At 39.9% G+C, this 115,124-nt stretch overlaps 4 protein-coding genes and 2 long non-coding RNA genes across 12 annotated transcripts; 4 read left to right on the top strand and 2 right to left on the bottom strand.

Moving 5' to 3' along the window:
- Nucleotides 1-6,627: 6,627 nt before the first annotated feature.
- Nucleotides 6,628-26,635, bottom strand: LOC137853374 (uncharacterized). The gene is made up of 5 exons (XR_011094450.1): nt 24,835-26,635; nt 23,506-23,574; nt 23,101-23,230; nt 8,677-8,814; nt 6,628-7,865 (listed from the first exon to the last, which is right to left on the bottom strand). It is a non-coding gene; the product is annotated as an uncharacterized lncRNA (long non-coding RNA).
- A 1,869-nt stretch (nt 26,636-28,504) lies between these two features.
- On the top strand, nt 28,505-66,002 carry PPP3R1 (protein phosphatase 3 regulatory subunit B, alpha). Its single transcript, XM_068675652.1, has 6 exons — nt 28,505-28,780; nt 51,666-51,705; nt 59,197-59,373; nt 61,340-61,399; nt 62,350-62,534; nt 63,839-66,002. Exons 1-6 carry the CDS (start codon nt 28,778-28,780, stop codon nt 63,884-63,886), a joined length of 513 nt encoding a protein of 170 aa, XP_068531753.1. The 5' UTR covers nt 28,505-28,777; the 3' UTR covers nt 63,887-66,002.
- Nucleotides 66,003-67,480: 1,478 nt separating this feature from the next.
- Nucleotides 67,481-72,031, bottom strand: PNO1 (partner of NOB1 homolog). The gene is made up of 7 exons (XM_068675651.1): nt 71,726-72,031; nt 71,496-71,645; nt 70,416-70,499; nt 69,772-69,832; nt 68,898-69,015; nt 68,319-68,389; nt 67,481-67,773 (listed from the first exon to the last, which is right to left on the bottom strand). The coding sequence occupies exons 1-7, from the start codon at nt 71,891-71,893 to the stop codon at nt 67,706-67,708; spliced, it is 720 nt and encodes a 239-aa protein (XP_068531752.1). The 5' UTR covers nt 71,894-72,031; the 3' UTR covers nt 67,481-67,705.
- Nucleotides 72,023-79,472, top strand: DNAAF10 (dynein axonemal assembly factor 10). Its single transcript, XM_068675648.1, has 8 exons — nt 72,023-72,217; nt 72,340-72,440; nt 73,281-73,411; nt 73,879-73,980; nt 75,303-75,418; nt 75,624-75,758; nt 77,220-77,317; nt 78,077-79,472. The coding sequence occupies exons 1-8, from the start codon at nt 72,023-72,025 to the stop codon at nt 78,282-78,284; spliced, it is 1,086 nt and encodes a 361-aa protein (XP_068531749.1). The 3' UTR covers nt 78,285-79,472.
- A 9,472-nt stretch (nt 79,473-88,944) lies between these two features.
- Nucleotides 88,945-100,953, top strand: C1D (C1D nuclear receptor corepressor). 7 transcript variants are annotated; one of them, XM_068675660.1, is made up of 6 exons: nt 88,990-89,097; nt 89,422-89,575; nt 95,948-96,094; nt 97,431-97,497; nt 97,997-98,052; nt 100,624-100,953. In XM_068675660.1, exons 3-6 carry the CDS (start codon nt 95,948-95,950, stop codon nt 100,798-100,800), a joined length of 447 nt encoding a protein of 148 aa, XP_068531761.1. In that variant the 5' UTR covers nt 88,990-89,097; nt 89,422-89,575; the 3' UTR covers nt 100,801-100,953. The 7 variants fall into 7 exon arrangements, with proteins under 7 accessions (XP_068531759.1, XP_068531761.1, XP_068531756.1 ...); XM_068675655.1 differs by having other exon boundaries at nt 88,992-89,097; nt 89,422-89,585; XM_068675657.1 differs by lacking the exon at nt 88,990-89,097 and adding an exon at nt 89,127-89,283 and having other exon boundaries at nt 89,422-89,585.
- Nucleotides 100,954-105,556: 4,603 nt separating this feature from the next.
- LOC137852951 (uncharacterized) lies at nt 105,557-110,359 on the top strand. Its single transcript, XR_011094087.1, has 4 exons — nt 105,557-105,785; nt 106,323-106,480; nt 109,034-109,129; nt 109,862-110,359. It is a non-coding gene; the product is annotated as an uncharacterized lncRNA (long non-coding RNA).
- The last annotated feature ends 4,765 nt before the right edge of the window (nt 110,360-115,124 follow it).

Genomic DNA, 115,124 nt, shown 5'->3' with positions numbered 1-115,124 from the left:
TCATTGCTATGAAATTCTAGGAAGTATTCTAAGCTAACTTCTTTCCTGGACTTACCCTAGTCTACAGGCAAATGATGTGGACAAAGGCCCATCCAGATTGGAGGGGTCACCTATAGCAAGTCAGCCTACCCCTGTATCACGACCACCTCCATCCCAAAAAACGAAGAATTTTGGTCACAGTCACCATGAAGTAGTCCAGTTTAAAATCTTTGATGATAGGAGGAAAGCTGCCACTTTCTACCCTGGAGATAGGGAGAGGGGGGGTCCTGCATGGAGCCAAGAGTTGATGATTCAGTCAATGATTCTGGTGGGTCCCTTCAAACTTGGGATATTCTATGATTCTACAGAAACATTTTTTCTCTGAAATAATAATTCAGAGACATAATTAATAATACCAAATGTTCAGCTGTCAATCAGTTCCATCTCTGCACTACTAAAGCATTATTTTCTTCTGCAACACTTGGTATATTTTGTTTTGTTTGTACACAGAAGCACATCAGCATGAAGTGTTTGATACATAAATTAGCAGTTGTTTTTGTCCTACTAAAATTAAAATGTGTAAGACAGGCCTGCAGCTCTCGAGTTCAGCTTCTGTGAAATCCTCGGCCTACAGTATCTGAGCTCTCCAGCATTTATGAAACGTTACAGCAAATCCAGCCTATGCTGACATGGGAGGGATGTTATCATCAGCTAAAGAAAAGCACACCTTTCCCAAGGTAAATACTTACGTCTACATTAATTGCAAATAGGGCAGCTCTTTCTCATGTCTTAGCAAGCCCCTAGCACGTCGACTGCAATTCAGTTCAGAGGGTGGTCAAGAAGGAGGGCAGATGGAGCTGCTTTTAAAAGGAAGGAGAGAGCACTCAGACCAACCGTGTCCTGCAGACTCTGTGCCCTGAAACTGAACATTGCTGTCCAGGACTGAAGCCACCCTTTTAAAGACAGCGGCAGCGATTAAAATAAAATAAAATAAAAAAAAAAAAAGGAAAGGGCAGGGGGAGGTGGGGGAAGTAGCCTGCTTAACAGCTATATTAAAGAAGGTAAATAACTTTTATCAGCTGTTACTTCCTCCTTCCCTGCATGATTTTTAAGGGTGAAGGAATGTGGCTTGATAGCCTCGCATTATTCCTGCCTAATAAAAAGATTATTTGTGGGGTATTTGTTCTGTATTTATACTGCTAAGGACAACAGCACTGATACTCTCCACGTGTAAAGGAACATAGTCCCACAAACTTCCCTTTCCTCAACAAACATTTGCTCCTAGTAAAGGAGACCCATGTCTTTAAAAAGCATCTCTTTCCAAGTAATGTTCTGAAATATCTTACATTCAGGACAGCTCTGGTAAACGTTCATAAAGCTTGTGGGTAATCTCATAAAGCTTGTGGGTAATCAACTCAAGTAACTGTCACTGTGACAGTTTGATGCATTATTTAATCAGCAGCATTTAATCCCCAGACAAGTTTGTTCTTTACACACCTTTTTCTAATTAGTATTTCCATTTCTTGAGAGAACTCCAAAATTCAGAACAGGACACAATATACTAAGCTTAAAGATAGTTTTTATAATTATCCAACACACTGTCAGAAAATGCTGACAATGTGTCAATCCAGCTGAAACCACAAAGCACTGATACCTGAAGGTTTTCTACATGAAAGCCTTACAGATTTTTCTCTTTTGTCCCTTGTGTTCCCATGAAAGTTTCCAGCTTTCATTTTCATAAGAAAGATTTAAATGAATATATTGAATCTTTCAGAGTTACTTTTTCATCTATATTTAGGTAGCTGTTAGCACTTTCAGACAGCTGAGTAAAAGGATCCAAGAGCAAGCTATTAGTCATGATTATTATGGTTGTAGTCTGGCATAGGGCTTACATGAAATCAGAAGAGTCTGTGCATTATTTTTTGTTTAGCACAACTACTACAGGCTTTGGATATCTCCTACCATCATACTATAGCTGAAAAGAAAAATACTGCCAAAGTCTCCAACCATTACCGATCAAGCTAGTGAGGTCTCACTGGCTTCAGCTTCAGAAAGCCTCATTTGTTATATTCTTCCTATAGAAGATGTGAACAAAACCGCTGTACAATGAAGCTGTAAGTTTTTTAACGCAAGGTTTTCACGTGCCAGCAGAAACTGGTTTCCATTTCTTTAAGAGCAGCTGGCTGATTTGCTATGTAAAACTTTGAGGTATGTGCTATTTTGAACAGTTCCATTTTTCTGGAGCCTCCACATAAGAATAAGAGCATGGCACTGTTGTCAATGCTAATCTTTTTCTGAGGTTTGAAATAAGTGCCGTGGCTTTCAGAATTCAAAACATTGCCCTGTAAGTATGCCAACCCTGAAGCACGAAGCAGTAGTGTAACGAGTCTTAGAGCATTGATGCTTTCCCTTATTTTGACAAAGCTCACAAGCAATGACTGGGAAGTTTGTGCCAGGCAGCTAATCCTAGTCTTGAGCTAGGGAAGATGGCCACTCCTGCCCACAGGATGCATGCTGCATGCTTGGCAGCTTTCACCAGCGTTCTTTGGACTGCTTCCTCTTCTTCTCTTCCTGAGGCCAGCAGCTAAGGCTTCAAATCCCCGTGAGACCTGGCTTTTGGCCTCAGGAAGGCAAGGCTGCACCAACACAGAAAGAACCACGCCAACTCTCTCCGCATTGCCTTCTCTGTACCTACCCCAAATTTTTTGATTATTTCTCTCAGTGATGGACACGGATTATTTCTGTTTATTCACAAAGAATAATCCCATGAATGATGTCAGTGACCTTATAGGTTACATATAACCTTCTCTGCCTCTTCATGGCAAAGAAATTCACAGACCATATTCCAGCTGTAGAATAGGAAGAAAATGTCCAGCTACCAGAAAAATAAAGGGAAGCTAGACTACAGAAAGCACTGCTGATGGTGGAAGTCCTGTAGCACCTGCCATTACAGTGCTGGAGAGCTCAGACAGCTACATACCACAGCGCTCTCACACTCCCTGACCTCCTCTGTATAATAAGATACACTCAAGTGAGGAGCTGGAAACTTCTGCAAGTTCTCCTGCTGCACTTTGTTTCTCCCCCACTGAAAACAAACACTGCTACTGCCTTTATCCCAAATAGTAAGGAACAACCCAGTGCCCCCACTGGGTAAATTCTGCAGCCTTTGAACCATTCAGAGAGAAGCAATAACAAGCTATCAGATGATGGTAATGAAGACAGCACAAGTAAGAACCGTGTGACTGTGCTGGAGGTGAGATGGACCTTCTGCCAATTCTCCCCACACTAACTGCAAGGTCAGGTGCCATTCTGCTGTCAGGAAGGGACTGTGATAATGCCTGTGATAATACCTACATTAAACTGTGGCATAAAGGGACGAGATGTTCTCAGAAGCTGGAAACAAAACATTATGAGTTTAATTTGAACCCCAGAGGGCTTTGTCTGCAGAGAAATGGCAGTATGATTCTACAATATCAGAACATACATTATTTCGACTCTGACGGCAATCTTCCACTCAGTCTATGTTGCTAGGCCAATCAAGTAACCTAAGGTACTTCCAAATTCCAGGGTCTTTTTGTAGAGAACAAGCCTTGGCCAATCCTATGTCCAGTTGGTGGGGTTTGTTTGGTTGTTGTTGTGTCCCCTTTTCTAATGATCTGTATGATTTTTTCTTCTAGCTTTACATGATAAGCAAGCTGAGAAAATAATGCAAAGAGTACCACTGTGTGAAAACAAAACTGCAGTTGTCCCAGTTCTGTATAGCAACTATGCGCCTGCACTGCAAAGATTTAATGGCACTAAAATGAAGAAATGGCTTCATGAGTCTATCAGTTCTGGTGCAGACTGAACCATGTTCAAGAGGCTGGCAATGTTTTGTCTATCAGCACAATGCAACAGTCATATGTAAGTATTTATTTTCAAAGGCACAACGCTTACACTCAACTTTGCTACTCTTGAGGCAGATGGTTAAGAAGCCAAGAAAAGGTGCCAAATTCACTCCAGGTACAGAGCTCCCCATAAGGAACGGAGTTAACACAAGGGAAAAATTTGTCCCAATAGGCTAAAATGTGGATTAATATTGGCCTTGCTTAAAATAGAACTGTAAGAACTCAGACCTAACCATCTTAATACAAATGAAATACAATCCATTGAGGAAATAGTTCCAAGGGGGTTGTTTTAAATACCATGAAAAGATTTCCTCTACAGATCATTTGCCCTATCTTATAAAATCTTTATTTTCCCCTAGGGATCAACGAACACTTTGTGCTTGCATTCTGGCACAAAAATCAGTTACATAATGACCTAGCAGAGCTGCAAAACTACTTCTTGCAGGTTTTGTTTTGTTTTGTTTTTTAATGAAAACCACTATCAATTCTTACTTGCTTTAAAAATAAAATCTTATAAGTAAAAATGAACCAAGCGTCTTTTTCCACGAACTTCCCATAAAAATGAGAAGTTAAGAAAAATAACTTTGAGAACTTTCATTAAGCTTGCCAGCTGAGCCCTACGATGCCAGAAGCAGAGGCACTCAGGCACAAATAAGCCAGCAAAGGAGGAGCACTGGAATATGCTTAGCTCCAGGACTGACATGCGATCTGAACAGCACAGCAAAGAGCGAGTATTAGCCCCCCATCAGTCCTCCTGTGGCTTTCAGTCTGAAAAAACACATGTAGGATGGGTACGTACACATTCTTGCCATGCACTCCATTGCACAAATCCATGTGAGATCGTGCCTTGTCTTAGAAATCAGCTTCTGTCCAGATGTCCAAAGGGAAAACAGTGGAGGGACATGAACTTGGAGTCATGATACTACAGAAACAGAGAGAGAGAGAGAGAGAGAGAAAGAGAGAGAGAGAGAGAGACTCAGAGCACAAAGACACTGAGATGTTGCTTCTAGTAAACTCCCAGACAGTTGGGGCACACTCACAAGGAGGCTTTGTATAAAAATATAACAATGTACGAGAACCAGAAGAAAATTCTTTTGGTAGTCTCCATCTCAGTCACCTCTAATACTCTTTCCAGATTCTGCTAGGACTGCAGCTAACCTCAGAAATCTATAGAATTCCCCACATCAATCACTTTTCCAAAAAAAAAAAAAAAAAAAAAAGAATCAACCACTGATTTCTTGTCAATCTGAGTAACTTCTCCCATCTCACCACAGTGTTCTCTAGGCAGTCAGTAGTTGCTAGTAAATACTGTCATAATTTACTCACCTCCCTCTAATGTTCTGTCTGTCTTTTATCTGTAAGGGGGACAGAGAGAAGGGAGGGGAAGGGGAGAGAAAGGAAAAAGGGAGAGAAGGCTATCTTCTCTTGCCATTTGCTGTTCAATCTATTACTCATATTTGCCTTGAAGGCTCTGCAGAAAGGAGCTATTTATGAAACTTGTAAGGTCCCCAGTCATTCAGTGGCTTGTACTAGCATAATCTGGAGGGGTGGGTGAAGAAGCACTATATTCCATATTTTGGGTTGGGCAAGGGAGCCCTTGTACATCCCCCACAGAGGCATGTAAGGGCATAGCAATGAGTGCATCAACAAGCACCCTGTGGGGCAGCACCACTCAGCAATACCGGGAAGTACGCAGAGCACGAGTGTCATGTGAGGCTGGCACTGTGCAGACGGGCTGGGTGCTGTGCTCCAGCTTTCTGCCACTTTCTGCTCTGGTTCATGCAGCCCCGCTGAAGCCTTTGAGCTTCCTGTGAGGCACAGCTACAACCAAGAGAAGAAGCAGCTAAGGAAACTGGGGAGCGTGTAAAACTCCTGGGTCAGGGTACAACTCCTGTGGCACGGCTGAACCCAAATTCAACATCAGGGTAAAGTCTGGACGTGCTCCCTTCCTCCAGCTCCTGCAGCCTGTTTTCCCACAAAAAGGGAAAACAGTTGTGTGTACAAGACCGAGGGACTTGCTATAAGGAAGTCTGGAAAGAACACAACGTTCATCTGTATTACATCATGGCCTGTCTTACCTCTTTGCAACTACCTCATCCAGCTGTATTCTCATCAGAACACCAAAACCTAGACATTTGCCATGTTACCGCCACAGCCTTCTTCCCTGCTGTGATGATTCTCCAGAACAGACTATGAAGAGAATAACCTTGTACTGGAGAAAAGCCACAGATTCTCCCTGGTTAGCTCCCACTACCTGTTTTTACATCTCTGGCTCCAAATAAAGGACAAATCTAAACTATTTCGCAGCCCACCTTCTGACAAATACTTCACACAACCTACACTTGGCTGTGAACAATCTAGAAACTGGAGTCCTAAAATCAAAGTGGCTAGTCCTGCAGAAGGCATTGTACAGAGGGTAGCAGCCTAAGTCTTTGACATTACAACATGAGCGGAATTCTTCCCACCTTCGTTAGATCCCAGGATGAGGCTTAGGTTATGGCTTCTAATGGTCCTGACAGTGAGAATTCCTGTAACCCCACCAGGATCCACACTGTTACGCTCTTGTAACATGAGACCCAACGTTGTCTAAGCAGGGCAACCTCTTCTGGCCATTGATGTCAACTAAAGCAAGTCCAAGGATCACAGAAACACCTTTTTACATCACTCTCCCTACAGAAACGAAGTGGAGGCAATGTGAGGTAGCCCAGGATAATTCAGAGACTAATCACCATCACTATTCTCATTTGCTTGTTCTGAAGACTATATTCATTTTCTTTTATTTTTTAACTTAATTTATTCAAGGTACAAACCTTGAACACATGGACAAACAGAGCAAATACTTAAATAGCCACCTGATTTTCTCTTTTTCCATACACTCCAGTTTTCACCTGGAGAGAAAAATGACAAGAACTTACATACTGATATGCAGGTCACACACAAGCACAGGTAAAGAAGTGTTTTGATGTGCTGAACATTAGCCCTAATTCTGAAGATGTTTACAAATTAAGGGCCAAAAAACAAGCTAACAACAAGTTCAAGTGTCTTGCTGGAAAGGAAACCTTTCTCCATTATGCACTCTTTACAAGCTCCACGCAAACACCTCCCACTCTACGAGATTCAAGCTTGTTTTACTGAACATTTTACTTGACACAAGAGAGCCAGGAGAAAAAAAGCTGGAATCAGTTTTAGCCAATTTCCTTTTTTTTTTTTTTTTTTTTAACCTGCTGGGCTTTTAACACAAATCATAGACATGAAGAATTAAGTGACGCAATGGAAGCTGTGAAAAATGTAAGCTGACTATCGTATCTCAGGCCAGTTATGAGTTACCTGCTGTGTAGCCCCTTTGATGCAGAATTCCTGGAGGATGGACAAGGTTTTATTGCAATCTACATCAAGCAGTCCAAGCCAATGCTTTAAGTAATCAATGTAAAATAGCAGAACGTTTCCCTGTAACATTGTTTCATCCACAATACACACATTTTCAAACAAGACTTCATTTGGTGTGAGCAGTTGCAAATTATTAGTCATTACAGCTAAGAATAAACTCCCAGCTCTGGTTATGCTTTCTCCCCTGTATTTTTAATCATTATTTCAAATCCCACAGCTCCAGTAAGAGAAAATTAACTGCTGAGGATTTAGGGATTTGAATCAGTGTTCTTCCAGCTCACAGTTGCTTTACAGAAATCAGTGCCATGTGAATACTAAAAACATAGCAAAAAATTTTTGACTTTACTTTTGTTCTCAGTAATATATCAGAATGAATTGTGGAACTTATGCAATCTAATTTCTTGTCCGTCTCATGTGGATTCTCTTGTGTTTTAATTTTATGGTTTGACTCATACTGCAGCCCTTCTGGCATCTTTTGGCATCACGGATAAATGTTTCAACCACTGTACTGTCTTCAGAGAAGTAACTTCATAAAACTCGAAGCAACTCAGTGTGGTATCTCAGCCTTTCTTTCCATTTTCATGAAAAACATTGAATGTTGTGAGTGGAGGGCTGCGGAGGAGGAAGAGCAGGACAAAGTGTTCTCAACACAAGCTTCAGTTTAAGAAGCCAGGCGAGAATTGCCAGAGGAAAAAAGCAGCAATAAAAAAAAAAATAATACAGCAGGATACCGCTAGATGGTGGTACTAAGAGGAAGTATCTACCACGATGGAACTCCAAGAACGCAGGAATTGTCTGTAAGGTGTAAAGCACATCAAAAATCTCCTAATCCCACTCCTGACTGCATCGACAACCTCCCCGCCCACTCAAACACCCTGTGATCCTGCAGGAGCTAATACAAGCACCTACGTGCAGAAGGAGCATCCCTTTGCTACTGCTGAGTGCCTTTGGATTCAAATGGACACCTGAGGAGCAGCAGTGCTCCGTGGTACAGCCGTGGATCACATCTGGATGGAGGTCCAGCGAGCTCACGCAGTACTGAGCCTCGTCCCTGGCACTTCTCCCAGCACCCCTCATTACCCTGATTTTAGCCTTCCTCGTGTGCAGCCTCACGAGGAGTTTCTGCTTTACTGCAAGTTCAGGCACATGCATTTCTTGACAAGCGTGACCACAGGGACTACTCATCCAATTACTCATCATTCACTGTTCTTATAAAGGAGGATACTAGTTTCTTACAAGAGCTACTATCCCCCACTGCACAGGTAACTCCAAACTGTCTCAAAATGAGCAGATGCACCAGAAATTTCTACAGACAGGACCAAACCTCACTTCACCATTACATGTTGGAAAAAAAAACAACAAAAAAAAAAAAAAAAAAAAAAAAAACATGTCAGAAGCCTGTGATGTCCTAAAAGCTACGTACCATGAGCTGCAACCCAGCAATCTTTGAACAAAATCCTAATTTATCATTCTGCTGGTCAGCAGGCTCCCAATACCCAATCTCAGGACAGCAGCCTTTTTTTTTGCAGTGGATCAGCACTCTGCTGTCTCAGTCATCTACCTGCCAATGAAACAGAGATGATAAATGTAAACCTCCACTGCAATGCTAAATGATCTGTCGCTCCCCACCCCCTCCAAAGTGCTTCATTCTCAGGGGAATAACATTAGCATTTATGGAAGCAAATGCCTCAGGGTTTTGCTAATGAGTTAGAACCTTCTGCCTTTGGATCACAGGCATGAATCCTACTCATCTCAAAGGTAAAATACTGGGTCTAACAGAAATTTGATATCAAGATGAATTCTAGTTCCAGCTCCTCCATCACAAGTTCATCTTTATGCTTGCTGCGCAACTGTATTTTGTAAGTCAGATAGGGCTTGGAGCTCAGAGTCTTCTACCAAGGACTCACAATTGCAGCAAGAACCAAAATCTCTTTGGTACAGATTTTTGGGATACACAGAACAGATTATCTCACTTAGGAAAGGGAAAAATAAAAAGAACTTAAAACCCACAAAACACAAGTTCTGTGAACTGGAATTCACAGATGTTTCAGAAATACTGAGGTTTTTGTATGCATGTAAAATATAAATTTGTATTTATACATAAAATTTGATATAAGCATTACTGCTTTAACACTAAAGATTCCACTGTGGCTGCAAGATGTCATTTAAAGTATTCAGATCTGCCTACACGCAACCAGCTATAACTGATAAACATTTTTAGAAAGAAGCTCACACAAAACTTGAAGGACTTTTGCTTTGGGGAAAAAAGTAAGAGGGAACGGGATTCTGAATTCCAGCATCTGCAAACACCTACAGAGATTGTGCCCCTTTTTTTCGCCCTGATAATTTAAAATCACGGCATTAGGCCGTAACGCTGCTCCTAGTCAGTGCAGAGGTTCCTCTCTTCCACAGGAGGGAGCTTCTCTCTTGCAAAGATGACGAGCTCTTTTGCAGTTCTCATTTTGGAAATGTGTAGGAGCTCTAAACAGCTCTGGAGGGCCCCACGCCTGACAGCTTCCACGCAGGATTAGCAAAGCAGATTCAAAAGAAAAAAAAAAAAAAAAAAAAAAAAAAAAACCACTAAAAAACACAGAAAACCAAAGATCAAGCATTTCTGAGCTAAACCCTTTCTTGGATCCCTGTGTTATGTCACACTATTAGCACTCCCCATCACCCTCTCCCTAATACAGAAAAAGCAGAGAATGTATAGGGCAGAAAAACCTGAGAATTTCAAGTCCAGCGGCATCATTTATGTCCAGACAAATGACTCAAGCTTGACACACAACAACTGAAGCTATCAGCTGACCAGACAGTGCACTTTAGGAGGAACAATAAGTCCCAGTAATTCAGAGAACATAGCATCTTCAGAAGACATTTGGCCTAATAACTGAAATTTCTGAACCAAATTTGAAAATATTTTTTAAAGGAAACAAGCAAAAAAAGTGGAAATCCACTTACTAATCCACCCTCAAGTGACATTCAGATTTCACTAGAGTTAACCTCAAAGGCAGTTTTTCTCTAGATAAATGGCTCACTTCCACTGCTCCGAATTGTCTCTCACTTGATTTGGAGCTCTGAGCTGCAGTTTCTATCAAGGTAGCACTGTGCTATCATCGGGTTTCACAGTTGCTGCTTCCACTACTGTTTCCTTAGCGAAAAAGAAAAAAAAAATCACGAAAATCACAGGTGACAAGCCAAAAGGGAGCAATGCTTAAGCTGTGCTGATCTCATCATCTAGTAGCTAGAGAATTTCATATTCCCTGCTGTCTAAGTTACAGAACTGTGGGTATATCCTCCTCCTCTTGTGTATAGCTAATTCCCACTGTCAGCAGTGGGAATAACATAAGCACACCAAGGGGACAATGAGCCCTTGAGGCCCGTTGCAGTACTAATTTCAAAATATCAGAGTAAACATATTTTGCTTGAGATAGGCAATAAGCCTGGGCACCAGCTTCTGTGTTTAAGAATGCATCATGAGGCTGTGCACTCGGATCACATTATAAACTAGAGATAACCTAGTCACCTAGCTCCCAGTTTTGTATGTGTTTGAAGAAACAGTTCTGCCATGAATAACTGACTGCTATTTATACAGTTCTATATATACAGATCTATACGCACAGATCTAATCACAGATCAAAGCACCGTGGAGCCAAATGCGGTGGGAAGGATTAGGTGAAATACATCTTCTGCTCCAAAGGTCTCACCATCTTGATTTATGACTAGGCACACAAAAAATAGCACCTGCTGCTCACAACTCTCTCCTCCAGGCACGTAAAGTAATAACACCCCCAAATATTGCAGGTCTTCACTGCCTCCAGTACTTGCTATTACTTCAAAACCAACTATGCTATGACCATGGGTGCTGGGTTTTGGCTCATGCATAAACAACACCAGCAAAGACAGATTCAGCCACAGGCAGCAGTCAACTAAACAGAAGGTTAGGTGTTAACTCAGAAAACAGTTCTGGTTTGATAACCTAATGTTGATCGTACTTCTTTATCAAAGCCCTATCTAACATTTCTCGAAAAAATACATCCAATCTGCAGACCCCCAGATCACACACACTATGCTCAGGGTAATTTTTAAGAACAAAACTTTCCCTGCTCACAGGTGATTAACCCTGCAAAATTATCATGCTATATGGTGAAAGTAAATTGCTAACAGATTATTAATAATGAAACAACACAGGCTAGAGAGCATAGTTTGAGAAAAGACTGTGAGTCCCAGCACAAGCTAACGCAATCAAAGAGAGTCTTGTTTGTATAACACTTAATAAGTCCCAGAGGGAAAAGGGACAGCTGTGTAAAGCTACTCTGGTTGTCCAATTTTTTTTCCACCATAATTACTTGTTACTGATGTTTCGTAAAATCAATTGTCCAGAGAACCTCCTGAAAGTTCAGTGTGAATATTGATAAAGCCTGAACATAGAAACCAAGTAAAAAAGCATCCTCAGCAGTACATTTTGGAACACAGACATGATCTTAGAAGGGTAATTCTTTTCTTTACATCAAGTAAAAATCTTTACTGAGGAACATTGCATTTTCAGCATTCATTTGACACATCTTGAATATGAGAACTTAAAGTGAACTTGAAATCAAATTGCTCAGCAGGACCTGCAGCTAACAAAGACAGCATCCATATTTTCACCCGTTCATGATTCCTGTTTTTTTTTCCCCTCCACATTTTAAAGAGAAATGATGGATCTTTTAAAGGTCCTGAGAAGAATCGTTCTCTTACAACTTGAAACTGCAACTGAGAAACACAAAACACTGGTGTAGATTTTACTCTAAGATAAACAGGCAAATGACAGAGTACAAGGTGGGCAATTACAACTTGAGCCTAGTAAACAGGACTTACTTGGGTTAACTCCAGTATTAGTAATCACTCTTAAAGTGATCCACAATGTTTTGGCCAAAGCTAGATACTTAGATATATAGCCTGAATTTCAGAGTTGCTAAGCACCCATCTGTTTTAGTTGACTTGAAAGAAAAAGGGACATGAGGAGATGTAAGAATCAGAGGAGTCCCAGTTCCAAAAAGGGAGCAGTTGTCCCTTGTTATTTGAACTGTTTCCCAATATTAAAGATATCTGAAAAAAATGAGCTATTTTTCAAATAAAGTTTAGCAAAACACATGCCAACTGAAACCTTTTCATTTTCAAGTATAGTTAGCAGAAATGAAATACTTTAAAAAGTTAACCAAAATATTGATTGCTTAACTTGTTTGATCAAGCAGTTGGACATTCTTATAACAGATTATTTTTTTTTTTTACAAAAACTGTTTTGGTCTAAAGAACTATTTCTCTCGAAGAAGCATTTTGTAATTAGGATTGTACTTTAAATAATAGTGTAGACTTATCTCTGTATCATTCTTGTAAAATTAACATGGTTCATAGGCATTAGACTGATAAACATCAAGAGCATGAAGAGAAATACTTTTTTCCCTTCTAAGTATTGCTTTCTAACAAGACGAAAGGTTAAAATAACCATTTGGCCCTCTAAGGTTCTCATGGCCCTCAACCCGTTCCCTCATTACAAATTAGCAAAAACAAATGGCAGAGTACGGTCCCTGTAAGCTACATATCTACTAAACTCTGAACAATAATGACAACCAGATCTTTTATCCCAATATGGTTCCTTTTTGTGCTACTCCTGCATAGGAGGCATACCGCAATTTTAATTAAAGCAAAGGGACGTGACTGGAGAATCCAACTGCAGTCTCCAGAGGGCATGATTTAACTCCTGCCTTGCACTCTAAGTGCTGAAAGCAAGCACGGTGAAACAGAATGGTGATCAAGGCTTTCCTGCTCCAGTTTCTGCACAAATCACAGCTCCCAGGACTTAGACTGGTGTCCGATTGTGAAACTTGAACTTGGGCAACTACAGTGCCTGCCACCCAGGAGCAGCAAAATCAATGCATGAATTTGGGAGCTCATGTATAGAACACGAAATACTCACATGATGCTTGGACATCACCATAACATGTATGAAGCTTTACAGAAGGCATTCGATCCTATTACATTTTTTTACGAGCCAGAACAGCTTTATTTAACGTATTTGCTCTGCCTGGTGAAAGAAAGCATATGCAACATTCTCTGTAATGAGCTGCCATTTCTAAATAATTTGCATCTGTGAAGCATCAATGGAGACAAAAGTGTTCTTACTTTCCATACATTGAACACAACAATTAAATAAGAGCAGGAGCCTGCAAAAGTGTCTGCATTAAAGTATAAGCATAGGGAACTAAACATTAAAAATTTCCCCAAAGATGCTGATATTTAAGATATTTAGTAAGCACATGGGAATCTTTCCTGAGATTTGAAACGTATTAAAACAGAAGAACCAAAATTGATTCCTTTTTAGTAGTTTAGTCCTTCCCTGATACAAATGAGGACCGGAGTTACTAAAACAGCTTTAACCTTGTCTAACCTTCCTATACTGGAAAATAATACTAAAAAATAGATAAGTGAAAGTAATTTGCTGTGGAAGAAAGGGCTCAGTCCAGTTGTGATAAATGGTTTCAGACTCTGTTGGGTTCACTGGGATTTGACAGTACATAAACCATACTGAGTCAGGCCAGAAATCCTATTATATCTGCAAATCTACTATAGTTTTGTGAGCTTTTACATGTTTATTTGCAACACATCAAAAAGCTGGCACAATAATCCCCCACAAATACCAGTTCTCTCAACTTTTCAGGAACTAAAAACTGGAAAAAAAAAGTCTGTCCACAGTACAGGAAACAAAGAAGTTTGGTTTCCCCATACACTAATAGTCCATACTTGGTTGACGTCATTACAATGTTGAGATCTCCAGTTGGAGATTTTCTTACAAGGGGGACATTAAGGTCTTGCTTCTCTATAATTTTTTTTGCTGTCTAATGAAAACTAGGTTTACATCATTCTTCCCCTAACTGGGGATAATAATAATAATAATAATAATAATAATAATAATAATAATAATAATAATAATAATAATAATAATAATAATAATAATAATAATAATAATAATAACATCTCCTCTGCTCTGCAGCCTGTTTTCACACAGTTGCTTAGAACTTAGTATTTTGGAGAATTTTATCTCCCAAAAAACTGTTTGTCAAATGCAGCTGGAATTGACTAACACGTTCAGGTTTATTAGAAGGGCATACACACCATCATCGCATACACCCGTTCATTATAGTCAGCTAAAAAAGGCTTCTCAAAATGTCAGTGGCAGTGATATTCCTTCTCTGCCTTTTTTGTTTGTTTCCTTTTTTTTTTTTTCCTCTTTTAGATACATCTTGGCTGTAATTAATGCCAGTAACTATTTGAGTTTTATCTATAAAACTTTAACCAAAAAGGAGTGTGTGGGTGTGGATGTCTAATCCACAACAGTTATTATAGTCATAATGTAAGCTCCATTGCAGCTCACTGCTAACATACCCTAACCCTCATCTGGGAGAAAGACATTTAGCCTTTGCATCTATTCCCTGGAAGAGTAACAGGAACTCAAATGTTCCAACAACAGCATTCTTTTCATCAGTGGTGCCAGAAATTTAAAGTGCAGAGATCTTCTAGGAGGCTACCAGATCACTCAATCTGGCTATGAGATGAAAACCTTGCACAGTTCTAACACCACATATGGAGAGCTGTGGACTCCTGTTTTCTTATATCTGTGTTCTCTTTTAAACAGTACTCAAAACATGCACAAAATGTTTTTATTAGAGCCGCAGTCAAGGACACATCAGCTATAATGAAGCAGTAAAATTTAACTGCTGCCAACAACATTCTGCTTTGGTCTACAGTCAGTTGAGTTTCTGCCCAACATCCACTAGCTATCAGGCTCCCATAGAGTGACACTAAGCTGCTTTGTCAAGAGTCTTAAAGTTTATTTTGCTTTTACTGCAACTCTTCACTATGCAGTTGCGCAGTAGTAAACATGACCTTAAGTTAGAGTGGAAGTTTGGCAACAACGTGATTGCAAATGTAATCTACAACAGCCACAGAAGTTAACCAAGCCAAAAGCAGAGTTACAGCTCTTAAAAACTCAGACTATAAATGGCTATACAAGATCACATTTCACACTGTGGTTTGCTAGCATGATTAACTGTAGTGCTGTGTTACACCTGCAAATCATTTATCTTTTTGCAGATACTGCACAAGTCACTTAGATAGTCTAATACCTGACTGTCCTCAAATCAGCCAGCAGCGCACGAAGAGCAATAAATCAGCAGTAGCCCTTGAAACATACATTGTTAAGCGAGTGTGCAACTTTCCACGGGATCAGGACCTTGGATGGTGAAGTGAGCTGAAGTGTGCGGAGAAATAAAATGGCAGCATGATTTCCAAGGCTCCAAATGAAGGCCTGGTTAATGTAGCAAATAAAAAATAAAAGCCCTCACCAAGTTTCTAGGATAAATATGTTTTAAAAGCTTGGTCTGTAAAGTTCTGTTCAATACAGTGTAGTTCTAAAACATATTCAACCACAATGTTTTATAAGGCAGAGTGGCAAAAAAAAAATAATACACCTGAGATTTATTTACAAATAAGCTACAGAAATAACTAGACACTACCTCTGTTGCTGTTACCAAGAAAGCTACAGTGAAAAGATGAGGCTTTCCTCAAAACAATTGTTTAGGTACAGATATAAAGATAAAAAAGAAAATGAAGTTGATTGTAGCAGAACAGAATCTACCTCCTGAAGCAAACATCCTGTTAAAATTGTGTGGCCACTTTTCAAAGATTACCAGAAGACAAGTCAGCATGTGAGATGTTGAATTTCCATCCCTTTAACATTTTCCTTTCTCAAGGCACCGGTTCAATATAGGCAGAAGATATGCTTGGCTCAGGAACGTGTTGCTGAAGTCACAAAAACACTTCAAAACGAATAGGGGTTAGATCACTTCCTCACTCCGACTAACCGAACTCCCAAGCCAATACCTGTTTTCCAATGATTTCAGCTACGTCGTCATCAGGCCCCAAACAAGCAGCTCTAGCAGCAGCTTCATAATCAGCTTAACTCGTAGCTGTCAGGGAAAGACACCGTCTCTCCCCACACTTCTCACAATTGTTTGCTCTTGTCCCTTCCCGCTGCCTCACAAGTGCTCAGGCAACCGTGTGGCCAGCCAGAGCAGAAAGCTGGTTCGGCACGCGCTGATTTTTGGAGAGGTTATTTTGCAGTCCCGTTAGCTGCCTGATCCCACCACTTTTGCAGCCACAGGAGTACAAACACTGGCACAAGGAAGAGGTCAAGAATGCATAGCAGGAACTAGCTGTGCCTCAACCAGCTGAGGAACTGCACTTTCATACAGAAGTTCAGGCCTTGGCTCACGACAGTATTTGCAACCCTGCTCAGTAAAGCACACTGACTCGAGGCCTCAGTTACTATGGTGATGAGCATGGAATAAATGTTTATGTATAATTAGATAAATCCTCCCTTCAAGAAACTAGTTGTCCTTCTCACAGGCAGATATTCATATTTCTTTCTTTTTTTTTTTTTTTTTTTTAACAAAGCAGATGTAAAAAGAAAATTTTTTAGCCTTTTAAAGCTTAATGACCACTATTCGGCATTAGTAAATTAATAATTTAAACCTACAGCAAGAATTAACAAAAAGCATGTGAAAAAATGGGGAAAGAGAATCCCAGCTCTTCTGAAAACTGCCTAACTCCCCAGAGAGGAAGATAATGCTTGGTTTTATGTGTTTTCTCACTTATGAAAAACAGGAATGATTACAGAAAACTTTATTTCATTGTTTAACAGAACTTAAGCAGTAACTCTTATTTGAATCAAAAATGAATGAGCTGTTTACTTCTGTGCAACCACTAAATTAGTCACCCCTACTTGCAAAACAGAAGCAAAGTTTCCCAACTCTCAGATTATTGTAAAAGCAGTAAGCTGATATACAGATCGATCTAGTTAAAATACTTAGCTCCTAAACTCATGAGTATCTTTCCTTTTCAAAGGCTTATGAATCAGTAATTACAGCAGAACTATTTGCCACAGAGATGAATGCTCTGCCTTGGGTTTGGGGAAATGCTTTGCCACATTTATCATTTATGTATAACTGACTTTTTTTTTTTTCATTCAGAAAATCCAATCCTAAAATCTGATCATTAGTTATATTCTCTGGTATCTAAAATTGCTTTAAGCTTACGGAATACTAAATTCAGAGCAGACAAGATGGCTTCCTAGGACTAGCGACTATAAAAACTAATGACAAAATTTAACCGAACCCTGAATTCCTCCCTGAAGAAAAACAAATGATTGGCAAAATGCAGTAGAAATGTTGCCAGCTGATGAGCTGCCTCATTCTTTCCACTATGATGCCATCTGTTGCCAGCTCTTCCCTGTCCATTTGCACTGAACTCCCTCTGAATCTCAGCCTGACCCAGATCCAACACTGGTGTCAGAAGTCAGAATAAAATCCAGCTTTACCCACCCAATGGATGTTAATAACCACAGCTGTGGTTGGAGGTGGGGCTTTGGTGACAGTGGGCAAGTAAAGAGGCTTCTGCTCCCAGCCACATATTATCACTCTTTGCTTTCACTGATTTTTTTGTCCATTCTCCCCAGTTCACCAACAGAACTTCATATGCTTTCACTCCCCAACATGACTGTCAAAGTAACTTTAGACAAACTTCAACTACACAGAATAAGCTAACACAGATAATATCTTAAGAACTGAGTTAGGAAGCAGCCACATGCAAGTTCATGCAAATAGATAGTATCGGGGAAACTTTCAGTAAGAGGGGCAGCAATGACAACTTGCATATAGTCTTCTTTTCCTGAAGCCCAGCAGGAGCCTGGCATCTATCTGCATATTATAACCTCATAGTAAAGAATAATGAGATCTTAACGAAGGCATTGAGTAACATTTCAGCCTTCGTATTTAGGCTGTAAATTCCTCCAAGGCAAAGACTTTCCTCTCTGCCTTGCATACATTGTTGATACACAAGAGATAATACAAAGATGTACAGCTGTTCATGAAGAGGCAAAGTAATTTTGACTTGCTCTAAGAATAGGCCAAGCTCCTTCCTCCAGTTTGTATGCAAATTTATTACTGAAGACAATGTGGGTATTTGAGTGAAGAAATTCAGCTTGGAATCTGAATGTCTCTTCAGGGACCACTGGAATCAAAGACAGCCTTCTCAAGCAGCACGGTTTAGCCTCTTTCTGTGCAAAGACTCGTAAGTGACAAATATTTAAATATTTATAGAAGAGATCCTCATATCAATTGAGTAGTGATAGCTACAAGGAGCAGAGTGAAAAGGACAATAACTAGGCCAAACAATCTCCATTTATCCTTAGAAAACTCGCATTACTGTCAACTCACAAAGCATTCATTGAAGTCTAGAGGATAACCCATAGCAAGGGATCAGACATCCCCGAACACTGATGCTAGAAGCTATCAATTTTGCTGAGAGCCAGGTAAACTGCTTATTGTACAGATCAGCAGCCTCAAAGGGGGTTTTCTTACTAATGTCTTTGGTATTTTGTGTCTTTGAACTCTTGTGATACAAAGCTTTAGTGATCCTGTTTGCAGTTAAGCACTGAACAGTAGTTTTAAAAGTTTATCTGAGTATCCTTAAAAAAAAGGGTAGATGTAGGCTTTACGATTAAAAAAAAAATTGTAACTTAAGATTTTTCTACTTTTTAATGTCTGAAATTTTATTAGTGAGCTATTCTGCTTTTTTTTTTTTTTTTTGAAGATTTTTGCAGATGGAACAAAAATTAACCTAAAACTGTGAAATAATACATTGTGGAAATGTTTTAAGTCAAGAAGAAACCTTAATCACTTTTGTTTTTTTCCACATAAAAGTATTTAGGCTAGACACATCAGGTGATGTTGAATATACCATGGTTGGTACATAATGTATATGACATTAAAATATAAGTAATTATGAATTATACTACGTCAATATTGGTATATATACCAAATACACTACGTATTTGTATAAGAATTTCTGAATCTTCCATCTAGTATTGCTATTGCCTTAGCATTGCAGAAGAGCCCATTAAGTTTATGTGCCCACCTAAGATACCTAATGTGTATGGTCACACAGCAAATGAGTGACAAACCTGGTGATAAAAATCCTCTATTTAAACTTGCTGGCATGAACAAAATATTAGTTGAGGTGTTCCTAAAGCGACATTCAGAAAATCATGCATACTAAATAACTTGTCTCAGAATCATAGGGGCAACACTTACCTACCTCACAGAAGTTAAAATGCCTCATTTTTTAATAGCTATAAGCAAAGAATCACCGTGGTCCTGATCAAGGTTTGGAATACCCAGCTCCACAGGAAACTTTGTGCTCCAGTGCTTGGTAATCCCATAAAACAGAACAGAGTTAACGAGGTGTAAACTAAAGCCTATGCAATTAAGAATATCTAGAGCTTTTCTGTAGTCTTCATTGCTACAGCATCAGGTAGGAACATATTGCTACAGGATACATTAGGACACACTGTTCTTTACCCACAGATCCCAAGCACTTCACAGGATTTCAGCTCTGACTGCTTTGATGATGGATGGGTTTTTTTACCTTAATACCAAAAGCTTTGCTAGATTTAGACATTCTCTGATTTTTTCTAGCACTTTCAGGGACCTTGATCAGCTAGCAGCATTTCCTCTTTAAAAGACCACGCACAGGGTCACTCAGACTTTCCAGCAACTGGGAAGCAATGAAAGCAGGACAGCTCAGATCTAGGGAAGCCTTTGGTTTTATTTTTAAAACACTGCTTACTCCACACAACTATTTCAAAGGCTGTGACCTCCCAAGATTTGTAACAAACAAACAGTTCTAGGCTATATTCAAAGGTTTCTGAGTGCTGACAACCATTTTATAATGAAAATGGCTTCCCTGGAGAATTCATCTAAAACATGCTCTATTTATTGCACTGAGAACCGCAGTGCTTAGGAAAAAAAAAAAAGCTACCAGCCCACACAAGAAGGGCTGCAGGTTGTTCAGCAAAGGTGGATTTCCATTTATGTGTCTGAGTGGAAAGTAAAAGAGGAAGCCTCCATACATGCTGGCCAAATTCTGTACCAGATGTACCTGCACCTGCCACACTGTTGATCAAGACCATCCTGGTCAGCAGAGGGACAACAGGGTTCACTCCCAAGAGGATTATATACACCCTCCTCCTACTGCTCCCTCACAGCAGTCCTTTTCTCTTTTCCCCCACACCCCAAGCTAAACCTAGTACACTGCCACTGCATTCAATCAGTAGAAGACTGAGCACGTGTTCCCTAGTATAGAGGCATTAATTAGTCCCTTTCATCCCAGGCTAGGATTACAGTATCCAGGCACAGGGAATGAAAGCTGTCAAGTGTTTGCTGCTGAGCTCCTGAAGTATTGCTAGAGTTAGAGAGTTCATATCTAGAAGGGCAAGGCAGTGTTGATGATCTGTATTATTCTTAGCTATATATGTCAAAATCACTACGTAGCGTGCTGCCTCACCGTGCCATGAGGGGTGTTTCTCAGAATTGTTCCTATTTGAAAAAAGGCCAGAACATAAACATTTCCCAGACGTGGCCTACACTTTTAGCTCTGGTGGGTAGCAACAGGAAGGTAGCAAAATACTCCTGTGAACATAAATCAGCCAGAAAACTGCAAATTATGTTGACCAAAAAGCCACTAGAGTGTTGTTTATCCTAGTCCAAAATTGGTGGAGGCCATAAAAGGCAAAGGACACCTGCAATGTCACTAGGAAGGCTGGTCAGAGTGGTGACAGTGTCTCACCCACAGGCTGCTACTACCTTCAGGTCCACCAGAACTGGACACACTGCAGCAAATCTTTGTCCAGTGCAATTGCAGGGTATCTCAGAGGTGACATGCTTATTATAACATTAAGCAAGTTTGCCTTTTTCAATACCAAGATTTCCATGCTTTACAGAGCCCTCACAGCACTGGGAAATACAGTTATGTACTTCACCTACCTGTGCTACACAAACAGTTATGCTGCAACTTCAGATGAATGGGAAAAGGCATAAAGAAGCTGAAGTTCTTTACCAGATAACTGTCGTTTTCTTTTATTTTTTATTTTTTTTCCAACACAATACTAATGAGATTATACTACTTAGTTATACAAAAAATTATTAGTCTGCACTGTTCTTTTTTGTGCGACAGTGCTCTTTTAAACATCCATTTGGTTATAGACACATGTATCTACACCACAAAATACGCTGTTGAGTTTTACACCAGCTAAAAAGCACTAGAACCACTACTGGTCTTATTCTTCCTGCATCAGACAAGACTTACAGGAGGTTTTGTTTTTGTCTCTTTTGTTGCTTTTTGGTTCGTTTTTCTTTTTTCAGTGAAACCACATTTTATATTAAGAACTGCTTGGAATATCTTATATATGCTGCTCAAACTAGAGACAGCACATTTGAGGAGTTTGTCATCAAGTGGTGAAATTGGTTAGGTTGTGGTTGAATTCCAGTGGTGGGTCTTTACAGCACATAACCTGAAGTTGTTCTCAGTGTGCAAAGCAGGGTGCAAAATACAAAGCACAATCTCCAAACAAAGAGCAGAACTCATCCCTATTGACAGAGGGAAGAAAAAGAGTACTGTATAACTAAGCCACCCAAAATTTCATGGTATTTACTTAGGAATTTATGCCTATCTTTTGTCTGCAGTGGGACAGAAGTAGCGGAGGAAAGTTTGGTATGAAAGCATGATCAAATGCCTTTGACTTCAGCAAGTCCTTCTGGAAAAGGAAAATCTTCATTCTAACAACTTCTTGTGGGAGAGTTCAGCAACAGCATGACTGATCAGAAACTGACTTTAAATTCACTGAAGTTACAAATCCATTCCACACCAGAGAGTGGATGGTACTTTGCCAAACAGGTAGGAGGCAGAATGACTTACAGTGTACCACAGTGTAAAGCTGCACCCCACCCCTGGCCCTTTTCAGTGCCCTTTCTCATTAGGCAGTCTTTTGCAACATGGAGGCCCAAAGACTTAAAGCACACAAAATCTTCAGATTAAGAGATTAACAGTGAGACAAGACAAGTTATAATTCCTGAAAGGGATTCTTTACCCTCCCTGCAGAGCAAGAGCTCCCAGCAGCTATAACGACTGTACACAGAACAGCTGCTGTTTCATAACTCCTTCTTCTTCAAGGAAGAGGATGATGCAGGGAAGCCAGATCTTTTAGTTATTCCTTCAGTGACTGTTCTACACTAAATGCATGGACCAAGTATTCAGCAACTAAATCTATCCCTTCCAGCATCACAGTGAAAGCATGAAAACAAGGATGTTGAAACTCTTTGGATTCAGAACAAACCCTTTGGATTCAGAACCTGCTTTGTAGAAACAGAACAAGGAGACCCCATCCAGTGAGAGAATAACTTCACTCTTCTACTGAGAGCAGCAGAGCAGGACTGAAATTTCACCCACCACCAAAGAGAGAAAGAGAAACTAAGGAAATTTTCTAGTCCAGTGCTGCAGACACCGTATCTGAAGATTACTGTTATATATATAAAAAAAAAAAAAATCAACTGACAGACCGGCACAGTTGATAGACCAGGTGCTTTGAACTTTAAGAGCATCTCCAAAACCAGTTTTGCCACATTTAAAGTAGTAAAAATTGTCATAGCTATAAAAAAATAGGTGGTATTCTACATTAGCACCAAATGAGTTCCTCAAGTTCTTAGATGCACTTCTGAATTTCCATGACAAAAAATCGCATCCTGTGCCAGACTTAATTGGCACCCAGGATTAACTTCCTCCCAGTTCTCAAATTGAAGCTACAAACCATACAGGCCTCAATACATGCTACTGAGGAAGTCCCTGCATGGAACTGAGGCACACGATGGAGAATCACACAAGCACAGTGATCAGAAAAAGAGAGAATATTACTTACCACCGTGTGGTCTCATCTCCTCAGCTGATGGGATCTTTAAACATTCATTTACATGAATACATGTGATCATGCTGCATCACATTTTTTCTTGAAAACTCTGGCAACTTCATTTTTCACACAGGTGATGGCACTGCAAATTAAAACAGATTATATGAGCACTGAGAATGTGTGTGGCAATCAAAGTTATAGAAAAACACACGGCTAAGATGGACACAATTTACTGTATGATACTACAGTAATTAATGCAACTCTTTTATTCTTCCATGATGACAGAAGGAGATAACACACATAGAACTCCATACTACATTAATTTAACTCCCCACAACACAAACTGGTATGCTAAAAGGTGTTCTATGTGACAGTAACATCTACTCTGATTAGTTTTGAAAGAGTCATGTGACTTACTCGTATTTAAATGTTGTCCCCAACTCATTAAGGGATCAACAAGCAAGCAGTTCCCCAGTTTTCTCTCTGCTACAAGAGAAAGAAGGAAATTGAGACATTTGGGCATTGTTTCAGTTCAGTTCACTACTAAATTATCAGTCTGTTTGTTATTTAAGTCATCACCTTCAGAATTTGTACTGGCCAGAACCTGAATCAGTCAGCCAGTGATACAAAGAGATACAACTTTAATATAATCCAAGTGATTGTTTTCACAATATTTAAGTTATGTTCATTAATAGCTCATTAAAATCCTGTGCATGCCAATCTCTGCTTCCTAATCAGTTAATGCAGGAAGATAAAATCTTCACAGTGCAGACCAATGCATGCACATCCCTAGTAGAATTAAACAAAAGCAACAATCCTTTACACCCATGGGAGACAAGTACATCAGTGAAAGATCAAATGCAGTACTCGTGTTTGCAACATTTACCTCCAGTTGCTGTGAGAAGTCAGCTTACAGTTCTTACTAGAGTTCCCCTGAACAAATGTCCCTACCCACTTCCCCCAAAAAAACAGAACAAAACAAAACAAAAGCAAAAGTCAATTATACCAAGCCCAGCTATAGCTGGATGCCATTGAGAAACCTTATCAACTGTTAAGCAAATAAGATAACCATATTAAATTATTATGCCAAGAGTATAGTCTCCAGAAAAAAAAAAAAAGTAAGCTTTTAGTCTCAGCCATCCTTGCAGATTGTTTCCATATATTTGTTCTGCAAAAAGCTATCTGATACAGTGGTATAATCACAAGCAGAGGGGCAAAGATGAAGAAAGCATTTTTTTCCCCAGCTTATCCTAGCCATCAGCACCAATAAGTATAGGAAATCAGAAGATTAATCTTTAAAACCCAGTTACGATTAAAGAAAAAAAAATACACTCAGTGATTTTCAAACTGTGACTTCAACTTCTCATGAGCCGTTAATTACCACTAAGAGCTCAAAGGGATACCTAAAGAAATAATCCTACTCTCAGGATATTTAATTCCACAACTCCTTGGGCAGCAGGATGCACAGATCAGAAATATTCACTGTTTTAGTAAGCGCGCATGCTCAAGACAACTTCACATCCAAGGCAGTTCTAGCAATTTGAAATCTACTGTCCTGCAGTGCTGCAAAATGACCCAACAGGTTACCAAAAATCACCCTTATCAACCCACAACTTCCCAAAGATTCCGTGCCTTTCACCTTGCTCCCAGTTTTAAGACAAGTCCCCTTCTTCATTTTCTAGGTAAAGAGAACAGTGTTCCCCTGTGTCCCCAACCCTTTTATTTGGCCATTTTTTTCTACTGTACCTTACTTGATCTGAGAAGTATTATCTTCCTCTCCTCCCAAATCTTGGCAATTTATATACGCTCTCACAAATATGCAAGAAAATAAGGGCAGACTCCTTTTGATTTCTTTCAACTGAAAAGACAGATGTAGGTGTAAGAGAAATACAGCGAGAGAGGTACTTTATCTTTCCATCTATTTGTCAGTTCCAGTCAGTATTATATCTTTAGACTTGCTTATTATTCTACCCATTATTACAAATGGAAGGAGATGAATAAATATGGTGCATCAGTTTTACAGACTTAACAATTCAGGATCTGCAGCACCAGGGCAATTCAAACATGCTGAGAAAGGGTAGCTTTCATTTCTGCCTAAATAGCCTTCCTCTTTTGCTGATAAAATATAGCCCTCCCCCCAACCCCTGGTAGCTAAAAGTACGTTCCCTCGAAGTCAGGTCATAAAAGGTAGCTTCCCTTTTTACCTTCTAGAGCATTAAAGAAGTATAAGAATTTATTTTAAAACAAAACACCACTGGAGCCAGTAAGAACATACAGATGCTTAAAAATGGCATATTTTCAAGCTTTACTGCACTGTCCCAAGAGTTTACCTGCTTTGCTGGGAAAAGCTGCTTATGGCCTTTTAAGGGTCAGGACAGAAGATTATTTAATTAGGTGGCAGCCCTAACCCTGGGTTAGCAGAGAGAAGAATGCTCCATACAAAATATATCCTGTGACATCTACAAGTAACAAATATTTTTATGAAGACCAGCACAAGGCAAGATAAAGATATTGATCATGCTCAAATGATCAAAGATACATATATTATTATATTTTTTTCAAAATTAGATAGATGAGGCACCACAAACAGCACTTTAAAAGCATGCTATGAAAAGAACTGCAGCTAGAGTCCACTCACATGAGCAGGGGTATGGAAATTGTTACCCAGCCCAAATTTTCTCCAGGTCAAGCACCATGCAAACCACATCATTACTGTTTACAACACTAAAGAAACTAAATAGGTACCAAGTTAACTTCTTTATTTATCTGAAACTAAAACAGCTTTCCATCCCATGGAAACACATCTTATCCTAGTTTGAATGGTTGTAGTTATTCTGCAAAGGAGCTTTATTAAAAACTAGAAAGTGAGAAAATACAGCATTGCCTGGAACTTACTCTAAAAATACATTTGAATATTGCTATTTGCAAGAATGCATTAATGTTGTCTGCATTTCTGAGTAATAAAGTGTTAAATGCAAGTCACGGCTTTCTACAGATTGTTAGCTACGCTCTAACAAATGCCATCTTGCATTTTTAACATCTTTAAGAAGCCAGATATAAAGGAAAAGTAATTTTGACACGTTGAGACAACAGAAAAAGAAAAAAAAAGAATTAAAAATTAATTAGCATGTCTTTGTACTGCATCTAGAGGTTCAAAATTACTAGCAACAACCTAACTGCATAGCAAGATAAAAATTATATTTTCATAAGCTCTTGGCTGTCTCTACTCAAAACCTAAAAAGGTAACAATTAAGGTATTGTATTCCTCATTTCTGTTTTAGTCCCATTACTTTATGCAATAAAAATTCTAGTCATTTCCAACTTCAGTTAGCTGATTTTACTCCATACTTGTATGGAGATAAGGCCACACTGACAGAGATGTAAGCAGCAAGGCTGTTTGACATCAGAATTTATTTTTCTTTTGGAGTTCTTAAACTTCTATTATTACTAGTTTTGTCTAGCTTTCCATAAAAGTCTAAGAATTTTTTATTTTTAGACATCCTAACAACTAGATCTATTTATTTATTTATTTTTCCCAGGAGAATGGTTATCCTACACACCTTTATCTGTCTGAGGAGGGGCAGGAACTTCCCCACCTGGATCAGACCATTTCACACTGTGCAACCTCTCACTGTAGCAAGGCTTAGGTTCTTATCACCAAGGCCTTTTCTCTGGTTTTCCTATTAACTTAAAGCTTACAAGTTATGCACTACTCTTTGTTTTGCTTTCTTTTGGTACAAATTACTTTTTGTTTGATGCCATTTAGTTTCACTCATTGCCATGTTGTTCATTTCCTCATCTTTGTTATGTTTTTCTCTGCAATCTCCCTAGCTTAGTCTTTATTCTTTTATTTATTATTTATTACGCTTCTAGAACAGGCTTTTGTACAGGAGATTCCCTGTTCCTCTTAGTATTTACGCATCAGCATTTTAAGATTCTAGGTTTGTCCAGGAACTTTTAAGGTAATGTTTGCTAGCCTTTGACCAGCTCAAACTCTCACAAACACGGCAACAGTGATGAGGCAGTCAGTTCCTTTTCCATAAAGCTAAAGAAAGAGGAAATTACTATTTTAGACTGGGAAGCTCAAGCTCAGCTATGATCCAAATAAATCAGCCTGGTTTTAAACTAATAATCCAGTTTCACCTTTCCCCACAAATAACGTTGCCATTCACCTCAAAGTTGGCAAGATTGATTTGCCTTTCCCTGGCAAGGCATCTAGTTATTGTGAGCCAAATATCAAATGCCTGAAAAACAACATCAACGTGGTACTGAATCTACTCTTTGGCAGTATTAACACAGTAATATTTTATATGTAATTATTATTTTCACATCACCACTTCATTTGTCACAGTGCTATGCACTGTTATGGTGCTCCAAAATAAACACATTCAACACTGCGAGCCCAGAGAGAAGAGCAAAAGCAGCAAGGAGAATGTAAAATCCACCCATCCTTATTTGCTATTTCACATTACCCTTCACAGAGGTTTTTAAAGGCATCCTCTGGCCTACTTGAAACTTCACAATATAGATAGATCATTCCCTGAGGGTCAGCCTTACTTCCACAAGTAGTTACATTGCCCTAAATCTTGCCTCAGAGGTGTTATTAAACCTCTTTTATCTTAGTTTACATTCAACAGCATCAGACATTTTATTTTGTAAATTATCCAGGATACAAAGCCTAACTACTGGTAAGGAAACCACAGATAGATATGTAAACACTTCAGATTTACCTCATCAAAGCACATATCTGTTAATTTGGTCTAAGTACCTATTAGTGTTACAGAAACACAATTCACTAAAAACCTGTTAAATAAGGAGCACCTCTTGCAACGTTTATGCTAAAACTAGAGGAAGGCAACAGCCAGAACACGAGGAGGCCCCAGTTAGGAAGGCCTACCTGAGGCTATGTCCCTGCCTGGTTTTCCATGGAGAGAAGTACAACATATTTTAATCTTTAAGCTAGGGCAGTGAGGGCCCTGACAAGGAGTTTTACACAGCAGCTGATGGGGACGAGCCTCCATAGAGGTGTGTGGTGTTGGTACAAAGCGCAACTGTGATGCCTTACAGAGCACCTGAGCAGATTGACAAGGCCGCTCCCTGAGCGAGGGGCTCCCTGGAGCACGCTCAAGCCCATCCTGTGGCAACACCCAACCAGCGAGGCTTCCTTACAGTGTGGCAACCTTTCACTTGGACTCCCCACTTCCAGCTCTTCCCCCATAATCATTTATGCGCGTGTATATAGGTAACAGATACATTTTATTTTATTTGAGTTATTTTATTTGCGGGGAGGGGAGAACCCAGCGCAGCGCCTCCCCGCCCTCTCAGCCCGGCCGCCATTTTGTGCTCCCCTCCCGCCGCGGCCGCCATGTCGGCGCCCCGCCCCGTTCCCCGTTCCCCGCTCCCCGGCGCGGTGCCCGGATGTGGGAGGCGCCGCCCCCGCCGCCGAGCCTCAGCGCCGCTCGCCCCCGCCCTCGCTCTCCCTCCTCTCCCCTCTCCTCTCCGCTCCGCTCCGCTCCTCTCCCTGCGCCGCCGCCGTTGCGGGTCAGCGCCAGCCGCTGCCGCAGTGAGGGGGCAGCGGGAGCCGGCAGCGGGCCCGGCGGCGACGCCGAACAGGCTGACAGCGAGGCCGGGGCTCGGCGGATTCGCGACCGCGGGGGGGGGAAGCAGCGCCTGACGCCCAGCCGCCGCCATGGTGAGGAGCCGAGCCCCCCGCTGCCGCCCCGGCGGAATATTCCAGGCTGCGTGTGAGGGGGGCGGCGGGCGGGGAGGGGGAGAGAGAAGTGGGGGGGGATAAAGGGGGGCGACGGCGGCCGCTGCCCTGCCTCCGAGCCGGCTCCTCCGCCCCCGAGCCATCCACGTCCTCCGCCGGGCTTCCCCCTTCCTCCCCTCCCTCCTTCCCCGGGGGCGGGCGCGGCCCCCCCGCCGCCGCCCACAGCCGCCGCCTCGCCCCCGCTGGGGCTCAGCCCTTCCCTCAGCCCCCCTCAGCCCCGGGGTCCTTCTCCCTTTCCCCTCACCGCCACCGCCACCCCCCGGGTCTCCCCTCAGCCCCCGGGGTGCTGTGGGGGTGCTGCTGCAGCCCCCGAGGCCGCCCCCGTTGCTGCGGCGGCGTTTTGCTGCTCGTGTGCAGGGCGGAGAGCTCCCAGCGCACGTAGCCCATGGCAGGAGCCGGGCGATTTTATAATGTCCACGGGGATTTTTTTATTTTTTTTTTTTAGCTTAAAAATGCGAGAGGCAGGGGGTGTTGGGAGCCTGCGGGTGAGGGAAATGTGGGATGTCCCTGTGTGTGTGTGTGTGTTGAGCTGCTCTGCTGTTTTTATTTTTATTATTGTTATTAATAATAATCATGGCGATTTAAATTTCCCTTTTACTGCCGTAAAATTAATCCAGAGATACAGTATGGAGTCCTGTAGTATTTTACGTCGACACTAGGGGTGTCTCCTGCTTGCCACCACTGCCAAGAAATCAACGCCCTTTTTTTAATAAACATCTATCCTAGCCTAAATTATCCGGTACCCTGGCTTCAGGAAGACTCTGGCAGTATTTTGGGTTTTTATAACTGGAGAAATACAGATGGTTTAAGCTTTTCCATTCTGACCTCTTAAAGAGCGAAGCCAGCTGTTTATCACTATTTCACATGAGACCTCACAGGGCCTAGGAGCCAGAAATGGGTTTCCTTTTCTTTTTAAGCAGTGGGTTGCAGTCTCTGCTTTTAAAAAATAAAACTGTAGCCAAAACTGATGTGGCATACTCTTTGCATGTACACTTCAATGTCTTTTAGATGCGCATTTGAATAAATATTTTGAAACATGCAGAGGTTGGGTTTGTTTTCAGTTGCGGACTAAAGCAATGTATTTAACGAATGCCTTTACACTCTCTTAGAATAATATAAGGCTGAGAAAAGAAGGTTTGTATTCTGAGAGCAAGAATCAGTGAGATTGAGCCTTGGAAAAAAAAGTTATGATTAGAAATTATGCCATAGTTTCAGCAATGCTAGTACTGCAGTGAATATACAGATGAACAGTGATAATGTGCTACACAGTGGTTGGGTTCATACTGCAGTTAGTTGGGTCTTTTGTGAAAACATTGCTCTCGAAGACTTGTCTGATGAGACATGCCGACATGCATGAAAGGAAAGAAAATGTTACTCGATGGTGATGTCCATGTGTGTATCGGTGACCTGTAACGAAACTAACTTTCATATATCATTAATTTTATTTTTTTCCCTCTGTTCTGCCTCAGCTGAAGCTACATTAGCATCTTCTGCTGGCATAACCATGCTGGTTATTACTTTGACTTCTTGAACAGTGTTTCTATATGATCAATTACCATGTGTAAATACAGATGCGTGAAAAAGGTGTTCTGAATATTATCTCCACCAGTAAAGCTGTTTCATTGCTACAGTAAGCAGTAACAACAAGTGGAAGGTTTTGACCACAGCTGTATCAGTACGTTGTTTGACAGCACCTGATCTTAGGTACCTTGTAAAAATCATGCTAAAACTAAACAGTTAAATGATTTTGTTTCTTCTTTCAAATACATATTAAGTTGCCATTCTTTCAGTTTGTTTCTTCTTTCAAATACATATTAAGTTGCCATTCTTTCTACTGTTGTTACCTGTGGATGTTTGCACTGAAGGAGTTCACTTTTAATGACAAAATAGAGTAGAACTTGTTTCAACTGTTAATTACAATAGAGCAGCCCTTTTTTTGCAGTTTGGAGTAACTTTTCTTTTGTGTTCTTGCAGGACCAGGGAGCTGAGAGTTCTAGTGAAGAACAAGAGGTGAACATATTGTTGTGTTCATAGTAGGTAGCTTAAGATAAACATCTAGTAAGTAAAAGAACATAGCTCTGGATGTTTTGGGATAGCCAGTTCTAAAATAATAACCTATCAAGCAGAGAGCATAATATGATGCATTACGTAATTCTAGAAGTAATACAGATGAGCTGTTTATGTCAGAGTTGGCTTAGAAAATACTACTCATAGCAAGACTTACTAGAAAAAGGTAAATAGCGCAGATGTTAATAAAAAATCTTGGATTTGGTTAAATATTTTGTTGGGACCATCTGTATTCTGGTAGGTCCTCGTTTGTATCTAGCTCTTGAGCTTTATACTTGTAGGACGGAAAAGACAGAAATGCACTGAAGTCACCCAAACCACGTTACATAATGCACACATCTTTTTAGCAAGCTGAGAGAGTCTTTGGAAAATTGAGGAGACCAGTTTAAATTTGGACACTGCTGGTGCTAGACTCTTCTTCGAAGTTGTGACTCACTTGAGTAGTGGTGCTTCTGGCACTTGAGCATTTTCTCCAGATGAAGCGATTCATTCACAGGCTGATCTAGAACAGGGTTTTTAATTTATGGAATCCAAGAACCACCAAAACTCTTATTTTTCTGAAATGAAACAAACAAAAATACACCAGAAGACCAAGTTGAGTCTTTCTTTACTACTTATCAGTAAAGGTACTAAATAAGTTCTTGAAGAAAAAACAGCTACTCTGCTGCCAAATCGCAATTTGACTGCTATCATTACAAGCATTTGGATAGTCGTTTGAGTTTCGTGATCGTTCTATCTGTGCCTGAGTACAGACATGGATGGTAGGAACAGAGAGGCCATCAAGCAATCCCTCTGTTGTGTTGGACTTGCTGGTGGTCTACTACCACAGGTAGAATAATAGTCTGGGATTCAAGATGAGAAACTCACGTGTAGGTCTTAAGAAAAAAGTATGTGGTAGGCTTATTTAAACCACTTCGATAAACAAAGGAATTTGTTGTGGCAGTAAATGTTCAGGGGCTGCCTTTTGAGGCTGATTGGAATATTTGAGTTCACTTAGCTTTGTGATCTGCTAAGGAAGAGACTGTTGATTGAGGAGGAAAGAGACTTAAAAAATAATTATAATATTCCAGTGGAATCAAAGTGGAATTCTGTCTTTCTGTGGTGCAAGGTGCTAACTTTTAAATCTAAGATTTAAATCTTAAAATATTCCCTAGGAGGGAAAATGGAGTAGTTTAAGGGAAAAGGATGTGTGATGGGCATGCCTCAGGAACTTTATTCATCTTCTAAGGTACCAGACCTAGCACTGATGCTTTAAGGGAGTGAGATGAATAACACACATATTAGGATTTTTATTGGTATGTTAAAGATGGGGCTGCCTTTTGCCCATCAGTGCTGCAGGAAAAGGCAGTGTCAGTAATCTGGTATTTCTGGGGAAACAAATAAGGCAGGTATGTGCATTTTAATGCTAAACTGTTCTTCAGTCTGCTTCTGCCTCATCGTTTCTTCATTTTTTATGTCATGTAGACATACAAAAAGTTGCTGAGGTGTAGCCAGACTAAGAAATATTTATGAATTTTTGTTGCTGTAATAATACGTGCTGTTAAGAAAAAGAAAATTAATCTAGCAGTGAAGATTTTGCAGCTTTCCTCTAGTTGGGTATTACAGCAGTACCTATCTGGCAGCATCATAGACAGAAGAGATTTTTTAGCTGTAGGTATGCTTTATAGAGTTCTGCTACTGTAATTCGTAAGTTGCACTTGCGTGAGATTTTTCAACATTACTTTGAATTCCCTGCTGGTAAAAGAATTCCATTCCTACCCTTTTTTTTACGGCCTGTGATTCTTGAAGTTTTGTTAAAGAAAATTGTATCCTTTCCTAAACTGTAAGTCTGAATGGTGATTTGACTGAGCATGAAGCTGTTAAGACCTTAATTTAGTTATAGGAAATGGTGACCAAAAGTTGTGTTCATGGAAGACTTTTTTTTTTTTTGTAATTTGAGATAATGTATGATTTCTTGAAAGCCTTTTGCTCTTGATTTTCTTGCCCCTTCTCTTTCCTCCCAAGCCTGTTCTCCCTGCTCTGGGTAGTATCTTTTGTAAATCCCTAATAGGGGGAAAAATTATGCTGCACTATTATTTGTTGTTTGCCAGCCAATTCATTTAGCAACACATCTCCCTATTTTTCCATCTTTTCTTTCATCTGGCTTACATTTTTTTCTTCTCCTCCTAAACTTGATTATTCCTGTGTGTTCCTTACAGAAGGACCACAGAGGCAAAGGGAGCTGTTTGTTCCCGTGCTTCCTACATGCTTGTTCTTTCCCAGAATCATAAGCAGAAATAGGGAAGGTGCTACTGTGCAAAGGCCTTGTCACGATCAAACTCCTCTGCTTCTGGAGGAGCAAGTACTGGAAGGATGGGGGAGTAAAGATTGGAGTGATGGGAAAGGGATGATGAGAGGCATGGATCTACATCAGAAGAGAGGAGGGAAAAGTGCTTGCGCTTAAAGGGTAAGCAGCTGGAACCTTCTGTGCAGCATATCGCAAGAAAATAAGTATCTTGTTTTACTTGCGTGTAAGTCTGGTAATTAAAACAGAAAAAAAGTTGGAACTCCCTACTTCTGGAAACTGTAAGAATTTTATTGGCTGACTTGATTGTATAAATTACTTACACATGTTCTTTCTTTCCCAAAGACCATAAGAGCTTATCTTGCAGTGCTGTCACGAAGCTGGTAAATATTGCCCTTGTTCTACAAATGCAAAAGGTTGAGGTAATAGCCGGGTAATAACTTATCCAAGGCCCTTCTTGTCATTTAGAAATTAACAGTAATATGTGATCTGAGAAGTGGATAATGTGTTTGTAGTTCTGAAAAAAATGCTAAGTCTAAATCAAATGAACTGCTCAGAAGTTGAAGTCTTGGGGCTGGTGGATTGGTTTGCGTGCAGTCCTAAGTAATCTTGCAGTACATTGTCCGGTTGGTTTAAGGCATTTGGCATTCACTGTACCTGAAATTTTGGTCATATGCTTCAAGTGTCTTTGTAACCTTGTGTTAGCCATTTTCTTTTAGAGATTAGACTTAGAAATGCACCTTTTATATCCAGTGGAAGCTATTCAATCGCCTAGATGTCCATGGCCTAAAGTAATTTTAACACCAGCCATTTGAGAAAAGATCTGCTGCAAAGATTACTTTGCTGTGGTGAATGAAGAGGGACAGACTTGGTTATGGACCAACATCTTTTCATCTGGCATAGATAGATATTTTAGTATACGAGTTCAAGTATTCTGGGGACATTTTCACTGATGTTTCCCTAGATTAATTCTCAGTGAGCTTAAATGACTTGACATTCACGATTTCATAGTGATTTAAGTACAGGGCTAGAAGCATTATATACTGCTCTGACATACAATGTAACTAGATTCTTTTGGTCACCATGAGAAACCTTATTTCCTTAGTAATTCTGAATATCAAGATAAGTTTAACCAGAGTTAAACTGTGGCTTGTCTTCCTGTTCAGCTGTTATATACAAGTTGAATGGCGAAAGTCTGTGCAGTGTTTAGTGTGGGAGGTGGAGGGGGTGTTCGGGTCTTTTTAAGAATAAAACCCACATCTTTCAAGTGAAGTCACTTTGGGGGTGAAAGTTCTTTTAAACAAATTGGGAAAAATATTGGTGACATTTAAAATAGCTTTCAAAATGCATAACTAGAAAATTTTAGTTTGGTGCCAAACTTTATTAGGCCTCTTGCACATACAGGAAGGCCATAAAAATGTTTTGTGTTGCTTTTAGATTGTACCTAGCAGAGCCACAAGCACATTTTTTATTATAACTGCTTGAGAAAACTACATAGGTGCTGCAAAGAGGCTGGAGACTGTATCTGGCTTGCTTGTGATTTCACAACTGGTTGAGCCTGCTATTGATACTCTATTCCATGAGTAGTGAACAGCCCCCAGTTATAGAAATAGCAATTCTTACCTATGTTAAGAAGTCTCAGAAGTCATTTAGATGCTTTGGATTAAAGAACAGCATTGCTCAGGAAGTGCCAATGAAAATCTTGGCTTCCAAGCTGTAAACAGGTTATGGCAGCTAATACTCAGGTGAATATTTGTGAAGTCTGTGTTGATGGACGTTTTTAAGCAAACTGTTAAGGCAAAGAACCGGAACTCCCCCAGTAAGCTGATATTGTGTCTATTTTGAAAAGCTTATGTAGTCAGCTTGAAGTTCACGAGCACTTTATATCATTGCCGAAGTTAGTTAAAGTAGGAATTAACAAATGGCTTCCCACAGTTTTAGCTGAAGAACTTCAGGGAGAGTTTGGGGGAGCATGGGGATGGAAGGGGTGAAGGGGTGGGATGGGATAGGAAAACAGATAGAAAGCCCAGAAATGAAAACCAGGGATAATGTGTTTCTGGAAAGAAATTAGGCTACTGGAAAAGTGGAATTCAGCTGTGATGTGCACAAGAATATGATCGTAGTTCCCCAGCTTTTAAAGATGATCCTTTCTTCCTTCAATATGTCTATGACAAATACAGAGGCTTCTTACTGTGTATTTTAAGTAGCTGGAAACCTTGGGAAAGAAAACCTCTGCTACAGTATTCGTACCTTTTCTGTCTTCTTATGTCTTTTCATATGTCATCTTGTGAACAGCTTCTCTGCATTTATCAGGTGTTCTGTTTTCATAATAGGTGGTAAAAGTCAGAACAACTGTTGTTCCACTGCTGACTGCATAGGTTTTGAATAGCATCACTGAAGCTGACACAAGTCACCTGAAGTCCCTCAGTTCAATGATACTGTGGTTAGCAGAGAGAACTTCAAAAGGAACATTTTGGAAACAAATTCCCTGGGGTTGAAACAAACTCCATGATACAACTTCAGACCCTTGAATTTACAAAGAATAACTCCTCATACTTGGTAGGCATGATGACTGAACAGCTTTTTCAGTGTTGTAATGAAACTTTCAGTGTGTAATGATGTTCCCTTGGGGAACTTTAATTCTGTATTGGGTCACTGCCTAACAAGCTTAACACCTTGGTGTCTGAGCAGTAATGGGTCAGTTTTGTTGGTAACGCTGGAAGGACACTTTGCGGATTTCACAGATCAAAGCTTGATTATATGTAGCCTGTTAAATTTTAAACAGCAAAAAGAAAAAAGCCATGTGAATTAAATAGACTTGATTTCTATAATTGACTTCAGTTGATTACATTGGCACTCGAATCACTGTATTAGACAGGGGTATCTGATAAAAATCTGTTCCTTATATAGATTAGGGTTTATAATGCCAGCAGTTTTCCCTGCTTGGGAAGGCAAAGTGTTTTACTCAGAACACGAAGTTTGATTCTTCTAATAATGAAACAGATTAAAGCATTTGCACGGGATGTTGTTATATTTCATACAGTGTATTGAAAAATCAAGTTAATGACAAAAGTAATTTATAAAACTTGAAAGTTTAGTAAGTTAAATCTTCTGTAGTCATGAACATTAGAATGCAGTTCTCATGTTAAAACTGAGTTGCTGGAGCTTAGATGTGAAAAGCTTTCTTTTGAGAGGCCTGAGTTAGCTTGAAGGTGGTCAGATTCCCTTTACTGATGAGAAGCAAAAGGTCATGTGAGTAAAAGGGACTAAAATTGACAGGATGTAGCAGATGATGTTTTTTAAAATGTCAGTGTTGTATATAGTGGCAGCGCTGGATTGTTCTCTTAATATTAAAGATACCAGGAGAATTTGGAAGAGTTGGTCTGGGCGAGAGATTTTTAGCAGTGGCTTTATTCTGGGTTCTTTCTCAGGGGTATTGTTTAACATCTGTGCTGTTGTTTGTTTTGTAAAGTCAATTAATCCATGTTTCCCAACATCTCTCAAACAGCACTGAAAACACTCATTTTAAAATTAGAAGTGTTTTTATCACATGCCTCCATTAAGGCTTGCAAGCAGTAAACTTTAGAAAGCATAGCCTAGAAGAGAGAAGATGGGAAGCAGCAGAAAGACAGTAGTTTGTGGTTCTGTGGGTAAATTGTGTATGCGTGCACAGTTGTGTCAGTCTTCGGGGGATGGATGCAATTATTTGTGCTGTGCTTTGGACTAGGATGACTAGATTCTTGATTGTGAGCCTCCAGAGCAACTGGTAATTATTACTGGAAGTCACTGGGGCTCTGCAGGGGTGCGTCTACTTGGCTTATTTTGGGAGACTGTGGACCCTATAAATAGCAGTAAATTTTTAATGCTGCTTTGTGTGTACTTTCATGCTTGCTTTTATGTGCGTTTACAACTTAATGTTTACAAATCTTTTTTGGGACGGCTGTTTTTAATCTTACTGCTAGTTACAATTAATGAGTTTTGATTTCAGAGAGGTTGAAGGAATCTTTTCTTTACCAGGTGCTATGAATCTTTACAAAAATGCAAGCTAAAAGTAAGTTAGACTTGTGGATAATTCTTCAAACATCTGACATATCCATCATTGTTTATAAACTACCGAAACAGGGTTTGAATTCTCATCCAATCTGTTGAGTACCCTCATTTTATTAGCTTGTAGTAAAGGTGCTAGATGTCTGTATTTGCTACTGAATGGTAAATATTTGCATTTCCTTGTATAAAAATGTGAAACAAGTCAGTCACTGCCCTGCGGAACATAACCTAAAATATTCCTTCTAATTGTGCTCAAATATTATATCACATAACTAACTATTGAATGGATATCACCTCTCCATTATGATACGAAAAAATCAATATTTCATCCATCATTCAGGTCATACAAAGTAAACTGTGTCAGACTTTGAAATGTTCCTTAGCTGTGAAAACCTTAATTGAAAGTAGTGTGGTGTTCTTGTGTCTTACTATTTTTCAGTTTGCATTCCTTTGATCTGAAAGACTAATAATCATAATTGTAAGACTTTGGAAATACGCAGTGCATATTTTTCAGAAAATAAATTCTTAATTTGCTGGAGCAGCAGTACTAGAAATTCTGCAGATTCCCTTAGAAGGTGAGATGGTAATGCGCCCGAAGACCTATTTAATGTTTTGTTAAATTCTTGTTATTTTAATTATACTGGTTTTGATTCCTCTGTATTGGATCACTGTCTTGGTAGGGCCTGTTTTCAAACCATGACTCATCTTTATTCTTTACTGAATTAATTCTTCATGCATCCGTGAGTGTCATAAACCAAACCGGAGCTTGTTAAAATGTCTCAGTATCTGACAGCTGTAAGTTCTGATGAAGTTATTTTCTTTTTGGAAGGAAGAGCTAAGTATTAAGATGAGTTTTAACTATTAGAGACAGGAATACTGGAATACAGTCTTTTTCAGATTTTGTATATGAGCAACTGTTCTTCTTCAGCACAGTCTGGCTCTCCTTTGGTTTGCACATCTTGCTCAATTCTGTGTCTTTGCCTCCTTGTTTTCTTTTCTTGTCAGTTCACGAATCAAATCCTGTTTCTTTTCTCTTCTCAGATGCATGTCCTTTACTCAGTTCTTTGTAATGTTCTTCAGCCCTTTTTGTGACAGATGGTGAAGGACGTTCTATTAGTTGTCTACTTTCTCTTACCTTCTTTTGATATGCACTTTCCATTTTCTCTCTCTCCTTCTGGCCACCCACAAGACTCTCATCTCATTTCAAACTCAGACTTCCATTTTTCACTCTAAGTGGTATCAAACTCTTTGTAAGCTGCTTAAACAAGGAGGGCTGATGACAGCATCTATTTCTGCAGCTTGTTTCTGTGCTTGTTCGCTACCATTGATTAAGTACTGTGCATTGACCTGTGTGACTTTACTGAAACTTTGAAGTTCTTGTGGCATAGCCTTTGTGAATTGATGATTCTCTCAAATTTGCACTTAAACCTCCCTGCTCAAGGACACTTGTCTCTTTTAAAGTGTTACTAGGCTGTGCTATGCTGTAGAGTTGCATCAGCTTTCTTTTTCTTCTAGGCCCTCTCGGATCCATTTCAATGTATCTGTGCAACCGGTCCCATAGCCTTAACTTTTGCAGTCAACACAGTACTGAATAAACTCTTGAAATCTAAAAACTTGAAGTGATCTGTTGGTAGACAGATACATTGGTCACGTTGTTTTTCAGTATTTATAACCTATTTACTTGAATAGGGAGTTACATTAAACAGTAATACAAAGTAGAACCTTTAATAACAAGCAGTGTGCTATTGCAAGATGTAGAAAAATCTGTTATTTTTGTTTGTTATAGAACATATCTTCGCTATTTTTTTGCTCTCCAAATACAATTTGCAGCAGTACAATAATATCTTATGTCTAAACCACACAAAAAAAACGAAGCCTTTATAGCTGATTTTCTGATACCAGTCTCCCGTCTTCACTTGCACAGTTCAGATAAGTGTTGAGGGCAAGAGAACTTTGTTTTGGGAACAAATAAGTTAATTTATATGTTTGTCTGCTGTCAGAGGATAACATGCTCCACTTAATTTCCAGCTAGGTTCTCATCTTTCATATTTGCCTTAGTCTCGTACGTACCTCAGATATATCTGATTAGTCACAAGCAGGCCTGTAGCCTTTTCTTGCCAAAGTTAGGAAGATTTGTTTTCTCTCCTGGGAGTTCTCTGACTGCTATAGCTCACTTTCTGCTTTTGGAAAATCCTCTGCAAAGAGAAGTATTATTACTCCTTCCTAATGCTTGTAGCTTTGAGTATTAGTGAAAGTGATCTAATGATTAGCAGTTTTCTTGCTGCATGCTTAGAGTTATGGCTTTGTGTTAATATCTGACTTTGGTACAAGCAAACTAAGGTAGTTCAGAAACTTCAGAAGACTGGACCACTGTTAACTTTGCTCAGTTTTTTTCTTTTGCATTTGTATTGTCACAAGTCATATTTTTAAGAGGTAGAATTTTTGGTTCTACAGGTACTGAAAATGCTTAGCTATAGCTTTTTCAAAATTATTCCAAAAATAAATGTCAATTTTCAAACATAGTAACAAATAACAGTGATTTCCACAACATACTAGAGCATGTTTAAAAACAATTCAGAGGATAAAAAAACCTGCTTGTACAGCTCTCATTGATCCTGTGACAAGAGTTTGGTTGGAAGTACTATAGACAATAAACATTTGAAAGTTTTTTTATTTATTTTTTTATTTTATTATTATTATTTTTTTTTTTTACTATTTCTGGTAAATTTGGAGGGTGGCATTGAAATACCAGTTAACTTGGCTGAGTTTTTGCTCAGATTGTTCTTGAGGAGCTGTTTGCTAAAGCTCCCTGGCTTTTTCTTGTTTTTATAGTACCTGGAAGTGCTGAGAATTAAATTGGCATAATTGAAAGCAGCCTCATGAGAGCATCTCTATAAAGCAAATTATAGTTCAATATGGCTTTAGGTCAAATTAATATCTTTATAAAAAGTAACTCTTCTGTTCCTATTTTCTATGTAGGTCAGCCAGTGATTAATTCTCAGTTTTGTTGGACCACTCTTTTAAGACTTCGTGTTGGAGAGGAAGTCTCGAACATTGTCGCTTTTCTGGGAGGTTACTTTGTACAAAAACCTTTGTTTCCAGATGCTTACAGAGAAAGGGAGAAGCTGACAGAGCTTTAAGTACCTACTAAATATTTTACCTGCAAAGCACGTGTTTTGACTCTCCAGTTTTGTTTCATCATTTGACAGGCTGTAAGATGCTAGATAATAGCTTAAGTGCAATGTTTTTTATTACTAGCTGAAATTGTGACTTCTATCCTAGTCTGTCCATTTTTTCAGTTATGCTTGTATACTTTGGCCTAATGTTGAATCAAGTCTTGTTTCCTTTGCTGTACAGGTTACTTATTTTTTCCAAATCGGAAGTTGTTATTCTGTCACACAAGTGCATGCAATTTACTGGTTGCAGTTTCTTGGTTTTCCTGTGTTCGTAATCACCAATGAAGAGAAAAACATTCCTTTTTATAAGGCAAAGCTTTAAACCAAAGAAGATTATAAATCACTATTAATGGCCAATTTATATCCACTCATTTCCCTAAGGACAAGATCAATGTACTATGCTTTGTGTTTTTTTTTTTGTTATATATTATCCTATGAAGTATAAGTTGTACTTGCTTTGGAAGGGATTTTTTTTGACATATTTGGTGCTTTACTGTCATTTCTTCACCCTTAACTGTGAAAATCCTGTGATACTTCAGTCACTTGTGGTCTTCAGTCATGTTTTTTTGCTTTCTCCCATGATGTTAATTACAAGCTTCTGCCAACTTTAAATAAATAAATGCATTCCTTGAGATGCTCTATAAAACTCTTCAGCACAACTTCGTTATTCATAAAGATCTATGTAGTTTTCAAACGTGTCATTGATCAAATGTGTCATTGATACGTCTGTTTCCTTGTAGGCTTCTCTGTGTCTTTTACCAGGCTTTGTACTTGGATTACAACTTTTCTGGTTCGGCAGTGGGGTCTTGCTTTTGTTTTCCCTGGCATGTAGCACAAGGTATCCTTGTGTAAGGGCAGTGTCTTAGGGTGGGTTGGTGGGGCAACTCCCTTGTGTTTATCTTTTAAGTCCCTAAAGAAGGCTGCTGTGGTCTTTTTAGCTGTGGTCATTGAGTAAACTTCAGTAAAGAGCATTGTGTGTTTGTTTCCTATGTTTCTGTGATAGCATTCCTAAATAGAAAGGATCGTTAGCACAGTTATCTATCACTAGGTTGTTTTTTTTTTTCCGACTTTGATAATTTCTTCTATTTTCTAGAGTGAGGTGCTGTCTTTTTTGGACCCTCTCTCAAGATGTTATGGTGAATGTGTCTGAAAGAGTAGTTAGAGCCAGGCTTTGGAATGTGGGTGTATATCCTCATCTAGAGTATCAGTTTGGAATACAACCACTTAATTTTTGGACAGTGCAAATCTGATTTATTTTGTGGTTTGAAAACAGAAGTTGTAACTTGTGAGAAATCATTACTGTTTTTGAGAGCACATCTGGCTTGCCACTAGCAATTGCCTCTGTTTGCCAAGAGTTTTCAAGCCTCCTAGTGGCTTGTATAGTGGTCAACTGGGGAGAACCAGGGACAATATGCCAAGCTCTTCTGGATCTGGGGCTTGAACTTGAGTGCCTGGAAGGTCTCTGCTGTTCCCAGTAAACCTTGTAAGAGGTTTTATGGGTGCAACCAATATGTTAATGTAATCAGAGCAATTAAATTGGCATCTCATAAACTTCTTATGCCTTATCCAGTAGCTGTGGAGGACCAACCTGTCTTACTCCAAAGACTTCCTAATGTGAACTCTAAATTGCATCAGAACTTTGATGTAGCAACGACAGAACCTTATTGTTCCCCTACAAAAGGTTGAGTTGCTTCAGCATCTTTCTGGGAAAATGTCCTGTCCTTGGCTTTTGGAGGATTCATTATTTATGTACTGAAAATTACAGGCTTTTGAGATTTTTTTTTTTGAGACTGATGCAAGCTTTAGAAATGATAACTCTGCAGTGATTGCAAAGCAGACTGGGTTGTTGCCTCTGAAGAGTAGTAGCTGGAAACTGCCAAAAGTGAAATTGTCTCATAGATCATAAAGTTACCACTCATGTTCCTGTCGGTATGTTTCTCTTAAGATTCATTTACAGGTCCTACTTAGGTAGGTTTCTGCAATGACAGATCTTGTTCTGTACGGGAGTTTGATTACTCATGCATATCAGGTTTTCATCTTCAAATAACGAGGATTATTTGTTTCTTTTCTTAATGTAAGGTAGAGGCAGGATTGTACCATACCTTGTTTTAAAAACAGCAGTATGTTTGTCTCCAGTGCTGTTAATCATCTCCCTGCTAGACTTCTTGTAAATGCTTACAGGGAAGTTCTTCATGTAGACCAGAAGACTTAAACATGTCAAAGATACAACAGTTGAGTTATATTAAGTTTAAAGCAACCCAGTTACCTTTTTAGGTTTTTATGTCTATGTAAACCTGCATAAGAATACATGCAGGGGTAGACACAATAACTGGTGTTACTGATGCTGATTGTACCCTCAGACCTGATGGATCATTTTCACCTGCAGGCTTAGGAAAAGGACTTTGCAGTAGAACTGTTCTGTTACTGATCGTGCTTTCTGCTTCAGTGGTTTTGTGAACTGTTCACTGGCATTTCTGCTGAGTCCTTATAAATTGGTATGTCTTAGGTGACAGGTTTTTTTCTTGGAGGCACCTTTAGATTATCTGCAGATGAGTGTTGTGTGTGCATGTGTAGATATGATTATTTTACCTTTTAAGATCATGAAAGCTTAGATCTTTTTCTGAAAGCTGTGCAGTTGTAATTATATTTAGATTTTAAAAGCTGTGATGTTTATATGAATATAAATCATAGTGCCTGCTGTAACTGCACAGATTTTTGATTGCTTTTTTGGTACTGAACACTTCAAATTCAAAGAGGAAAAAAAACTACTTGTTTTAAATTTTAATACATATATGCTTTGTTTTTCTATCTTCCCTTTGACAGTAATAAAGCAAGAGGGCATGTTAAAGTTAAAGGTTGAACTTCAGCTCTGCTCTTGATTCTTTCAGTTTTCCTGTCTGGTCGAGGTTTTGGCAGCAGCAGCTCTCTCGAATATCGGGTTCACTTCTTGCTTCATTGGTCTAGGGCTTCCCTGTGGTATCCTAGAATAGCTACTTGCCTGTGATGGCCTTAAGCCATTAATATCTCATTTTGGAGGAGACCCCTGGGCAGTGTAGGATTTAAAGCATAGCAGAAGTGACTGGCCAACTGCCAGCCAGAGGACAAGTGGCTTCCCTTGAAATGACTGGCAGAGCCTGAGCACAGCCATGGCTGGTGGTGGCTGAGGAGTGAACTGCGGCCTTACCCTGAGACCTGAGCCATCTTCCTGGCCTGCTGCACCTTGGAGTGAGGGGGGTGTGTGTGGAGGAACCTGATATACAAGCAAGAGGACAGTCTTCTAAAGAATCATCACCTGTTTTCATCGTGAACAAATCAAATTAAAAAAGGTGTCAAAAATAAGTTTTTCATAATATTAATTTTTTAAATGCGTCCAAGTGAAGTGTAACACCTCTTTTTGCATTCGTGCAAAGAACAACGACAGAATACTGTAACAGCTTTAACCTGACTTGATCCCTACAGTAATCCCAAATCCAGCAATCCCCTTTGCCTTGGTTCATTATCTCTGATGCCTGCAATTTAAATGCCATGTTCAAGAATTAGGTATTAATCTTTTTTGAATTCCTTTGGTACTGAAGGTCAGAGTGTTTTCTTTAGAGGCAGGATTAATGAATTCTGGCTTTTTTGTAGATAACACATTTTAAACCTGAAATCTTCCAAAGGTAACTCAAAACAAGCTGCATTTTTTCCTAGCAGTGCCCGTTTTTGACTGCAAAATGCTCCAAAGGTTTTTCTTGATGTTTGCTGTTGGTCAGTGCTCAGAGGAGATGCTGAGTTAGCAACAGCTGTGAGACCTGGCTCTTGGAACTTTGTAATTGTTTCGGTTGTATTAAGATGATTAAAAACTGAGAGCAGGAAGTTCAGAGGTTTATCAGAATTCAAGCAGCTAAACTGAAAGTGTTGAGTGAAGTAATACCGCAGCTACAAGGAATGATGGTTATGGTTGTCAGTGGGTATTTGAGAGGTCACAGTTGATGCTGTGGTCTCAGAGTGGAGTCTGTAGCAAATGCAAGAGAATAATCTTTTTTTTTTTTTTTTTAATCCCAGATGAAATGCCTGTTTTTTCTCTTTTAGATTCAGGGTGTGTGTGAGGGAGAGAAGATGTTACTGTCTAAGGCATTTAACAATTCAGTTCTTATCTCAGCCCTTAAAAATATACGTAACAGTTTCTTCAACTACTGTAGAATCAATATTTGGAGAATATTTCTGTTTGAGTAAAAAGTAGAGGAGAGCACATTAGCGGTACCTTGGCAAATTTAGAGTTGAAAAATACATACTTTTCTGCATGAAGATGTGAGCATTATGTGACAGCAGTTTTCAGTTTCTGTTTTTCTTTATTGTGGGATGCATTTGGTTTAGTGTCCTCAACATGAGAAGCTTCAAGAACTTGGGTTGTAGCTGAGTCAAAGAGATGGGAATCATTAGAGAAATTCCTAAATAAAATAAACTTTTGTACTAGAACAAATAGCCTTTCTGTAACTTCTATTTCTCATGCTATTTTCCTAATAGGCAGCAGTCATAGTTGGGAAAGCAAATGCATCCCAAAAGCACTTGTTGGAGGAACTTAAAAGCAAATGACTGAAGTCTGGTTTTTGTTTTTTTAACACTTAGGGAGCATCCTAAAACTTGATTGGTTTTAAATCCATTCCTTATCTCTGTATCCCTAGGAGACTTTTCCTTTTATGACTTTTCATAGGAACTGCTCGGTACAGAGACTTTTGGTCAATATGTAACTTCATAGTTCATTTCTGTAGATGTAAGTTCTGTAGACTTTTATTTCTGGTTTACTAAAGAATAAGAAACAAATGGTGGATGCTAGTCTGTTTAAAAAAATATATATATTTGCTAACAAAATCTTGCAAAATCTTTTTGGTAAAGACTACGTTCTGTTTCTTCCATGACTGATACCATTCTATGAATTCAATATTGATGGTAACTCCAGCTTTTGTTAATAATCATTAAATTTTTAAAATTTGGAATTTTACCCGGAGGAGAGCAGGAAAGTACAACTCTTAAGTATCAGATGAATGCCAGAGTGCTTTACTGTCACATTGGGGGTCTGTGCTACTTACTGGGTACCAATACTGCTGCTTTTGTGATTTTCTTTCTTGCCTTTTTTTCTTCCTCCCTTAAGTTTATTTTCTGTAATTTCCTGCTTGTCTGGATACCCTGTAAGAATTCCTTGCTTGTACTTCCTTGCTGCTTAATCCCTTCTGTTGCGCCTGTGGATAATCTAAATGCTCACACCAAAGTGTAATGTGGAGGCGGGATCTGACAGTCCAAATGCCAGAAGAGAAATGAGATCGTTGCCAACTTCCAGGTGCTATATTGGACTTCTGGATGGAGAAGACGCTGGCCATGAAATAGCGGAGGGATTCTTCTACAGCTTTGAGCACAAAAATGAGGGGCGTAAGCAGAGCTGAGGCTCTGAAAATAGAAATTCTTGCGAAGGTTCCACGAGGCATGTTCTGAGTTGGGTTCAGCTTGGAAGTAATGCATCCTGAATTTCTGTCCTAGTGTTTTAGTTCCATGAGTAGAGGGTAGTGTTTTAGTTCCATAAGTTGCCCCTCAGAAGAGTAACAGGATTTGTGGATGGCCTGGAAAAATAACGTAGGATTGCCAGTGCAGTACCACTAGGTGATACTTCATTTTGGGAACTTACTGGGGCAGGTGTCAGGCATTTTTATGCATTTCTTTAACTCTTTCTGTGGGTCAGAATCTCAAGAATGAGGTTGAGAGTTTGGAGTAAACAGTGAAGCTCACTGCTCTTGAGTTGCTCCAACTTTCATGTATATTTTTAAGACATTTGATTTCTTGTCTTAACTTCTTTTTCATCACAACATCAAACTCAAAATTCTTATTGTTTTAAAAGGACCTTGGGGTAGATTTATTTGTTCAATATTCTTGGAGAAGTGCTGGAGAGCTGCTAATTCTGAGCTTGTGTTTGGGCTCTGTCTGGAGGACTTCTATGGAAAGCAAGTACGTTGCTTTTATATGAAGCAAGTACTGTGTAGCAACAACCAAGCTATGTTAAATGTTAATGTCTACATTTTGGTAGTTAGTCTGCCGTATTATCAGCTCTTAATTTTAGTCATTGTTTTCCGGTAACTATGCTGTGATACCCAATTTTAAGTAGACTTTTTTTTTTTTTACTCTTAATGGCTGCAATGAAAAGCTTAAAAGGTGGCTTAATTACCAAACACAAATGCTGAATTTGCTGGCAGTCTTATCTATGTCATTATCACAAGCAAACTCATAAAGAAGATCAGTAAGATCTTTTTCTTGACTTGTTGGTCTTTCTGGTATTACAGGCTCCACTCAGGCTAAGACACGACTTCTGTATGTTGAGTAACTTGTTTAAAAACAAAATAAAACACAAACCCTCATCCATTGGATTTAACCAAGAAGTATATTTTTGTGGTTTTTGAGTGGGGTGGGTGATGTTCTTGCTGCTTTTTCCAGTTGTACCTTATTCCTGCTTGTCTTGTTCTAAGCCATACTTTGCTGATTTGTTGGGGTGTCTACAGAAACTTTGGGCGTGTCTTTCCTCTGTGCTGTGGTAGGCTCCTTGTAGGTTTTCATTGCTCTCATAAGTCACATATGAAATATACAAATTACAAAAGGTGAGATCTTGCGTGTTTTTCTGACCATGAATTCAGATACTTGAATATTAATGTGTCTTGAAGCCTCTAGGGCTTCGTCTGAAACTTATTTTAATAAATATTTAAACCGATGTGGATGTGTGGCATGTTCTTCTCAGGCAAAAGTTTTTGCAGTCTTGGAAAGAAACACCATTTGTCTTAAATTAGCTTGCCAATTTGCTTGTTGGTTGTTAATGGAGAATACAGTGCCAATCTATGACAGCCAAAACTCAGGTAACATGTTAAATAATGGTCATTTAAAAAAACAAACAAAAAAAAAACTCTTCACCAAGCTGAAAATTCATCATTAAAGCTATGAAAACAGCAATATGTGGAAGATGAGCTTGGAGGAGGAAGAATTCTCTGTAAGAGATAGTAATTTTCATTAATTGTTAATTTAGGTGGTATGGAGAATAAGGAGAAAAGACAGAGAAGTGCTTTGCTTGTTTGTGAAGGAGGAGTAGTTCTTTAAATGCTGACTACAAGCCTCTGCTGTCTTAGCATTTCTGTTCCTCTTCACTAGTAGTAAATGATGGAGAACAGCTTTTTATGTAATTTGATAACTGAAATTATTTAGTGCAGTTTTGCTTTCATTTGTCCACAGCTTTTTGTCTTTCAGTAAGATGAAGCTTTCATAAACGTGACCTTAACTAGCCTGCCGTGGAGGAGCATGTACAAAACTGATCTCAAGAAGAGAGAATGATTAGTATTTGAAATAATTGCTGAAGAAAGGAATCAAGAAACGTATATTTTTTTAATGGATAATATATGGGAGAAATAAAGACTAAAGGCCATTGGGTTATCCTTAATCAGTAAAAAGGCAGAGCTGCCAAAAGAAGAGAGATTAGTACAGAATATAACTGCAAAGCTCACTTTTTTCTTAAATGAGCAAACTACATGTCATACGAACTTCTGAAATTGCTTCTGCGGTGTGCTTTGATTCATCTTTAGTGAACTGATATTTCTGCAGCATTCAGAATTCGGTCAGCTTTCTTGTTACTAGACTTAGGACTGTTCCTTGATAGGTAATTATTTTGTTTAGGAGTCATGATTTTGCTGGTGGTTAATGAGGAAAGAACTTGCAGGGATTTAAGAGTGTTCAAGAAGGTCTCAGGACTGTTTCAAAAGGAAAAGGATTAGAAAATATCAGTTGTTTTCCAGCCACTTGTTTTAATCGCGTAACTCAAGAGAAAAGAGTTAAACTCGAGCAGTGTGGAAGTAATCCCCAGATGCAGCTAGGGAAAGCATGTTTTACACTAGGTGTAGGTGCCAAATAAAGCTGGTGGGGAGTGTTGATGCTGTACGAGCTGCATTTCTTCTAGAGGCTGCGTCACTCATCTCTAAATGTGCTAATATGGTGTACATGACAGGATACTCGCTTATGTGAGGTATGCTAAATATATATCTGGCAGGAAGTACTAATAATATAATGTGTTTTTTTTAATTGGCAATCTTGGAGTTTTGTCAGAACCTTTTACGCTACACATTACAAGTATCGCTGCATCAGAGAATAAATGACAAGCCTCTGTTTGGAGATTTTACAATAACTTTTGACTTTATAAATGAGTATCATATTAAAATTTTAGAAATCAAGTCAGTGCAGTGTCGATTTGCTGAATAAGGTTTACAATTATAAAATGTGATAACTGTCAACTTTTCTGTTAGCGTGCGGAATCTAATATTTTCCAGCATTCTGTAGAATACTACCTGGTGTTAAATCTTAACCCTGCATTTAAACCATACAAATAACAATGTGCACCCATTTTTTTTCCTTTTCTTAAAGGGCACATTTGATGTTTCATGAAGTTCTGTAGCTGTGCTTACTTGCCTGCTTGTTTTAAGTCATTAAGGTGGATGTTGTTGTAGGCCTTAATCTTACCCACCACCTATCTGTCATTCAACAGCAAGAAAATATTCAACCTATTTTAGCACTTGTGTTTGAGGGCTTATGTTTCACTTCATGCTGTCTGAACACATGCTGATTGCATCTGGAGGCAAATAAGGGACATTTCTTTACTGCTTTTCAAAATGCAATGAAAAATGCCAGCTCCCAAGACCAAATCATTAAACTCATCTATGAGGAAAAAGTCTTTGGTACATTGGAAAACCTTTGTGTTTGTCTAGCTCACAGGTGTGTAAACAGGAATCTCAGACATGGCATGAGTAGGTTGAGCCTCTATTCTCATGAAAAAGGGGAATTAAAACATTTTTGAAAATCTAGTGGATTTTTGGATTCTCCTGTGGAAGTGAACACAGCATATCAAAACCAGGTAACTACTTTTTAAAATACCCTATTCAAATACAGCAAATAGTGAATAGTCATATATGCTTTGCACTGCTGCTCATTAGATTTTTCTAATTTTTTTTGTAGAGATCCAAGTTTCAGTCCTGGATAGGTAAGTATTCCTAACATTTCTTGTTAGCATTAACTGTTTCACAGAAAAACTAAACTGAAGTTGAATCACTTTTTTCTCTACTCTCCAAACAATTCATAGGCTACTTCATGTAGATAACTTGATTATGGCTTAGCATGTGCATCTAGATGTATAGTAAGACTGCTTATAAACATTATACTTAATTAACTGAAGAAAACTACTCCCATTTCCTTCCCAGTTTTCAGAAGTATTTTATGCTGTTTTAGCCAGATTGATTTCAGTGGCCTGCACTAGAAATTAGTTTGTCCCAACATCTCAGCAAGTATGTAAGTTCCCAGAATAGGCTTTTAATGTAGTTCTGATTGTGTATTTGTATGTGTATGTGCACAAGTGCACTGGTTTTAATTCAACTTTTCTCCTTTAATTTGCAGCCTTCCAGTCTGGTGTCTTTCTTGCCTCTTCATGGCCTCATGTCTTAAGAGCAGCCTAGCTGGATCCCCTGGTTCCTGTTTCTTCTCGTTTCAAAATTCTGTTTTCCCCAATTTTAAATCCTGTACCTTTTTATATTCATATATATACACTAGGCTTTTACTGCTTGTTTTGGTCTTCACTGGTTTTCTAAGACTTTGGTTGGGTTCCATCCAAGATTTTCCACGTGGCACCGTTCTCTTCGATTCCCAGCTGCAGTGAAAGAAGTTTCTCTTGCAGAATATCTGTCATGGTTTTTAGGTTTAGGGACCTGACTGTTCCCTCCCTGTCAGTTGACTTGCTTTAAGTAGACATTGGGGAAGATGTTAAGGCTCTCTTCTGCTACTCTACTTATAAAGCAAGTGTATGACCTTTTTTAAAGAAGTAAGAAGACTTGTGTGTTATGGGGACATACGGGTAGTGAATGTGTGTTCTGGAGGCAAAAAAAGAAAAAAGCAAACAACACACACAACCCAACACATCTCTTCTCAGACATGTTTAGATTCATGAGATGTTTGTTCTGCCTCTTTCCGTCCTTAATAGGAAATGCAGTTGCATGCTTCCAGGCTAAATGTAGTTCTTCTCTTCTTTTCTTCTGTCAAGTAATCTCTTATTTGTGTATAATTTGCATAATTTTAAGGACTCTTTCTGTGCCAGAGCTCAGCTGTAGAATCCCTTACACTCCACACCAAAAGAGAACTGCTTATGAATAGAATGTGTTCTATATTCGTCTTAAATATGTTTTCTTCTATAAAACACTCCCTCAAATAATCAAATAATTTTTGGGAAGGTCTGGTTGTGAATCTCTTCGGCTACATTGTCACTCCTTTGCTGACCGAATCCACATAAATATTAAGTATGCGTGCATTGCGATCTTCTCTGGCTCCAAGGCATTTGAGGAAAATTACCAGCATATACGTCTACTGTCTTTTGGAATTCATGTTATGGTAGTTGTGGTTTCCTCTTAAGTTCTGTATGTTTCTGTATGATTTAAGTTCAAAGTGACTGTACCCCCATAAAGTTTTAATTTTTGTTGCTGTGGATATTGTAGTACAGCAAGGATTTTAAATCTTAGTGTTTAACTTTCCATTCAGCTACAATGTAGGAACACATTAAGATACAAAATAATATTTGAATGTCAAGTTAATTTCTGGACATGTAAACCTCATGTTCCCATTGCTTTTCCTTTGTGAATCTTTTGGGGACGGGGAGAACATACACTGGGATTTTCTTCTGCTAATCGGGTAAAGTTTGTCATGGCAATTCATAAGGACATGTATGTTTTTGTTCTTAAAATAAAATGGTAAAGCAGCTTCCATGTGTGTGAAGTCTTGAAGTTAAATCCTATCTTAGCTTGAAAAGTGGCATTTGTGTAATTTGGAAGTAACTGGCGACTTCAGTTTTGGTTTTTACAATACAGGGTTGAAGGTACTACTCTGTATCATGAGGACTGCTGATATTTTCATGGGAATTCTCATCAGAGGGACACATCAGTGGTTTTATATTGCTTTGTATATTTCGGTAACATAGAACTATCCAAATAAAATAACAAGCTGGTGTTGTTGGTTTACTGTGTGTGTGTATGTGTGTATATATGTATGTGTGTGTGTGTATATATATATATATATATACATTATAAAAATAAATATGGATAACTTGTATTACCCAAGATATTTACAGTATTGAAACTTAAAATAGTTCCTCGAAGTGAACCTGGGAGTAATTGCGGCTTTGTTCTTTTTTGTGTTGCAGGGAAATGAGGCAAGCTACCCTTTGGAAATGTGCTCGCACTGTAAGTTTTTTTGACCACTACATTATATTGTTACAGGATAATATTACTTGTGTACAGCTTCTTATGTGAATTTACAGAATTTGCTGCTTGAAAAGTTAACGCAGTTTATACAGTAAGCGCAACATTTAAAAGGTGAAAGATTGCCTTTGGAAAATGTAGGCTTTTGCTGTTGGACTGATTTTTTTTTTCCTATTTTTCTATGGACTTTATAAGTTTTTCGTACTCAGGTGTCCATACAATGAAGTGTTAACTGGTAGTTCAACCAGACAGGCTTTTCCTTGGGTCCCAATGCCAGTTTCTCAGGGCTGTGGAACAGCTTGTGGCGCAGTATGTGCTATCTCAGGAGCTAAGTATATTGCCTAGGCTGTCTTGGCACCCTTGGAGAAAGAGAGGTTGAAGCTGTAAGAGGATTTTTTTTCTCCCCTTCCTGTGTATGCTTGCAGCCAGGCATTTAGGTGAGAAGCCACTTAAGTTGGTGTTATTTGCTTTTGGCCATGTGACAATAAAACTCATTGCTCTGTCTCATGAGGTTAGGCTACCCTGTAAAAATACTGAAATACTTCTTGCCTAAAGCTGCCCAAAGAAAGGGCTGTCTTGTGAAATGTCCTGGAAGCATTAAGTACATTCAGCATATTTTTAACTGTTTTTTTCCTTGACCATTTCAGTTCAGCACTAAATCATGCATAGGCCTGTGCATGTATGTATGAACTCTTAATAGAATTACTATTCTTTGGTTAATTGGTTCCTAATTTGAAGATTTTTTTTGTTTAAAAATAAGAATTAACTTCTAGACTAGTTTCACAATGCTAGTCATTGAATTCCAGCTCTCATCATAAGTCAAGCAGTAATGTGAAATAAGTAGATGCAGAGGCTTCTTTTTCTAAGTGTTTTTTCAGAGAAATGAGGCTTTTGTTAATAACTTGCAAGTCTGCAATGCCTAGTGCATGTCCATGTTAATTAGTTTGTCATCAGCTAGCAAAGACTTGCAGGAGCAGCTTACCCACTTCACTAAAGCACTGCACAGTGGTGTTATGCTCTCAATCTATATCTTAAGTAAGTGTATGTGGGTAGAACTTCCTAGGCAGTGAAGACATTATCAGTCTTTTTCTGAATCTTGTATCTGCTTTTATGCTACTGCTCTACTGGTCAGATTTTCCTTAGGGACAAGTTGACCTTTGAAGATTTTTATTAGCCATATCTCTGTGTGAGTTGTAAGCAGTAAGTTGCTATTAACTTTTAATTCTGGGACAAGCTGTATTTATTTGTGGCTACTATTAACCTAAAAGTTCATTGCTGAGCTTGTTTACCCACTTCTATTGCAGAGGAGATGATTTCTGTGTTATATTCTGTGGTTAAACAGTATTTTGAGGATATCATGTAAATCTGAGGTTTTGCATGATTAAAACTTTCTGCTCTGATGGACCTTCTCACGGTAGAGAGCGTGTCACTGCTTGTCTGGGCAACGCGACTACAAACAGTGGGGAAGATGGAGTTATTGTAGAAGTCCCTCTTGTTTGTGACTGGTCTCCGGAATGGTTGCACTGTGCTTCAAGATTCTGCGTGCCTGAGTAAAGTGAAAGATCTAGGGATTGAGGGCCACAGGTACAGACTGGACAGTGTTCTTAAAGATCATTTGATAAGGATTTTTGACTGGAAAACTTCTGGGTGACTGAAAGCAGTAACAAATTTATGCTATTTTCCTGGTGGCAGGGTCATAACCCCCCTACCTGGCCCTGCAGTCACTGCTGTCTTGGTGTCAGATTTTACAAGAATTTTGTTTTGAACTTTGCAGTAATGGAAAGGAAATTCAGGATATTATGCAGGGTATGTATACCATTAACAGAATACTATTATTTTTCTGTAGGTAAATTGGCATTGCAGGATTTCTTAAAAAAAAAAAAAAAAAAAAAAAAAAAAAAAAGTTACTTTCTTGGCCATGCTGTTTGAGAAATTACTGAAAATCTACTGCTGTTTCATATGGAAAAAATTGATTTGAACCAAATTGTCAAATTATCCACAAGAAAAAAATATCATAGCAAAAAACTGAAGAAAACGGTTTTGTATTTATGTTTTGGTTTTAGGTTAAGGAGACTGGTACCTCTTTTCTAACTTAGAAATTGTAATTGACACATCTGAAGTCATGAAAAGGATTAGACCAGCTGCGTGTAAGCATATACAAGACAAGTGGTTGAATGTGTTCTCAAGGGCGTCATCTTTTTGAAATTTGATCTCCAAGACTGAAATGGCTGTCTTGGTTGCTGCTCTGAAACATTATATTCCTGCACCAGACAAGGCTGTGGCTAGACCTTCAGCAACAGCTCTCACCTCTGTTTTATTTTGAGATCTCTGCAGTCCATTCTTATGGAAAATGTGTCATTTTTTTTATCTGGAAACACTTCAAATTTAGTAATGTTCTCTTTCTATAAAGCTTTTTTCTAATGTTTCACAAGCATGTTAAAGCATTAGAAAAGTATTTTTACTGATATTTTAAGAAGTGTAATACAGGCTTTCTGTCACCATATTTTCTCTTCATTTTTTCTTGTTATGAGTTAAAGTTAGTATTTTAAGAGTATCTGAAAAGCCAATCTTTTATGTGCATCTTTAAATATTTAGATAAACGTTTAGATTTCAGAAGTGGACCTCTTTGCTGAGATGTACAGCTTTTCTCAGGTTAGTGCACTGTGCAGATGCCTACATACGTATCGTGTATCTGCAACAATGAATGCACAGCACTTTTGAAGACACAAGCAGTTACCCTGTTAAAATATCACTGAATCTAGTGGATTTTAAAGAGATGTGGATTTTAAGGTATTCTTTTACTTGTGGCTCTCACGTTAATAGCAAATTAACCATGCAGGTGCACCTTGACTTTGACTGGAAAAAGTAACACTAAAACAGATTTTCTGAAATAATTTGAAGTAGAGTGCGATGCTCTTCAGATACACTTTTAATGAGGCTTTTTTGAATTGCCACTTGAATGCCTTTTATAGTACTACTTGAGCATCAGTGATGTGAATAACAGCTTGAAACAAACTTATTTTTTAAAATGCTTTATGGATCATCTTCTCTGCTGTTCTGTGTTGAGGAAAGGAGTGGTATATTCAATAGTCTGTGGCAGCATATTAGATAGTGTCCAGCTAGAAGATAAAACTGGTGTACTCTAAAATGGAGTTACACAGATCTGTTAGCATGTTGTTTCATGGAAGCGTGTAGTTCTTGTGTTTTAACCTGATTCGTAGCATTTCTAGGTGTATGCAGATGAGTTCAGAATATGAAGCAGGTATTGTTGCCTCTGGAATTGTAGTACTTGCTTGGAAGAGGAATCTTTTGGAAATACTGATATTTCTTTAATTAAAAAGGTGAATGAAATAAATTGGATTATGAAAAAACTTAAAACTGAATAACTTGATATTTTTAGAGGGTTATGAGCAAAGCATTCTTAAGAAAATCACCAGGTATAATTCCTGGCTAGTTAGTATCTTCTGTAAGGCCAGGCGTGAGCGATAAGCTGATGGGATATTTTTCTGTGTAAAAGCCATGGGAAGCACAGAGCCTTACATCAGTGGCTGAGCAGAGCACAAAAAAGGCCAACTTGAGTTTGAGGTTAGAGGAACGCTCGCTGCAGCCAGAGCTCAAGGAAGCTCAGACCACTGTGATGAGTCACAGGCAAGCTCTGCCTCAAATGATGTAAACAAAGCTTGATCCTCCTTATTCTGCTCAGTGATGTTATCACCCTGTTTACACTTCAGTGGACTTGGACCTCCTTGGATTTCCCAGTGTTTTCATCTCTATCCTGGTCTCCTGAGCTTGAGTCTTGTAAAATTCTGCCTGCTACTGCCACCATCAGTCCTTCTGGCTCAAATACCTTCATCAGGATTATCCTATGCCTTGCATTCCTGTAGAGCTTCGGGATGTTTGTGCGAGCATTAGGTTGCCTGTAAGGAGACCTTAGAGAAGAAGGAAAGAAGTATTTTTGTTCAGCCTCTGATAACTTAATTCACTGCTCTGGTCTTTAGTGATAGCTATGTGAAATTCTAGGAGAGTCAGCCTGCTGCTAAGTACTAAGGAAAGAACAGCCTTGTAAGAAGGGGGCGTGTCCATCATAGGTGAGGACTGTTGTAGGTGTGTATTTGTAGAGTAAGTCTGAACAAAAAATGTATAGGATAATATTGGAGTTTGCTCTTACTATAAATGTTTGCCTTCTTTCCTTAAAAGCTAGCCAGGCAAAATCTCTACGTGGTTCAGCTCAGCCAGAGAGAATTGTCACAGGTGATGGCTAAACTGATGGAAAAAAGGATAGGCAAAACCTCTTCAAATTTCAAAGAAAGCTTTAAAAATTAAAATAAAATCAGTTTTATTATTTCTTGAATTTTTGAAAGCCATTTTATAAAGAGAAGCATGTACTGAAATATGACTTAAAGTGTATAAGCTCTTTACGTTAGGCCTTCTAAAAATGTAGGTGATGCTTGCAGTGTACTTCAAGAAAAAATTGTTCTGGTAGGACATGCTCAGTCAATTAAAATTCAGAAACTGATCTGCAGATGCTGATTTGATCTATATGTTCATGATGAACAGCAGCTTTTATACATGTGAACTGTTAAAGGAAATTTGCTTGTTCCCGTAATTGCTCTGATTACCGTGAAATTTTTTCTCCCAGTATGCTCATCCATGGTTTATCTGTCACCAGAAACAAAGCTTTGGACAAAACCTACGCATGGCCAGCTTTGGCAGAGATGCAGTTTCGTTACTCCTGCTTTCTGACCTCCCTGTCCCTGCACGCCCTGCTCTGCCCCTCCCAAGGGTAGCACTTCCTCAGCTCTGCACTGCAGGCAAACGCTTGTTTGAATGTGTCACAGTTAGGAGTGAAAAATTTCTATTACCCCTTTCTCCTAGAATCTCTGCTCAGCATCTGCATTCTGTACTACAATTGAACTGTCTGGAGACTTGTTATTTCATAATTTGAGTGGTTGCTGCTTTGCCACTGTTCAGCAAAACACACAAAGCATTCTGGAGTAGTTTCCTTAGGTGCCTCTCTAATGCCTTCACATTTCTGATGCTTGTCTTCACTGTCCTTAATCTTGAAATCCTTGACTGTGATCCTCAAAAAAAAAAAAAAAAAAAAAAATAGTACTTCATCTCCTCTTAAGTATTGTGATTGTGTAAGTTGAAGTCTCATGCATGACTGGCTAACAGGGATTTGTACGCCTAGCAGGTGATGTTAGAGCACTGTTACAGCACACAATCCTAACAAGCAGTGCTGTAGATCAGTCTTGGAATGTCCTAGTAAAATGTAGCTTTTGAATTCATATTGGTAGGTCTTGTTAAAACATAGAGACTAGCTTGAGATAAAATACCCTTGTAGTTTGCCTTCTTAACACCTATTGTGGAAGTTCTGCTCTATCTCTTGGAGCAGGTGAGTGTGATGGCAGAACTGGTCCAGTACTTCAGCGTCATTTTTTGTGTAATAAGCGAGTGTAAAGCTGTGTTGGACTGACTTGTGGATGAGGTGATCAGCACAACTTAGGGCAGGCTGTCGACAGAACTCTGGGTTTCATTTTTGGTCTCCTCTTATATACTTAAGAGGAAAAATACCATGGACTTCAGCTTCCAAACGAGGAAATAGACTGGAGTCGTCATGAGACAGGACTCTACTGAATGCTGCTTTAGCATTCTGAGGCAGTGATGCTGTGGCTGCCGGTCTTCAGGCCTGGCTCAGACATCTATTTGTTTGTGTTCTGGTTTGGTATTTTTTTTGTAGTTGTTTTTGGATACGTGTGGTTTTCTTAAATGTAACTTAATGGTTCAAAACTTGCAATTCATAGCTCATTGATTTGTGTGGCAGGGGAGGTAAGATCAGGTATATTACTGCTTCTTTAATTTTTCTCCATTGTCATTTTGTGAAATTACAGAACTATAAAGTATTTCAGGTTGCTTAGGGAGCAATAGTTCAATTTTAGTCAGTGTTACCCTTTTTATTAAGATTGGAAGTGACAGACACTTCACTGATCTGGTAAGAGGACAGTATTATGTACACAATAGATAATACTTTGAATTTGCTTTTTAAATATTCTAAAGTGAAGTTAAATATTGTTGCTAAATAATGCATATATCTTCATTGGTTGAACACTGATGTCAAGGAACTTAATTAAAAGTTTGTGACTGCTTTGGTAGAGGAATCTTTTGGTCTCTGTTACAATTTCTAAACATAAAGCTCTGCATGTTGGCAGTCCTTAAATATCAGAAAGTGTTATTTGTTTTTATGTTGTGCTTGTGCAAAAGCCTAAGAGGGTATTAATGTGATGTGAAATGGATGAGGTGGTATGCCTGTGCCTCACAGAAGTTGAGAAACAATTTATTTTGCTATCAGAGGAAATGCATTAAACACAGCTAAGAAATTTTGAGGAGGTTGTTAATGTTAGGAAAGAAACTTGTATGGCAAGCTGGAAACCTTCAGGTGCTGTAAGATATATTTGCTGTGGTTGGTTGTATGCTAGCCACTTTCTAGTACTTCCTACGAACCACAGTTCCTCCTTCATACCCAAACATGGTGAGTAATTTGTGAACTAACTTCAGTGTGTTAAATCAAGCTGCTGATGTGAAATTTCTAGGTTGTTATGGAGAAAAAAATTTCAAGCTTTCCAGCACTGACAGGGAGAGAGAGGTGGTGTGTGTGTGTTTTTTTTTTTTTAAGGAGTGATTATGTGCTTATAGCTTTAGTCTACTCTAGAAATCAGATGCGAAGTAGGGTACAAGGTATATGCTGTAACTAAGGGTTGCTTTAAACGTGAAGAGAGGTGAAGCAGTACTACTGCAGAACCTGAACCTGTTCTAACTTCTGTGACAGGAAATAGGGGTACGAATATTATGGCTACATGCATGTCTATTTCCTATTTGAGATGGACAGACACAAATTATCTTAGATCTGTCAGGGTGATGAGTGAGTAGGTGAGTGGTAGCTGGGCAGCAGCCAGCCTGCTAACCTGTTTCACTTGGCATGTGTGCCAGGAGGTCTCGTGTTTGGTGTGCTAATACATTCACTAATGTAACTGTCTTCATAACTTACTATGTTGTTTACTGTAAACTTAATGCTAGGTGCTTGCAAGGAAATTTGGTCTCTTTTTTATTTCTTTATACCTGGTATTTATAAGAGCTCTCTGACTAAGAACTAGCTAAGCATCTGCAATCCTTTAAAATGTTGTGTCAGCATGTGGTGTTCAGTGAGTCACAAGGCTAACTGTATTATGGCTGGTGCAGGGAGGAAAAAAGGTAAGTTTTAATTAAAATAAAATGAAAAGGCTTGTGTTTTTTTTTCAGAGTTTGACATTATCTTTATAATCTTCCATGCAAGTGTTTGGTGGTCCTAATACCATAGGAGAAATACTGATCAGGAAGCTAGGGAGAAACGTGCAGTGGGTTTAACTGGCAAAGGGTTTACTGTGAAGCAAAGAATACTAAGAATAGGTGTTGTGTTTTCTTTTTTTTTCCTTTCAGTTGATGCTGATGAGATTAAACGACTAGGAAAGAGATTTAAGAAGCTTGATTTGGACAACTCTGGTTCTTTGAGTGTGGAAGAGTTCATGTCTTTACCTGAATTGCAACAGAACCCGTTAGTACAGCGAGTAATAGATATATTTGACACAGATGGCAATGGAGAAGTGGACTTCAAAGGTAAGATACAATGCTTTCTGAAAGGTGGTGGCATTTTTATCAGATTAACTGGAGACTCAGAATTTAAATTTTACTTCTTTTAAGAAAGGATGGGTGTAGAAAACTTCTTAATCAAAATAAATACTAATTTCTAATGAAATTGAGTGCCAGTAAAACTGCCAGCCAGAAAAATTCTCTGGTGTGTTAGGGCAACGGTTCAGCCTAAATTGATTAAAAGAGCAAAGTCTTTAGTAATATGCTTTCCTGATCCTGTTGATTTATGACTACTCATTAAGCATCTCTTACGTGTACTGATTTAGACTTTCAGTCATGGTGCTATCTGAAGTATAAAGACATTACGAAAGAAAGTGGGGTAGACTGCAAATGCTGTGTTTCTGCTTGAATTGTACTTACCCAAAACTTGCTACAAGATACCATTTGAAGTATTTTGAAAATGGTTTTCTGAATTGTGAAAGTGATGTAAATTTTTCTGTTGATACTTCCCTTACAGGAGTCTTTTTTTATGGTTTTGGGTAGAGACTTGAGGCAAAACCAAGAGCTTTGACTTAGATTTTTCCAAAGCTTTAGATTTATCTTAACTCTTTCTGGTTAAAAGAATCAGCAGTCAAAAAACTTTTTTTTCTACTTTGTTAAAACAACCTTACTCTTGGAAGTGATGGCGTCCAAGCTATTACAGGTCTCTTATAGATTATGAATAGAAAAAGTTGTTCAGATATTTTTTGCTTTTTATTTTAAATTGGAGAAAGTTAATAAATCTCATACTGACAGACTGACCTTTCAAATTATTATCTATGTTAATGAACACAGGAAAAAAAATAATGCCAAAAATTTTGACTTTACAAACCCCCTCAAACTTCTACAGACTTACAGTATAACTGGAATGTTGATTTTCGTGACTTTTTCCATTGTATCTGTTTCCAAAACGATGTTGTTTTACAGTTCAAAATCCTCATGTGGAAAATAGGCAGTGAGGAAAGATGATGCTATATTGTGTGTGACATTGAGCTGTGATTAGCAAAATTACGAAGAGCTGTTTCTCTTGGGTGGGAACAGGAAGTTGTCAAAATCAGTTTGGTGTAGTAAAATCATGCTGTTGCAATCAGCGGTAATGAATTCTGCTGTTGTCATCTGGCAAAGTTTGACTCGCTTGACTTCAGCCTCAGGGAAGCTCAAAAAAAAATCACTAGTGTGAGGAAACTTGTATTGCTTTGTTAAAGGACCTGAGATTTTCTTAACCTAACAGAAACACAATGGTTCAAGAAAGAAAAAATCACTAGCCCAGTATTTGAGTTGTTCACTTAATTTCACAAAATTTGCTGAAGCTGTGGCAGGCCTTTCAATCTAATGTTATATGGCCATACCTCTGTTTTTCTGTACCATGGTTGCAGTTTCACACCGTTGTCACTTTCACCATTCAGAGCTCTGGGTAGTCTAGTTATGGGAACTCATCCAGGTGCATCACGTCTCAAGGTTTTATATTTTTGGCTACTCAGAAGTTTTTTCTTGGGATAATGAATTCATTGGTAAATACTGAAAACCTTTTTTTTTTTTTTTGGCCTTGTTTTTACCTAAAATTGTTTTGCATGTGTTATAGAGAAGTTTTCAGTTTCATGTAATGCTTACCTTAAGTGAAGAAACCACTGTTGAAAGGAGCTCTGCACCTGGAATCCTCACAGGAGTAGTTTTAGTAGAGATGGGGTTTTATGAGACTGCTGAAAACATAGTTCAGAATTACTTAATACTGACATGGAAAAATCTGTTCAGTGAGTGCAGCGCTGGGTTTGAAGTACATCCCACTAAACGGTGTCCAAATATGTGAGTTGAAGTGTTGCAGGGTAAGCAATGTATTAAAGATTTTGCAGTAATTTAGAGTCTTAAAATATCTCCAGTTCTGAACACTGTTTCCTTTGGCTTATTAAAAAATATACTATTTTTGTAAATGTTTTTCTGTGCTGTATCCCTTTAGAATTTATAGAAGGAGTCTCCCAGTTCAGTGTCAAAGGAGATAAGGAACAGAAGTTGAGGTGTAAGTATTTTGATTTTTCCTTAACAAAACTGACTGCTCAAAAATGTACTTTCATTAGTTAACATTGATAAAACAGTAAGTCCAGATTGTTCTTGAAAGTGGGAAATTATGAAGGTAGTTTGGAAGCTTTTATTCACATTTTTCATTTGTGTGAGGAGTTTGCCAGCATTCTTTTCTTCATGGAAGGTTTCAGGAGAGTGCCTCAATTGTTTCTGATTTCAGCGGTGGGGGAAGTGCAAATAATATTTAAGTATACTTCAGAAAACTGTTAGCAGTGTGCTTTGCTTTACAGGAGCATAAAAATAAGATAGCTTTTTGGATGCTGCAGTAGAACAGCACTAATTTCTTCTTGTTTGAGAACTGCATCTCAGGAACACGTCCTAAGCCTTTGGTATGGGGAGGGGAGAGGCTCAGTCATGGACATAGCTTTCAGTAGCGTAAGGCACAATAGAGATTTAGGAAAGAAATCTGCTCTATTTAAATGTTTAAAAATAAATTCAGTCCTATGTCAAACTGCAGCAAAGTAGCAGGGTGGGATTTTGATTCATCCTTCCTTAGAAGGTTACAATTTTTTTGTCTTCCTAGCAAATTAACTGCTACTTCGGTACTTTAATTCTGGTAGTGAAGAGTTTCCAATTTAGTGTTTATAAAGTGGTTCTACTGTTGGGGCTTAAAAACAGTATTAGCTGACACTTCCAAAGTATATTTTCTTCTAAGTCCTGTAGTAACACTGTTCATTTTGTTCCTGATATTTCATGCTTTTTTAGAATGAAACTGAAAAGGTGTTAAAAGTATATCCCGCTTAAATTGCAGTATGTTTTTCTGTTTGTGATGACACAATCCTGCACAGCCTTGTTGCAAAGCACACATTCTTATTGCTCTTTTCTGACCCCATTTGTTGTTGAAAGTTGTTTTTTAATGTTTTTTTTTTTAATGTTTTACTTCTACAGTTGCTTTTCGCATTTATGATATGGACAAAGATGGGTATATCTCAAATGGAGAGCTCTTCCAGGTGCTGAAGATGATGGTTGGGAACAATCTCAAAGACACTCAGTTACAGCAAATTGTAGATAAAACCATAATTAATGCAGATAAGGATGGTGATGGAAGAATATCTTTTGAAGAATTCTGTGCTGTAAGTAACCTCTAAGGAAAACTTTTTATTTAAAATAAAAGGAAGGTAAACAGTATAAAGGGTAAGGTTGTAAAAGCAGAGCGTTTCTTCTGATCTGGCCACAGCTCCTCACAACGCAGCATAATTATAGATGGCATTATTGTCTTCTGGCTTTCCACAGAGTGCAGCGTGTCTTCTGATGTGTGAGTCAGTCATGAGTTGGTTCATTGGGGATGCAATTTTCCCATTGAATCTAGTGCCTCTGAAGGGGAGGAGGGTTTCATTCAGAGAATAGCAACTTTTGCAACACAATTCCTATGCTGTTTTATGGCATACTAAATGCAAGACCAGTCCGAAATAATCTCTAATAGAGAGACTAAACAAGCTAGCTTGAAGATGTGTGTTGGTTTCTACCAGGCCTTATGCTGGTAGAAAATAGCAAATTTAAAGATTATTTGCAAGTGACTGGCTTGTCGTAGGAGGCCAGCTTTCTTTGTTTTCAACGTTTTGATTAAAAAAGAAACAGCACTTCCAGTTGTTCTAACTGTTTCTAGCTGTTTAATAGACTGGAAAAATCAAAGAACAGTGGGCAGGCATGTAAGTCTGCTGAGTGAAGACAAATGTTTCAAATGATCTGGAAGCTGTGAAAGCAGTACTTCACAGCGGATCTCTCTTTTACCAAGTGTCTTTCTCAGAGGTGGTAGCTGGAGGGGAGAGGTGTGTTCCCCAGAGGTTAACTTCAGGTTAATCTCCTGTCTCTAAACTAGGTGTCTGCTCCAAATCACTCTTGAGAAAGGTTTATCTTTGCACAGAGCAGAGAGAGCCTGGGGAGATTATCAGGTCTGTAGCACACAGGGATTTTACAGAGGCCGGGGTAGTGGGATTTGTCAGTTACAGGGAGAGTAACCCCTTGAGTGCTGCTCTTGAAAAAAGGACAAGCAGATGAAAGGCTCGTCTTAAAAACTGAGGTTGTTGCTTTGCTGTTGCTCCTTGCTTCTCTTTGTAAAGCTGCACGGTTTTGTAGGATGTTTTAGAAATAAGTTAGCGTTTCAGTTAACATGTAGCAGCATAATACAAGGTCAGACTATGAGATGAGGGGGAGGAAAACAAGATGGTATAACTTACATGATTGTCTAACCTGTACAACATAATTACTTTGGGTAGTATCTTATTAATTTGCATATTGTGCAGTGTTTAGATTGAAGAGGCCAGAGGAGTATTGTGATTATAATAGAGATAAATGCATCTTTTTGAATGAAGCATGCTTGTTCTGTCTTGCCAGTTTTCAATTCTTACCTACTTACGAGCGCTTGTTTTTCTCCCAGGTTGTAGGAGGCCTAGATATCCACAAAAAGATGGTGGTAGATGTGTGACTCTGTAGGGCACCACCCAACACTTTTGCTTTCTTCTCCATCTCTGAAGATCTGCTCAAGACGTCCAGCAATGCTCTCTGTGTATTTAAATGGAAGTATTTTTCTCTGTGAAGCCACATTTTCCAACATGAGCCTCATGAAGCCAACTAAGTGTTATTGAACTTTTATTCTCTCAATAACTCGGTGTAGCACTTTAAAGTCTGAAGGACAGCAAAGATGGAAAGAGCATATCAGTGTGGTGGAGAAAGGGAAGGGGTTGGCTTTTTAATTTATTTTTCTTCATCTTTTATAACAAGGAAATATCTATCTATATATATATATGTGTGTGTGTATTTATATATAGATATATATGTAGCTTTCTATATGTAGTAGCTAGGTGGGCTTTAATTTAATATACTTGATTCAGAAACAAAACTAGAGTACAAAGTGCCAAGCAGAATATTAACAGTTCAATATATGGATATACATCCTTACTTTTATTTCACACAGTTTTATATATATAGTAGAAGAATGTAAAATTTTAACTGGGTGTTAGGTCAACTCTTTTCCTTTTCCTGTGACTGTTCAGATGTTTCTATATATTGACTGGCTGACAAAGCATTGCTTCTTATTACTTTACCTTAATGACATTTTTTGTAACACAGGAGACTAAGTTTATTTATACCTGTTAATATATTACCAGGGACTGTGTCTCTTTGCTAAATAACTTAGTACAATTCTACTTAATATGAGAATATAGTTTAATGCTACTGCCAAGAACTAGCCCTCATGTGCATATAGTAACTGCAGAATGCTTTGGTGGCCACTAGATTTTGTCACTTAGGGATCGGGAACAGTTAGAGCTGTCCCACGGTTAGTACACATCTGCTGTTTTGGATTCATTTTAGATACGGCTGCTCAAGGTGTTAGACACATTCATGATTTTCTCTTGTGCTTAGCTTAATGGAATTAGGACCTCCGTAAGTGTGCAGGATTCCCATCTACTTATTTTATACAGTTCTTAGACTATAAAGTGTTCTTGCCATTTAAATTCTGTTGTTTCAACAGTGATAGTTTCCCCTCTGCATTTAAAGAATACTACAGGTAGCATAAATAACTGGTAATGTTTTATATATAATATATATATGTATATAGGATTCATACAGGGGGAAAATCTTGTTAACCTATGCCATAGAGGAGGAAAACTTCACACTATCTAAATTTATACCTCTTGCGGTTCTCCAGTCCTTTGCCTGGAGAATTTTTTTTCTTTTCTAGATTTGTCCATATCATAATTTGTAATGGATGGTAACTTGATATATTTGTGTGATATAAAAGTAGCGAGCCATGTTTTACAACTTTATATCATCCCTTCCCTTTTCTGCAATGGTACTATTGGCTGGAAGACAAACATTTGCTAGATTTTTTAGGACAGTACATCTTTCCTGTATAGTAGTTTTTCTATTAAAAACAATTGTTTTATAATCAGCAGTGGAAAGTGCAGGTTGTCTGAACCTACTTCTATCGAGCACCTGTCTGCCATAGCTGTTCCTTCAACTGAGTGCTGCACATCATGGGCTCTGTCTGTGAGAGAGAAATCCAGGTGCTTGGTGTCCTTGCATGACATGAAGTTTTGCATGTAGATCGATTTGAAATGTTCCTCTTGTTTACATAATTTGCATAATTTAAGATAATGTTGCCAAACTTTGGTAAATGTTAATGTTCAAAACAAAAATCTCCACTACATGTAACTTTCTTCCTCTGGATCAGTACGTGGCTTGTAATCCCAGCCAGTGGTTGTATCTGTTCCAGTGTCAACTGCCATGTGCTCTGCTTCAAGGGGGAACTAGTCTTTTGTGAATTTTTTGTACATAAGTATTTGTTACAAACATTTTAGCAAATGCTTTTGATTTTCTCTTACTTGCTTGTGCATATCTTGGCTGGCGTTATAGAAATTTAGTGCTACCGTTATTTCCTTAGGGGGATTGGAAGGGGAGGGATGAGGTTTTTTAGTTTGTGTGGGGAAAAATGATTTACGTTGAATGTTTAGTTTTTCCTCTGCATGCTACATCATATGTTGTGGGAACTATAAGAACCTTCATACTATATGAATATAAAATAAAATATTTGAACCTTGGCTGGGGTGCTTCAGTACTTACCTAGATGCTTCTTGTTAACCTTAGGGCAGCTCTGCACCCTGCTCTAAGAAGAAAAGTTGTTCAGTTTTTTGTTCCTTGGTGAAGACTGACTGTCAGTGGCACAGGGTGCAGACAGTCCCCTGAACACTCCCATGCTTTTCGTGTTTCAAGACCAATCTTTAATGTTTTTCATAAAGGCACACCTGCAACTTTGTTAAATGCCCAAATGAGATAAAATACCGTGTTTAAATCTTACTAAATTGGGAATGATTGCTTTTTAAGCTGTGTCACACTGAAACAACACCAACCCTAACCGAAATAGGTGGAAACCCAATGGCAGCTTCTTTCTCAGGGAAAGGTCTGAGACCCCTGCTGGTGAAACCAACATTCCCTGTAGGCAGGTATTTCCTTTTACAGAAGCAGCCCGGGAGCCCTTTGCTCTTGCTCTTTGCGTTGCCTCCGTTGCTTCATGCATCCTAAAAGGCAGCCTTCAAAGTCTTAAAGTTATCTGGGCCTTCTGCATGCTGCCCTGTTGCCTTCCACAGCTTTTGGCCAGGATCAGTATGTACCTGCTGCAGGAGGAAGGCTTATCACCTCTGTGTCCTTGGCTCACTCTCACCTCTTACCTTTCAAGTTAATTGAGATAAATGACACAAGCAACAACTGAACAAACTGCATTGGTAGTGCGCTGTTTTACCTTGAGCTGCTCGAAGTGGAAGCTCTGTCCTCTCTACAGCTTGGGCTTCAGAGGTAACTGAAGGTAACCAATTTAGGCAACTCAGCAAGTCTTAAATCTCAGGAGCTGAAGGCTTGAATGATTTCAGCTGTAAAAATATTGCTGGGCTATAAAGTGCTGCAGTGTTTATGTGGACAAAGAAATGCTTACTTGTTGATTTTTTTGATAATCTCATTTCACTTTCTGTTTTCATTCACAGACCTAAGCTGAGTTATTTTGCAAGATCTGTAACAAGTTTGGCTGGTGGAAGGCAGGAGAAAGCCCTTGTTTAATAAATCAACTCAGTATGGTTACTGCAGCCCCCTGTTCTGTCACATGCAGCATTTTAAGAGGCAAGACATTCAGCACTGACAGCTGGTGGTGCTCCAGTCCCTGGCACTGCCCAGCATCTGTACTGGGAGGTTCTCAGCCTCACTAGGCTGCCCTTGCACATCAGTTCTGAGAACAGAATGAGAATCCTGGTAGGTGCAGATTCTAGAACCAAGTGCAAATAAGCTCTTTACCTCTTAGTCTTCATATTGTTTCTTTCTGTGACAGCATTGCAGCAGCAGCAGTCTTCCAGCAGCCTGTTGTTAAACTGTGCATTAGCTGACTCTTCTTTTCCCTAGGAAGATGCTGATCCATGTGTGGTTTTAAATGCTCAACTATGGTGATTAGTTCTGTCTCAAAACTTAAAGGCTTTCTGATGTACCATGAGCAGTCTCTTAATGCTTGGATAAACGTCAGCCACCTACACTTCAGTATAGCACTTCAGATACACAACTTTTAATGGCTTTTCAATACAAAGACTGTTCAAATCAGATGGTGTGCCTGAAGGAAGTCAGACCGCACAAACAGTCCCATTTCTCTTCTGGGCTTCCAAGGCAGAGGGCTGAGCGCTCCTACAGCCCCCATGAACGTGCAGCTTGCGCGTGTGGTGAGCACGCTTCCCAGCCCCAGTCCTTCATAAAGCAGCCGGACTGCACCTCAGAACCTTTCAGCTGCTCTGCTGGCCACAGCCCTAATATTGCCATAAACTTTTGATGGAGGACTTCCTGCAGAAGAAAAACCAACGGTAACACGTTACAGAAACAGCCCCCCTGCTGGTGTGCTTCAGTCTGTGTTAGTGGGGAGAACTTGCCCAGGAGTAAGAGATACTCATGGTTAGCTACTTCATTGGTCAATGCAAGCTCTGCATCAGTCCTGCTGGCAGCAGCTCTGCAGAGCAGCACCAAGCACTTTATGGCTGGTGACTGCTCCTTCACGGTGTGTTCAAAACAGCACTGCTCCCTGACACAGCACCCTTCGGGGAATGCAGCAGCAGGAGCAAAAAGCTAAAAATCTTCTGCATCATACAGAGGGCTTTGCAGGCAGAAACCAAGCCCTGGGCTAAAGGAAGGGGGAAGAAAACTAGGAATGAACGGAGTTCCTCCCCATGTCTTCCCCTGACTCTTAAGCGCAGCAGGCAAGTCTCAGCAAGCTCCACACCCCCAAAAGCAGCTGTGGACACACTAGGGCACAACAGGAGTCCCCCAGAAAGCAGTCTGAAACTGCAGAGTCTCTCTTCCTGTAATGGAGAAGGTTAACTAACAGGACTTACCTAAAATTAGATTACAAATTGCTGTTCGTGCCATTTTGATGTTCTGAAAAGATCCTAAAATATGAATTTTCCTAAGAAAAAAATAGAGCAATGTTAATGGGGGATAAAGATTCTCCGTGGTTGCATAGTTAATAGCACATAGCTCAAGCAGAAGTTCAGAAGTGAGCATAGCATTCTAGATCAGATCAGTGTACTACTTTTCTCCACAGCTATAATTAAAAAAACTACAGCACAGAACCCATCCTCTAAATTTTTTTAGAAATAGATGTTTACAATTTGCAAGCTTAAGGCTATAGCAGCTTTAGAAAAAAGTGTTGCAGGGTTGATGGGTTCAACTTTGATTACTCAGGGGAAGGAATTCTTCAACAGTGTGGAAACAATGCTAGATGAGCTGGTATCATTGTTCCCATAACAAAAGGTCAAATACTCAATTAGTGTTCATTAAAAATGGCACTTAAGTATTTGTCTCACTGATGCTCTACGAAAGTTTATGGTAACTTGAACCATGGTGGTTCCTAGGAGACAAGATAGGTCAGTGAAGGGATTATACTGTCTAGAAGGAAGGAAGTCAATACTTACGAATCAGCAAGAACTATTCGTGTCCTTGTTACGTTTTCTATTGTGAATTTTGTTTTTCCACCTTTCCCTGCTATTCTCCCTATTGCTCTCGACAGATGATCTCCTTTCAAAGGTTTGACTAAAATGAGAACAAAACACTCGGTAAAACAGCAGTAGTACACAGCCCTCTGTAATGCTTCCCTCGTTCAAGTTTTTATTGAAATAACTCTCTTTAGGTAACACTAAGGCAATTTTACTATTGGTGAAATATTACATATGTTCACTTGTGTGACTAGAAAGGAAAAATCACATCAGTGATAAGTGACCGTGAGGTCTGTCAGAGAAATCCACAACAGAAGGCATTCCCTTTGTTACAGGGCGATTAAGATTGAAGAAAGAAACAAGCAAGAGCACATGGTTAACATGAGTAGAAATGACACAATTAAGTTTAGATGCTACTCTTCCTAGAGCCAGCTCCCTGGAGTCCGAGTAATGGGCAAAACAAACACTTTGCCTGCTTCCTACCTCTCTGTCATACTTGGAGGAACAGAGCCTGTTCCAGTTTAAAAATTAAAAAAAAATTATATATTCCCCAAAACACTCCTCCATGTGATGTTTATGTTAAAAAAAAATATTCCTGTAACAAGTCACATCAGTGGACAATCTGGTGAAGTGCTATACTTCTAAGGATGACGACTTTGAGCATTTTCTTGGGAAATCATTAAAAAAATGACAATCCCTTTAAGCCTCCTGTACCTAGACAATAATTTCATGTATTGACATGAAGATTTTCCTGCTCCACAAGGATAAATGACACAAATGGAGCAGGGAAAGAGACAGCAAGAACTCGCAGATGGTACACACAACTACGGGAACAGAAGCAGAAGCCACTTACCGTCTGTAACTTCAAAGGACTCTAGAAAAAGATCATCTAATCTGATGAGAGCAAGAGCATCCTAGAATATTAAGAGATTTGTTATCAGCACAAGTGTTACAGCACCACAACACAGGGCAAGCTTGTGTTTTCTTTCTCAACAGATCACATGAATATTTCTCCATTTGATGTCTCAAACAGTTGGCTAAAGCTAGATCAGCTTCTTTTCAGTAGAAATAAAAACTTCTGTGTAGAGAACCCTGGAAATGCTTAGACCCTACAACATTTACCCAGACCCACCTTTACTACCAGAGTCAGTACAAGCTTGTGACAACAACCTGACTGTTCTGTACTACAAAAGCTTTGTTTTTTTTTTCCAAGTAAAGTTTGAGTTTTGAACACAAATGGCTATTGGCTTGGATGAAAGCAAAATGAACACTCGTATACTACCAGGTATTCCCTTCATTTCACAATTTTACTTGTGTGCTTTTTGAAGGCTTTTTATTCTGAATTAGTTTCAGAAATTAGCCTCCCACTTCAGTCATAATTCCAAACAAGCTTGTTTATAGGAAACCACCCTGAAGATTTTCATTTCTTAATACAATTTCTGGAGAGGCCAAAGATTTCAAGCAAGTTCATCCAACCTCCAGCTGCCGGGGACTCACCTCTACTTGGAAGCCAAGTATAAATGCTTTCACAAAATCAGCTGCTTTTGTTAGAGCACTGAGATCCTTTGTCTCCTGACAAGTCTGCAAGACACAAAGTTAAGTTCGCAAATTAAGAACATGCAAGTAGGGTCAGGCCTTGAAAATTGTTAGGATATGAAAGCTAACCATAAAGGACACACTGAGGTAACGCCCCTTCTATGTTGTATAAAAAAAACAAACAAAAAAATTAGACCACAGAACAGCAGAGAGAAGAGATGGATGATGGTGGGAGACAACTTGAGGAACTTATTGAGATGACAGTTGCATTGAGATGTTTTAGCACATTACAAAACATGGACAGGTTCAATACAACATACAGGACAATAAAAAGATTAACAAGGTATTTGAAACATGTACAAACCAACCTAGCAAAGCATCAAATATTTGAGTTTTTGTTTTAAGTTTTAGACTTTTTTTTCACCCTAGGAGAGGCAGCAGCATCTGCTGTCAGGCAGCATTCTTTACTGCTTGTCCTAAAACTCGGCCAAGGCCTTTCTCTGCTGCCAGGGAAAAAAACTGCGTATGCATCTACGTTTACAGACCCCAGGGGGGTTGCATACACAACGCAGTAAAAACGCAGGGAAAAGTGAGAAAGCACAGTCACTTAAGCAGCGGAAAAAGCAAGGCAGGATAACTCACAAAACCCACTGTTAACCTACATTCCTGTATCTTCCGTAAGAAGCCAGAGTTTTCGAAAGTTTTGGTGGCCCCCTCCAAAGTCAGCTGGCTGCTGAGTGCCACATGCGCGCTTAGTCAGCTTCCGTGTCTGGGAAACGCCTCACAAACCACGTTCAGCGCAGACACTGGGGCTCTTCCTTAATTCTCAAGTAAATATTCTATAAAAGTCCTCCCCCCAAAAACACCACCCACCTCTAGAAGAACCTTAATGCTTTTAGATTCTACGTGTGCAAATTATTTGCTTCTAAACACATTTATTTTGGCCGCCGGTGCGTGTTTCCCCTCCCGGCTATGCCGCTGGACGCCCCGAACCCGCCGGGCCCCCCAGGGGAGCAGCCGCGGCCACCCCACGGCCCCCACCTTGATCTCCACGTTCCTCGTCTTCAGGTTGAAGCGGATCTGCAGCTGCAGGTGCTCCACCACGGGCGTGAAGATCTTCATCCAGTTCTCCTTCAGCGGCGTGTACCTGTTGGCGGGCACGGCCACCTTCCGCACCTCCCCGCCGCCGACCTGTGGCGACAGAGCCCTCAGGACCCCGCTCCGGGCGCCTCAGCCGGGCCGGACCCGAGCCCTCCCCGCTCCCCGCTCACCCCCAGGCTCTCTGCGGGCAGCGCGGGGAAGGCCGGCCTCTTGCGGGGCCGCGGCTCCGCCATCTCCTCATCCTCCCCCTTCCTCTCCTCCTCCTCCCGCCGCCGCCGCCGCCGCCTCCCGCTGACTGAGGTGAACCCGTCCCCTCCCGCCGCCGCTTCAGTCTCCATGGCGACCGCCGTTAGCCGCTTCTCCGCGCCCCAACCGCCGCAACGGCCGCACGCGGCCCAACCGCCGGAAAGCAGCCGTGAGGGGGCCGCTTCCGCCGCGCCTCAGCCCGCCCCTTCCCGCCGGGCGCGATGGCGGCGGTGGCGGCGGGTGCGGAGCGGCCGCAGGTGGTGTCGCACGTGCAGCAGGCGCTGAGCTACACGCTGTTCGACTGCAAGTGGGTGCCCCGCAGCGCGCGCCTCCTCTGCCTGGGCAGCGCCGCGCGCGGCACCGGCGTCCTGCAGCTGTACGAGCTGCGCGCCGGCCGCCTGGCGCTGCTGCGCGAGGTGAGCGGCGGGAAGGGCCAAGGGCGGGAACGGCCGCGCCTCAGCGCTGAGGGGGCGGCTGAGGGGGGATTGGGGGGGGGATGCGCGCCCCCGCTGAGCCCCTCGTGTCCTTCCCTGGCAAGATCGAGAAGGCCAAGCCCATCAAATGCGGGACCTTCGGCGCCGCCTCGCTGCAGCAGAGATACCTGGCCACCGGGGACTTCGCGGGGAGCCTCAATGTGTGGTAAGCGACCCGCCGCTTGTCACCCCAAAATGTGGGTGCTGCGCGGTGCTTCGGTCGGTGCTGCCCCTCCCGTGGTCAAAAGCGCCCCAGCGAGGCCCTTCGGCTGTAAAAGGGGCTGCTGCGTGGGTGCACGGCTTTAGGAGGCTGCCCCCAGCCTTAATACGACACCTGTGTGGCATGCACTTACTGGGCTTGATGGGTTTTCCTGGTCCCTCAGTGGTTCGTGTAATAAATTTTTGTAGATACATCAATCATCAATTAAGCAAGAGGGTCCAAAAAGCACTTTTTAAAGAAATTACTGCTGTATTTCATGTGCTCATGTGTTGGTGGAACACTGAGAATGGTGTGGATCAGTCCCTCCTTGAAAAGAGATTAAAGATGCAGCATGATGAGGGGTTCTCCAAGGAGGAGAATCAGCAGGAAAGAGCCGCAAAACCCAGAGGTGGATGCAAAGCTCCTTTGGAGGCCACTTGTCAGAGCTAGGTGGGAATAGGTGAGAGGTCACCCTAAATGCTTGCTGGAAGTAAAGCTCATGAGAGCATTTTGCAGTAAAGCATTTTGATCTGCAACATGATTTGCTTTGAGCCCAGCATAAAAACCCATTCCCGAGGGTTGCTGTGGCGAATCCCCAACTGTTTTACAAATAGAGGAATCCAGACCTGAGCAAAAGCTTTCAGACCCGTCTAAAGAACCAGCCAAAAGAATCAAAAACGTGTTCATAACATTGACGCCCGTTATTTGAATTCACGTACTTTGTGCTCACATTTCATTTTTTATACAGATCCTGACTGTCAAGGTAAATGCCATATTGTCTGTTCTTTTTTTTTTTTTCTTGCCTAGGAATTTAGAAGCTCCTGAAATACCAGTGTACTCTGTGAAAGGTCATAAGGAAATCATAAACAGTATAGATGGTGTAGGTGGCTTAGGAATTGGGGAAGGTGCACCAGAAATTGTGACTGGCAGTCGAGATGGTGAGTTAGTGACCTCTCCAAGTCTTTTTCAATTATTCCAAGAAAGCAGCCTGCGAGCTGTGATGGCAGGGGATGCTCTGCCATCTGAACCAGTTACAAACCTGTTGCAACTGGTTCTTGTATGAAGCCTGTCTTTTGAATCTTGTTTGGGACAAGTGATCTGTAACTCTTTTAGTAGCTGTAGAGAAGCAAAAGACACTCTTGTCACTGAGCGTGGGACAGAAGGAACGCAAAGCAGAATAAACACAAAATACCAGCTAGAGAACATACATCCTTAGCATACTTTTCATTTATTTCTGTTGTTTTGTTTTGCTTTGCTGTCCACTAAACCAGTCTGGCTTTCTGGAATTTAAAGAGATGCTCCTGTGTTTTGAATGACCAGGCTGAAGAACAAAGGCCTTTCCTGGGAAAATGAGTGCAGCGTGGCAGTGTGTCCCTAATACAGAATCCCCTGCCCTCCTTTACAGGGACTGTGAAGGTGTGGGACCCAAGGCAGAAAGACACTCCCGTGGCTAACATGGAGCCTGTGCAGGGAGAGAGCAAGAGAGACTGCTGGACAGTAGCATTTGGTAAGGTACCAGATAATTACTGTTCCCCCCTCTAATGTGACCGTGCTTTGGCAATTATCAAACTATTTCAAGGTGTTATGGAATGGTTATTTGTATGGATGAGTCAGTAGCAGGTTTTGTTTTTCAGCATTATCAAATTACGTGTTTTTAATGTGTTTTTCAAAAGATGCCTGTTTTGTGATACTTGGATTTGGCCTAATTTTCTTACAGTCTTTGGTCAATCACTTCCCAGATAAACTGTGCAAGCTTTATTCCTAGGTACTTCTACAGTCCTAGGTGCAGGAATTTAAAATTTGTGTGTCTAGGAATGTAAAAGCAGACAAGCTGCCTTGTCCTAACGCAGTGTAACTGTTGCAGTGCATGGAGAGCCAGCCAATCACTGGTGTAGCATAATTCCAACTGTCAAGCATTAAGGCATTAATTTAAGAGAAAATCCTCGAAGCTAGGAGCTAATTAAAGTCAGAGATGCTTCACTTGGGCTCAGCATTTTTCCTTTGAAGAGAACAAGCTGTCTGTGTAGTACACGGGCTGGTATTTCTGGATTAGCTCCATTTCTGCCTCCAGACTCAGGCAGTAAGTTTTACAAACTGCGAATAAGTGCATGGATTACAATAACAAAATTGATAGTAGGGAGATGACATTTCTTGGCAAGAAGGTCCAGCTAAGCTGTAATGCTCCTTGCTTTTGAGACCTTTGTTTTCTGCTTTGACTAAGAGAGAGAAAAGTGGCCTCATACTTTCTTCTGCTTGCTTTTGAGTTCCTGCTGGTTGAGCCAAGGCCGGGTCCATCCTGAGCTACGCGCTGTCCATGCAGGTTGACTTCTCCCAGGTGCTGATGCGCCTACTTGAGCCTGTCTGCTGGGAGTGAGGTTTTGGAGGCAGGCTTCTGAGTGCGTGCGTCTAAGGGCTATTGTAACACCCAGGGCCCCCCTAAATGCCCGTGTCCTCAGAAGAGTCTTGTCCTGCAATGCTTCACGCGTGAGGGACCAGTTAGTGAACCGCTGGACTGCACAGTGCTGTGGGGCCATTGTCCTGCCCGGGGAGCGTGGTTTGTAGCAGCTGAAGCAGTCTGTGCAGTTTAGGCAGCGCTTGGCAGGGGAGTAAGAATTTGTTCACGCTGTTTAAAGAAACAGACTGACAGTGTTGATGCTGTGTTTTCTGTACCTTTCTGGTTAGAAAACCGGCCTGCTCGTTCAATCTTACTGTCCCAATAGTAATGTTTTTCTGGTGTAAATTTAAGTTGAAATTGCAGACTTACGAGATCTGAAGTTTGTAGCCTGAGGAGGGTTTCTGTATTCTAACTATTTCTGTCTCTGTGTCCAGGTAACGCTTACAATCAAGAGGAGCGTGTTGTTTGTGCTGGGTACGACAATGGGGACATTAAACTCTTTGACTTAAAAACTATGTCACTGCGATGGGAGACCAACATTAAGAATGGGGTAAGGTGCCATAAAAATACGGTTTCATTCCACCTTCAGTGTATCTGTGTTTTTGGGTGATCTTGTTAAGTCCAAGTTGGTGCTGATGTTGTAAAGATAACCAGAGATTTACAAATCACACACAAAATACTATTTTTATTTATTTTATTATTTTTAGCAGTGGCTAATTTGAAGGCTGAATGCATTTATTTTTATGCATTTCCAGGTCTGCAGTTTGGAGTTTGACAGAAAAGATGTAAATATGAACAAGCTAGTGGCTACGTCACTCGAGGGAAAATTCCACGTTTTCGATATGAGGACTCAGCACCCAACTAAAGGCTTTGCTTCTGTTTCAGAAAAGGTATGTGGAGACAGATAACTTCTGAAAAGACAAACTTTTGCAATATATGCTGCTAAAGTAGTTGGAAGCACTGCAGGTGTAAAATTATTGATAGGTGAGAGATGCCCAGGTTCCTAGGAACAAGCTGTGCAGTGGTGTGGCTGGTGTGGCCCAGGTGCAAGCAGCAAAAGGGCTCCTGTCTGTCCTGCCAGCGTTCACTGAAGCTTCCTCTCTTATACCTGGATTTTGGGTCCTGTTGCAGTTTCAAGTTTGTGCACTCAGCTGTGCCCCTAGTCCGGGAGTCTTGTATGTCGGAGGAGTATATCAAAGTGGGATGAGCATGCAGATTCAAATCTTAAATATATCCAAAAATAAAGTGAGCCCTATGCAAATGCTGTTTTATCCTGCATCACAAGACCTCGTATGAGCCACAGAAATCATTATTTCTCTTCAGAACCAAAGGTTTTTGGCTTGCTATACTGAGGGTGAGCGAAAGGAATATGTAGGGGAAACTTAGGGCCCTGAAAGCTCTTGAATGTGGAGAACTTAAAATAATCAACAAGAGTGGTCATAGACAGAAGACAAGGTTGCGAGTTCTTTATAAAGCCGTATGATTATTTTTGGTGAACAAAATCTGATGTCAATTAGAAAAACTGATTTTTTTTGTGGTTAAGTTCTCTAGGACTGCCTAAATTAGAAAAATCTGAATTTCAGCTGAGTATCTTTAAATCCCTATTTAACACATCTCCAGGCAAAGCAGATCAGATGTTGGAAGTACTTTGATTAGATAACACAGAACTATTTTCCAAATTAGAGTTTGTAATAATCAAAATATGAAAGTGGGATTTTTTATCATTCATTAGTTGCATCTAAGTTTTTTGTTTGTTTTTGTTTTGTTTTGTTTTTGGACACTTGTAGGCAGATATGCATACGGTCAGAGTATGAGTGTTAAGACTTTTCTTCAAGTGATTTCTGTTGCTGTGCGATCTTCCGTGCCCTGGCTGAGATATAAATGTGAATTGTAGGTGTGTGTGTTGTGTTTGCGTAGCGTTTCTAGTATGTTCACTTGCAGTAATGATATTTAAGAGTTGTCAGACGTTGAAATTCCCCTTGTGGTGACCATGTCACTTAAGAGCCTGGGAATCAAGTAGTTCTAGAGCAGTTCCAGAGGAACTGCAGCACTTCACCTCTATTTAGCTTTGCTCAGATGGCCCATGAAGCTGAAGTATCACTGGTGGCCTTGGTAGGGCTGCTGCTACCTTATCTCTGTGGAGGAATGGGGCATGCTGGGGACCTGACTTGGCCTTTTCTGTGTGGGGACTGGCGGGAGCCAGGGGAAGGGGCCTCAGAATGGACGTTCCAGTGTACACCGTGAGAAGGATGGGGTCTTCTCGTACAAGTGACTCCAGTTTAAGAGTCTGTGTCCTCGTGAAGCTCACCTGTAAATGACTTCAGTATGATGCTTTTGTTTTTTCTTATTAGGCCCACAAATCCACCATATGGCAGGTTCGGCACCTACCACAGAACAGAGATATATTTATGACGAGCGGAGGAGCTGGGAGCCTTCATCTCTGGAAATAGTAAGTGATCACTCTCCAGCCTACAACAGGGGAATAAAAAAACAAAACAATAATTTCTTGTTTTAAGAAGGAACCTTTCTGAAAATGATGAGTTGGGGTCCTGCTTCCAAGCTCAGAATATCAAGTTAAAATTATTGCTTACAAGTACAGTAGAAATGGTGATTTTGGTGTCAGTACCCAATTCAGAATCCTGAATTGATTCCTTAAAAAAAAGATTGACAGCAGCACAGGTGAATTCTGCCCTTGTCACTTCTTGTAACATATTCAAGATCTAATTATATCTTCAGTTAACATGGTAATAAATGGAAGAAAATAGGTTTCTTAAAGTTTTTGTATGGTTGCAGTTGCATCTGTGAAAAATATTGAAAGCCTGGATTCGTAATGATCTTGTCGTAATGTTTTATTATAGCAAAATAACTTAATCATCCCAAATACAGTGAAGTAGGTGCATCAGGTTTCAGAGGGATAGCTCTGAGATGAAATTTTTTTGCCTGTGGCAAAAGCCAAACTGTTAAAAAATAAAGGACTATAGGAGAGATGTGCCAGGATTCAGAACTTCCTACCTCATTGTTTTGTCATGAAATATTTGCTAAGTACGTACTATAGATATAGCTGGATATGATGGCTCATTATTTGGAAGATGTTTCTTTGCCCTATCTTGAGAACAGCCCCTTTTGTGTGGTCTTTTGCAAACAAAATGATAACGATGTGTTTGTATTGGTAAATGTTAAGTGCGTGTTTTACTTTTCTTATTGCCAGCGAGTACCCTGCTCAGCGCTCCAAGAAGGATTCTGAAGGAGCTGAGATGGGGGTGGCAGGTTCTGTCAGCCTCTTGCAGAACGTGACCCTGTCAACGCAGCCGATCTCTAGCCTAGACTGGAGCCCTGACAAAAAGGGGCTGTGTGTTTGTGGTGCCTTTGACCAAACTGTGAGGGTACTGATAGTTACCAAGCTTAACAAAGTCTGACAGGAGAACTTGGACCTCTGATGAGAAAGCAATATAGTTTGCAGTCTGTAAATATGGGAGGGAGAGACCTCCTGGTTCTAATTTAATTTCTCCCTTATTAAAACTGGATTAAAGAAATAGAAACCAGATCTTTCTATTGAAAGTTCAGATACGTGCACTTAGAGTTGTTTGGCTGATTGCACTGCGATGACTTGAAGTGGCCTGAGCACGCAACTTTCACCGTCTGGAAATGTGAATTTACGTTAAAACAAGATGTGCCTTCGTGTTAACGCAGCCTGCAACTTCAGCGGTAACTTGAAATTGCTTGTGTTCAGTTTAACCGCAGCGCAGATCTGTTGGTGCTTGTTAAATGGTCTGGCTCTTCTGCATATAGTATTGTCCACATGCACTCGTGCAATGGGAACTACTGTGTGCTCCCCATAGGAACTCTTTGTGCTTGTTAGTTAGAATGTTTGTTAAAGTGACTTAGGGGTCTTCAATACACTATAGAATATGTATAGTATACTATACATAATGAATACTAAAATATTCAGGTTTAATTGAGTAGACTTCTTACTGAAGATGGTATTGCAATTAAGCTATTGAGCAAAATGCACTGTTTAACCATTTTAGTTTGGTTTTGTAATGAGTTTTTATGTTCTGTTGATTTTATATCTGTTTTTAACTTTGTATTCTACAAATAAAATTATATGGAGTGTTGTCTTGATATAAACAAAATATGTTATTCAAACATCCGGAGATGTAGGGAAGGAATAGACTTCTGTAGGTTTACAAGAACAGCCTGTAATAGTTAGAAGTTCATCATTTTGCAGCAAAAGTTACTAAAACTTGTATTTTTTTTTCAAAAGGGAGGTAAGTTTGCCAAATCACTTCTTATTTTTTTAACATTCAGTATTTCTTCAAAACCTGCTGTGACAAAGTGGCTTTGTGCTGTAGTTGCACCTGAACTCTTTGTAATTCCTCTTACCCACAGTCTGTTTCTGATTTTAACACTGTATGTTGCTGCCAGCTGTTTTAACAGGCACACCCACTTAGCCTCTATTTGTGCGTGTGTGGTGGGGGGCTTCCTAATTTCAGCAAGCATTAGTAATTTCACTGGTCGCTTTCTTTGTCTGGTCTTAGCCTACAGCTCGCTTATTTGTGTAAATGCAAGTTTCAGGTAAAAGTATTCAACTGTTTTTGAAAACAGATTGAGGTGGAAAAATGTCAACTTTGTCCGTGCCAACAGCAAGAGCCCTTGTGCCCATTTATGAAGAAGTTCAGTTTTCTTAGGCTTCAGAATGAGGAATTGCTCTCTGACAAATCCAGGTGAGCTGCCTGCATGGTTTTTCTAGCCTGGCTTTCTGCTGACAGCTCCTGACAACCAACTAGAGGCTGCTTGGCAGAGAAAGAGGCACCAGCTGTGTCTGTGCTGGTCCTGCCACCAGCTGGAGAACAGGCAAGATGTAGGAAGAACAGGGAACAGCAAAATGTGGAAGGAAAGTTCTGAGGAAGAACTAAGGAGGTCTGTCCATCTGTCAAAAATGCAGCTCTAATCTCTGGTGTGGCACAGCGATGTGCAGGTTTCATTCTGGCTCAGCAAGTGGCAGGTTGTGTCGTGTGTGAGGTGTATATTGGCCCGCAAGTGCTCTTTCAAGCAACGTAGGCTAAAGATTTGGCAGAAAGCAGAGATTTATGAGATCCAGCTGTCTTCCTGAGAATTGATGGTTTGCTTGCAAGTGTAATATTTAGTATACTTTTTTTTTTTTTTTTGACACAAGTAATCCCATCTGTTTACATACATAGCATAACACTGAGAGTGTATCCTGAAATTATTTTAAATGTTGTCCTTTTTAACGTGCATCGTGGGGTGGGAGGGATTACAGGGAACCACTGCTCTGCAATCTTGGCTGCAGATTTCTTTGAAAAGCTGGGATCTGAACTTCAAAGAATCAGTTCAAGCACTTGAGTTAAAAAGCATTTTTTAAAGATGAGCTCCATTAGCTTTGTCCTGTAAATGCTTTGTACTCACTGAAAGGTACGCTGGGCAGCACAAGTTTGTGGAAAATAGCTTTTCTCTCTTTAACAGCAATTCGGAGTGAAGTAGAGTGAGGGAAGAAATAGCTCTCACTGTAGGTACCTGTGAGCAAAACCAAACAATTGCAAGTGCAGGACCAGGCTCTCAGTGATATTTCCTGTTATGTACTTAGCCTGCTGCAGCAATTTTCTTTCCTTATTCAAGCAACTTCAGGGAGAGCTCCTAGTGAGCCTAGATGATAATAATTAAACAACACTTCTTAGTGCTTCGTGGGCCTCAAAGAAGATTAAATTTGTGCTACCTCTAGATGCTTAATTATGGGATTCATCTTATTTGTTACTTTGAGAATGAAGGAATGGTTTTCCCTCATGAGTAGCTTGTTTCATGGAGATGTGGCAGTCTTGCACGGTGAGAGTTGGCAAAAAAATAAGCTAGAGGAAAGCGTAGACAAATGATGGTGCTGCCCCTGTTCAGGAAAGGTGAGTGGCTGTTTCTGTGTACCTAAAAATGAAAGGTAGTGGTTGGAAGAGAAGAGCTGCTGCCAGTGCCTTTTTCTATGCTTTATCTCCTCAGCAGATTGAATTTCTGCTTCTCCCAGGCTAAACAAGAAACTTAAGCAGACCAAGAGCTGCCCAGAGCGGCCTAGCTTGCTCTATTTATAGCTCTCCCCCCTCTCTTGCTGAAGACTGGCACCTTGCCTCTGCAGCCTGGAGGCTGAGGAGCTGAAGTGTGTTCTAAATAAAATCATAACGCATCAGGGATGAAATGCACGAGTCCCCTCTGATGCAGTACCACGGCATGCTCTGGAAAACCCCTGCTTGGTCCAGGGGCAGGGAATGGAATGTGCTGCTGAGTTGTTTGGCTTTACCATCAGCGACCACATTTACTAAGTATACCTGCTTGGCAACTCTCTCCTGCTTCCTGTGCAAAACATCCCCATGCGCACTTGGCGGAGAAGAACCTGTTTATGGGCATGACTGCAAACAGAATGTAGGTATGCGTCACACAGTTTTTTATCAGGTGCCACCCAGTTATTTCAAATCAGGGGCTCTTCTTTCACATCAGTGACACTGATTTTCATCATTCATATGGATCCTTGGTGATTACAGTTTTCTGTGCAGGTATCCTATGTGAGGTCTATAGCTCATACTTTTTGTCACAAAAAAAATAAATTAAGGCTTATTCATGCTTTGGGTTGAATTTCAAGCAAAGTAACACAGGTGATAACTCTGTAGGGGAAGCCTCAGTACAGTGCCGGTGAGGGAGATGAAATATCACCTTTTGTCTCTGACTTCTGAAGTTCATCCGTGGTATGGAAGGTATTCAAAACCAGCATCAAAAGAAACATCAGACAAAAGAAAAGACTCTGTGAAAGCTTTTGGAGCATGGCAGCATTTGAGGATTTACCCCAATAAAGCAGCCAATGTGCTGGTTGATTGAGGACTACAGCATGAGCAGGGGCTGCTTCTCAGAGGCAGCCTGCACGTGGCAGCCCTGCCTTGGAGACCAGCTCGATTTTAAGGTGGGTCACAAGCTACACCAGCTGCTCTCTAAGCCGGGTAGCAAGCCCATCGCTGTTAGCTGGGTACAGCCGCGGTCCCTGGAACAGGTGTGTCTGCTCCAGTTTTCTCTACCTCCAAAAGATCCGTGTCCTGCCCACCTGTACTCCCAGGCCTGCAGGATGTCAGTAACTCTCCCCACCCCCAGTCACCATCTCCGTGTGAGGGGCTACAGAACCACGCGGCGGTACCTCCAAATTCCACTGGCAGTAAGAACAGCCTGTCCAGAACGCGCACACAGGGCTTCCCATCCCACACCAACAGCTCTTTCCTCTCTCGTCAGCGAGCAAGAAACCTCCCAAGGTTGCTAGCCTCTCAGGACATTTCCTGATCAGAACATTACACCCTGACCTTAAGCGTGGCAGTGAACCTGAATGTTTTTCATCACTATAAAAAGCCCGTCAGCAGCATAAATAAAACAGGCACAGACAAGCTCTCCTAGGTTGCCTGGGATTTTAAGGTTACGAAACAGTGAAGACGCTCTGAAGCTAGGGGATGCATGGTTTGCAGAATGGCAGTAAGGCCCACGGTACTTTAAGTAAAGCACAGATGAAGTCTCTGGGTCCCAGCTGCTTCCAGTTTTTTCTCTCGCAGGTAGGGGCTGCCTACGTTAAAACCCCCCGCTAGCTATGTTTGTGTCTCAGAAAATACTTAGGGCACAATTTTTATTATTTTTGTGTGTTAAAGGTTCTATTAATACAATATAAATGCAACTTCATTCTCACTTTGCACAGATACGAATGACCATGTGTGGTGCAAAGCCTTAAATTCTTATTTGTGGATTTGCTGGGGGCTAAGGAAGCTCTGCCCTCCTACCCCCTTCCCAATACCCTAGGGCATAACGGGGCTGTGCCCCTCTCCTGCAGCTGTAGCTGTTTCTGGCTCTGATTTTGCTGGGATGTTGCTCCAGCATCTGTCCCTCAGAAATATTCCAACGCTAGTGATGTGCTCTATTTATGAGAGGCTTTTTCCCTCCTGCTATCTTCATTTTTTTTTTTTGTCTGTTGGAAGATTTCTGAGACAAAGGCAATTTTTTCCTGAGGGTTTCCAGCTTGGAGCACCACGAGGTTCAGGTTTCTAGGCAGCACTGCTGAAAAATAATAAAATGTAGGTGCAGTTAATGAAATCTGCTCAGTTCAGGTGCATCCCATGCTAAACCTCTCATTTTCTGAGTCATCAATCTTCCTGCAGAGCTGACAGAATTTCTCCTTCATGCTTCTTGCTGGTGTAGCTCGGCCAGGCAGGGCTGCCTGCTCAGCAGATGTGGAGACAGACCCCTCCTGCTGCCTTGCAGAAGCGCACGGTGGCACAGGCCTCTGGCATCTTCCTAGCCATCAGCGTTTTCCCTTCCTGACATTCACATTCTCTTCCTCCCACATCTGTTGTTGCAGAACGTGTGACAAACACAAAAGCAGCCACAGTGGTCTTCCAGCCCGGCATCCTGCCTCTTCAGGGGACATGTGCAGGTAAATAACTACCAAGGAAAAAATCCTTTAAAATGACAACAGCAATTTGGGTTCTAATTTTGATTTACTCCTGAAATTGTCCCAGGCTTCATGCTAAAATGAAGTTGGAGAATGAAATATATGGTTCTATTGAGTTTATGCACAGAAGCTAGGAAGTGAGAATGGTGGAATGCTAATGCCTTTAGAAATAACATCTCAATTTCTAATACAATTTTCTTTTACAATCTTAGTGAGAGAGACAGCTATAAAAAATTACAGCTTTACATACTAATTGGAAAAAATGCAATCTTGGAACAATACCAGAACAAATACTCCACGCATGGTAGATTGCCTTCCATTTATTTCTCCGGGTTTCATATATAAATACATATAACCTAATAGATATATCTGCATTCAGCAAATAAAGCTTTGTACGTGAAGTAACCAGATATGCTACCCAGCACTTCACCACATCCTGTCATTTAATCTCGCTGGCATGAACACAAGCTCTTTTGATCTGTGCTAACTATCTTTATCTCAGCAGAGATCTCAGCCTCCCTATCTGTTATGTTCAAAAAGCTTTAATCAGAGAGTTTAAGCTAGTCTTATTGAATTATATTATTTTTCCTCCCTAAAACAAAGTTACATCAAGCTCAGTTTCCTTCTTTCCATGTACTTTTACATCTGTATTTTGATTAGAAATGTTATGTTTTCAAAAGGGAAAAGAGTCTGTGTTTAGTATGTTTAAAGCCATTTTAATCTAATTTGAGTGCATGGAAAAGAAAAAAAAAAAAAAAAGACATTTCCAGAGCATTTTAACTGAAAGGTGAGTCTAAGTTCACCTGGGCCTGGGGTGCCACATACACTACCCCCACACTACTGCAACAGGGAAAAAAATTGAGCTTACGCTTCTTTGCCACTGCCCTGCATTGCTGGCACAGTTTTTTTGTTTGGTTGTTCTTTAGCTCCTGAAGATGTGAGACATCCCTGGGGTTAGCTTCTTCAAGACTCTATTTCCCTTCTCACTCAAGTGGTTGGGGTACAGAGCTGGCAGGTCCAATTATTTTGGTCCATCTTCCTTGACTTGCTGTCTGCCTTGTAATAAATCACTGAATTCTCTGTTCCTGCCTTGCTTTCCTGCTCCCTGCATACCTCTGATCTCTGCAGAATGCAGACGGAGACATAAATTACCGTAAACGTGCCAGTGAGCTGCCTGTAATCGTCCTTTTGCAAGCGTTTGTCTTGTGATGTGCCAGGGACACAGCAGGTAACTCACCCCTTGTCCGCTGAGTGGCAAGCGCAGGCAGGCAGGTACCAGCGAGCAGATGGATGTCGATGCTTCAGCTTACTCCTGCTACATGCTCCTCTGGTAATTGGTTGTTCTGACCATTGAACAGATGGTAGAGAAACAGGCCTCAAAATCACAAAATGCCTGTCCCAGGGATTTCTTTACATGGTTGAGGCCTTCAGTCATGAGTGCTCTACAAAGACCAGGTCTCCCAAACTGGTCTGCTTGCCCTGACCTGGAATTTTAAAAGGTATCTTCTGCGACTCTGCGTTTTAATGACATTAGGCATAACTTTACTTCAGTTGTGAAATGGTTTGCAGGTCAGGTACCCAGGTGCAGACTAACTCATTCTTTAAATAGTTTAAATGTGATGTTGCAGTTTTACACAGACACACTTCTTTAAACCTAAGCTACAGCCTTACCAGAGGTAGCACAACATTTCACAGTTTAGCTTCAAAATATTGTAGCTGTATCCTCACCAAACTAAATCTCATTTTAAGTCAGAATTAGTTTTGCATTTTCAGCACAGACAGTGAATCTCTGGAGGTTTAAGAGACTGCCAGAATAAAAGGGAATGCTCTCTGTACTGCCTCTCCAGTAATTGATAGAAAGGGCTTGTGGTGGACACCTGATAAAAATATCCACTTAGGCTAAATTATTTAATGAAGTATATCTGCTGCTCTTGCTAAGACTCATTAAAAGGCCAAAAAGAGCAGTTAGTGTCAGAAGAGGCTGGACTTGAAAACAAAGTAATACCATTCCTTTATTTTTCTCCATTAGGATGACTGTAGATGCCTTTTCTTTCTGGTCTGTTTTTATTAATTGAATGTTTATGCTGCCAATGATTCACTGACCCTTTTGTTACAAGCGGCTTCTAGTATCCTTCTTTGGATTTATACCAGATTCTCAGAAGAATCCTAACAATTTTTGTATTCATCTTGTCTTCTACATGAGAATCTTCAAATGCTGTATGAGCTTTTTCGGTGGCATTATTTTTCTGGGCCTTTGGAGTTGCCACAGCTGGTCTGTGCTTCAGGCTGTGGTGCTTAGCATGACCCAGGCTTAAGTGATCAGAAGTAGAACTGCATATTTTTGGTTGGAATGAGATTTTTAACTCATCTGCACCAACAAGCGTGATTTGGACATCAGCTACACTGGCCATTTTCAAGGCACCCTGGATGATTTTTTGTTACAGCTTTCCTGTTGCTGCGGATGCAAAGTGGGGGCTTTGTGTAACACGGCCAGGCTCCATAAAATCATCTGTCCGTCCTACAAGCAGGTCTGCATGCAGCCTTGCTGGCTGAAGATCTCATTCCTTGTGAATCTTTCTTTTCCTGAACAAGGTGATCATCCATAACCTTGCTGATCTTTCACAGTGTGCACAGCCACTGCTAATGTTGTGTTTTGTGGCATTAGCTACAAAGGGCAGAAGGACGGTTTGCTGGGAATCCTCACGGTTGTGGGCTGAGCTGCACCCTGGTGGCTCTTTCTTCCTGCCCAGCCCACAGCATCGAGTCCTTCCTTACTGCCTTCTGCCGTTCATCTTGTAGCGACCGGAGTTCTGTGAAGCTCTGTGCTGTCACACCGTCCCTCCTCGGGAGTGTGGAGCCAGTGTCGGGATTGATTTCATTTCCCGAGCTGTGATGTCATCCAGCTTTCGGTGAACAGCAAAGGCGCAGTGCTCTTTTCCACGTGGTTGGCTGAGCCAGGGTTTTCAGCATGGATGGCCTGCCTGCCAATCCAGATTACTGAGTGATGCTGGAGGAACCTGCTGAGAAGGGAGAGGGGCTGTAACCACCTCTCATCCCCTTCAGAGTAACATGGGATGCCTCAGCTGCCCTAAGTGACTAAAAGCTACTCCCCATCTACATGGATGTAGAGCAACACTGTTACTCTTTCTGCTTTATGAGATTTTAATCGTAAGGCACGTTTCAGGAAACAATGAAGTTTACAGATAATCTGGAGGATTTCATTCTAGTATAATTTAATGAGATTCATTTTGCTTTCAAATGTAATAATGTCCAAAGAAGGAGTAGTGTAATTAGTAAATTGTATCATTCAAACCACAGGAATGCAATTGAGGACTCAACAGACATTACAAAGAGTAGAATAGGGAGAGAATTTGGACACAAAAAATGAACAAACTGCAGCAGACCATTTTTTTTTTTTTTGACACAATCTTAGAATTTAACCCTGGGGATGTCTGAGGACATTAGGGCAGCTTGCACACAGTGGTCTTCTACAAGGACTGTACAAAATCTGTGTTTCTCTGGAGCTCTGATTTTCACCTAAGCAGTGAAAAGCCTGCTTAATCCAATGCACAATGGCACTTTACTTGTAATTGTCAGCAGTTCTTTTTATGTAGTCACAGGACACCCTGGGCTTCTGCTGATATCAAAGCATGTGGCTTCTGTCATGCTTGGAAAGATGATGTCTGGCTGTGACTTAAAAGAATCTCATCAATGTCACTATCCTTGATATGCTGAGTAAGTGCTTTTATTTACCACATTTTAATTGAAAATGTGCCTTGGAAATACATTTACCAAAAATGTTCTGTTAATATAGATCAGATACTGTTCCTCATTCTTTTAATGAAAGGCATCAGAAAGCTTTCTTTTTCACAGAGTCTGTGGGTCTCACTCTCCAAGGTGAAAAGTCAAGGCAGTTCAGCAGTTCAAAAGAAATGTTTATAAAATCTTACTGCATGTCTTAAATACAGCAAACATGTTTATCTTAAATAATTATAGTCCTGATAAGAATACTGCAGGTGACCTCAGAACAAAAATCCCGCTTACATGTAAGCATCAAGGTTCCAGCCAAGTGGAGACTACAGAATTTGGCCTCCATGTCTGCTCTGCAAAGAACATTGACTCTGAAGGGGTCGATATATAGCGTGTGCAATGAATGAGATATATCATAATAAAGGAGTAATTATGTTAACGATGCCTGTCATTTTAACTGTTTTGGCAAAAATATTTAGGATTGTTTTATGTTGTTTTGCGAATGATAGAGAAAAATCAATAATCATTCATAGTCCTCTCAAATGAAATGGCTTCCATTAAGTACTGGATGGCTGTATAGCTTTTCCTGGATAGATTTTTGTATAGATATCCACACATAAAATCATAATATACTTTCACGGTGACACCAACATAAAACAACTGAATTACATAAGCTGTATTCAATCATATTTTGGCTGGGATGAAGACAAACCCTTAACTCCTCATTCACTGCTCTGAAAAACAAACAAGCATCACAGTCATTTTAGGCAGAAAACAAATATATGTACATATATACCTAGCAACCTTCTTAGTGAACTGCCTCTAGAAATTCCACGATCTATGGCACTGAAGTATACAAACTCTCGTTACTCAAATAAAAGCATAAATCTGTAGCAATTTGGAGGCAGTAGCAGATCTATAACGTGTGTAAACCACCAGAAGGCGACAAAGAGCCACACTGTATGACCGTGAAACACTCCAACCTGTACTGCATTAATGCTCTACGTGGTTATCCACAGACGGTTGAATCTGGACGTTGATCAGCATGTGTTGCATTTTCCTTTCATCTTGTAACTGAAAAAAAAAAAAAAAAAAAGCTTTAGGAAATACGACTCTGGCAGAAATGTCCTACCTAACATTTGGTAAATCAATTAGTCTATCGATCAACTTCCCTCTCTGTGCTTCCAAACCTGTGGCACGTGAATACAACGGCAGGAAGGAGTTAACATATGTCAAGTGTTCTGTGGTTCTTGTAGACACCTTGGCAGTCTGGAAGTGCAAACTTTTTATTTTTAGGAGTTCAGGTCTTGCTGGTTTTTTTTGTTTGTTTGTTTTGTTTTGTTTTGTTCACATTTATTTTATTGCATTTCTAAGCCTTATAAACTGAATCCCTCTTCAATTTACTTTTACACAGAGTGCACAGTTCTGTAGTTGTACTTGGAAAACTGGACAAGATAAAGGCATTAGGCTGTGTTCTTTAAGAAACAGTTGTGAAATTCAGTGAGATGGGTTATACTCTTCTGGTGAGGGATGTGCAGGCAGTAGGGCTACCCCTCCTCACCCCAGTGTTTCCACTATCCTTGTGCGCATCCCCCATAAAATCAGAAGGTTCTTAAAGCATCCCTGTGTTTGCTGCTTTCATAAGTCATGTTACATCTGAAAAAGCTGCATTTTCAGCCATTTTGGTAAATGCAAACTTAAACCTCTAAATCTCCATGAGGACAAGGCGGTGACAAGACTTGTACAAGTACAACGCCTGAAGAGCTTTAGATACGCTTCCAACATTAGGGGAAAGACGGGTTTGGGCTCACACCAGCCTCATCAGAGCACGGAGCAGCAGCCCAAACAATTAACAAGATGCTCACGTTTTCTGCAGGAGCCCCCTGAGGGCCGCCCCGCCCCGCCCCGCCCCGCTCCCTCACAGGCAGGCCGCCAACGGCCGCCCCTCGCGCCCAACGGCCCCGGCATGACGTCAGAGCCGCGCGACGGAGCCGCGCGCGGAGGTAAGAGCGGCAGCGCCGCCGGGGAGACCCCCTACTCCCCTCCTCCCCCCCCCCTTCCCGCTCCGGGCCTGGCGCGCGGCGCGGCCGTTGGGCGGCCCTGAGGGGACGGCCGTGAGGGGGGCTTCGCGGGGTCCGTGAGGGCGTTTCGAGGCTAAATAACGTTAAAATTGCGCTGCCGGCGTTTGGGTAATTTGTAGAAATCCCACAGCCCGTTTTGACAGGCAGATTTCTAGTTGGTTCTTCACGTGTGCGCAGATGATCGGGTTTTTATATAAAACGCCAGCGTTTAGCAAAGGTTTGCTTCTTTGTTTTTAATAACATCAGTAGGAAATTGTGGGATATGTATGGGATGCAGTGGTGAGCAGAGAAAAGCAGGAAGTCCTCCAAATAAAGCAGGCTGCTGGAATAGTGCTGGTCACCAGGTTTGCAGGCTGCAGAACCAGAGCTGGAGAAGGCAGCACAGAAAGAAGAAATAAAGGTGACTGAGGGTAAGAATGAGAGGGATGCTTCATATTGTTAACTTCAGGACTGATGCCAAAGGGATGTGGTAATGGACTAGGAAAGCTTTGAGGTTGTAGATTCTACTACATTTGTCTGAGCTTCCTTTGCCCACTCCATTTGGTTTTCTCCATTCTTGGTGCAGGCCTGCTGTGGGTCATCCTGCTGGGCCTTGGGGTGCACACCGCATTCAGTTACCTCTTCACACAGGCAGTGTTCTTCTCACTCACTTGTATAAGCTCAATTTTTCTCTGCTGGAAAATTGTTTTGCTGGGTTCCTTTTTCCCTATATCCTCTATTCTCCCAGTTCTCTATTCTCCCTCCTGTGTCAGGCTATCGTGACTGCCATGCACTTTCTTCCTGTGTCAGGCCAGTGCGCATCTCTTCTCCGTCCTACAAAGATTTCTTATTTAATTCTCTCCTTGTGAAAACTCCATGTCCCCAGGTTAGTTTTCTGTATTATTCACTCACTTCAGTGATATTCTGCATATCCCTTTTCTTTGCTGATAGGGGTTGTTCTCCTTTTTGTCAGTTTATTAGTTATTAGTTAGTGTCTAGAGGAAACAAGTGGCAGCAAATTTTGGTAGCAGCACTAAACTCCATGGTTTGGAGCGTATGTCAGCTGCGGACTGGAGGCTGGTTATTTCCGGAGAATTTTGGTTGGACAGAAGTATTGACTGCTGTCACAAACAGATTGGGTTACAGGTAAATTGTCAGAGTGGTTCAGACTATGCAAGGGGACAGCATTTTGCTGTAGAAGTTCTTGAGAGGTTCAGTGCGGCCAGAAGTATTTTTTAGAGACCACTGTAGACATTCAAATTTAACATCACGTTAAAGTCCCAGTCTTGAATTGGGCAGTGCTAAAATAGTCTGGAGTGTGAGAGCTCTTTGGAAAACCTCTCACTAGGAAGTGTTCTGGACATGCCTAAAGAAAGCTGTCTTTATCCTCATGCTTGCTGATGGGAGTACTGACAGGTTCGAGCTGAGCAAGAGCCAGTGTATGCTGCATTTGTCCAGCAGAGGAAATGACCGTGTCATCGGCCTCGTGGAATCCAGAGGAAATGACCGTGTCATCGGCCTCGTGGAATCCAGGACAGCTGATGACACTTCACAGAGAATAAAAATGTTTTGGGAATCATACAGATCAAGTTGAAGGTTTATATCAAAGCTGCTTTCTGTGTATATAAGGGGCTGAAGTGAGTAAGGGCCAAGATGAGATACCCCATTTCTCACGTCATATCCCCCATGGGCTGAAGCGTTAAGGTTCACTTGCAACATTATTCCTTTCCTCAAAATTTTGATAGTCTTTTAAGACAGAGTAAAACAAACTTATTGGACCCTCTGAGGCTGAAGAAATTGGATCTCAGTGCCTTCAGCAAGAGCCTGATGGCTGTGAGCTGTTTAGCAGGGTTTTTTTGTGCGCACTGGGACATTGACTGGAGCCTGGCTTTGGAGGTGGGGTTGAAAATGATTGCTTGGTTGTTGCCCGTTCGTACTGTAGTGCAAGGGGCATGTTGGAGAGCTCAAGTTGGGATATTTTTAAGGGGATCAAGATAAGCCTGTTGGTGCATACTTGGTATTTCATGGTAGGCTTAATTGCTTTTGCAATGGAAATCTTTCTTGCAAACAAGACTGTGAGTTGGCGTTTCAAGAGTGATCTGACTACTTGTACTAGATGCACTCTCCAGCTGCCCCAAGCTGGCTTGAAGGCATCAGTGGCAAAACAGATCTGTGGATACGGTGATGACTAGCAGGTAACTAAGGAGTTGTTACGCTGCAGTAATGCTGAGGAGTCTCTGTCACAGATCAGAGCCTATTGTACTTACGACTTTGCAAATAGAATGGGTATCTCTGTCCAAAATAAAATGGGTTTCTTTGCCCCAAAGAAGTTTGTAATCAAAGAACTTTGTTGTCATCTCTGGTAGATTTAAATTGAAATGCTTGTTCTGTGTTCCACGTGCTTGGTCCTACAGCTGTGGCAGGGAACTCAGGTTAGAGCAGAAGGGACAGATTCTGCTGTGCTCGCATATCACCTGCATTTGCTGCAGGTTGTGAGTCGGAACTCCAGAGAGGGAGGACACTCATTCTCCTGAGAGCTGGTGGAGATGGTTGATCGCACTGATGTTGCTAGTGCATTTAAGTTTGAAAGCATTTTAGCTACCCGGATCAAAAGGGTTTGGGTTTCTTTTGGTTTTCTTCATGTAGCCTGCAGATATTAATGAAAAGGAAGAAAGTCTCATCTGATTTTTGTTAGCTGAATGATCAAAAAAAAAAGATTTGAGCTCAATATGAAGATAAGGCCTTCTAGTGCTTAAAAAAACATGAGTTAACATGAAGTGTTGAGATGCAGTAGTAAATGCAAAGGATGCTGAATTACTTCTGTTTTTTGTTTGCTTGTTAGAAACTATTTCAGACATAATTTTTATCCTGAACATGCATTTTTAATTCCAGGTGAAAACCATGTGCATGACACTAAAAGCATATTTTAATTCTATCTTTTGTGGATTCCTGTTACCACCTCGATCTATGCCTGTAGCTTCTGTTACCTTCACCATGCATCTTCAGTGAAATTTCTCACAGGTGTACCCAGGGCCTAATTAGGGTTTATATCTTTCAGTACGAGAGATACGATTTTGGTTTTGGGGTGGGCAGGAGGGAATGTGTTTTTTTTTTTTTTTTTTTTAAGCCAGCTGGCAGTTGATTTCCAAGGCTTGTGCTTAAGCACCACGTAAATTCAGAGAATATTCATAAAAGCCACCTGCAAATTATCCACAGTTCTACTTTTTCCTTTTCTTAGCTTTGTGTGCCAGCCATGGTTGTGCTTTTCTTGAAAGGAGGAGTTTGCAGAGTTTTTTTTTCCTTCTCCTGGCAGATAAATATGGACATAGACAATTTTGCTAATTGCTTTGTGTGTAGTCATCTGCTTTTTTAGTTTAAAATTCCTTAATGCAGAATTTAATGCAGTTAGATCTTAGATCAATAGCCATGTTAGCACTGCAGCAAACTGCATTTAGTCATTTTTATATAGTCTGCAGAAGATGACATCTCTCTTGCTTTCCGCTTTTAATGTTTCTTTTATGTATTTCTTTTCCAATGTTTCCATCCCTCCCCCTTCTGAACGCTGAGTGTATTCCTCACTGTTTATACTGTGTTAACGGGAGAGAAAACAAGATGTTCCTTGCTTTCTAAGTAGTTCACATAAATGTAGTCATGTTGGTGAATAAATGAGAATTACCACCTGTGAGAACTCATTTTCTGGCACTTCTTAAGCAGACTTAAATGCAATTAAACCCTTTTCATGAGAAAATTTGTTACTTTTGTGATTTAAATTTCTTTTCTTCCTCAAGTACAGTATTTCTTCTAGCCTTTTTTCCCCCATAAACCACATGAGAGTTTTTGAGCTCAGGGTTAAAAGGGAGAGGTGTTTTGGCTAGATGTTATGAAGTCATGCCACGTTTTTAATCACTTCTGGTTTGCCTCAGTGTCCTTAATCAAAGTAGACCTTTTCTATTTTATGCTTATGGGTTGTGAACTTTCCTTTCTGTTTTCAAAATTAAAGATCTTATAAAGTACTATCATCACACAACTGCAGTTTATGCGTTCTGCATAATGTTATTACTTGATAATGAAAATACTTTCTTATCCATATTTCCCTGAGTTTTCCCCATTATTCAAATGTTTATTCAGCAAATATTTTCATTATCTTCACTTATCTTAATATTTGCACTATGTCTAATTTTTGAGGTCGGATCTCTGTGGCAAATAAAACACAGTTGAAATCCAACAAAGAAATCCTGTGCAGTAAACATCCACTTCAGGAACAGAATTAAATTCTGCTTCCTTGAAATGCATAGGGAAACACTTGTAGAGCTTTGAGGAAATCTTGTTTGTGGTTTAATCACTGAAACATAGCTATCGAGGGCAGCGTAGCCTTTACGCATGTTTACAGAGCAACTGATAGGTCTTAGTTCCTTGCATCTTTGGCTTTGTCATTCAGCAGGTGTGACTGTGCAGTCTGTGTGTTGATTTTGGCAGAAACACTTTCCGGTGTCCTTGTTTTCTGATGCAGTGTAAAGTTTGTTCTTGTTGATTTAATCCTCTCAAAACTATTTTAGGCTGTTGACTGCTGCTGTATTGTTGGCATGTGCCAACGCTGCATCACGTTACCAGGGCAGTTCTTTCTGATTCATGAGGCAGCAATCAGAGAAAAATGTATTTTGGGCTGCATCTGTTTTTTCCTTCTATCTTCCTGTAGTTTTTCTGCCTCAATCTTTACATCTAGCTTGGGATACTAAGAAGAATGTTGTGTATGTTACAGTGCCTGTTTGTCCACGTAGCTGTGGTAAAAAAGCTGGGACTAGTTTTGGTGACATGCTCCTGCTGTAGGAGTTTGCTGGTTTCTTTTCTGTAGTTGCTGGTGCTGGATGGCCTGATAAAGGGAGAGAGAAAAGTTGGAATTTGTCAGTGTTTTCATGCATGTCTATAAAATTTAGACCATAGTAGATAAGGGATCGGAGAGAATGGCAAAGCCCCATATATTGTTGGATCGGATTACACCTCTGTCCCTGTGTGCGTAAGTATAGTAACTGTGTGCTGACAGATAGCTTCTAACCAGGCTTAACTGTATCAGCAGCTGGGAGAGTCTAGTTCCTTCTGTAGCTTTGCATGTTTTTTGTGCTGCGTTTTAAAACTACGACACAGAGACAGTGGACTCGCTCAGTCAGCGTAAGAAGGGTGCAGGTAGCCAGGACAGAATGAAATGCAAACAATATTATGATAAAGGGCAGAAATAAGTGTATTGGTATCTTGCCTTTCTGTGACAGTATCTTGTCAGTTCAACTCAGCTTTCTTGCTCAGATATGCTGCAGGTGGCTGAAATGGTATTTAGATGGAGTGAGTTAAGTGCTGGGGTAGCGAGGGGACCTTCAACAAATTGTAACACTATACAAACTCTGACCAGGATGCAAAGTCATGCAGCAGAGTAGGATTATAATTCTAAACCGTGCAAATAACAGCAATGGAACTGGGCTCGTTAACTGGCTGATCATATGCTTGGCATCGCGCTGCTGTGGTTAAAAACAAGTTGTAGGCAAGCCTGAGTAAAATAGCTCCACGCTGTTTTTCCTCCCAATCTTTGTCCTGCTTGACCTCCAGCAGACAACATAAATAAAAAGAAACCTCTCTCACACAAACCAAGCTCCTGCCAGGAAAAGGGAAAGATCAAATCTTTAAAACAAACTCCAGCGATGTGACAGCTGTTTGCTGTTTCCTTGCTGTTTGCATAGGCTGTATGGCTTGGTGTTCATAGATCAAACTTGCAAAGTGCAGTTTCTCCAACTGATGCTCCCGCCCCCTGTACTCAGCAGCTGGCAGTGAGATTATCACACTGACCCCATGTAGAAGGGGCTACAGTGCTCCAGGTGCTCACGCTGTTCTTGATGCGGCCCAGCAAATGGGCAGGAAAATGATATATTTCATTTCTTTCCTTATAACATTTTTTAAAAAATCATTGCTCAATCAGTAGAAGCTGTAGAAAATAACACAGCTTTAAGTAACATCAACTCCCCAAGATAATAAGTGATTTATGATTAGAGAGGAATTAAAGATCTTGATCGTAAGCCAGCAGCCAGATGGCTTGGCAGTAGCCATGCCATGTTACCATGAATGCTGGGATCAAAAATGGAAAGCTCTGGGATTTTTCACATCCTTGCTGATCTCACAGTTGCTTTGCATAGATATGTCCTCAAGATTTGCAGCGTATTCTGAACTCAAAATGAGCTCAGCATCATTTACTGGTAGAGTTATATCGCAGATTATAATACCCCATCGAGAATTCCAAAAACAGGGTCTACAAGAAGAGTTTCTTGGACCAAATCCTAAATTTAGGATTGGAAGATGTAACTGACCCTGACATAACTGGTGCTGGATAACTGCTCTGAGGCTGAAGTAATGTCTGTTCCTAAGATGGGTTGAAGCCCTGTCGCTGCTTTCTTAGTGCTCTGCCTGTTGCTTGGTGCAGCTCTCTATGTACCGTGATTTATGGAGCACTTTTTTTACGCAAGCAAATAATTTCTGTCACAGACCATAAAAGTTAAAAACTGGTTTAGGGCTGGTACAAGAACAGGTATTCCAGTCACGTCATTTGTAATGCTCCTTCATGCAGTTCTGCACATTGGTTGAGAGAGATCCCTGAAACCACAGGACCTTTAACTGTGTCAGCACTGATGTTACTTGCTAGAACTCTTCAGAAGATGTTTTTTGTAATGTTTAATGTATAAATGTTAACACTTTGTATTTTAAGAGTCTTTTTGAGTCTGTAGGGAGGATTATTAGTTTTGTTTCTTTTTTCCAGATGGAAACGTCAGAAGATGATATTAACGCAGAAGAATACCCCACTGAAATTCATGATTATCTTACAACATTTGAAAAATCTCTTAGTTCTGTAGATGAGATGCTGAAGACAATGATGTCTGTTCCTAGAAGTGAGCTTCTCTACAAGGTAAATCATCTTCCTTTTGACAGCCTTTCTGTTATTAAAACAGGAGTAGTTTGGAACCTGAATTGAATAAAAGGGTCTGTTTGGCTAGCCATTGTACAGACAAATAACAAATGTGACACTTCTTACCGTAATGTTTGAAACTCACATTGCTAAGGTACCCAGAGGGTGTTACAAACGAAGCAATGAAATATATGTTCTTCTAAGGTAAAAAGTGATGATCCTACCACCAAATCGTTTAGGTGAAGGGCATTCCACCTTATTCCTGACCTTCCTGAAAGCGCATGCTAGTCTTCTGGACTGGAGAGCTCACTAACAGTTGACTGAGACCTTTTTGCTACAAACTTTGTGGAACATGGTTAATACAGAGGGATGCAAAGATGATTTGGCAACATTGAGAATTGATCTTCTGATTCCAGAAGTTCGGACTTGCAGAATCTGATGCTTGAAAAACTGAGCTATCTCCTCTAGCTGTGTTATAAGCACAAGTCTGAAAAATTTGTGTTGTTTCATCAGGATACAAAGGTAGAGGAAGGTACTGCTTGAAGACCTCATACAAGCCTGCCTTTTAATATTTAAGATCTAACATGTAACTTCCTTTTTTTTTTTTTTTTTAAGGCAAGAAAAAGCTAACATGTGAGGGAACTTCTTTATTCTCTGAGGATATATATTTATTCTAACATAAATAAATGAAGAAAATGGTCTTGACAACACCAATCTTTTGACAGTATCCATGTTGGAACTAGTGAGCTGTACAATGATCTTATCAGAGTTTCTGGAAATCCTATAGGACTAAAACAGTAAATTGACTTTGACAGTTGGATGGGGGAAAAAAAAAAACACAACTCATTACCTTTATTCTTCCTTTGCTGTGCAGCCCTAAGTATTCCAGCATGCGTTGAACACAGTCTAACATGTGTAGTGTTAATGTTCATACTTGCATTTGAGCTTCAGCAATCTTAAGAGGTTATTTTTAATTCCAGTGGTAGCAGAAACTGTTTTGAATTAAGTTTCTGTGGAAAAAATAGGGACTTTCCCTGACTATGGGAACAATAGTCTGAGCTATGTGCTAATCGATTTTGTGCTTTTGGCTATCTGGGATTGTGGCATTTAATATCGAACTGGAAAAATGGTGTGAATACTTGAAGAGGAGGGAATGGTTCTGTGATGGCAGGAAAGTAGGCTTGGATATGTTCTTAGTGAACTTGTGTTTGTTTGTTGTTTTTTTTTAAGTGCTCATTCAGTGTATATGAATGCATTCCTATACAATTATAAAATGGGAATATTACTAAAATCTGTGCACATCTTGTTTAATGTGTAATTTTTTTTTTCATTCTAGTTAGAGCCTCTTGAGCAAGCAAAGCTGGATTTGGTTTCAGCATACACATTAAATTCAATGTTTTGGGGTAAGTATATGATAGGAAATAGTTCAAACGATCACCATTTGAACATTTCTAGACAGCTGCAAACATTAAATAACCATATTTCACAGCCAAATAATTAGAAACTAGTAATTACCCTGAGGACCCAAATTACTGCCATTCTTGGGGTAAATGATGTTGAAACTCCAAATCAAAAATTGCTAATTACAAAGGCTGACTTTGTACATGCATGAAGATCTTTGTGCCTTTTTTTCCTGTTATTGGCAACCTTTTCAGTCCTTCTTGAAAGGACAAGGTTTAACCACGCTATGTATTTTTATTTATTTATTATATATATTATTATATATATATGCATTTTTAAACTGCAATATTTCATGACCGTAGTGCATCAGATACTTAACCATACAGTTAACACTAAGGTTAGTAGTTTTATGTGGAAACTACACTTCCCTATATAACCAATTGATTGGGCCCTTGGTCATCACAGCCTTCCATTTCAAAAAAATGTGTTTTCTTCTTGTAGTATACTTGGCTACTCAGGGAATCAATCCAAAGGAACATCCAGTGAAACAAGAACTGGTAAGATTCTTACGATGCATGCATTGCCATACTTTACTTTCCCAGGACAGTTAACTCGCACAGAAATAAATGTATATTTACAATCTATGTTTAAAATTGGTATGTTGCCATAATAGTGCACACATGCTACATAGTGTTACATCATTGCCTGTTCATATGCCCTGCTGGGTTCTCTAAATTAAGGAAGTCATATTTTCAGTTCCCAACAATACAGTTTAAAGCATCGCTGTAGAGCCTGCTGAAATAAGAACAAGATGAACAGTGTCATCATCTTATTTGTTCCCCACCTTTGTTTTGAGAATTGAATTCTGAACAGAATAGCTTTTCACTTGTATCTGTTAAATGGAAAAATGTTACATGTCTGATAATAATTTATCACTTCCAATATGGCATTTTTTTCTTATAAATACTTGGAATCATGTTAATCTCTGAGGCTGCCTTTTCTTGCTTTTGTGTGACTCTGAAAGTATAGTGTGGTTGATTTACTAGCAGAGACGGGAAAGAGCCCCCCCCTTCCAAGTCCTCCATTAATTCATTTTCTCAGCAGTAAAGAATCTAGTTCAGCAACAAAGCTAAAAGCTTTTTTGGCACCAGTTGTATGTGTATTGTCCAGTAACTCTGCATTAGTGACATATTTACAACCTATAATAAATCTTTTAGGTTTGTCTCTATATTCCATTTAGATGCATGACTACAGTATAGAAACCCTGGTATCTTGAAAATTCTGCTGACTTAAAAAAAAAAATCAAATCATTTAGCGTGAAGAAAAAAAATAGAAATCAAAACTTACAGCTACACATTTTAATTCCTGTATAAATGAAAACATTAAATCTGGGCAATTGTCATGTACTTAGATTAAATGTAATCCTTACGTAACCTGGGCAATGGAAGATAGGACTGAAAAATGTGGAAGGCTGAATAGCAATACTTCTATTTTTAATTTTGTGAGATTTTCAGTAGTCTAGACCATATCATATTAAAAAATGGATCAGTTAATATTTCATGAGCTTTCAATCAGTTTCTTGTTCCTCCTATATTATATAGCGTCTGAATATTGCGTTAATTTAGCTATACTAAAAATAAATTGTAACTCTTGGCTGTGGATATTTTATGCTGGTATTTTACTTCACAATTGCCAGTCATTTTAACTTGAAGAATGAGTGAATTATCATAGGCTAGATTCTTATCCAGGTTTATTTTCCTTTTACAAGTATGAAGGTGAATGAATGTGCTTTCCTTCCTTTCAAGAGCATTGTAATGTTCTTATTTGTGTGGAAAGGGAGTAAAAAAAGACTGTTCTGTCATGATTGTTTTGCTTTTAGAATTGCTCCTTCTGTATATACAGAGAGTACACTGGAATTCAAACGATATTAATAAAGCTCACATTCAAGCTATCAGAGTTCATTTCTTTTGCCACTTTGACATCTGTCAGCTCCTTCTTCCCATGCCGATACACGTAGGCTTGCCACCTGTTCTCATTCGCCATATCAGTCACCAAAGAAATACTGCAGTCTGTGATGATTTCAGGCTCTGTAAGGCTGTCTTCATTAAAGCTAGGTTTTTGGTACAGAAAGAGTGTCCAACTTTTTGACAAATCATTTGCTTGTATGGGTCACTGAAGGACTGAAAATCAGTTTTGTAGTGTAGATTTTGTAACTCACGTTCCTGATTAAAAAGGCTATCAATGGCTGTATGGGTTATCAGCATGTATTTAGTTATCAGTATCCTTCTATTAATCCACACTTGCATATTACTTTACCTGACACATGAATTGGATGTGCTTTACACACATATTACTGTTGTTTATTGTTTGTTCAGTAATATCTAAAGGCCCTCAAGTTCAAGGCCATAATTGGACTAAACATCTAAATGTGAAACCTGTCAGCCAAGTTATGTATTTTACAGAATCAGTGTAAATGTCCCCTCTACTTAGTGGAGAGAAGCAGGCACTTCAGAGGGTGATTCCTGTCTTAAAGGGTTTTAATTACACCCTCAGAGTACCCTTGTTTATCGATCACGGAACTGGCTGAGGATGACTTGATACATAGATTATTAAATTGGGACGTGGCTGAATTGGAGCCATGCTTTGTTTAAAAAAGCGCAGACACTAAATTGTTATGATAGACTAAGGATGACAAGAAAGGAAAGTATTCCCTCGCTTTATGGAATGACAGTGGAAACAGACTTCTTAGTTATTTACGGTCATGAAAGAAACCTCTGGTACAGCTGGAAATCATGGGCCAAATTCCTAATCACGTTCAGTATCTTGTGTTTTAACTTTGCAAGATAAATAAAATTCTGTTGTCTCACTGTAAAATTGTAGTATTTCATGTTCACTTGGTGATGGGTGTCAGGCAAATATTCGTACAGTAGATATCTGTGATGGAAAATCAGCTAAAAGGGAAGCCTGAAGTTTGCAAAGAGTCTGATATATGTTTAGAAGATGTGATTTTTTTCTGTGTATTACGGTCACAGAAGTATGCCATGTGGAGTGCTTCTACTCATTGATTTTACTTTAGCAGCAATCTTGAAAGAATGGTGTGAAATGTGTGTTGTTTTTTTTTTTTCTAGGAGAGAATAAGAACATATATGAACAAGGTCAAAGAAATAGCAGACAAGAAAAAGGCATCTAAACTTGATAAAGGAGCAGCTTCCAGATTTGTAAGAAATGCACTGTGGGAACCAAGCCCTGAAAATGAACGTACCTCCAAAACTCCTGCTAAAGGAAAAAAGAGAAAGATGGACTAATTTTTTATAATATAATAAATCCTTATATAATCAGAGACTCCTAGAATTACTGAAATGTGGTTTGTAAGCTGTATGAGTTTAACAGAAGTGCTATATAGCAACATTTTGATGAAGTTATACTTTAAAAAAATAAATAAATAATAATTATCCGGATTGTATTTTGTCTAGAAGTTATCACTAAAGTAATCACATTATATGTACATCTGATGTATCAAACGTGCCATTTGATGCTAGAGAAGTAACATTTCATTATTCAAATGATGATGACCTGACATAAACTTGCTGGTAATGGATACAAGTGTTGTTTTCACACAGAATCACAGAATTTCTAGGTTGGAAGAGACCTCAAGATCATCGAGTCCAACCTCTGACCTAACGCTAACAGTCCCCACTAAACCATATCCCTAAGCTCTACATCTAAACGTCTTTTAAAGACTTCCAGGGATGGTGACTCCACCACTTCCCTGGGCAGCCTGTTCCAATGTCTAACAACCCTTTCGGTAAAGAAGTTCTTCCTAACATCTAACCTAAAACTCCCCTGGCACAACTTAAGCCCATTCCCCCTCGTCCTGTCACCAGGCACGTGGGAGAACAGGCCAACCCCCACCTTGCTACAGCCTCCTTTGAGGTACCTGTAGAGAGCGATAAGGTCGCCCCTGAGCCTCCTCTTCTCCAGGCTGAACAAGCCCAGCTCCCTCAGCTGCTCCTCGTAGGACTTGTTCTCCAGGCCCCTCACCAGCTTCGTCGCCCTTCTTTGGACCCGCTCAAGCACCTCGATGTCCTTCTTGTAGCGAGGGGCCCAAAACTGAACACAGTACTCGAGGTGCGGCCTCACCAGAGCCAAGTACAGGGGGACGATCACCTCCCTAGCCCTGCTGGTCACGCTGTTTCTGATACAAGCCAGGATGCTGTTTTGTTATAATACTTAAGAATTATCTTTTTTTACTGTTGAATGATTGACACTTTTTATATGTATTTAATTTCCTGAATATTAAAACTAGTCTCAAATGATGCTGTCCAGTTTGTGGTGTTTATGTTAATTAAAAAAAAGTTTACTTTCCCACTGTCAATTGTGTGAAATGCTGCATTCATAGTGTATGTAAGGTTTATTCACTGTGTTAAACTGTTTCCTTTTCAGCTTCTGGACTTGAATTTGTGCCATATTCCTTTACTTCTGTTGCCTCTGAGGAAACTGATCTTCAAGGGCTATAAGCAAAGAGTCTGAATTCCACGCTAAGCCCCTGTGTCAGTCAATAGGAAAAAAAAAAAACATAACCCAAGAGGGTTCTTTGTAGGGGCTGAACAAAGGAGCAGCCAGGGGACAGCTATTAGGAAATAGCACAGGCAGGAACTTGATTGGAATTTTGTCTGCAGCGTTCATCTCTCACTGCTGACACAGAGAAATGTGCTGTGAGGTGGTAGGAGTGTGGTCATTCATTGCTATTTCTCAGATCTTCAGTGGGGAAAGCATTCTCTGGTACAGTTCAAACTACTCTTCTGCCTTGCAAACTATTTGTTTCCCTCAGATAAATCCAGTACACCTCAGATAAATCCAGTACAAGCTGGATGATTTACAATTGATGACTGTGGTCCTTAGAGTCGTACTGCATTGTGCAATGCAGAATTAGGACTAATTTGAATGAGGTGCTAAAATGAAGGTTCTCTTGTCATTGAATATCTGATAATAAATATTTAAAAGATTATCAAGTTTAATAAACTCAATTGTGTGTTGTAGAAACTTTTTCAGTGACTAATATGAATTTACATGTTTTTGTTTGTAATAAAATCTTTGAATAAATAGCACTTCCTTCAATCTGATTAAAGCAATCTAACTAAAGAGAATTTGCTTATATAGATGCTCACGCAGGCACCTAACTGCAACCTTCTAATCTACGAGACTACTTGTGCATATACGTGTCAAAGCCCCGTAAACGTTTGCCAGCTGAAAGCTAAAATTGAGACTGTTTGGTTTCTACAGGTTAATGTCAGAGTTATGCAAAATAAGAGCGCTGTTAGACTCACGAGTCTTCTGTTGTGATTAAAGCTAAAAGTGTGAAAGACTCCAAGTGTGTTCTCAACAAAGACAGCAATACTCATGTAAAGCAGCTCTTCTCTTGGTGTGTTCAGATAGGTTTGGGCAATTTATTTGGAAATCTGTCCTGTTCTGCAACCCTTTTGAACTTACTGCTGCAAATGGTGGCTGTAGAATATAATCAGAATTCTGAACTTGTGTGGGTGTAGATACTTTCATATGCAAAGCATGAGTTTCAAAATGTCAATCTCAAACACAGTTAATGTTTTTTGTTTTTTGTTTTTCTTTTTCTAATTTAGAGGACAGATTTCCTATGAACTAATTAGTAATAAAACAGAAGTGGTATAAAGTGGCACAAGCCACAAGCACTATAATACAGAGATTTTTCTGGGAGATGGTGTCTTCTACTTTGGCACGCTGTCTTGAGGAAACAGGTAGATCAGTATGTATTTATGCACAATGCTGTTAATTAAAAGGGACTGAAGGACGTTTCCATTACATGATTTTCCTCTTAAGCTTCTCAATTACAGTTATTCTTTTAAAAGGTTAATTTCTGAAAAGGATCATAATTCAGTGTCCAGTGAAGTACACAGCTTTCATTGTTAAATGTTTAAATAAGAATAATGCAAGGATATTAGCTAAGAGTTACTGAGGTAGCAATCTGTCTGGTATAATTAATTATTATACAGGTAGCTTGCATTTGTGATAAGCCAGTTTATATACATGTGACAAATGCTGCTCTGTAAATGCTTTAGGCTTGTATGGATATTCTGGTGACAAAGCCTGTGTTTGTGGCATTTCTGATGCAAAGAAAACAACCCCTGCAAACGGAGGAGCATCACTATGGTCCTGTTACTGACTCTTGGCCTTAGTAGAAAGAGGCTTGAAATACACGAGCATGAATGCCAAGTATTTTTATCTATCACTGAAGTGTTCCTAGGAACATCTGAACTTCAGGATATGCATTTAATTTTACACATCTCAAATATGAAATGACAAAACAGAGTCTGTGTGCATGAACGGATGTGAGCCTTAGTTTGTAGAATGGGTCTGAAAAGGCCTGAAAATCTAGGAAAATATCTGGGAGATTTCTAGTCCCGTTGCTTTATGTGCGGAATATGGTGCAGAAATGCCAATTCTGCACTGGTTAATGCAAATGTACGGCAGTGCTATTATAAGTTACTGGTACTAAGTATTAATGAACTTAAGGTATTTAAAGAGAGCATTAAGGTACACGTGACACCTCCCTGCTCTATCTTGGTTTTGCTACTGCAAGTACATGAAAGCTTAAAACTGCTGCTTCTGAGAATGTTTTTAACCAATGCAATGAGAAAAATATGTAAAAATCTTAATTTACGTTACAGATCTGTACGTAGTTGGACTAACCAGAGGCTGATCAATGATGTCAAACTTAGATGGGTTTATGTTCAAGTTTCAAGTTAAAAGTTTAAATAGTATTTACTTTTTAAAGTTACATCTGTGTTTTGATATGTGCATTTAATATGTTAGCTGCTGGTCTTTGGACTTTTCTTGCTTTCTAGTCTTTGCCACAATAAAGCGATGATATTGCTAAGAGAAGTTAGCAGCTATGACTAGAATTTGATAGAAGGTCACTTGGGGAATTTTCTAAGCTTACCAAAGGAAACCTAGAAAAATGAAAATGCAACTCAAGATTTTAAGCCACACTAGTGTTAGCATTAAATAACTGCATTTTAATAAACAGCACTTGGGGGCTTCCATGGAAGCTGTGTGCATGACCTAATTTGGAGGTCATTAGATGGTCATTGATTCAATCTGCTTTGAAGTCAGTGGGAGAATTTCCACTGACATTAAAGAACTTTGGTCCTTGAATAAGTGTGGCTTCACTGAACCGCTGCAGTCGGACATGAAAAGTAAATTATTCAGTTATCAAATCTATGGCTTGGGACTTCATAGTAGGTGGCTGGCCCACTACTCAAAGTGTTTTTTTTTCAGCCTGAATTATCTTCTTATTTGCATCTTTAAGTGGCTAATGAGAGAGCCTTTCCCCTCTCCCCCACACCTGTGCTTCTCAGAAAAATATTGCAGGGAGAAAACTCCAAGTCATCAACTGTCACAGCCATGTAAAGAGATTTTTACCAGAACTAAACAGAAGTTAGACTGTAGAAACTATCCCCAGCCATGTGAAGTTGCTGCAGATCTGTTCCAAGAAAATAGCTCTTGATCTTCCTCGAAGACAGTAAAACAGCTTACGGCGACTACAAACAAACGAGGAATCTTACTAGAAATTTAATTCCCATTGTTATAAACGTTTGTCATGAATTGGGAAGTCAACATATCACCGGTGTTCATTTCTATTCCTTCAGTATTTTTATTATTGGAGAACTACATCCTCAAGAGCGAATGTTTTATGTCATCCTAATTTCTCCTGGTCGTAAAAATCAATACTAGCATAAAGCCTTGTCAAAAAGTATTAATGTTACAGTTTCATTGGAAATCTCCTCAGAACATAGTTATCTGGAATGATAAAAGCTGAAGAAGGATCAAATTACCTTGGAAACTTAACTACACAAATAAACTAAATTCTTAAGTTTCTGAATTCTTCAGGATTAAGAATTTCCTTGGAATTAAGAGGGAGACCAAATTCTATTCTTTAAACTGTGGGGCTGGGACCATTACAAATGTAAAGAAAAATCTTGGTTTTCATAGTAAATATCATGGGCCGGGGGTTGATGAGGATTTGGTTCTGCAATCCCAGAAGAGTTGTGGTTCACCTGGATGAAGGTTTCTGTCAGCTGCTGACCAGCTGCTTTAGAGAGCTGAGGTGTAAGGGAACAACAGCACACCATGTTTATGTAAATTGGAAGTTGGAAAAAAATTAACTTCAGCTGAACATTTTAGTGATATCCAAATCAGAATATAATTGGAGAAGTGACCATAAGACTTTGCAGAGATGTTCTGCTTCTTCAGCAAAGTAAGTCTGGCAAACTTAAAGCCAAAGATACTTTCCAATTTAGAGACAAAATAATTTAAATTGGTTGCAGCCCAAATGTGGACAGGTTATGCCTTTGTCATAATGTACAGATCTGAAAATGGGCATTTGTTAAAAAAAAAACCTGCACATGCACATTTCTTAAAAGTTTAATTGGCAGTGATTAAAAAAAAAAAGTTAGGCTACAGCAATTTAAAGGAAAGAATATATAAAGTAAATAATGTGATTTGTCATTTTAGAATTAGCTGTCACGTATTAGGAAAAAAATGCATTAAGGTTCTGCAGTGTGACACCATCATTTTTCTTTTTGCTTGTTTGCTTTGAGTGATAATACCTTGCATTGAGTTCCAGAGTATCTATATGAATGCTTTTGTCTTGCAGATCACTCTTACCATCCTCAGCTTTGTCTTTTGTGTTTGTCTTTTTTTCCACTTCTGCTTTCCAATATGATTTGTTCGTAATATTTTACTGATAGACCTAATAACTTGCCTTTTTGCTGACTTTTAACCTTCCCATTAGGAGAAGATTACAGACCTATGGAATACTTAGTGCTGGTGATCTAAGAAGCAGACCTTGAATGGCTCAGTTTTCATCAGCTGTACCAAAGGGAAAAGAGAGAAGGCTTGTTTTTACTACTAAGCTGAGTGAATATGGCGTGGAAATCTTGTAATGGCAAGGTATCAATTTTGTAAAGTGATATATTTCAGAGGGGATACTAAATTTGACTGTGAATAAAAAGCTTTATAAATGGAACATTTAAGAGGCTATCTTTTACTTTTCAGTGTAGGGTTGCCTTGAAATGCATCATTTCAATTTGGCAGTCCCAGCAAATGGATGGAAGCAATTCAGTATGATAATTCAGTATTGCCAAGAGGCTTCTTCTCTGTCTAGTGTGGACACATTCCATGGAGGAATTTAAAGCCTATATTAAGTTATAGAAAATGGGTCTCACTCTGTTCCAGCTTTACACCAAGACAATCTTGATTTCTAAGGTACCTAGAGTGGCTATCTGTAGGGTACATCAACAAAATCACTTCCAAGGTAAGGATCACCTGAAATTCGTGAAACATCTTGCACAACAATGATTCAGAATAGGCAGAAAAAGAAATAGAGTCTAGCTGGGCTTTCAAATGAACTCTGATAAAGTAGCAACTCTAAGGGCAAATTTTAGCAGTGTTTTACCAGCACAGTCTGTTAAAGTAAATAAGCAGTTGCTGAGTTACACAAGTAAACTTGCCTGGAAAGCAGTAGTATTTGATATCCTCTCATTTGATATGAATGATCGTTTTCATGAAGATGTTTCAGATTTTATTTTCTTCTGTCTTCTAGAATGTTTATTTTTTCTTCATCATTTCAGTGGTTTTGGCCTTGTGGGAACAAATTTATTGTTGTTTGAAGGCACAAAGTTACTGTCCCTATTATTAAAAGGTGAGAAGGAGAGATGCCTAGTAACAAACGTCATTAAGCTGGACAGCATAAACAATCTTTTAAATTTGTTGCCCTGGGCTAACAAACCTACTCCCCAACTCACACACAAGACCAAACATGTTTTCTCGTGCAATGTTTCCATGGAGAGAACATTTCCTCAAGGCAGTAAATCTCACGAGGTGCTGCTGTCTGTGTATGTACACAGTACACATCCACCTGCATGTTACGCATCTCCTGAATGGCAAACAGGTCTCTCAGCGTGTATCAGAATCAAAAGTGTGTATTATTAATGAAATGCTACTGTTGGTGATTGTGTGTAACATCATAGCTCTATTCCTTTAAGTCACCTCAACTCAATTTAGTTAGAGCCAAAGCAGTAAAACTCCAGCAAAAAAGAACTGAATTTGGTTTTATGAAGGTATGCATGTCTATATGTATTGTATAGCAAAAACAGCACTAAAATCTAGTTAATTTAAAGTCTCTGATTTCCAGTGAAGTTTGTCTGTTAGTTAAAGGCTGCTTCCTTGATGAAGAGACAGAGTTTGTTAAGCTTTGTTTGTCTTTTATTATGTAGAGGGCTTACCACTCCTACTTACACAGAGTGCCTCAACTCTGTATTAAAATGACCTGTTCCCAGACTTACATAATTGAGCCAGCTTTAAGCTATTTGTATTGTTTGGTCTCTGTCATGGCTGTTTTGTGTGCCTTTTTTTTTTTTTCTTTTTTTCATTTTTTTTCCTGGAAAGGTTGAACAGTTACTCTTACAGTTATGCTCAAAAACGTGGTTATTTAAATATAGGTTGCATTGCCAATGTTAGCTAAAACTTCTGTGTTTTTCTCCAGGCTGTAACTTTATTTCCTTGAGGTAAAAAAATAAAATAAAATTGTCAGGAGGTTAAAGAGAAAAGTTATCCCAGTGAAAATCTATCCAGATTAGGGCTCTAGAGAAACCTCAGAAAATGACATAGTAGAAATTGGCTCTAAATTTGCATGTGTTCCAGCTTTCCCATGTATGGTCATTGGCATTAATGAGCCCCCAGCACAGTTTTGAGGCCACAAACAGCTTTGAGAAGAATATGGGCTCTACAGTTAAATTCCAATTTATCTCAGATAACGACAGGGCTCTGTAACATCCTGTATTTGCAGAACTGCAGATCTTGAACAACTATGCAACAGCATTGTGTTAATGTAGCTTTATTCAGATTTCAAAAAGAAATCACGTAGACAAATGATGCTTTCCTATGCATCTGTTTAATTTACATTAAGATCACAGTGGAGTTCGTATCAATTTAACTAAATGAAATTCATTCACACGTCGCCTTCCTAAGATATAACTCCAGTGAAAGTGTACTTCTTTTCAAAGTTTACCTATGATAAATGTAATAAAAATCTGAAACATGAGTATTCTGTCACAACTTGAAAAATAACAAAAAGAAACTTTACTGTTGTTAGACTTTTTTTTTTTTTTTAAAAAAAAAAAAGATTAAAAAAAAAAAAAGACAAGATTTTTTTTAAAAAAGACTGTGAAGCCAATCCAGGTTTGAGCTGGTAAAATGGAGACTGAACTCTGGTCCATTTAATTTATTTTTTTTGGTGGTTGTGCTTTTCATTTTTACAGGCACTCTTTTACAAGACACTGAGGTCACTAAAGACTAAGAAATCAACCTCATCCCTTAAATACAGGATTACACAAAGGAATTTTGGCAGATGAGTCATTTTCTGGGCATAGGTGAATATTTCTAGATTCCTTATAGTGATTTCTAGATTCCTTATGGTGATTTTTTTTTTCCTCCTGAAACCAGGACAAACTGCCCAGATTGTGATTTGACCCACTTAAAAGTTTAACAAGAACACAACAAGCTTGGAAAAAGTTTTTCTTTTTGCCTCCTGCTATCCAGGTGAGGTTGTACTAGCAGATAAAAAGTAAGGACCAGATTTTGCCCTCAGATTTGTTTGCACAGGTTTTCAAAAGGCAAAGAGGCTAGATTTTGCCATTAGCTACAGTGACTTCTGAACTGTAGTCTTCTGACCTCATGGAACTTTCAGTCTGTGAGCAAAAAGCCAAAATATAACTGAGCCAAGCCTTAAGTTAATGCACAGTGGTAAATTCATCTCTGTCCAAAAAGAATTTGAGGTTCAAAGTCATTTAAGACAAGGCCTGTACTGGATAGACTGCTGGCCTCAGAAACCTCAGTGGCTACTAGTTCAGCTGGCAAAGATTAGCAATGATTTCCTCTATTCAAGCATCTAAGCTGAAGACCAACCAACATAAAACAAAAAAGAGCTGATTCTCAGCTGGTGTTAACTGGAGTGTCTTTGCTGGCACTGTGTGTGTTAACACATCTGTTGGCCCCATGTTCTAAAGCTATCTGAGCATTTCTTTGTGACGTAACTGAAGAATGCATCTTAAAATTTAGGTTTTGGAAGACATCTGGAAAATGAACCAGATAACCATAAGCTTAGAAGTTGGCCATTTTTCCACTTTTAGTGAATCTGAGACTTTTAGTAGGTTAGCTTATTTGTATACATTAAAGAGGCAGACATTTTTCAGTTTGATTACACCACAACAGTGTGCAAATCCTTTTGTTTAATTACCTTTGTGATTAAAGGCCATTTCATCTCTTTTTCAGTCTTTCGTCTGCTTTTCCTATGTCTGCTTTCAACATAATTCAACTGGGTGTCTCTCCTGTCTCTTAGCTTTGAATGAAAGAAATACTGCCAGAAATTCTTCAGGACTTCTCACAAGTTTGGGTTCCTTGGGCACATCTGTGTGGTATTACCTAAATGACGGTAATTGCAACAAAAACAAGATCTATTAAAACAGAGAAAACATCTTATAGTACGTTAAATTAGTTTAAATTAAAAGGAAAGGTGAACAGTGTATATATCCCTTGAAACCAACATACACTTTGATTCCTTTGTAGCACCTGCACAGAAATGTCTCTGAGCTCTCTCCACCAGGCCCCTCCAGCAGGGGCTGCAGTCCTAGACACAAACTACCCATCTGTACATAAAGCAATAAAACAAGTTTCTTCCTTACTCCTCTTCACCTATCTCAACAAAAAGAAGCTGACTCATCAGTGTTGTAATACTATAGACAGATTTTATCTTTCATGGAATATAATCCCCAGTGGTATCTGCTTTGCCATCAGCTATCTTGTTTAAATACATAGGTGTATCGTGCATGGTTCAGGCAAACACAACAGGCAGATTAAATGGTTCACTGAAAAAAAAGAACCAGCACTTTTTTTTTTTTTCCTATTAGTGTAACAAATTCCCAGTTGAGCAATCACCACAGCGCTCGAGGGAGGCCATTTCCATGTGCCCCACACACCCTGTCCCCAGTGCAGGGCCCCCTGAGGGATGTCCCCCTCGCCGCCATGTTGTGGTCAGTCAGCCCCCAGCCCGGGACCTAAAATGGCGGCCAGGCGTTACCTCACGGCAGCACAGGTGGGAGGCGCTGTTTGCTTTCTGGTGCTTGTCGCCCTGTCCTTCAGTTCCTCTACAGGAAAAAAGGAGGATTTACTCCCCTTTACGCCTTTTATACCCACAAAGCGTCTGTGTGTCACCCAGCGGAGGAAAGCAATTCTGTGAGTACGTGAAATGAGGGACTGTTAGGGAGGAAACATTGTATGCTTAGCAGGCCCTTCCTTATGGCTTTCATTCGAGATGTTTTGTGGAGATAGCGTGTGCTTATTACGTCCCCGCTCCTCCCCGCTCCTCTTTTTATATTTACCGGTGCCTGTTTCCCCAGCATGTGCTCGCAGTTGCCTTCGACGGAGGCGGCAGCGTGGCCAAGATGGCGGCGGGCGCCGCTTCCCTCCCCTCAGGCAGCCCGGGGGAGGCTGAGGTAAAAATGGGGAAAGGAGAGCGGGAAAGGAAAGCGCAGCCAGCCGAGGCCTTTGGTACATGTGCTTTGGCTCCTCGTGAAAATTTTAGCCGTAATGATTCTTTTCCACTTGGTGGCAGCAAAGGAGCATCAAACAATCCTGAGGCAGCGCCGAGAAGCGCTTTTTTTTTTTTTTTTTTTTTTTTTTTTAAAGCCGTAGAAATCCGATCCTGACGTTCAGGGACAAAAAAAAGAAAAAAAAAATCCAACTCCCACCAAACTCTTTATTTAATACTACAGAAATATTGCTTATCTAAGACAACTAAAGCTTCTGCTCCACCCATCAGGTAGTCGTAGTTAAAAATGCAGCTTTTTAAATTTATTTCTTTTTAACAAGGCTGTATAGTAGACTGCACAGTGTCTTTTAACTTTGGCAGATTTTAGCAGCTTTTTATGAGCAAACAGTTAAATTTCCATATGCCCTGCTTAGTTTCTCTCTGATTTCTTGGAGAGGCTTTAAAAACTGTATATGTGTGTGTATATATGTAATGTAATCTAATCTTTGCATGATTGAAAAAATAATACATTGATTTTTAAATTCAGTTGAGTTTATAGACCTGTTTCTTCTCTCACTTACACCTGTTTTATACTCATAGAAGGCCGTTAACACTGATGGGTTTGTTTCTAATTTATCCTGGCGTAAGCAAGAAGCAGATCAGGTCCTTATTCTTCCCCCTCAGGTTCCTGATATATTGCAAATATTGACTGGAAAAAGGCAGCATTTCTCAACTGCAGGCTGGAAAAAAGGACCTCAGTTGCTGAAATAAGCCTTCCTCTGTGGACTCCAAAGGGTGATTTGCTCTTCTTTGGGAATGAAGTGATGCAGATTTACCAGAAAGGCTAAGCATGTGTTGACTTGTCTTCCCTGGTTCATGCCTATCAGTCCTAGCTGGCACGGTGTTGTTTGAGGTGAGCACATCTGTGCAGTGCCCCATCCAGATTAGAGCTGTGTCCCTCCCTGTAGGAAGGAAAAGATAATCAAGGGCTACAGCCTTGGCCAGCAAAAGTGGATGTTCCTCCGGTACTGGAATGATGCTGGTTTTCACCAGCACGGATCAGTAGCCCCAAACATGTACTTTTCTTTATACATCAATTTGGAAAGCTTTTTGAGGCAAGATCTGATTCTCACTGTTACTCTCTGCTTAGCATCTGTCCACTGATGATTTTTATGCCTCTGCTTAGACTAGCAAATGAACATGTCATAGGTCTAAGAAACTTACCTTTTAAGTGTTGAATCTTGCTTACGTTTATCTCTGTAAATCTTGGATAGCCCTACTGACTCCTGTGGATTTACACCATTAAAATAATATGACATTAGTAAAGACTTATTTAAGGGCTTCCTTAGACCTGAGGTTTGATTCTGCTTTGGCTCTAGTGAAATAACCAGTATTAAGTGGTCGTGAAATCCCAGTGGGGGCAATAGACTCTGTGTTCTGTTTTACATTCCTTGAACAAAACTTCTGGTGATTCACCCCTCCGGCCCCAGTTTCCCCCCTGAATTTAGGAGGAATGCAAAGTCAAGTCCTTTAGCTTCAGTCACAGCCCATTGACACATGTAGTTACTTGCACATTGGTCATTCCTTTTTTCTCTCCAGAATTTCAGCGGTGTGAGTCTCTTTGAAGGTTTTGCTCCTGAATCAACCCATTGGTATAATATTACACTGCCTGGGTCCCAAGATGAATTCCCTGTTTGCACCTCAGAGTGTGAGTGCAAAATGCTCAGCTCCCAGAAGAAATCCAGTAGAGAATGAATACTAGTTGCCAAAGTCTTTAGCTCTTTTTTCATTTTTCATTTTTTATTTTTTAAGAGGGAAAACAGATTATTATACACATCCACTGAGGAAAAAGGTGTTTTTTTTGAACCCTGCCTCAGTTCCTCCCTTCTGTTTTTCTTCATAAACAATGTGTCTATGCCTGTGCTGCCTCCTAAAACACTTCTGAGTAATGCAGGAGGAGCATCAGTGTAAAAATGAAAGGAATAATAGGACATGACATTAAGTCCTCTGCTAAAAAAATCGTTAAGATTGTTAAAAAAAAAAAAAAAAATCTCGTCAACATCCTTAAAGCTAGTTAGGCTTGTTGGCCCCAAGAAAGCTGTTACAGAGTTGTATTTCTGTATTGAAGTTGTTGGTATAATAACCTCTTTCTAATTTCAAGTCAAAAGGTACCCATGAGCAACTTAAAGCCATTTGTTCATGTGTCATAGTCCTGGTTTAATTTAAATAGGAAGCCACTCTTGCTCGCATTGGAGTGAAATTTGATTTATTACAATCTTTCCTATTCTTGGCTTTGCTCTGTGATGGAGGCACCAGGACTAACACTGGTAGAAACCTGTCTGTAGGTGCTGAAAATACCATTTTACCACACTTGCCATCAGGACCCAAGCAGAGTTCTCAGTGACTTCAGCACAGGTTTTGCTACCGGAGCTTTCAAAGTCACTCTGTATCTTAGCTCTGGAGCGCATGCCTTGAATGCAGAGCTTCATGAAGCTTTCTCTTGTAGTGGGTGCTATTTTCATGTAGTAGAAGAAGCCATTGGACTTGTCAAGCTTGTTGAAAAGGCCTAAAACTTCAGTTTGGGCCCATCATCCTGAGTGATTGGAAGAAAGGGAAAATTAAAGAACAAAATTTCTGAAGGAGGCAAATAGCCAAAGGGGAATAAATATCAGTTTGCCATCTCATCAGTGTTACAAAGTGAGATGTTGCAATGTTACCTACAGGTGCAGAGGCCTAACCCTCCTAACTCTCCCCACAAACCCTCCTGATACTACAGCAAACAACCCTCCTGGGCTTGGATTCCAGCCAGTGGCATGTATTGCAGAGAAAATCCAATGGGAAAAAAAGAAAGATTAACTCTTTTGGCTCCATTTCCTTGAAAGGGCAGGTAGGTTCAGCTCTGTCCTGTGCAGATAAGTCCCCCCAGCCCTGCAGTGCCCTAGCAACATCCAGTTGGCAGAACACTTTGCCACTGGGGAATTGATTGTTGTTTTTTCCACAGTCCCTATGAAGCCATTGTTGCTATTGCTGTCTGCAGCAGGCACATGGAAACTTTTTTTTTCTTCAAATTTTACTAAATTAAATCCATTAAGGCAAGATTGGCAGCAACAGTAGAAGTGATATCATTTTGATTACAAGTTTATTATGCTTTGATGACGGATGAGCCAAGGAAACAGACATTTTTCATGACAATGCCAGGTTAAATGGCTGGTTGTAGCTAAATATAATTTTCCAGCTGTCTTCGGTGGTTATGGTAGAAAGGCCTCTTAAGTTTGAAGCCGTAAGTTCTGCTCCTCTGGCTGCTGACTGAAGGAGCATTATGTCGAATTATGCCAGTCACAGATGTGGACCCTCACATGTGAGGCAGTGTTTGCAGATGAACCGTTTTAAATAGTTTTTCTGCAGCATTTTAACCAAGTTTTAGCTTAAAAGCAGTGCTTGAGAAGCCCAGACCTTCTAGTCTCAAGGACAAGGCATCTCCTTACACCCACAGCAGAAGAAAGCATTCTTACTGTGTTCCCTTGTACTGGGAGCCACACAGTTGCCCGAGGGGAGGATGAGAGGGACTGGGCTTAGATGTGAGGGGGGAGGAAATGATGGTTTGTGCCAGAGGTGGCCTTTCTGCAATGGCAGCTTCACTGTTACTGGGATTGTGGCAAAGCAATTCTAAACTTTTGTTTTAATGAGAGACTTCAAGCAAGGTAATCCAGGGTTTATCATTGTGTTGGCTGGTGTAGCCAAGGCATGGGTTTTACTTAGTGATACATGTCTCATTTACGCTGCGCTTCTTAATTTCTGTAATCTGAGTGGTGCACATTACAACACCTCTCCTTTACTGTGCACAAATTAGAAGTGCTTTCTTTTTGAGGGAATGAGAGCTGTTTGGCCCTGCTTCAGCTTTGTTCAAGGACTGTCAAAACATCTGTCAGAAAAAGGTGTGAGAGCAGGTAATGCTTGCTTGCTGGTAGACCACCTAGAGTTGCCTTGCAGGTGTTACTGCTGCTTGCC

The sequence above is a fragment of the Anas acuta genome, chromosome 3 (genome assembly GCF_963932015.1).
Source record: "Anas acuta chromosome 3, bAnaAcu1.1, whole genome shotgun sequence".
NCBI classification, from domain to species: Eukaryota; Metazoa; Chordata; class Aves; order Anseriformes; family Anatidae; genus Anas; species Anas acuta.
The sequence above is the reverse complement of the archived record's forward strand: the minus strand, read 5'-3'. Positions and strand labels throughout refer to the sequence as shown.

Excerpts from the sequence above, each read along its gene's own strand:
- PPP3R1 (XM_068675652.1), top strand. Across the intron at positions 59,374-61,339 it reads TGGAGAAGTGGACTTCAAAG|AATTTATAGAAGGAGTCTCC; the intron begins GTAAGATACAAT and ends GTATCCCTTTAG. Across the intron at positions 61,400-62,349 it reads TAAGGAACAGAAGTTGAGGT|TTGCTTTTCGCATTTATGAT; the intron begins GTAAGTATTTTG and ends TTACTTCTACAG.
- PNO1 (XM_068675651.1), bottom strand. The coding sequence starts at position 71,893 with ATGGAGACTGAAGCGGCGGCGGGAGGGGACGGGTTCACCTCAGTCAGC. Across the intron at positions 69,833-70,415 it reads TACTTGGCTTCCAAGTAGAG|GATGCTCTTGCTCTCATCAG; the intron begins GTGAGTCCCCGG and ends TTAATATTCTAG. Across the intron at positions 69,016-69,771 it reads GTCCTTTGAAGTTACAGACG|TCAAACCTTTGAAAGGAGAT; the intron begins GTAAGTGGCTTC and ends TTCTCATTTTAG.
- DNAAF10 (XM_068675648.1), top strand. The coding sequence starts at position 72,023 with ATGGCGGCGGTGGCGGCGGGTGCGGAGCGGCCGCAGGTGGTGTCGCAC. Across the intron at positions 72,218-72,339 it reads GCCTGGCGCTGCTGCGCGAG|ATCGAGAAGGCCAAGCCCAT; the intron begins GTGAGCGGCGGG and ends TTCCCTGGCAAG. Across the intron at positions 75,759-77,219 it reads TTGCTTCTGTTTCAGAAAAG|GCCCACAAATCCACCATATG; the intron begins GTATGTGGAGAC and ends TTTTCTTATTAG.
- C1D (XM_068675654.1), top strand. The coding sequence starts at position 95,820 with ATGTTACTTGCTAGAACTCTTCAGAAGATGTTTTTT. Across the intron at positions 95,856-95,947 it reads CTCTTCAGAAGATGTTTTTT|ATGGAAACGTCAGAAGATGA; the intron begins GTAATGTTTAAT and ends TCTTTTTTCCAG. Across the intron at positions 96,095-97,430 it reads GAAGTGAGCTTCTCTACAAG|TTAGAGCCTCTTGAGCAAGC; the intron begins GTAAATCATCTT and ends TTTTCATTCTAG.